Source organism: Papio anubis, chromosome 5, assembly GCF_008728515.1.
Source record: "Papio anubis isolate 15944 chromosome 5, Panubis1.0, whole genome shotgun sequence".
Lineage (NCBI taxonomy): Eukaryota > Metazoa > Chordata > Mammalia > Primates > Cercopithecidae > Papio > Papio anubis.
This window is the reverse complement of record NC_044980.1, coordinates 97,481,878-97,626,056: the sequence shown is the minus strand read 5'-3', so window position 1 is coordinate 97,626,056 and position 144,179 is coordinate 97,481,878. Positions and strand designations below refer to the sequence as shown.

Below are 144,179 nucleotides of genomic sequence, written 5' to 3'. Positions count from 1 at the left end.
ATTGTCTCTCAGATGAAACTCAGTGAATCTTTTCTCATTAAAAAATCAACATGATGATTAGATTATACTTATTTATAAAGCATCAAAGAGTTAGAATTTATGGTTACATAATGCTTATATTTCCTCTGTCTTATCTCTAGCTTCTGGCTTTAAAGACAATAGCTTGATAATATGGAGACCATAAGAACATAAAACTAAAAAACAAAACAAAACAATCATGGAAGTTATAAAACAATAAATAATTAATTTTAAGATATAATAAAAGAAAATGATAAGGCAGTTTGAAGACTGTGTTTCAAATTCGCATCTTCTCCATTGTCCTAGAGCATTACATCAAAGGGTGTTTTTTTGCTCTTTTCTCTTCCTGGAGCTGTCTTTGTCACTGTCTTCCCTGTTCCCTGCTCCTCTTGACCTATATAATATGAACTGATTATTCAAGTCAGTATAAATATCTCTTCCTCTGTGATCCCTTTGCTGAACACAACTCTCATCAACAATTTATAATAATAGGTTTATGGCATTCGCAGCCACCTGGATGGGAGTGGAGACTATTATTCTAAGTGAAGTAACTCAGGAATGGAAAAGCAAACATCTTATGTTCTCCCCCATAAGTGGGAGCTAAGCTATGAGGATGCAAAGACAAGAATGATACAATGAAGTTTTTGGGGACTCAGGGGGAAAGGGTAGGAAGTGGGTGAAGTATACAAGACTACAAATTGGTTTCAGTGTATACTGCTTGGGTGAAGGGTGCACCAAAATCTCACAAATTAGCACTAAAGGACTTACTCATCTAACCAAATACGACCTGTTCCCCCAAAACCTAGGGAAATAAAAAAATTTAAAAAATCATAATAGCTTTAGTGCCCTCTTTTTAGTTCCCACAGCACTTCACATTTACCACTACCTACACTATCACTCTATTAACCAATTTGAAATTACACTGTAATACCTGCCTTCCCAGCTAAGTGGTAAGCTTCCTTAAAATAAAGAAGAACTTGTTCATTATTTTTTTCTGCAGGAATCACCTTAACAACTGACACATAATAGACACTCAATAAATACTAATTGAATAGGTTTTTTCAAAGTCATGCAGTCTTTTCTATTCTACTTGGCATGAGGTTATTGTTTAAAAGTAAATGACAGGTTTTGTTGATGGTCTTATCTTTACAAGGCTTTGGAAGGAGAACAGATATTCTTCATATGTGAGTTACATATCTCGAAAAAGTATTCAAAGTCAAAATAAATTAAGACTTACACTGAGGGGTATTATTAAAATATGTGTTCATATCAAGGAACTTATTCCCAGTCTTTCACAAAAATGAACTGATGCACCCATTATTTATATAATTAAATAGCAGTCATACAAAATTTATCCGGTTTTACCAATATAGGAAAAAAGAAATAGGGGCCAAATTTTCTTTTAAGAAAGTAACTTCAAGGACCCACAGGGACATCTGTGTCAGAAGTAGATAAAAACACAGAAGTCAAGAGACTGAGTATTGCTGAGCTTGTCTATCTTTATAACTGTCTATGGCTTAGATCTCAATCTCCCGTCCTCATATGAGAAACAATCAACATCATTCACATACAATAATACTTAATATCATACAGACTTACCATCTTTCACATAAATATATTTTTAAAATTTCATCCCTATTCATTAGAACAAATCATAAAATGGTTGGATTATTATCAAGGCCATGGAATTCTAAAGGAATTCTTGGTGAAGCTTCAACATGTAGCTTTGTAGGGAATCTTATGGAGACTTGTGGCCACTTGATCTTTTAAAACTGAAATTATCAACATCTCACAATTTCCTCCCTTGCTATTCCTCAGAATTAGCTGAATGACATGTTATGTTCTAGCTGCCTATTGTGTCATAAAGAATAATATTGATGAAGTTAGAGTGCTATACATAATCACTGTAAGCTGAGGTCTCTGTGTATTTGGTTTTCATAGCCAAAAATTCATGGACTTGGACATTAAAATATTCTACAGGCAGGTATCATAAATTTTCATAGTTGTAAGGCATTTTTTTACATAGCTACAATAATAAAATATACCACTGAAATTTAGGTCCTAAGATATGATTTTTCTTCATACAATGAGGTATAAAGTTTACAGCTCCATTTATTGCCTTTCTGTTTCAAAGCCCTGCTGATAAAAAGCAATCAAGCAAACAGAGCAGGTGATACTGGCATTATATACATTATTAGTATATTCTTCAGAAAGGCACTTTACTTCCAGTAGCAGGAAATGCTGCAGAGCTACTTAGTTTGGTCAAGAATACAAGTTTTACATGCAGGTTACATTTTCTAAAGGTTAGATGTTTTTTAAAACAATTTTTGTTCGTTCAGATGAAAACACTTAAAATATAGTTACTACTAATAGAAAATTATCAGTTAAAACAAAACAATTCAGTCAGACAGTGGGAATCACTTATTTACCATATTGCTATTTTTAACATCCTTCTCCATAGGCTCAACAATGTCTTTCATTCTGAGAAAAAAAAAAAAAAAATCTACAAATACGTCATACAATTTCCACAGTATACAAACAACATTATGGTTTGTAGACATCCACCGTACAGAGAAAAAAGGCAGTTTAGTGTACTCTAATCAGGTTCATAAGATTTGAATAGAGAAAATAATATTTGCCTCAAAGGAATTGTAAACAATTTACTGAGGAAAATGGTAATTAATGATGTTGAATTCAAGCCAATACCTTACATTATCCAGATGAAAAATGTTCTGAACTCGTCATTGCCTCCATGGTTATCCTGACTTTGCCGCACCACATACAACAGATTTACACATTCTAAGCCATTTGTTCCAGGGCTAGACCTAAATTACACATGTAAACTTCGTAGTTGGCCATGAACTTCTCATTTATGCAGAAACAACTTTGCAGTTATTTGTTACACAAACCTATTGAGAGCACACTAGCCTCTTGGCTTCTGTGAACATTTGCTGAACAGCTGCTCTGGCTTTAAATTTTGTATTTTCCAAGTACTGTTTGAAATACCAACAGAAAAATGTAGATGGTACAAAAAAGAAGGTCTATTCAAATAACATTATTTCTTGAAATTTACTTTTTTTCAATTATACATTAAAATGATGGACAATCAATTTAGAAAACAAAATGAAAGATATCTGGAAACATTTGACTTTATAAACTTTTACTGGTACAAATAGGTGTATATATGTGTAAAAGCAAAGTTGTTACAGTTTTAAACAAAAGGATTACAGTAACATAATTTAAAGTTTATGTATTAGTAGGATCATTCTGAAGGACACAAATGTGAAAATATTATCTATACCAAAAGATGTTGGTCCTTCTCGAACCACGAAGAGTTGTACAACCTAAAACTTCCTTCAATAGGATTTTTTTTTAAAAGCAATGTCTGTTTAAAGAAAATAGTGTATTGTACTTCCACACAATGTAAAACCACACAGCCAATAGAAGTGGTATTATGGGTGCACTTTAATTGACATAAAACATTTCCACGTTTACTTGCTTATAAGTGAAAATGCAAAGCATTAAATAAGCTAAAGTATAAAGAAGTATTTTCAATATGAGACCATTTATATAATGGCACTAAAGTACTGTGTGTGTGTGTGGTTTCAAGATACATTAATCAGATCTTTGAAGTAACAAACTAGACCTCATGTTTATTACAATATTCTTGTTTATGTTTTGTGTTGGTGGCTGTAGGCTGGTTGCTGTAGCTCTGTATTACTTTTCTTTTTTATTACTTTTTACCGAGTAACAAATATCACCACTGCGGTGCCTTAAAACCACACTTATTTATCATCTCACAGTTCTATAGGTCAGAAATGTGTTCATATGTGGCTCAAGGTTGCTCAAATGTGTTCTCTGCTTAGGTCAGGTCCTGTCCAGTTTAGGTTCTAATCTGGAAGCTCAGCAAAACAATCTGCTTCCAAGTTCATGCAGGTTTTTGGTAGAATTTAGTTCCTTAGAGTTGTAGGGCTGAAGTACCCTTTTTCTTGCTGGCTTTCAGCCAGGACCACTCTCATCTCCAAGAGGCTGCTCTCTGCCTCTTGCTCTGTGGCCTCTTCCACCTCAGCAGTAGGGAACCTTCTTTACACTGAATTTCTTTCACAATTTGAATCCCTCTGTTTTCTTCTTCTACCATGTCAGAATAAGAAAAAAAAAAAATACATATATATATATATATGTCTACTTTTGAAGAACTTATATGATTAGGTCAGGTCTTTCTGGATAACTTCCCTATCTTAAAGTCAATTGATTAGAAACTATTTTGTCTTCAAAATCCCTTTGCCTTGTACCATAACATATTTATGGGAGTAACCTCCGGGGTAAAGGTTATGGGAGGCATCTTAGAATTCTGCATGACATGAGTTCTATTGATTTTTATTCAACTTTCTTCTCATTCCAGGACTCTGGGACCTAACATGAAAAAGAAGCTGCTGTATCAGATATTATTTTTCTAGTTGAATAAGGAAAAGAGCAAGAGAGCAGGCAGAAAATACGCAATGCTTCAATACTATTATGTACAGACAAGGTGTACATAATGTCCATCCACACACCATTGGCCAAAGCAAGTCTCCTGGATAAACAAAATGTCAATGAGGCAACCATGTATGCTTCCCCACAGGAGAAGCTGCAAGTGGACATGACAACTTGACTTACGTAGGAATGAAGGGGAGAGAAATACTTGGGAACAATATTTCAATATGTGGACACAGGTAGAGAGATCTAAATATGTAACTACCAAAAAGATGCAGGAATTAGTTCTGGATATAATAAACATGATTATTTATGTATTCATTGTTTGTTGCTATATTATTTATATTTTTCTAAAATTATGTGATTTTTTTTACAATTAAGAAAAATAAAAATATTATTTTGGAAGAATATAAAATATAAGCCATGGGTTAGAGATTTTTCAAATCTGCTTTACAGACAAGGAAAATAAAGAGAAGTTGTTACTTTTTTGTTGTAAGTAGTGCTTATGTGTACTGCATTTTGTTTCTAAAATATTTTAAAATATAGTTTTACATTTAATCATTTATCAATCCATGGTAAGAATTATTATATTTAATAAAAACCTTATGGCCAGAATTGGAAGCTCATTTTTTTTTTTAGTATGGAATCTATGCCCTTCTAAAATGCTATGTTACCTCTTATTTTTATAAAAATTAAAAATAACATCTAAAAATTAATAACATCTAAAAATTAATAACATCTAATATTTATGGGCACTTGGTACATGCCAGAGACTTTTCACTGCGTATTTCTAGATCTCAGTGAAAACTTTTTTTCGCTTATGCAATAATTTTACATCACTCTTAAAATATATGATAATATCCTGTCCAGCATTAAATAACTCAAGTGCTCAAATGCAAACACGTTTCCTTGTACTTCAATTGCAATTTAAATAAAAATTAGCAGTAATATCAAAATACAACCCTGCAAGTATTCATAAGAAACAAGGAAAGTGTCTGTTATAGTATTAACAGAGATGCATACATACTGATCATACATTCTGACACGGATACTGTACCCCCTACTTCACAACTATCTTTAACCTACACTGAGCCACCCATCTGACACATTGGCAAGAAACTCACTTTCGGTTATGCTTTGGGAATGCCTTTCTGCTCGTCTTGTGCTAAAGACCTATGATTCTTACCTAGTCCAAAATATAAGGGACATCTCTGTGGTCTTTTAGGTTAGAAAGCCCTCTAATTTTGTACAAAAGCTTGCATGCGAGTTGCTGTTGTTCATGAAGAGGAGGAGGAGGACTTTGCTTGGAGTATATTGTCAATTTAATTCCCAAATTTATGGTAGTTCTTAAATGCGTAAGTGTATCCTCATTAACTTCTGCCTAAAACTGGACTGACATGGAACTTATACTGAGGAGTGAGCTGAGTAGATTGACAGACAAGTGTGTGTGTATATTGTGTGTGTATGTGTGTGTGTAAGAGAGAAAGAGAGAAATTAAGCAAGGAGCCAAAAATATCAGGTATTCAGAGAGGCAAATTTTGTATGAAATGTTTCAGGAAATAGAAGTGGTCCGCTGGCCAGTGGTGACAAAACACCTCCTTACCACATCACTTTGGACCTATCAGGATGCTCCACCTGGCCTCAGCTTCCTTCCTTATCCTCATTCCTACACCCATAGCAAACTTAACTTTATATTGTGGAAAATATCAAGGTTCCAGTTTCCATTCTAAAGTCACTTTCTGTGGTGAAGATAACAGTTCTAATTGTGTTTATCATCTCAGTTAAGATTCATTCCTTCAAAATTAAACATTTATGAAGTTAACATTGAATACATGGTGCCATTATTTTTCACCTCTGTAACATTAAACCTCTTCTCAGCTCCCTTAGAAAATTTTATGAATGAAAATCCACAGATTGTATTGATATCCTAGGCCATTTTCCTTCACCTATTTACTTCAAATGGTTGAAGACTCTATGGGAGATTCATGTCTTGGAAATATATATAGGTTTAACTTTTAAAAAATACATTGTTATTATTTATTTTAATTTATATCAGAATTTACTGAAACTAAAAACATTTCAAACACATAGTAAAATAACATTATTCTTGCATTTACACTTTTTTGTTCTTTGGAGAGCAATTACTGTATGATGGAAAGCCATGAGAGCATCTGGCTTCTTGGCAAGTCTCAAATACAACTGGCAACCTAGAGATATTGAATGGCTGTCAGATGGTTCAGATGCTATGGGTGAGCTTCCCATCTTAACTCATCCACAATTGCCCCCATTCTTTATATTGACTGCATTCTATTTTCCACATAAAATAAACCCATCATTTCTACACAGGCACATTATTTTCTTCTTTATAATAATACAATTAATTATACTTGCCTACAATCTATTTTTATATTTTAAAATATTTTGGAAGTATATTGTCTTTCTGAGTAACCATATTTTATTATATACTTATAGCAGTAACACCTATAGGCAAGCTTCTAATCTTCATGATGTATATTCTCTGCAATGATTAATGGCTTTGCTTTGAGTAAGAATTTAATTATTTCAGGACAACATCTTCCAAATAATTCTATGTCTTGTATTTCTCTAAGGACTATGAATTGTGTGTGTGTGTGTTTTTTTCCCCCAATAAATAATTTAGACTCTAAATCCCTGGATCAAGATGATCTTGACCTTCCTGCATGTACACCATGTGGAAATCACCACAGGAACAGACTGCTGAACCAAAGGCAAACAAACAGAGCTGGATTGTTGCCTCCTCATAAATCTGAACTTGCAGTCAGTGGGTAACTGCCAAGTCATAGTGAGTATTCAGACGGCATGCCCGGCAAGCAGCTGAGATGAGAAGATGGTACACCCTGAATATTATTTAAAGTTTTAATCCATTTCCAACCATAAGATTCAAAAATGCTCTAAAATAAAGCACCTCATATAGAAATCATAATTGTAAAGCAACTTACTGAAAGTTATGAAAAAATTAAAACACTATTCCTGTTTCATTTTGCCATGAAGATTTAAAAATCTAGTTCATAGCCTTCTTTATACTAAATTTATTGTGTTTCTATATCACTCCTTATCAATTTGCTTCAGAAACCATTTCTGTCATATTAGGATTTTTTCTATTAAACATGGTAGTGCAGTAAGTCTTTTAACATTTGTCTTCTATTCTCTTATTCTATATCTGGAGTTAGGATTGACCATCAGAAGTGACTCAACTTGTGTTGCAATCACGGTGTGATTTACTTTTAGTTTTGAAAAAGATTTGTATAAAGGTTTCAATCTTACTAAATATAACAGTCAACCAGTTTTCTGTATCAGTTGATATTTGGGACAAAAAAAATCAGATATGTCAACATAAACCAATATTTGAACATGTACTAAACTATCCAGATAGATGGCTCAATCTACTGCCCTGAATGGAGATATCAAAAATTAGGTAGTCATCAGATTAGTTAGCTCACTGCTTCTCAATTTTAGTGGAATATCACATGCATGGTAATTGGCTTAATTTTGAAGCATCTCTTTGCATTGTGACTGTAATTCATGAGGTTATGCATTTTGTTCGGTTTTGTTCAGTTTTATCTTCAGTGAAGACAACAGCACCAGACACACAGGTGCTCAGTAAACAAAGTCTTCATAATGAAGCCCTATTGGATGAATGCTAGTTGATAATTTTATAGAAATTTTTAAAATCCAGGATAAAACTTTTTTGATATTCTATAGTGAGGAGCTACCATGTGCCATGCCTGAAATTTTGAGTTAGAATTGAAGATAGCCTGAGGGCAAAGTGTAAGCCTGAGTTAGAAAGTGGAATTAACAAAATAGCGCTGGCAACACATCAAGTACAGGACATTGGAAGGATTATATCATTGTAATCTTAGCAATTTAGGGTTATCACTTCTCTTTTGCTAAGAAATGATCAGATATCATAGGTAAAGAAGTTTCTACTAGACACATTGTCCTTCTAATCCAGTGTTGAGCAAAGGGAGGTATCACATGGGTGGTATATGAGATAATAGTGTGGGTGACAATCTCAACGCAGATTCTATGGCCTGGTATTAAATTTCTTATTGAGTCTTTTATCCTATAAAAAGAGAAATAATTCCTCATAGAACCAGTCTTGTCTCCATTCTATAAGGAGGATACAGGCTTCTAACTGATCTAGGGACCAAGGATTTCTTGCATTTACCTCCATGGTAGGTACCATGGACAGTTAATAGGCAAGACAACTGTCTATTCTACTTCTTCAAACTAAGGAGAGACATGTTTTGAAGGTTACTTCAATCAAGCTCCTTTCAGGAAAATTCTGAAAGTAGCTAACAGCCATGGAGATGAAAAACAAAGGAAAGGTTTAGAATCAGAACTTAGAAACATGGAGAAAGCATGCCTGGAAGCTAGTACCAAAATTTCCAAGAAGAGGCCAGTGATCAGTTGTTTTTTGCACCCCGGGAATTTAGCAGTGGATAACTACAAAGTCTAGAGACTTTAGGTCTCTAAGAAGAGAATGCAATTAAGCTGGTCCTGGGAACTGATAATTAGAACCAACTGCTTTTGCTGAGGATGCAATCCTGATCACGAGAGTATGCCAACTGGAAACAAGGAGACAACACGGAAGAAGTAAGTCTTATCTTTCCACTCCTGACTGTGTGTCAGCCTCCAGCACCCGCTGTTGAAAGAACCTAATAGGAAGCCAGCTGGTTCAGAGAAAATTAGATTGCAGAGCTCCAGCAACAACACAACAGCATCACAGAACAGAGTGTTAAATGAATTTAGAACTTAGAGACAACAGCTTAATAATTGGCACAAGTTTAAAAGATTACAGTTAACATTTTTTTTTTTTTTCTGTTTGCCTTGGAAACGACACCAAACAGAGGAGAAGAGACACAAAATTAATTCTATCTTTGAAGAAGTAACAAGTAACCAAATAACAAAATAATGGAAAGGTTCCCAAGAACAGTGATTTCGGTAAAAAAGGAGGATGTTTGCTTTTGGCTGTGGTTCTCAGAGAAATCTGACAAAGTAAAATTATCTAAGATGAGGAAAAACAAAAACACTTGTTTGCCACATTGACAAGTTCTCTGGAACATGAACAATACTGAAAGAATAGGCATGAAGAAGCTAAAGGGGAAAATCACTTAGGTCACATATATGTTATTCAAAACAACCATATGGATAAAAGACTCGTGAGAGCAATGAGGAGACATTTAAATCAATATCGCCTTCTGTCTGCCCATATCTATTGATGGGGAGAAGTAAACACACACAAACACACAAAAACAAAACCACATACTCAAGCTGGAAATAAAGATGTAGCCTTGTCCTTATTGATAAAAATCTAAAGGGATATCCTCCCCAAGATTCATTTCATTCAGATGAGCAATCAAAGGAGAATCAGCACAGAATATTTACCAAAAATGGGGGAAAGGAACCAGAAAACAAATATATTAAAGATAAAATTTTCCCAGTGTGATGGCATCACTATAGTCCTAACTACTCAGAAGACTGAGGTGTTCAAGGCTGCAGTGCCCTACATTTATGACTGTGAATAACTACTGCACTGCAACCTGGACAATAGAGCAAGACCCTGCCTTTAGGAAAGAAAAAAAAATAATAAGATTAATTCTCTTTCAATAAAATGAAACTATATAGCAATATACTTTATAAATTATATAATGACATAACTAAATTATACAGATAATAAGAAAACTATCAGAGATAGAAGAACTCAACATTTAAGAGAAAAGGAAAAACAAAAAATTCAATTTTAAAAAAAACAAAGATACTTATGAAGAACGAGACAAAAAACAAAACTGATGAAAATAAGTAAAAGATCTAGATAATAAATGACAGAAAGGCAAAAAGGGAGCAAAATAAACTGGAAATCCATAAAGTATTTAGAAGTATTCAAGAAAAAATGAGACTCTTTTATACAATCAGCAATCTAAGAGCCACATATTAGTTTTTCCAAAGAAGAAAATTAAAATTATTATACAGAAGTTTTTAAATGTAATTCAAGTAAATATTTCCAGAAAGAAAAGAATGATTTGGATTTATAGACTAAAAGAAGATACTGTGGCTTAGACAAATTTGATTCATGTGGTCTATGCTAGCATACGGTCTCATAAAATCCCTCAACTTCAAAGTCTGCTTGTTTGGTTAAATAGACAAGACAATCAAATTACATATGGAGAAAACAATTGGGCTGGCTTACATTACTTTACAGTAACATTTAATACTAGAAGATAATAGATGTCCAAATCATCTGCAGTTCTATCACAATGCCAGCAAATAATTTCTAATTTCTAGTACAGACTAGAAATTAGGAATAATTATTACTACAAAACTTTCTCAAAATATTTAAACAATAAGTTAAAAGCATTATCTCTAAATAATTGAAGATAAATATGTATTGCATTTTATTACAAATCAAAGGTATAAAAACGTGGATAATAAGTATAACTTTTTGTGCAATGCAAAATTTAAATATTTAAGCAAGTTGGAAGTGGAAGGTGGGAGGAAAGTTATGTTAGTACACTGATTTATCTCTTAACAGATGAGAATTAAAGACAAATTAATAAATCAAATAAATGAGTTTTACATATATTTAGCAATAAAAATGTATCTTTTAAAATACTATAATCATCTTAAATGAAGAAGCAGAAGGAGGGAAAATTTAAAATGCTAATTTTTATTTTTGCTTTAGAAAAGATGTAATAGTTGCTGTGAAAAGCAATATAGGATTCTGATATACAAAGTTATGGTTACAGAGGTAAATAGGTAGTAACACTTATAACTGCTATAGAACAAAAATGTGATATGGTTGAAAGTAAGTGCTTTACTTCATCTAGTCTTCATTTTTTAAAAAAAGAAAAAAGTAAATAAACCAAAAAATGAGCAAAAAGGAAAAAGAATATAATATATTATCATATTTCTAGTTTGTTGACAAATACTCCAAGGCATAGAAGGTTAAGTAAGTTGTACAAAGTCACATAGCCAAGGAGAGCCAAATAGGTGGCAAATAAGCAGCACATGAACAGACATTCTTCCTACGAAGGGTAGAGTTTGTATTTTTATTTTAAATATTGGAATATATAAATGCAATTCTAGTCTGTTTTCAACTTTTAGTTTTTTATTAAATATTAACATTTTAATATACATGAACTTAATATTTTGCCTTTTCTCTCTACTTAATGGATATGATCTTTCTAATGCAATTACTCTGTATTTTAGTTTCTAGTATACTTCAGATAAACAACACATTTTAACATAATAACCTTGTAATGTTTGAAATTATGGAAATGATACTGTGCAAAATTGAATTTACTCTCAATTTGAAATTGATCTTTACAACAAAAATGTTTTTGGTAAAAACTAAAAATGTAGTGACACAGTGCATATATAATCAAAATCAATATTCTTAACCAATAAACTACACTGTCTTTCATAATACAAAGCCTCAAGTTGGGCTGTGAATGGCACATCTATAAGTAATTAATCTGGAAATAAATAAATACGTGAAATGATAGGCTAAGATTTATGAGACAGATGCAAACAAGCAAAAAAGCAAAAGATCATGATCTTAATACCAGACAAGATTAAATTTAGAAAAACAAAATCATTAAATATAGTACAGGATCACAAATTAATGTTGTGTAATTAATTTAGCTGATTACTTCATTTTGGGAAATATATTTGCCAGTTTTAATTATGACTGCTATTAAAACTTAAAGTATATAGGGAGGTTCCAAGATGGCTGAATAGGAACAGCTCCAGTCTGCAGCTCCCACCGTGAGTGATGCAGAAGACAGGTAACTTCTGCATTTCCAACTGAAGTACTGGGTTCATTTCACTGGGGCTTGTCAGACAGTAGATGCAACCCATGGAGCAGGGTGGGGCATTGCCTCACCCAGGAAGCACAAGGGGTTGGGGAATTCCCTTTCCTAGCAAAGTGAAGTCATGACAGATGGTACTGGAAAATCGGGACACTCCCACTCTAATACTGTGCTTTTCCAATGACCTTAGCAAATGGCACACCAGGAGATTATATCCCGTGCCTGGCTCTGAGGGTCCCATGCCCATGGAGCCTCCCTCACTGCTAGCACAGCAGTCTGAGATCGAACTGCAAGGCAGCAGTGAGGCTGGGAGAGGGGTGTTCACCATTGCTGAGGCTTGAATAGGTAAACAAAGCAGTTGGGAAGCTCAAACTGGGTGGAGCCCACCACAGCTCAAGGAGGCCTTCCTGCCTCTATAGACTCCACCTCTGGGGGCAGGGCATAGCTGAACAAAAGGCAGCAGAAACTTCTGCAGACTTAAACGTCCCTGTCTGAGAGTTTTGAAAGAGTAGTGCTTCTCCCAGCGTGGAGTTTGAGATCTCAGAACAAACAGACTGCCTCCTAAAGTGGGTCCCTGACCCCTGAGCAGCCTAACTGGGAGACACCTCCCAGTAGGGACCGACTGACACTTCAGATGGCTGGGTCCCCCTCTGACACTAATCTTCCAGAAGAAGGATCAGACAGCAACATTTGCTATTCTGCAATATTTGCTGTTCTGCAGCCTCCGCTGGTGACACCCAGACAAGCAGGGTCTGGCATGGACCTCCAGCAAACTCCAACAGACCTGCAGCTGAGGGTCCTGACTGTTGGAAGGAAAGCTAACAAACAGAATGGACATCCATACCAAAACCCCATCTGTATGTCACCATCATCAAACACCAAAGGTAGATAAAACCACAAAGATGGGGAGAAACCAGAGCAGAAAAGCTGAAAATTCTAAAAATCAGAGCACTTCTTCTCCTCCAAAGGAACGCAACTCCTCACCAGCAATGGAACAAAGCTGAATGGAGAACAAATTTGAAGAGTTGAGAAAAGAAGGCTTCAGATGATCGGTAATAACAAACTTCTCCAAACTAAAGGAGGATGTTCGAACCCATCACGAAGAAGCTAAAAACCTTGAAAAAAGATTAGACAAATTGCTAACTGGAATAAACAGTGTAAAGAAATCCTTAAATGACCTGATGGAGCAAAAATCCATGACATGAGAACTGCATGATGCATACACAACCTTCAGTAGCCAATTTGATCAAGTGGAAGGAAGGGTATTAGTATTTGAAGATCAAATGAATGAAATGAAGTGAGAAGAGAAGTTTAGAGAAAAATGAGTAAAAAGAAATGAACAAAGCCTCCAAGAAATAAGGGACTATGTGACAAGACCAAATCTACATGTGATTGGTGTACCTGAAAGTGATGGAGAGAATGGAACCAAGTTGGAAAACACTCTTCAGGTTACAATCCAGGAGAACTTCCCAAACCTAGTGAGGTAGACCAACATTCACATTCAGGAAATATGGAGAATGCCACAAAGATACTCCTCGAGAAGAGCAACTCCAAGACACATCCTTGTCAGATTCACCAAAGTTGAAATGAAGGAAAAAATGCTAAGGGCAATCAGAGAGAAAGGTCGGGTTACCCACAAAGGGAAGCCAATCAGACTAACAGCAGATCTCTCAGCAGAAACTCTACAAGTCAGAAGAGAGCGGAGGACAATACTCAACATCTTTAAAGAAAAGAATTTTCAACCTAGAATTTCATATCCAGCCAAACTAAGCTTCATAAGTGAAGGAGAAATAAAATCCTTTACAGACAAACAAATGTTGAGAGATTTTGTCACCACCAGGCCTGCCTTACAAGAACTCCTGAAGGAAGCACTAAACATGGAAAGGAACAGCTGATGCCAACCACTGAAAAAACATGCCAAATTGTAAAGACCATCAATGCTAGGAAGAAACTGCATCAATTAATGAGCAAAATAACCAGCTGACATCATAATGACAGGATCAAATTCACACATAACAATATTAACCTTAAATGTAAATGGGCTAAAAGTGACAATAAAAAGACACAGACTGGCAAATTGGATAAAGATTCAAGACCCATCAGTGTACTATATTCAGGAGACCCATCTCACATGCGGAGACACATATAGACTCAAAATAAAGGAATGGAGGAAGATCTACCAAGCAAATGGAGAACAGAAAAAAAGCAGGGGTTACAATCCTAGTCTCTTATAAAACAGACTTTAAAACAACAAAAATCAAAAGAGACAAAGAAGGCCATTACATAATGGTAAAGGGAGCAATTCAACAAGAAGAGCTAACTATCCTAAATATATATGTACCCAATACAGGAGCACCCAGATTCATAAAGCAAGTCCTTAGTGACCTACAAAGAGACTTAGACTCCTACACAATTATAATGGGAGATGTTAATATCCCACTGTCAACATTAGACAGATTGAGACAGAACGTTAACAAGGATATCCAGGAATTGAACTCAGCTCTGCACCAAGTGGACCTAATAGACATCTATAGAACTCTCCACCCCAAATCAACAGAATATACATTCTTCTCATCATCACATCACACTTATTCCAAAATTGACCACATAGTTGGAAGTAAAGCACTCGTCAGCAAATGTAAAAGAACAGACATTATAACAAACTGTCTCTCAGACCACAGTGCAATCAAACTAGAACTCAGGATTAGGAAACTTACTCAAAACCGCTCAACTACATGGAAACTGAACAATCTGCTCCTGAGTAACTACTGGGTACATAATGAAATGAAGGCAGAAATAATGATGTTCTTTGAAACCAATAAGAACAAAAGTACAGCATACCAGAATCTCTGGGACACATTTAAAGCAGTGTGTAAAGGGAAATTTGTAGCACTAAATTCCCACAAGAGAAAGCACAAAAGATGTAAAATTGACACCCTAACAGCACAATTAAAAGAACCAGAGAAGCAAGAGCAAACACATTCAAAAGCCAGCAGAAGGCAAGAAATAACTAAGATCAGAGCAGAACTGAGGGAGATAGAGACACAAAAAACACTTCAAAAAAATCAATGAATCCAGGAGATGGTTTTTTAAAAAGATCAACAAATTGATAGACTAATAAAGAGGGAAAGAGAGAAGACTCAAATAGACACAATAAAAAAAAAAAAAAAATGATAAAGAGGATATCACCACCAATCCCACAGAGATACAAAGTACCATAAGATAGTACTACAAACACCTCTATGCAAATAAACTAGAAAATTTAGAAGAAATGGATAAATTCCTGGACACGTACACCCTCCCAAGACTAAACCAGGAAGAAGTTGAATCTCTGAATAGACCAATAACAGGTTCTGAAATTCAGGCAATAATTAATAGCCTACCAAACAAAAAATGTCCAGGACCAGACGAATTCACAGTCGAATTCTACCAGAGGTACAAAGAGGAGCTGGTACTGTTCCTTCTGAAACTATTCCAATCAATAGAAAAAGAGGGAATCCTCCCTAATTCATTTTATAAGGCCAACATCATCCTGATACCAAAGCCTGGCAAAGACACAACAAAAAAAAGAGAATTTTAGACCAATATCCCTGATGAACATTGATGCAAAAATCCTCAATAACATACTGGCAAACTTTTTTTTTTTTTTTTTTTTTTGATGTGAATCCAGCAGCACATCAAAAAGTTTATCCACAACGATCAAGTTGTCTTCATTCCTGGGATGCAAGGCTGGTTCAACATATGCAAATCAATAAACGTAATCCATCATATAAACAAAACCAAAGGCAAAAACCATATAATTATCTCAATAGATGCAGAAAAGTCCTTCTACAAAATTCAACAGTGCTTCATGCTAAAAACTCTCAATAAACTAGGTATTGATGGAATGTATCTCAAAATAATAAGAAATATTTATGACAAAACCATAGCCAATATCATACCAAATGGGCAAAAACTGGAAGCATTCCCTTTGAAAACTGGCACAACACAGGGATGCCCTCTCTCACCACTCCTAGTCAACATAGTGTTGGAAGTTCTGGCCAGGACAACCAGGCAAGAGAAAGAAATAAAGGGTATTCAATTAGGAAAAGAGGAAGTCAAATTGTCCCTGTTTGCAGACGACATGATTGTATATTTAGAAAACCCCATTATCTCAGCCCCAAATCTCCTTAAGCTGATACGCAACTTCAGCAAAGTCTCAGGATACAAAGTCAATGTGCAAAAATCACAAGCATTCCTATACACCAGTAGCAGACAGAGAGCCAAAACATGAGTGAACTCCCATTCATAGTTGCTTCAAAGAGACTAAAATACCTAGGAATCCAACTTACAAGGGATGTGAAGGATCTCTTCAAGGAGAACTACAAACCACTGCTCAAGGAAATAAGAGGACACAAACAATTGGAAGAACATTCCATGCTCATGGATAGGAAAAATCAATGTTGTGAAAATGGCCATACTGCCCAAGGTAATTTAGAGAATCAATGCCATCTTCATCAAGCAACCAATGACTTTCTTCTCAGAATCGGAAAAACTACTGTAAAGTTCATATGTAACCAAAAAAGAGCCTGCATTGCCAATACAATCCTAAGCAAAAGAACAAAGCTGGAGGCATCACGCTACCTGACTTCAAACTATACTACAAAGCTACAGTAACCAAAACAGCATGATACTGGAACCAAAACAGAGGTATAGACCACTGGAACAGAGTATAGCCCCTGGAAATAATACCCCATATCTACAACCATCTGATCTTTGATAAACTTGATAAAAACAAGAAACGGGGAAAGGATTCCCTATTTAATAAATGGTGCTGGGAAAACTGGCTAATCATATGTAGAAAGCTGAAACTGGATCCCTTCTTTACACTTGTACAAAAATTAATTCAAGATGGATTAAAGACTGAAATGTTAGACCTAAAACCTTAAAAACCCTAGAAGAAAACCTAGGCAATACCATTCCAGATATTGTCATGGTTAAGGACTTCATGACTAAAACACCAAAAGCAATGGCAACAAAAGCCAAAATTGACAAATGGGATCTAATTCAACTAAAGAGTTTCTGCACAGCAAAAGAAACTACCATCAGAGTGAATAGGCAACCTATACAGAATGGGAGAGAAGTTTTGCAATCTACCCATCTGACAAAGGGCTAATATCCAGAATCTACAAATAACTTAAACAAATTTATAAAAAAAAAAAAAAAAAAAAAAAATCAAACAACCCCATGAAAAAGTGAGTAAAAGACATAAATAGACACTTCTCAAAAGAAGACATTTATGCAGCCAACAGACACATGAAAAAAATGCTCATCATCACTGACCATCAGAGAAATGCAAATCAAAACCATAATGAAATACCATCTCACACCAGTTAGAATGGTGATCATTAAATAGTCAGGAAACAACAGGTTCTGGAGAAGATGTGGAGAAATAGGAACACCTTTACAATGTTGCTGGGACTGTAAACTAGTTAAACCATTGTGAAAGACAGTGTGGCGATTCCTCAAGGATCTAGAACTAGAAATACCATTTGATCCAGCCATCCCATTGCTGGGCATATCCCCAAAGTATTATAAATCATGCTGCTAAAAAGACTATGCACATGTATGTTTATTGTGGCACTATTCACAATAGCAAATCGTTGGAACCAACCCAAATGTCCATCAATGATAGACTGAATTAAGAAAATGTGACACATATACACAATGGAATACTATGAAGCCATAAAAAAGGGATGAGTTCATGTCCTTTGTGGGGACAGGGATGAAGTTGGAAACCATCATTCTGAGCAAACTATTGCAAAGACAGATAACCAAACACCGCATGTTCTCACTCATGGGTGAGAACTGAACAATGAGAACACTTGGACACAAGGTGGGGAACATCACACACTGGGGCCTGTCATGGAGTGGGGGGAGGGAGGAGGGATAGCATTAGGAGATATACCTAATGTAAATGACGAGTTAACAGGTGCAGCACACCAACATGTCACATGTGTACATATGTAACAAATCTGCACCTTGTGCACATGTACCCTAGAACTTAAAGTATGATTAAAAAAAAAACAAACTTGAAGTATATAAACAGATGATTAAATCCACTGTATTTTAAACAAGGGGCAACTACTTGCCTCCCAGAGTAGGCCTCTGGGCCTCTTAGAAACGTTTGCAGTTATCTTTCTGGACTAAGTTATCTTTCTGGACTAAGATGGCTCATTCTTTTAGGTTGTGAAGTACCCTAGTCCACCTGGGAGGCTGAGAGCCAGGTAGGACAGGGTGTTGCCCCTAATTTCTCCAGGAGTGAGTTTGGGAAACAGCCTGGGCTTTGGGAGTAGTTTATATTTTCAAATTCTCACCTACCCACTAAAATTTTTCTGTAACCCTAAAATCAATACCCACTGTGCATTCACAGATGTGCACAAATTGGTAAAACATTTGAGTCACCACATGTTTACTTTTTCAGTTACAGTCCAGTGTGGTCATGCTCTGCTTTCTTGTTTCACTTCTCACACCATAAACAAGTATTCATTTTGAGGTCTACTTAGTGCCATGTTTTTCACATTTTTATGTTTTTGTTGGTAATTCTACAGTTTAAAAGGGTCCCCAAACATTGTGTTGAAGTGTTATCTAGTGTTCCTAAAGCCATGTAGGGTGGCATGGGCTTTATGGAGAAAATGCATATGTTAGATAAGGTTCATTAGGGTATAATGTCTAGTATTATTGACTGTGAGTTCGGTGTTAATGAATCAACAATGTATATCAAATAATGTCTTCTAAAACAGAAACAAACATATAACAAAGTTATGTATTAATTCATTGAGAAATCATTGTGACCAGAGGCTCTCAAGAACTTAACCCTATATATCCCTTAATACCAGTAGTTCAGTTCAGTGTTCAACAATTCAGTGTTCACAGCAACTTCATAGAATGTATTATGAATATGAGAATCAACTATATATCAATGGAACAGAATATAGCAATTGACTTTTTTGTATTTTAATTTTATTTTTAAATTGACAAATAATTGTACATATTCATAGGGCATGTGGTTTGTCTTCTTTCCATCCAAATCTCATCTTGAATTGTAGTCCTCATAATCCCCATGTTTTGTAGGAGGGACCCAGTGGGAGGCAATTGAATCATGGGAACAGTTACCCATACGCTGCTGTTCTTGTGATAGTGAGTGAGTTCTCATGAGATCCAATGTTTTTATAAGGGGCTTTTCCCTCTTTCCTCACCACATCTCCTTCTTGCCATCATTTGAAGATGGACATGTTTTCTTTCTCTTCTGCTGTGAGTCAATTAAACCTCTTTAGAAGAATGAGCCAATTAAACCTCTTTCCTTCATAAATTACCCAGTTTCAGGAAGTTCTTTATAGCAGGATGAGAAGGCACTAATACACTAAATTGGTACCAGGTAGTGGGGCACTGCTGTAAAGGTACCTGAAAATTGGAAGCAACTTTGGAATTGGGTAACAGGCAGAGGTTGGAACAGTTTCAAAGGCTCCGAAGAAGACAGGAAGATATCAGAAAGTTTGGAATATCCTAGAGACTTGAATGGTTTTCACCAAAATGCTGATAGTGATATGTACAATGAAGTCCAGACTGAGGTGGACTCGAATGGAGATGAAGGACTTGGTAACTGGAATAAAGTTGACCATTGCTATGTTTCAACAGAGACTGGCAGCATTTTGCCACTGTCTCAGAGATCTGTGGAACTTTGAACTTTAGAGTGATGTGTTAGGTTATCTGGTGGGAGAAATTTCTAGATGGCAAAGTGTTCAAGATGTGACTTGGATGCTGTTAAAAGCATTCAGTGTTATGTATCCACAAAGATAAGGCTTAGAATTGGAAGCGAGCAGAGCATAAAAGTTTCAAAAAAATTGCAGCCGGATGATACAATAGAAAAGAAAAATCCATTTTCTGTGGAGACAAGCCAGCTACAGAAATTTGCATAAGTAACAAGGAGCCAAATGTTAATCACCAAAACAAAGTAAAAAATGCCTCCAGGGCATGTCAGAGGTCTTCACAGCAGCGCCGCCCACCCCCCCCTGCCCCCATCACAGGCCTGGAGACCTAGGAGGGAAAAATGGTTTTATGTGCCAAGACCTTGATTTTTGTTCAGTCTCAGGACTTTGTGCCCTGCATTCCAGTCATGGCTAAAAGAGACAAATGTAGCATTTGGGCTGTTGCTTCAGATGGTGCAAGCCCCAAACCTTGTCACTTTACATGTGGTGTCGGGCCTGCAGGTGCACAGAAGTCAAGAATTGAGGTTTGGGAACCTCCACCTAGATTTCACAGGATGTATGGAAGCACCTGAATGTCCAAGCAGAAATTTGCTACGGGGTGCAGCCCTCATGAAGAACCTCTACTAGGGCAATGCAGAAGGGAAAGATGGGTTGGAACCCCCACACACAGTGTCCCCACTGGGGTACTGCCTAGTGGAGCTGTGAGAAGAGGGCCACCATCCTCCAGACCCCAGAATGGTAGATCCACAGACAGCTTGCGCTATGCACCTGGAAAAGCTGCAGACACTCAATGGCAGCCTGTGAAAGCAGGAGGTAGACTGTGCTCTGCAAAGCCACAGGGGTGGAACTGCTCAAAGCTGTGGGAGCCCACCTCTTTCATCAGCATGCCCTGAATGTGAGGCATGGAGTAAAAGAAGATCATTTTGGAACTGTAAGGTTTAATCACTGCCCTATTTGATTTCAGACTTGCATGGGGCCTGCAGCCCCTTTGGCCAATTTCTCTCATTTGGAATGGTTGTTTACCCAATGCTTGGAATGATCCCTTATATCTATGGAGTAACTCAATTGCCTTTGATTTTACCCTTAGGTGAAAGGGACTTGCCTTGTCTTAGATGAGACTTTGGACTTGTTTAGGTTAATGCTGGAATGAGTTAAGAATTAGGGGGGGTTGTTGGGAAGGCATGATTGTGTTTTGAAATGTGAAGACATGAGATTTGGGAGGGACCAGGCTGGAGAAATATGGGTTGGCTTTGTCCCCACCCAAATCTCATCTTGAGTTGTAGTTCCCATAATCCCCATGTTTTGTGGGAGGCACCGAGTTGGAGGTAACTGAATCATGGGGACAGCTAACCCATGCTGCTATTCTTATGATAGTGAGGGAGTTTTCATAAGATCTGATGGTTTTATAAGGGGCTTTTCCCTCTTTCCTCACCACTTCTCCTTCCTGCCATCATTTGAAGAAGGACGTGTTTGCTTCCCCTTCCACCATAATTGTAAGCTTCCTGAGGCCTCCCAGCCATGCATAACTGTGAGTCAATTAAACCTCTTTCCTTTATGCATTACCCAGTCGTGGGTAGTTCTTTATAGCAGCATGAGAATGTATTAATACAACAAGTGCATAATAGTGTTTTGATACACATAGTGTGTAGTGATCAGATGAGGGTAATTAGCATATCCATAATCTCAGACACCATATCATTGAGTTGGGAATGTTCAATATCCTCCTACTAGCTATTTGAAGCTATATATTTTCAACTTTAGTCATCCCATAGTTGTATAGAACACTAGAACTTATTCTACGTATCTAGCTATAATTTTGTATCCTTTAACAAGCTCTCATTATCCTGCCCTTCCCACTACCTTTTCCAGACTCTAGTATCCTCTTTTCTACTTTTTACCTCTATGAGATCAAGTTTTTTTTAGCTATCACATAGTCAATTGATTTTTGACCAAGGCTTTTTCAATTACAAAGAGAAAGGGTTTCTTTTTTTTTTCAATAAATAGTTCTAGAGAAATTGAATATCTCACATTAAAATATATTTATTTTAAACTCACCTGTATCATACACAAAAATCAATCTGAGATGGGGCAGAAAGCTAAATGCAAAAAATGAAACTAAATTTTCTTGACGACAATTTAGTAGACTACCTTCAATAGTTTTGCCAAGTAAATAATTTTTTGGACAAGACCCAATATGCATTAATCACCAAAAGGAAAAATAAAAGTAAATTAAGCATAATCAAAATTAAATTATTTTCTGAAAAATTGATTCAGAAAATGAACACAAAATACAAAAAAATAGGAGAAAATATTTGGAATATTTGTACATGGCAACATATAATGAACTCTTGCATCTCCAATAATTAAAAGACCAGAAAACAAAACAAATAAAACTCCCATCACCAAAAGCAAGAAGTTAAAGGTGGTTCAAATACTTAAGCAACCACTCAAACAATTAGATATTGAAATGATCATAAGCACATAAACAGGCACTCTACATCCTTAGTTACTAAGGAAATGCAAATTAAAGCCAGAATGCAGTACCATTTCATATTTCCTGGAACGGATAAAATTAAGAAGACTGATAAGACAAAATTGATCTTCTCTCTTCTTACTGTCCCATCTTTATCTTTACCAGCTCCTCAAAGAAATATTCTCTGTGTATCCTATTTGAAACAGCTCCTCTCCAAACTTAATTTTCTTAACACTCTTATCAAATATTAAATTATATTACTTCTTTATTCGCTTCCTGGTATACTTCATATTCTCAATCTCAATTGTAGGCTGAAGGCCAAGACCTTGACTGTCTTGTGCTTTCCTGTATGTATTATATATACCTGGTGCCAGAGCAGAGCCTGGCATGGGAAAAGTTCAATAAGTGAAATTTTTCATCTTCTGATCCTACCTACTGGTAATTTAAGTCTCTTTAACACTCTTTTGAGTATATTACATTATTTTTCTAGTACTCCTAGAAAACCACTGTTATAAATAATACCTATTGCTAACAGTTAATAGAAAAAAATCATAAAAAGACAAATCTTATAATAAACTTATTTTAATATACTCCCACAATACATAACTTTAAATAATATTATAATAACATATTAACCGAATATAAATAATACATTACCATTTCCTAGACAAATTAAGCAAAATAAAAATTCATTAGAAAAAAAGTGCTAAAATTGTATCTAGAATAGAGGTTTAATACATGTTAAAAGCAAGAGTTTGGGGAAATTCTAGTTCCAACATTTATCAGCCATTGTTCTTTCTCAGTTAACATTTCAAGCCTCAGTATTCATGCCAAGAAAATGAAAGAAATGACATACCTATCTTAGAATTACCAACAACGTCAAAAGGATTAAAACTTATAAAGCACAAATATAGCATTAATTGTAGGACTTGATTAGATTATAATTGTAATGAAAATGAATTGTTTGAAAATATTTTAATACTCTATTATAAAATTCTATATTACTTTGGCATTTCTACCTTAACACCTTTATACAGTAATTACTTTTCAAACAACTGCCTTGGAACATAAAACACATCTATTATCAAACAACAACAAAAAAGACATAGTCAGATACCTAAACAATTGGAAAAGTTGAAGAAGCCTGAGTTTAAGTATTTACGTTTTTTGTCACCAGGCACTGCCTTTGAAGATATATGTAGCATATCTGCACGACAAAGTTATATCCAGCTGTTTGCTGAAATAATTATTATTTTGGCTTCTCTTTAATAAATTATGTAGCACAAAGAAAAAATAAATAATTATGTGAAACAGCCAAGGATTTGTGTTAGAGTTTAAATAGTAAAGACAATTTGAAGTAGATTATTAGCCCATATAGCTATCCAGGAAGCTTTAGATTAACATCTTGAAACCTTTGGTTTGTGACGAAATAGGTCAGTCCTTGAGTTGAGATTTCTTTCGTATTTTAAGAAGATTGAAAGAGCAGAGTTTAAGAGAATATGAACACGACATCCATCAACTGGAGATCTGGCCGGGCATGGTACCTCACACCTGTAATCCCAGCACTTCGGGAGGCCAAGGCGGGTGGATCACCTGAGGTCTGGAGTTCGAGACCAGCCTGGCAAACATGGTGAAATCCCATCTCTACTAACAATACAAAAGATTAGCCAGGCATCGTGGTGAGCACCTGTAACCTCAGGTACTCAGGAGGCTGAGGCAGGAGAATTGCTTGAACCTAGGGAGCGGAGGTTGCAGTGAGCCAAGATCATGCCATTGCACTCCAGCCTAGGCAAGAAGAGCAAAACTCTGTCTCAAAAAAAAAAAAAAAAAAAAAAAAAAGTTAAAACAAAACAAAACAAAAAATACTGGGAGATATGAAGAAAATAAAAGAAAACAAAAATCCACAGTAATGATTCCTACATAGCATTTATTGTGTATAGCATTATATATATGAATGCATTAATACATCTACATAGCATTATATATGTATATGTGTTACATATATATAAACTTTTTTGTATGTATATACATATATATGTACGTGTGTGTGTGTGTGCATATATATATATATATAGAGAGAGAGAGAGAGAGAGATAGCAAGCACATATATATGAAGGGGAGGGAGCAAGACAGATTTGTTACATGGATATATTGCATAATGGTGAGGTTTGGATTTCTAGTGTATCCATCACCCAAATAGGAAACATTGTACGTAATCAGTAATTTTATAACCCTTAGCCCCCTCTCATTCTTCCCAGTTTTAGAATTCCCAGTGTCTATTACTTCCCTCTGTATGCCCATGTGTAACCATTGTTTAGCTCCCACTTATAAGTGAGAACATGCAGTCTTTAATTTTCTCTTTCTGATTTAGTTCATTTAAGATAATGGCCTCCAGCTCCATCATGTAGCTGCAATAGACATGATGCCATTCCTTTTTTTTTTGGCCATGTAGTATTCTATGGTGTATATATAGCACATTTTCCTCATCCAATCATCCACTGATGGACACCTAGGTAATTCAATGATTTTGCTATTGTGAATAGTGCTGCAATAAACATAGTAGTGCAGGTGTCTTTTTGATAGCATGATTATTTTTCTTTGGGTAGATATCTAGTGGTGGAGTCGCTGGGTCTAATGGTAGTTATATTTTCAGTTATTAGAGAAATCTCCATACTGCTTTCCATAGAGGTTATACTAATTTGCATTCCCATCAACAGTGCATTAGCATTCTTTCCCTTTTCTTCTGCATCTTCACCAACATCTGTTGCCTTTTTGACTTTTTAATAATGGATATTTTGATTGGTATGAGATTGTATCTCACTGTAGTTTTAATTAGCATTTCTCTGATGATTTAGTAATAATGAATATTTTTAAATTTGTTTGTCAGCCACTTGCATGTATTCTTTTGAGAAATATCTGTTCATGTCCTTTTCTTACTTTTTAATGGAGTTATTTGTTGTTTTGTTGTTGAGTTTTTGCATTTCTTGTTGATCTTGGGTATTGGCTCTTTGTCAGATTCATAGTTTGCAAATATTTTCTCCTTTTTGGTAAGCTGTTTGTTTATTGTGTTGATTATTTTGTTTGCTATGTAGAAGATTTGTTATACTTTGATTTAGCTCTATTTGTCCATTTTTGGTTTTATTGCACTTGATTTTACAGTATTAGCCATAAATTCTTTGCCTAGGCCAATGTCCAGAAGAGTTTTTCTTAGATTTTATTCTACAATTTTTAGAGCTTCAGTATTTACATTTCAGTATTTAATATATCTTGAGTTAATTTTTGTATATGGTAAAATATAGGGATCTAGATTCATTCTTTTGTATAGGGCTAACTAATTTTTCCAGCATCATTTTAAAATAGGGTGTTCTTTCCTCATTATATATTTTTGCTGACTTTATCAAAGATTGGTTGGTTGTAGGTATGTGATATTCTTTCTGGGTTCTCTATTCTGTTTGATTGATCTATGTGTCTACTTTGTAAAAGCACCATGCTATTTTGATTACTATTGACTTGTAGTGTAATTTGAGGTCAAGTAATGTGACGCCTCCAGCTTTGTTATTTTTGCTTAGGATTGCTTTGACTATTATGGCTCTCTTTTGGTTCCTTATTAATCTTAGGATTTTTTTTTTTTCTAAATCTGTGAAAAATAATATTGGAAAATTTATAGAAATTGCATTGAACCTATATATTGCTTTGGGTAGTGTGGTTATTTTAACAATATTGATTATTTTAATCGATGAGCATGGAATAATTTTCCATTTGTTTGTGTCATATCTGATTTATTTCATCAGTGTTTTGTAGTTCTCCTTGTACAGATTTTTCACCTCCTTGGTTAAATATATTCCTAGGTAGTTTAATTTTTTTTGTAGCTATTGTCAATGTGATTGTATTTTTGAGTTAATTCTCAGCTTAAGTGTTATTGGTGTATAGAAATTCTACTGATTGTTCATGTTGATTTTGCATCCTGAAACCGTAATGAAGTCATTTGTCAAATCTAGTAGTTTTTCAGAGAAGTCTTACGATTTTCTAGCTATAAGATCATGTAATCAGGAAATAAAGATAATTTGACTTCCTCTTTTCTAATTTGGATGCCTTGCATTTGTTTTTCCTACCTGGTTACTCGGTTAGGATTTCCAACACTACGTTGAACAAGACTGATAAGACTGGGCATTCTTGTATTGTTCCAGTTCTTAGGCAAAAGGCGTTCAACTTTTCTATATCCAATCTGATGTTGGCTGTGAGTGTGCTCTATACACCTTTTATTATTTTGAGGTATGTTCCTCAACATCTAATTTGTTGAGCATTTTATCATGAAGAAATATTGGATTTTATTGAATGCTTTTTCTGCATTGAGATAACCATATAGTTTTTATTTTAAGTTACGTGTATGTGGTGAATCACACTTATTGATTCATGTATGTTAACCCATCCTTGCATTTCTGGAATAAACCCCATTTGATCATGATGCATTATCTTTTTGATGTGCTATTGATTTTAGTTTGCTAGTATTTTGTTGAGGACATTTGTATCTATGTTAATCAGAAATACAACCTTATAGTTTTATTTTGTTGTTGTGTCCTTGACTGATTTTGGCATCATGATGAATTGATTTTGTAGAATGAGTTGTATAGAAATCTCTTCTCCTCAGTTTTTTTGGAATTATTTCAGAAAGATTTGTACCAGCTCTCCTTTGTGTGTATAGTGACATTTGCCTGTGAATCCATCAGGTCCTGGGCTTTTTATGCTTGGGAGATTTTTATAAAAGAACTTATTCAATTTCATTCCTTGCTATTGGTCTGGTCAAGATTTCAGTTGCCTCCTGGTTCAATCTTGGAAAGGTGTATGTCTCCAGGAATTTTCCATTTTCTCTAGATCTTCTAGTTTCTGCACATAAAGATGCTCATGATAATCTCTGATGATCTTTGGTATTTCTGTGGTATTGGTTATAACACCACCTTTATCCTTTCTGATTTTGTTTATTTACATATCCTCTATTTTTTCTTGGTTGATCTAGCTATCACTCTATCAATTTTGTTTATGTTTTCTTAGAGTCAACTTTTTGCTTCATTGATCCTTTGTATCATTTTTGTTGTGGTTTCATTCTCATTTACTTCTACTCAGGTATTTGTTATTTCTTATCTCCTATTAGCTTTGGGTTTGGTTTGTTCTTGTTTTTCCAGTTTCCTGAGATGTAATGTTAGGTTGTTAATTTGAGATCTTTCCATCTGTTTAATTTAGACATTTAATTCTTTAAACTTTTTTCTCTTAGCACTTCTTTGGCTGTATCCCACAATTTTGAAATGCTTCATTTCCATTTTTCTTGTTTCGATTTTGTTTCTGCCTTAATTTCTATTTCTCCAAAGATCATCCAGGATCAAGTTGTTTAGTTTCCATGTATTAGTAAAGTTTTGAAAGCTCCTCTTAGTATTGATCTCTAATTTTATGCCACTTTGGTCTGAAAGATATTTGATATTATTTTAATTCTTTTTAACTTCACTGAGACTTAATTTATGGCCAAGCATATGGTCTATTTTGAAGAATGTTCCATGTGCAGATGAGAAAAGTGTATATTCTGCAAGTGTTTGATAGATATCTGTAAATGTCTATTAGGTCTGTTTGGTCTAGATTCCAGTTTAAATCCAGAGATTCTTTGTTGATTTTCTGCTTCAATGATGTCTAGTGCTACCGGTATGGTGTTGAAGTTCCTCACTATTATTTTATTACTGTTTCTCTTTTCTTAAGTCTAGAAGTGTTTGTTTTATAAGTCTGGGTGCATATATATTGAGGACAGTTATATTTTCTTATTGAATTGAACACTTTATCATTATATAATGACCTTCTTTGTCTAAATTTTACTATTATTGATTTAAAGTCTGTTTTATCTGATATAAATTTTTGTTTTCCATTGTGTAGTGTACCTTTTTCCACCCCTTTACTTTGAATCTGTAGGTGTCTTTAACGATTAGGTGAGTCTCCTATAGCCAACAAATGTTTAGAACATGTTTTGCTTGTTTGTTTGTTTTCTTAACCCAATTTGGCTGTTCGTATGTTTTAAGTGAAGCATTTAGGCCATTAACGTTCCAGGTTAACATTGATATTTGAACTTTTGTTCCTGTCATAATGCTGCTTTGTAGTCTCAATTGTGTAATTGCTTTATAGGATTTATGAGCTTTGAACTAACGTGTACTTTTATAATGGCAAATATCACCTTTCCATTTCCACATTTAAAATTCCTTTGTGCATTTCTTGTAGGATTAGCCTAGTGGTGACACATTTCTTTAGCTTTTGCTTCTCTGGGAATGACTTAGTTTCTTCTTCCTCTATAAAGCTTAGTTTGCCCAGATATGAAATCATTGGCTGGCATGTTTTTTGTTTAAGAAGGCTGAAGATAGTATGGCAATCTCTTCTGACTTGTAACATACCTACTTACAGTCTAGGCTGTAAGTCTGATGGAACTTCCTTTATAAATGATTAGACACTTTTCTCCAGATACTTTTAGGATTTTTTCCTTCCCTTTGATGTTGGATAAACTGATGGCTATATGCTTTGATGAGGTTAGTCTTGCAGACAATCTGCCAGGTGGTCTTTGAAGCTTCTAGTGTCTGAATGTCTAATTCTCTCTCTAACCAGGGAACTTTTCCTGAATTGTTGTGTAAAATACATTTTCTAATATTTTATGTCTCCTTCTTCCTCAAGAATGTGTAATTAATATGTCTGGCCACTTTACATAATCCCATATTTCTTGAGGGCTTTGTTATTTTTTTATTTTATTATTTATTTATTTATTTATTTTTGCCTGACTAGGTTAATTTTAAGGACTGGTCTTCAATATCTAAAATTCTTTCTTCTGCTTGATTTAGTCTACTGTTAAAGCTTTCACATTTTGTGATTCCTTCAATGAATTTTTTATTCCTAGAAGTTCTGTATTTTTTTAAATATCCATCTCTTAAGCAATTTTTTTCATTCATATCCTGAATTGTTTTCCTGGTTTCTTTCTGTTGGTTTTCAACTTTCTCTTTGATTTCACTGAGCTTTCTTACAATCCATATTTTGACTTATTTGTCTGTCATTTCAGAATTTTCATTTTGGTTAGGATTTATTGCTAGAGAGCTACTGTGATCTTTGGGGTGTTGAGATATTTTGGGGTTTTGTACTGTTAGAGTTCTTGCATTGATCCTAATCATCTAGAAAACCTGCCATTTGTTATTTTTAAATTTATTTTCATTTGGATGAGATAATTCTCCCCCCTTGAGGGTGTGACTGTAATGTCTGTTGTGTATGATCATTTGGCTTCAATTCTCTGTGACTTTAGAGTGCCAAGGTAATATATGAGCTCCTTGGTTATAGGTAGCTTTAGGACAGTGTCCTTCTCTAATGCGGATTATTGTAGCAATGTACTGAGCACGTGAGTTGGTTCACTCTCTTCTGTGGGGCTTCAAGTATGGAGGTCTCGGGAAGCTTATCTCATTCCCCAGCAGTTACACAATTGCCCGACCAATCTTTTGTCCAGTAGGTGGCACTGAGGAGTAAGAGCCAGTTTGCCCACAAATTCCCCAATGATCAGCAGAAGCACATATGCTGACTTGGGTGGCAGAGGGAGAGCATGGTGGGTTGCGCTGAGGTCTTGGAACTCTTCTCTCTGTATCCCACTCAGGCTATGATCATTCACCTACTATCATTCACGTAGCATCTTAACTGCTCATTAAAATATCTTTACTTCTAAGCCAGATATGCTTTTTAAAATCATTATTTACAATTAATATTCACAATTTTCCTCTTGTCCCTGGCATCTTTTGCTTTTTTAGGGGCACCAATTCATCTCGAGACATGCAGTACGCAAAATACGTTTTAGTGTCAAAAACTGCTGAAAGTAAACAGTAATTTCTTAGAAAAACAGATACAATAGAGATTTTTGAAACACACATATTAACAATTGTGTGTTCCAATGTTTCATAATCTTGAAAGTAACCGATTTTGATCAACTGTTATCACTGTTTGAAATCTAGTCTATAGAGACCCCCATGTATCAAAAAACTTCATTGAATGTACGTTTATACAAAATCTAGATTGGCATGGAAACAATGAGGCCAACCTAAATGCCCAACATGCACACACATGTTTGCTTTAATAGATGTAAGATACTGTAAGTAATAAAATGTTATGCAAATATTATTCCTCTATGACTTTTTTAAAGTAATCTAGTAAAGCATATGTTGAAGTTGTTAGTAAAGTAAAAGAAACATACAAGTAAATATAGATTATGACTATAAATACATTAAAATGTTTATAGAAAAAAGAATGGAGGAAAATACATGAAAAAGTAAATTATACTTTATTATGCAAGAGTTATTATAAATTTATTTTAAATAGTTTATTTATATATGAAGTAGATTCACTATGCACTGATTACAAACTTGTGTGAGTCTGGTGAGACACAACACCAATGCACACAAATTACACAAAGTGGATGTATTACTTATAAATAGACAGCAAAGGACAACGGAGGCTTAGGATTTATTGTGAGCTGCTCTCCCAAGGTTGAGGAAAGCAGCTTAATGTGGTTGAAGTCTTGACTGTGAGTGCCCCACTTGCACTGCAGCTCAGGGATCATGAAGGGCAGACCCAAGGGTAACATACATCAGGAACAACACGATATGCTGTTAAAGCCTGGAGGTACATTCTGCTTCTAAGGGAAAGAAGAATAGATCCCAGGTCGTTCTCACCAGTACAGCCCATCTCAGGATTTTGCATTCCGGCACATTCTACAATTTCTTGAGTACTACAAACAAGAAAAGAGAGGAGAACTGAGTTGGTGCAAGGCTACCTAGTGAATTGTCCTGCACTCTACTATGCATATTTGACCAGTAAGAATGTCTTATCGTAGCAGAACAAGCCTCAGACAAAACCCCTCAGACACCAAGATAGCGCAGGGAATGGCTTTAATCAGCTGGGAGCATGGGCAGGCTAGCGTCTTAAAATCCGAGCTCGTCAGATGCTTAACTTCTGTCCCTTTTAAGGGCTCACAACTCAAAGGGGATGCGCGTGAGGGGGTCATGATCGATTGAGCAAGCTGGGGGGTATGTGCCTGGGGCTGCGAGCACCGGTGGTCAGAATGAAACAGAACAGAACGGAAGGTTTCATACTGTCCTTCCGTACAATGTCTGGAATCTATAGATAATGTAACCGGTTATGTCAGGGGTCGATCTTTAACTACAAGGCTTAGACCAGGCAGGCCCAAGCCTGGTTCCTGATCTGGTTCACAGACGCCGGTCTACCTGCCTTTAGTTTCGCTTCTCTTTCCTTTTCTGAGTATAAAACAATATAAAACAATATAAGAAGGTCTCTCTCTTCCCTCATAATCACTTGTAATTTTACTGGTATGAAAAAATAATTTGACAGTGATGACATTCTTACAAATCTTACCTTATTATTTAATAAAAGTGTTTAAAATTTTGTTAAAAACGTAATGGTAAAGTATTTTACTAAATGGCATGTGAAGTAAATTAAATAGAAGAAACTTGCTTTTGCTCTCAAGATAATTACAGTATATTTGAAAAGATGAATATGACTTTGGAAATAATATCAAGAAAGACATAAAACTATACAGAGTTCACAAACAAAAAAGATAAACGAGGAGATTTCTTATTAAGATATTTTAATTAACTTTATAAAGGCTCCATACCATTGAAGAAAAAAGAAGAAGATTGACTAATTACAAGTCTGAACACTTGTAGTCGGGAGAAATAGCATGGAGACAGGAAAGAATACATTATGCATGGTGAATGATAACAGATCTAGTCTAAATTCTGTGCTATGAAGAGGGCAAGTCATTTTCGCAAACAGAGAGCAGTATATAAAATTCAGAGAGAAAATTACTTTTCCATTTCCTACATGTGATATATAAAGAGAGACACTTATATGTAAATAAATAGAGTAAACCTTAAACTGTTATGCTAACACTATTGACAACATATCATAAAATTTACTAAAATAAAAATGTAAAGGATGAAAGTTGAAATCACAGAAGAAATTAATCCTGGATCTAGGAGAGGAGCATTTGCTATTCAGAATCCTTATATTCTAGCAGAGTTCTTATATTTCTCTGTAAATAAATTGCCATAAAATTTGGCTTGAGCTTATAAATACCAATAGTACGAAAGGCCAAATATGAAAGGCCTGGGCTTTCCTGATTTGATTCGTGTGTTCTTCCTTTAAACTATGGGAAATATACTCTTTCGGAAAAAAGGGGCTGTGTCTACTAAGTTATTTTAAGACACTAAAATATATTATGTGTTTTGTTTTTGTATATCCTTTTTTATTTTTTAGTTGTTACTTAAACATAAGAAGCCATCGACAATTTACTTTTATTAAAAAGGAAATGCATCAGACAATTCAAAAGATTAGACAATTAGTAAGTGTTTCTCTCTTACTTCAGATTTATGGTAACATATTCCCAAAAAATAACTCTGCTAACAGTTTGTTTTAAATATTCTTCCACAAATATACTTCATATATGAAGAGTAATGTGCACTCATTTATAAATTTATACTTTTACAGAAAGGGAACATATACTATAAAAAAGATACCCTCTTCTATTCTTCCTTTTAGATCTACATAGCTAGCTGATCATTCATATCATTGATACTGATCCACCTTACACTTCAAAAGGAATCAAAATAACTATGTATTATTTTGTCTAATTTTATGAAGTTATCTTGGATTATTCAATTGGTACCTATTAATGGATTTTTAAAAATATCTGTCTTTTGCTATTACATAATGTTCATTAACATCATCTCTATTCTTTATTTATTTATTTTTTTGTCTTCCATGCAGTCCAAATTATCTTACTTTTTCTGTACAGACACAGCCTGTCTGTAGAATAAGTCAACACCAGTAGAATTTTGGGATTGAAATTAAGGTGTATTTTAAATGTGGATACATATTTTATCAACACTTTTTGAATAATCATTTCTCCATAAACTTAGGACATTGCATATTACTAACCTTATGATTATTGCTGTGATTGGTGACAACTGTTTTGTGGTGTAATGTGTGTGGAGTTGAAGAATTTTTATGGACTTTTTTTTTTTCTTTGAGACAGAGTCTCATTCTGATACCCAGGCTGCAGTGCAGTAGCATGATCACAGCTCACTGTAGCTTCAGGCTCAGGTCATCTTCCTACCTCAGCCTCCTCTGGAGGTAAGACTACAGGTACACACTACCACAGCAGGCCAATTTTTGTGGGTTTTTTTTATAGTGACAGGGTTTCATCATGTTGCCCAGGCTGGTCTCAAAGTCCTGGACTCAACCAATCCTCCTGTTTCAGCCTCTGAAAGTGTTCAGATTACAGTCATGAACCATCATGACTGGCAAAGTTTTATATTTTTAATCGGTAATTTTTTTTATTTTTCTATAAACTATATGTTCATGTCCATTTCACCATTGAATGTTAGGTATTTTATCTGTTTATTTTTAAGAAAATATGTCTTTGCAAAATTGATGATTTAGATATTTTTCTGAATCATTTTAATAATTTGTTTTTACTTGGAAAATTCATAATTATGATATCTTAAATTATTTGCTTAAAAAATATGATTTCAACTTACAGGCCCTGCTTAGAAAGTGACTCCTTAATCTAAATATACATTAAATGTAATTATCCTATATATTCCTCCAATAGCCTTCTAGTTTCATTTTTAACTTTAAATTATTATTGATCTGGAATTTAATGTTATATAATAAGTGAAAGAGGCATCTATCTATATTTTGTGATACATCTATCATGAACCAGAAGGCTGAAACTCATGTATTAAAATAACCACATTTTAATTCCCTCACAATTTGAAATAACTTGACATTAACCTACCAAGTTCACATAGGAATTTGGGGTTATTTCATGTCTCTCTATTCTATTTCATGATTTGCTTAAAAGTACAAGGTGATAGGAAATGCTTTAATTAAGTTTTAAATACCTATCTGACATGTTGAAATGTAAATTCTTAGTAAATACTCCTCTATAAGACTTTGTTTATTTTATATGCTATTTTTTCCATATATACTTTAAATACCTTTTGTCTAGTTCACACACAAAAAGCCTGTTAACATTTATTGTGATCATAATGTAGTTCTAAGTTAATTTAGGGAGAAAATATGTCTTCGTAAAACCATCACTGTTGTCAAATTTTACTTCATTATAATCAACAAAGTTAAACACTCTGCTATGCGTACACCTACAAGCTATAAGTTTATTTGTTGCAACAGGAAGCCCCTGAGATGTGGTAAAACAGTAAAGCATTTAGCCCTGTGAATGAAAAGTCTCAATTAAATAAATATACACAAACTTGGCCTTATATATGCAAACAATGAATGATGCCCAGAAGTTTCTGAAATTCTCTAAGATACGTTTTCTTACATTTATTACTGTAAACTACTAGATTTTAAAATATCCGGGAGATTGCAGTTAATACTGTGACTTAAGATTTATAACATCCAATACTAGTGAACTATTTTCCTTAATATTGCCGCAGTCAATTTTATAGAGCTATTTCATGAAATATTTTTATATTTGTTAATACATTTTATTTTTAAAACATTCTGATATTGGTATATCAGGAATCATCATTTTCATTTATAGACAAAACACTGAGTCTTTTAGAAATAAAATTTCTTAGGCAAAAAGGTTAATTAAAGTAGCTAACATGGACTATAAATTTCAGTAATTTTGATTTCTGATTCAATGTAATCATATTCATTATTGAATATTTCAGAGTCTGTACCTGAAAACAATTTTCATTTCACCAATTTTGGTCATTATTTTTGTGTGTGTGTGTGTGTGTGCGCACATGTGTATGTGTGTGTGTGTGTGTGTCTTTCTGTTTGTTTTTAGAGGTTTTCTGTTTGTTTCTGATTTTTTTGCTTGTTTATTTGTTAAAATGAAAATAAGAAAAATCAGTATTGATGAGAAAATATAAGATTGAGAACATGAAGAGCAAAGAAAAGTTTATTGTTATTATCACAGGGACTTGACTTTAAACGTCATTTATTCTTTTTGTTTCCTCTTTGGAACAATATGAATAACTGTTTTCAATTTCTAAGGAGTTTCCTTGGGGTCTAAGGATATTTGTCCACTTAAGATGCAAAATTATAAAGAACTCTAATATGAAAAGACCTCCCCATTACAGAGGAAATAGAGTAGGATAAATAAGCAGGAAATCTGAGAAAGTGTGTTTGCCCAATAATAAAAAGGAATGGGGGTTTAAATGGAGGGGGCAAAAGAAATAGAGCACATCAGCTGTGGATGTGGCCTCTAAATTTCACTACAATATCCTTGTGTCTTGTAATTATTGCCTTGTTCAAAATCTGCATTTCTAGCAAATATTGACTGAACATTTTATACAAACTTGAGAACTTTTTTCAACTTTGGGAGAGAGAATTCTGAGGACTTGATGAAGATTCAGTCTTAAGGAAAAATGAAGACAATAGAGGCAATGATCTTTGAAATCCAGTACAAGTGTAGCAGGACAGGCCGCAGACAAAAACCCTCAGACACGGAGTTAAAGAAGGAAGGGCTTTATTCAGCTGGGAGCTTCAGCAAGACTCACATCTCCAACCACAGAGCTCCCCGAATGAGCAATTCCTGTCCCTTTTAAGGGCTCACAACTGTAAGTGGGTCTGTGTGAGAGGGTCGTGATCAATTGAGCAAGCAGGGGATACATGACAGGTGGCTGCATGCACCGGTAATTAGAATGTAACAGAACAGGACAGGGATTTTCATAGTGCTTTTCTATATAATGTTTGTAATCTATAGATAATGTAACCGATTAGGTCAGAGGTAGAGCTTTAACTACCAGGCCCAGGGTGTGGTGCCGGGCTGTCTGCTTGTGGATTTCGTTTCTGCCTTTTAGTTTTTACTTCTTCTTTCTTTGGAGGCAGAAATTGGGCATAAGACAATATGATGGGTGGTCTCCTCCCTTACAAGAAGTTACAGAAAATTATCTCACTGAGCTCATGAAGAAATGGAAGCTGTTACTTAGAGCAGCTCTGGAAAACAAAACAAAACAAAACAAAACAAAACAAAAAAAACATAACTTGCCACGTCAGAATCAGGGGCTCTTTTCTCCCTCCCCTGGAAATCTGCTCTTCTGTTAATTCATCAACTTTCTTTCTGATTTGAGCTTCCTTAGATACACGATCCATCACTCTCTATTCTCTGAAAATAATTCATAGCTTCTTTGTAGCCTTGGCATCTTTCACTTTATTGCTTCTACCATAAACCATATATTTTTTTAAGTGTATAAGGGTGAAGTGAGGGAAGAATGGTAGTATCAAAAGAAAAATCATACAGAATAAAATTTAAAAGGTGACAAAGACTTTATTCAAGACCCTTGCAAAAATGGAATGAGTCTAGAACTCAGTCTGAGTTATGCTGAATTGAAAAAAAGAGCTATAAAGATTTTAAGGGCTAAGGTGGGAGGGACTATAGGCCACCTGTGTTTGTTAACTGGCCTTAAACTAAAGAAAAATAAACTTTCTCCTATCTTTACTACGGGAGATAGTTCTACAGTTTGGAGCAAGGCTCTGTAGAATGCAGGCTCCTACCATCCCACAGAAACTGGGAGATCAGGGCACTATCTGTCTTGATGCTTGCATTTCAAAGGAGTGCCTCCTAGGTCCTTGAGAAACATTCCTGGGTTGTAAACCTGGCAAGAGCTTTTAAAAAGATTTACATCTCAAAGAAGCAGAGAAAGAATTCACAATTACAAGTTTTCTAAAGTAAATGTTCTAAAAAAAGAGAGGTCAAGAGCCTAAAGTCAAAAAGAAGCCTGGTTAAAGTTTAGTCAAGCTGAGGTGAACATTAAGGCCATCTAGGTCAGGAGGCATAATCTCTCATGGGTGTTAACCTATGTACATGTGTTAGGTTTTTGATGATTTTTAATGCAGTTTTTTAACATTGCTTCAGGGTGAAAAGAATTATTTCCCTATGTAGACCCGTATAACTTATTTTAGGTACTATTATGTTTCATATTATAGCACATTTCCAAGAATCATTTTTATTTTCCTCTGGGATATCAGAGTGCACACATGGAATCTCAGGGTGAAAATAGTAAAAATGTTCTAAATTAGGAGCTAGTATAGAGTGTTGTAAGAGAGGCTCATGTATTTTGTACACTGGAAATGCAAATACTGGAATCTATCCCTACATTATTTCTGGTTCCTGCCTGCTCATATCTCTTGGCAATTGCACCACTCTCCTGCCTCTTTCCCACGTTCCTGTCTTAGATTTTAGCTATATTAGGCAAGTTATGGTTGAATTGGTAAGTCACTAGCTAGTAACATGTGCTACTGTTGGAGTAGAAATTTCACATTAAATTCCCAAATGGATCCTGAAATTTTCTGTGTCTAGGATGGCAGCCTTGGATCCAAGTAACAAAGTCTAGTGAGTTATTTTGTGCAAAGCCTAGCTGTATCTGCCCTAAGCATAATTATTATTAATTTAAGTACTTACTTGGAAGGGGTTTTAGGTTTGGCACCCTTGGTAAGTATTAGTTAATTTTCTCAATTGCAGTTCTAAAGAGAAAGATGTTCAACATCCATCGGGAAGAATTGACTTCCTTGAAATGAAGAATCAGTTCAGGAGGTTAGAAATAGAGGAGTACAGAAGGAAAGGCAATTTTGAAATTTCTTAGAAGGAGTGGAGAATGAGACATTGGGACACAAAGGGATTATAAACATTTATACATACACATGTGTACACGCACATATATATATATGCACACACACATAAATATATTTAAATTCCTAACTTTCTAATATTAACTAATATTCTTAATATTAATAATTGGCTCTTCCTTACTTGTCATAAATAAAGCCACTCTTAGACTGAGAAAATAGTACTCACCATCACCATCACCAACTTATATAGATCATTAGGCTTATTGACCCGTATTTCCAGCATATCAAAACATAAACCTGGAAACTAGTATGAGTATGGAGTTTGACCAGAAAATTAAATGTGTGTCTGTAGTGTGAACACGTGTGCCTATATTCCAGTTGCTATAATGGGTGCTAATGTTTGAATGTGTTCTATGAATTCACGTGTTGTAAAATTAATCCCCCGTGCAGCATTGTTGAGAAGTGGTACCTTTCAGAGGTAATTTGGTCATGAGGACTCTGCCTTCATGAATGGAATAATGGTCTTATCTCAGGAGTGGGTTACTTATCCAGAGAGATGATTCTTGATCAAAGGATAAGCTCAGCCTCCTTCCTTCTTTCTCCTGTGTGCTTTCTTGCCTTTCTGCCTTTTGCAAAAGGATAACGCAGTAAGAAGGCCCTCACCAGATGTGGGCTCCTCCACTTTACACTGCCAAGCCTCCAGAACCGTACAAATGAATTTCTGTTCTTTACAAATTACCCAGTCTCTGGTATTCTGTTACAGTAGCACAAAATGAACTAAGAAAATGGGGTTGTATATAATAATCACCTGGGCAAATTTTGAATGAAACACAGCAGAATGCCATTCCTGCTCTATATAAGAGTTTCTTATATAATGCAGTTCAGTGTATTTTCAAAAAGTTCCTCCCACTATTATGATGCTTTCATTGATTAAGAATTACTGGTTTAAGTTACTTATTTCTATAAATACTGAAGTAAAAATTTGTCAAATGGATACTATTCAGTATTCACTTTTACAAGAAACTATATGAAGGCTTTTTTCTCTTGATGTAGTCCCTTAATATTCATACATTGTGAATCAAAACAAGATATACTCATCCAAAATACCATAAGTTATCATAAGCCACATCAACCAAGTTTAAAAAATGTCTTCACAGTAATTTGGAATCATAATCCCATTATAATATTTTTATAGAAAAATACTACTGTCATATTTTTTACAGAAAACAATCCAGAATTGATAATCAAAATCTAAATTAGGTGATTATAAATCACAGCTCTTAACAAGAATTTTAGAATGTACACTGCAATGGATTATCTAGGAAAACATATTCTTCTAAAAACTATGAAACAAATGCATTTTGACATGGGATAATTTTTAATTGATTTAATTTTGTAAAGTCCAGAAATAACTATGTACTCATTTAAAGTGAAATTAATTGCCTAGAGGCCAATGTTCCTCTATTGAAACAAACTCAGGGATAACAAATGATTAATACACAAGATAAATAATTCATGCATTTACTTAAACATTTATTAAGCTCCTACCAAGTACAGATTACTAAGTAAAATTATGTTAGATCCCATTTCCTATAAAAGATTTTGTATCCTCTGCCTTCAAGAGTTATATTTTAGTAAATAAACTTATTTTCAAATTTTAACATCACTATAGTTTATGATATAGATAATACTATCAAGTGCAAAGTGTTGCGGGAAGTCAGGGACCCTGAATGGAGGGACCACTGAAGCCGCAGCTGAAGAACACACATTGTGAAGATTTCATGGACATTTATTGGTTCCCCAAATTAATACTTTTATTATTTCTTATGCCTGTCTTTACTGCAATCTCTGAACATAAATTGTGAAGATTTCATGGACACTTATCACTTCTCCAATCAACACCCTTGTGATTTCCTATGCCTATCTTTACTTTAATCTCTTAATACTATCATCTTCGTAAGCTGAGGAGGATGAATGTTGCCTCAGGACCCTGTGATGATTGCGTTAACTGCACAAATTGTTTGTAGAGCATGTGTGTTTGAACAATATGAAATCTGGGCACCTTGAAAAAAGAACAGGATAATGGCAATGTTCAGGGAACAAGAGAGATAACCTTAAACTCTGACTGCCAGTGAGCCAGGTGGACCAGAGCCATATTTCTCTTATTTCAAAAGCAAATAGGAGAAATATCGCTGAATTCTTTTTCTCAGCAAGGAACATCCCTGAGAAAGAGAATGCGACCCTGAGGGTAGGCCTCTAAATGGCCCCCTTCTGGGAGGCTGTCTTCTATGGCCAAAGGGATGAAATAAGCCCCAGTCTTCTGTAGCGCTCTCAGGCTTATTAGGATGAGGAAATTGCCGCCTAATAAATTTTGGTCAGACAGGTTGTCTGCTCTCAAACCCTGTCTCCTGATAAGATGTTATCAATGACAATGCATGCCCGAAACTTCATTAGCAATGTTAATTTTGCCCCATCCTGTGGTCTTGTGATCTCGCCCTGCCTCCATTTGCTTTGTGATATTCTATTACCTTGTGAAGCACCTGATATCTGTGACCCACACCCTATTTGTACACTCCCTCCCCTTTTGAAAACTGCTGATAAAAACTTGCTGGTTTTACAGCTTGAGGAGCATCACGGAACCTGCCAACATGTGATGTCTCCCCTGGACACCCAGCTTTAAAATTTCTCTCTTTTGTACTCTTTCCCTTTACTTCTCAAACCAGCCGAAATGCTTAGGGAAATAGAAAAGAACCCACATTAACCATTGGGAGTGAGTTCCCCTGATAGCAAAGAAAATGCACATTTAACACAGAAGGGTGTTTTTATATACACTTTTGGTGAAAAGCAATCATGAGAAACTTGACTAAATTAAAATAAATTTTGTATTTTATTATAGAGGTAGAAAGTTAAAAATTAAATATGCAATTTATATTAATTTACATTAAGTTATATTAATTACAATTTATATTTATAAAACTGATACAGCTGAAAATTAGTTCCAAGTTTTCTTTGAAAAAATGGTATTAGAAGCATTTATAATATTTTTAGCAAGGATAGTACATACTAGTGGAAAACAACTAACCTAGGAATTTACTATGAAAATGCAATACAGGTTGCCATGTAACTATTTGTAAGTAACTATTTACATAGACTGGGTTTGCAGCAGCAGATAGGGATTTTAAAAAGAATGAATCCCCAGTTAGCTCTGATTCAAGGAATTATCAGAACTTTACATCTTAAAACAAACCACCTCCAAAATGTTTTATTTGTAAAAAATATTCTAAACAATCTTCAATCATCTCATTTTTCTCAATACTGATCAATTATCATGATTCTGCAAATTTGAGTGACTCTCAATGAATACACTCGGGATATTCAGTGTCTTTCAGTTCAACCTTGCCTGTTCCCTGTTTTGTTTTTCTGGGCTGAATCTGCATCAATAGCTCAAAGGATTGTGCATTAGAAACTTATATTTTATGGAAAAAAGCACATATTCTATAATGTTTTATTTAAAAATAAAAGTATCTTCAAAAACAATCATTTCCTTTATTAAAGATAATAGATTTTCAGTGTTGTTGCTCAAAGAAAAGAATTGCCATATAATACTGATATTGCAATTTGAGTGACATCTCAAATTACTTCCATAAATTTCAATCTAAATAGAAGAATCAGGCCGAGGAATCCTCAAAATCAATTATGCCCTAAGTGGTACCCTTGAAATCCGTATATAAAGAGGGTGCATTTTCTAAAAGAGAACTATCGCTTGAGAAAGGCAAAATTGAAAGGAAAAGTATAAGAACATAGATTTCACCTATCTCAGAAATACATGCTAGCCAGAGTAGTCTCAAGAAAAGACACAATCATGAGGTGAAAAGAAAGCTACTTCAGTCAGCAAAATTAATACAGCTTGGAAATTAAAGGTAATATAGCTGAAAATTTCAAATTTGGCATTTTCTCAATACTGAATCTTAGTAGTGAGAATTATAAATATATGCCAAGGATGTTAAGTGCTTTTAGGAATCAAAGTTCATGCAAAGTCCTCCAAGGTTAGGCAGAATTTTTTTATTGTCAGTGAAAAGTTTCCTGAAATAGATGCCAGTGTTTGAAATGTTACCTGAGATGAAAGAGAGAAATTAAACTGCAATAGAGAAATCAGGATTTTAAAGGGAACACAGAAAATTTAGCTGATCCTCCTAGGTCAGTGGCATTTATTTAGGCCCTTAACATAGTACGTCTGGCTTCTCTAACCAGTTTTCTAAAATAACTATCAGACTCTCCTCTTGAATCTTTTCTGTGACTATTTTCTTTCTTTCTTGTACTCTAATTTATCTTGAACATGATCTCTGAATTAATGTCCTTTCATTCTGTTAGTGTTCAAAAAAATCTACAACAGCTCCTAGTTGTCTTCCTAAGCAGATTTAAATTTTATTCTCTCTTTTCTTTTTCTTTTCATTTATCTGCATTATTTTTATCTCCCACTTAGACACTACTCCCAAGTATGGACTTTTCTCTAGAGTTGATATCGTCATTCTGTGTACAGTGTACTTGCCTAGTATAACATTTCTCAACTTGCTTCCTTGCTGAAACCCATCTTCTCTCCTTCATAAGCTGAAATTCTTCCTATCCGTTCTTCATATCCAAGCTTCATCCTAAATTCTACTTATTTACATTTTTCTTGTTTTTTTTATAGTGTTTTGCAGATACACTATTTGCTCTGAATAATTTATAATGTAGGCGTTTATCATCTTGTTTTTCACTTTTATATACATTGAATCTTAAAACATATATAAGACAGTAAGCTACTGAATGACATGAACTACATCTTATGTTTTTATACTATAGGATAGACAGTGAGTACATAGATGAAGGTATTTTGTTTCATTTAATAAAAGTGGAATTCAAGGAGTATTATTAAAATACATGTTATACAATGAAGGATAACTAATTAAAAATTAGTGAAGGAATTGAGAATAAAGGTAATGTGGTAGTTTTCCATGTGACTTAAAAACAATAGAAACTGGCTGGGCATGGTGGTTCATGCCTGTAATCCTAGCACTTTGGGAGGCTGAGGTGGGTGGATTACCTGAAGTCACGAGTTTAAGTCCAGCCTGGCCAACATGGAGAAACCCCGTCTCTACTAAAAATACAAAAAATTAGCTGGGTGCAGTGGTGCGTGCCTGTAATCACAGCTACTGGGGAGGCTGAGGCAAGAGAATCACTTGAATCCAGGAGGCAGAGGTTGAGGCAAGTGGAGATCACGCTACTGCACTCCAGCCTAGGCAACAGAGAGAGACATCATCTCAAAAAAAAGAATTGAAATTTATTGACCCATGATCTCTTTGACTAAATAAAACACCAGGTAACTATTTCACCTGCCAACATTATTATTTCCTACAATACAGATAATTCATGTTTTTGTTTTCCCATATATTTTCTGAAACTTCCTTGCCCTACTCCATATGGAGATCAGGCACATGGGGGTGGCTGGTTGGGGGTAAGAGGGAATATATCCAACAAATTGTTTTTCCTAGGCTTCTGGGCTAATTGAATTTAGTTTAAATATCCTTTTATTATTTCCTGACTTCCATTTTCCGTTAAGATCTCAGTTGTCAGTTATACATCTTTTTCATTAAATGCTATACATCACTTTTCCCCTCCAGCTTCTTTTAATATCATCACTTGGTCTTTGATTTTAAGCTATTTGATTATAATACACCTAGGTATTTTTTTCTTTGTATTTTTCCTACTTGAATTCACTGGCAATATCTTTCAACTGACATGGGAAGTCATTCACCATCATTTTTTCCAGTTTTTTTTTTTTCTAACTCTGCATTCTCCTCTGAGAACCACCCTCCCTGTCACCTTTTTTTTTTTTTTTTTTTTTTTTTTTTTTTTTTTACCATGTTCTGCATATCTCTTATGCTTTGTGTGTTTTATGTGTCTACTCTTTTTTCTCTCTCTGTTTTAGTTTGTGTATTTTTCTAAAACTGTATTTCTGAGTTCAATACATGTTCTAGGCAATGTATGGTCTACTATTTATCACATTCATGAGACCCACTTAACTCTTCTTTATATAAAATATATACACATTCTATTAATTTTCTCCATCTATTTAATCCCCATTGTTTTCCCTTTTCTCTTTTTCTACCATTTATAAATATCCATGGTTTGAAGTCCTTATAGAACAGCTATAATAATTATATCATCTCTGGGTCTGCTCTGTTTATAGACTACTGTATCTCTTTGTTACATATAATTCATTCCTGTTTAGTCATATGACTGGTGATTTTATATCTTATCTCACCTATTGGTTATGAGACATTATAGAGACACTGGATTACATTGCCTTCTCCATCTCCTAGGTATATTTGTAGGGCATGGATCTTAAGCCTAGGATCTTTTTCTTCATTTTACAGCATGGTTTTCCTTTAACAGAAGTCCTGGGTTTCACTAAAATAGCTTATTTTTTTGCTGAGCTTGAATTCCAGTATCTTTGTAGAGTTTTGCATCCACTAGAAGGAAAGTAACTAGAAAAGAGGAATATTACATATTTATTGCTTATCAAACATCATCCAAACTAGTGAACCAAATATACAGTATTTTATAGAGTTTTGTGGCTCCTTCTTCATAATGATTTTCTCTTTGACTCCTGAAACTCAAGTCAGAAAGGCAGCAATGAATACAATTTCACTTTTTTCTAGCCAGTGATTGTATTCATTCATTTTCACGCTACTGATAAAGACATACCTGAGATGGGGAAGAAAAAGAGGTTTAATTGGACTTACAGTTCCACATGGCTGGGGCAGTACAGTATGAGGTGAAAGTCACTTCTTACATGGCAGTGGCAAGAGAAAAATGAGGAAGAAGCAAAAGCGGAAATGCTTGATAAACTCATCAGATCTCATGACACTTATTAACTATCATGAAAATAGCACGAGAAATACCAGCCCCCAAGATTCAATTACCACCTCCTGGGTCCCTTCAACAACATGTGGGAATTCTGGGAGATACAATTCAAGTTGAGATTTGGGTGGGGGGACGCCAAACCATAGCATTCTGCCCCTGGCCTCTCTCAATCTCATAACCTTACATTTCAAAACCAATCATGCCTTTCCAACAGTTCACCAAAGTCTTAACTCATTTCAGCATTAACCCAAAAGTCCACAGTCCAAAGTCTCATCTGACACAAGGCAAGTCCCTTCTGCCTATGAGCCTCTAAATTCAAAAGCAAGCTAGTTACATCCTAGATAAAATGAGGGTACAGGTATTTGGTAAATACAGTGATTTTAAATGGGAGAAATTGGTCAAAACAAAGGGGTTACAGGGCCAATGGAAGTCCAAAATTCAGCAGGGTAGTCAAATTTTAAAGCTCCAAAAAGATCTCCTTTGACTTCCTGTCTCACATCTGGGTCACGTTGATACAAGAGGTGGGTTCCCATGGTTTTGGGCAGCTCCCCCTCTGTGATTTGGACGGCACAGCCTACCTCCAAGCTGCTTTCATAGGCTGGTATTGAATATCTGCAGCTTTTCCAGGTGCACAGTGTAAGCTGTCAGTGGATCTACCATTCTGCGGTAGGCCTTCTTCTCACAGCTCCACTAGATAGTGCCCCAGTAGGGACTCTGTATGGGGGCTCTGACCCCACATTTCCCTTCTGCACTGCCCTAGCAGAGGTTTTAGATGAGGGCACCATCCCTGTAGCAAACTTTTGCCTGGGCATCCAGGCATTTACATAAATCTTCAGAAATCTAGGTGGAGGTTCCCAAACCTCAATTCTTGACTTCTGTGCACCTGCAGGTTCACCACCACATGGAAGGTGCCTGGGTTTAGGGCTTCCACCCTCTGAAGCTGCAGCCTAAGCTGTCTGTTGGCCCCTTTCAGCCATGGCTGGAGCAGCTGGGACAAAGAACATAAAGTCCCTAGGCTGCACACAGCATGGGGACCCTGGGCCTGGCCCATGAAACCCCTTGTCCTTCTGGGCCTCTGCGCTTGTGATGGTAGGGCCATGAAGGTCTCTGACAGGGCCTGGAGACATTTTCCCCATGGTCTTGGGGATTAACATTAGGTTCCTTGATGCTTATGCAAATTTCTGCATCCAGCTTTAATTTATCCCCAGAAAATGGATTTTTCTTTTTGATCACAGAATCAGGCTGCAAATTTTCCAAACTTTTATGAATGCCTTTAACAGAAGCCAAGTCACCTTTTGATTGTTTTGCTGCTTAGAAATTTCTCCTGACAGATACCCTAAATCACCTCTCTCAAGTTCAAAGTTCCACAAATCTCTATGACAGGGGCAAAATGCTGTTTGTCTCTGTGCTAAAACATAACACGAGCCACCTTCACTCCAGTTCTCAGGAAGTTCCTCATCTCCATCTGAGACCACCTCAGCCTGGACCTTATTGTCCATATCAGTATCAATGGTTTAGGCAAAGCTATTCCAAAAGTCCCAACAAAGTTCCAAATTTTCCCACATTTTCTGGTCTTCTTCTGAGCCTTTGAAACTGTTCCAACCTTTCCCTGTTACCCAGGTCCTAAATAGGTTCCACATTTTCAGGTATCTTTTCAGGAATCCCCCACTCCTGGTACCCATTCACTGTGTTAGTCCCTTTTCACACTGCTGATAAAGATATACCTGAGACTGGGAAGGAAAAAAGGCTTAATTGGACATATGGTTCCACATGACTGGGTAGGCCTCAGAATCAAGGCAGGAGGCAACAGGCACTTCTTACATGGTGGTGACAAGAAAAAATGAGGAAGAAGCATAAGCAGAAACCCCTGATAAATCCATCAGATCTCATGAGACTTACTATCATGAGAATAGGATGGGAAAGACCTCCATGATTCAATTACCTCCCCCTGGGTCCCTCCCACATGTAGCAATTCTGGGAGATACAATTCAAGTTGAAATTTGGGTGGGAACACAGTCAAACCATATCAGTGATATTGCCACTTTCTGTTTAAATTCTATTTACCTGCACTGTGATTTTGGAAGTGCTCCTAGAGAGAAAGCCAGAGTGCAAGCCTGATGGTTCATTTTATGTGCTTCTCTTCTCTCAAGGACTCTCAGCTGCATTGTTAATTTCCCAATGTCTGTTTGAAGTGTTTATATAAACTTTCTATTGTTGTTGTTGTTATTATTATTATTATTTAGTTAGTTAGTTAGTTACTAAGTGGATAGAATAAGTAAAACAGCATCTGCATGGACAGTGCTGGGGCCTGCTTTTCTTGTAATTCCAAAATTTCATGGCACAGATGCTTCCTTGAAGAGAAGTTGAATATTGTCTAAATGTAATGCAGTCAAATCTGTGCATGGAATAAAAGTGAAATTTGTTAACTAGGAGGAAAGAATATGGGATAGGTATTTATTGCTTATGAAACATCACCCATATTTTCTAATTTCTTGTTGATATAGTTTGGCTGTGTCCCCACTCAAATCTCACCTTGAATTGTAATAATCCTCACATGTCAAAGGCTGGACCATGTGGAGATAATTAAATCATGGGGACAGTTTTCTCCATACTGTTCTTGTGGTAGTGACTAAGCCTCACGAGATCTGCTGGTTTTATGAATGGGAGTGCCTCTGCACAAGCTCTCTTGCCTGTTACCAGGTAAGATGTGAATTTGCTCCTCATTCACCTTCTGCCATGATTTTGAGGCCTCCCCAGCCACGTGGAACTGAGAGTCAATTAAACCTCTTTCCTTTATAAGTTACCCAATCTTGGGTATGTTTTTAATAGCAGTGTGAGAACAGACTAATATACTTGCTTTAGGATTTGTACCAATCTGGCAAAGAGATATGAGCAGAAATAATATAATAAAAGATATGAGCAGAAATAATATAATAAAAGTCTCTGTAAAATTCTCATAAGAACTCTTCTCTTTGAAGCTCTTGATATGACAAGAAAATTCTTGAGTCACTAGTTAGAAGTAATCAACCAAGCAGCATTGGACTACATCTGAATAAAAACCATTCTTTTTTTTTTAATTGAGATATAATTCACCATTTAAAAGTATACAACTCAGTGATTGTGTTTTTTTAGAAACACGTTAACAACTTGTATATCTAGATGGATGGTGTACAAAAGAGTGGTTTGTCATATATTTTTACTTTTCTGTGGGTTTGTAATTTTTTTTATTATACTGTAAGTTCTGGGATACATGTGCAGAATGTGCAGGTTTGTTATATAGGTATACACATTCCGTGGTGGTTTGCTGCACTCATCAACCTGTCAACTACATTAGGTATTTCTCCTAATGCTATGCCTCCCCCAAGTCCCCACCCCCCAACAAGCCCCAGTGTGTGATGTTCCCTTCCCTGTGTCCGTGTGTTCTAATTATTCAACTCTCACTTATGAGTGAGAACACGTGCTGTTTGGTTTTCTGATCCTGTGTTAGTTTGCTAAGAACAATGGTTTCCAGCTTCATTCATGTCCCTGCAAAGGACATGAACTCATCCCTTTTTTATAACTGCCTAGTGATCCATGGTGTATATGTGCCACATCTTCTTTACCCAGTCTACCATTGATGGGCATTTGGGTTGGTTCCAAGTCTTTGCTATTGTGAATAGTGCTGCAATAAACATACGTATGTATGTGTCATTATAATAGAATGATTTGTAATCCTTTGGTTATATACCCAGTAATGGAATTGCTGGGTCAAATGGTATTACTGGTTCTAGGTCCTCAAGGAATTGCCACACTCTCTTCCACAATGGTTGAACTAGTTTACACTCCACCAACAGTGTAAAAGCGTCATTTCTCCACATTCTCTCTAGCATTTGTTGTTTCCTGAATTTTTAATTGTCGGCATTCTAACTGATGTGAGATGGTATCTCATTGTGATTTCTATTTACATTTTTCTAATGACCAGTGATGATGAGCTTTTTTTCATATGTGTGTTGGTCGCATAAATGTCTTCTTATGAGAAGTGTCTGTTCATATCCTTCACCCACTTTTTGATGGGGTTGTTTGAAAAACCATTATTTTATTGTGTTTTATCACTGAGATTTCAGGATTTATTTTAGAAACACAGCACATTCACAAAAGTACCATATTTAGCGCCGAAACTCTGGATAAATTCTAGATATAGTTATTTCAATTATTAAGCATATTTTACCACTAGATTCAGAAAGCCCTGACTAAAAGAGAAAAGAGTAATGGTTTTTGGTTTTCTTTTTTAATAAAAGAAATAGTAACCAAAAAACTACTGCTTTGTGGAGTAGCAGTGCATTTAAGTCTTCCTGAGTTTCCCAAGAAAACAGACACCGGGAATAATATGTTAAGAAAGAAATAAGTTAATAAGTAAAACATCAAAATTATTTTAAACAAAAGTAGGTAAAGAGGTAGCAATAAAATTTCAAAATTCCATTGATCTGTGCCAAACTACCAACATAAACAACACCTTTGTATATAATTAACAGTGTGCGAGAAACTAGAAAGAAGATAAATAAAATAATTTCTGGCAGCTCTGATGTTGGTATACCCAGAAACTGCTAAAAATGATTCATTCAGACAGCAAGAGAAGACACTATGGAGTGTAAGTCAGATGTAACAATCTGAGGAAAATAGCTAAACAACAGCAGAGGAGGCTTTGCTCTCTCCATTTCAAGGGGAGTTTGAGGGGACTCGAGAGTGTTAGTGCTGAGATTGTCTGGGTGTCATGGAAGTTTAAAATCAACCAGCCAAAGAAGGTTTCTTCCAGGGCAAAGCCCATGCTAAAGAGAAACTGTTAGGAAGAGAACACAAATTCAGCAAGAAAAACATTCTAACAAGAGAGAAACATAGAAAGAGAGACAAAAAATATTGATTTTAATGAAGAAGAGGGAAATCAAGAAGGTTCTCAGCACTTGAACTAACTTGTTGATACTTCACTATAGAAAGCTCTGGAGTCATAAAGCTATGAAAGTTATCCTGGCACATTCCCATGCTGGGTAATTTAATTTGAAAAATACTTTAAAAAAACCCATCTCGTGTAAATATTTAGAATACAATAGGATGTGGATGAATTCCATACAAACTCAACCCAGGTAAAAAGAAAATTATGAGCAAAATAAACTATTTTCAAACAGCAAAGACATACCAAAATAACATGACCTTCCCACTTAACATTTTTTGGCAGGAAAACTAGCTTAATATTCCAAAATAAGCAGTGAAATTAATTTATGAAAAAAAGAATAAATAAGAACTAGAAAAAAATGTTTAAATTATGTAAATAAGGAACTTCTGAACTCTGAGAGAGTTGAGAAATGATTTAGAAATACATTTCAAAAGTTAAGACAAAACTAAATAGATAATGAAAGGTAATGCATATTCTAAATAATATGGTAAAAGAAATAGTAGAAAATAGAAAAATTGAAATTAAAATCAAGCAAAAATAAAGAAACACATAAATGAGGGAGGAACTGAAAGAAAAAAAAGATAGGGAAAATAGTTCTAATGTATGGATTAAAAGACAAAATTAAAACAAAAGCGAGAGCAAAGCATAAATATGAAAAACTGCAATTTAATAAAACTTTTCTGAAATAAAATAAGAATGATCTCTTCCTATTGAAAAGGAATACCATGCCTCTGCAAAACTTTTCCCAGGCATCCAAAACCAACACATATTGCGGTAAAATGATTTGACTTAAGCTTCAAATGATTTCACAAGTGAATTACTTTAAAGAACTTTAAAGATAATCCTAGTACAACTTCAACAATTTTAAAGCATAAAGGGAGCAAAACTTCAAAAATTCTTGTAATAAGGTGAATATAACATTGATTATAAAACCTGATAAAAATCGCATAAAAGAGGAAACTATAAAACAATTTTTCATGTGAATATTAATAAAAAATTTCAATTTTTAAATGTAATATAATTATAATATAAACACCATTTTTGAGCTAGAAGAGTTTATTATAAAGTTCATGTGAATGGACAAACAAGCAAAAAATAGGATGATTGTAAAAATTGTGAAAAGGGTATGCTGGCCATGTCCTATATGAAATGTATTATGTATCTCTATAATTAAGATGGTAAGATATTACACCATGAATGGGCCAGAATAGCACATCTGGAAATGGACACATTTGCAAATACAAATTTAGTATATCATAAAGGTTGCATCAGAAATCGGTGAATTAAAAATGTACTTTATACTAAGTGGTATTGGGATACTGGCATAGTTATATGAAGAAAACAAAATTATCTTCTTACTGTATGTACAAATATTAGAAGAAAACATGTATGGATTCATCTATAAATCTAAAAGTTGGTAAAATAGTCTTACCTGTGACTCACCATGTAGAAGCAATAAAAGTTAATTTTAGTTAGGTAACTTGTCAAAAATATCTATGACAAATAAATATTATGATCAACAATGACAAATGACAAAATAGTGAAACACACTTGCAACAAAAATGTTTAAAGTCCATCAAGAATCATTAAATAGGACTTTACGATGCAGGAATTTTGTAATACAGACAATTTAGATACATCCTAAGGACAAAAAGAAATGCAAGGTGTTGCTTTAGCAGCACATATACAAAAATTGGAATGATACAGAGATTAGCATGATGCCTGACCAAGGAGGACATGCAAATTATGAAATGTTTTATATTTCTGTACACTTAAAATGGTTAAAATGGTAAATTGTATGTAGTATATATTTTGCCATAATTAAATATATATAAATATGAAAAAATTTTAAAATAATGTGGAAAGCAAAAAAGTGTTAGACAAGGACATCTTCAAATGTTTTCAGTAATCATAATTTCAGGAATAATAATGGTATTGGTTTCATTATGTTTACATTGATACTAAAAAAGTAAAATGACTAACTTATTATATCAGTCACAGTAATAACAATGAGAATAAAAACCAGACATGATCTTCCATCGATGTGACACAGCTGAAAGCTTACAACTCCTCCTATGAAGTGTTCTTACTAAAAAGTAGGACATAAATTATTAGATCAACACTCTAGTTTTTCACAGGAAATAAAGAGGTCTGCAGACCATCTTAAGTGTCACAAAAGGTTACAATTCACAATAAGCAAAATCAATAAGCAAAATCTTAAACATGCCAAATTATACAGAGTCAATGCCATGGGTTTCTTTATTGAATAAATTGTAAAAAAATGAAATAAAATAAAATAAAACTATACCAATTTACTGCAATGTGTATACTCTCCTGATTCAAACAAACTGACTCTAATTTAAAAACACTATGAGATATTGGAGGAATTGTGAATACTGTGTTTCTCATAACACTAAAGAATCATAGCCATCTACCTTAGGAATAACAAAAATATTGAAGTGACTATTTTTAAAGTTTCTTATAGATACATACTGAAGGATCTATAAATGCAATAATAGGTTATCTACATTGGACTAAAGAAATACCTAGGGTTGGGTATGAGATGAAGAGTAGATATAGACTTAGAGCAAAATATATTCACTGTGTTGAAACTGAATATTAGATTCATAAAGATTCATTGTGTTATTTTTCTCTCTGTTATATACTAATACATTTTCATAAGAATTTTTTAAGTAATACCAACAATAATTTCAAAGACCAAATAGTATTCAATGAGAGAAAATATTTGTTACAAGTTATTTACAAGACTTTGATTGAGGAGGAACAATGAAAAAGAACTTAAGCTTATGCAAGCTTCATTTATTTTCTTTTACAACCTTTTTGTTTCACATTGTTTCAACCCACTGTCACATGTACCCTGGCTTTCCTATTTTCAGATGAATATAACTAGACATACAGAAATTTGTCAACCAAAAATTTTTGTCAAATTCTTTTGTGATGAAATAGATATATTTGGCCTTTTTTTTCCCCTTATGTAACAAACTAATCTTAAGGATTAGACATCAAATGCCAGCTATTTTTTCTAAGTCTATTTGCTATTTACTCTCTACCAGGGGGAAATGTGACCTCATTGCATGTTCCATATAACACAACAGTACCCTAGTGATTAGTGCATCAGGTCAGATGGGAGAAAAACACATGGCTCTGCACTTATAACCACCTGCTCAGCCATAACCCAGTTACCAGGGAATCTAAAGGGAAAGAAAAGAAAATGTTAATTGATTAACCACAGGGGACAATAAATTGAAAATATTAAACAATATCCTATATTTATATTCTTGATACAGAGGTAACAGCCTCCTGAAAATATTTATCTTTTAAGCTCTATTGAGCTATAGTAAACATACAAATGTTTTTATTCATTTTAAGTGTGTGGCCCAGTGTTTTTGAGGAAAGTCGACCTATTACCACAGTCAAAGTTTAGAACACACCCATCACTTCAAAAAGTCCCCTATGCCCCTTCCAGCCAATCCCCGATCCAACTTCTGCAGCTAGGCACACCCAGTGATCTACCAGTATGCAAACTATAGTTCTGCCTTTTTGTAGAATTTTAGATAGGTTTCATACAAAACCCTAACATATGTGCTCTTTAGTGACTAGCTTCTTTTACATAGTTCCTGACAATGTAATACTGGGAAACTTTGCAGTATAATTCAAAAGGAACTCCTTGATGTAATAGGGATACCACTGAAAAGTAGGGCGGAAGGTCTGAATTCAGTCTCTGCAACCCCAGTCTGTATGAACGTATATTTCTTAACTTTCCTGCTTTGTCAACAGTCAGATGAGAATAGTACGATTCTGCTCTCCTCAAGGGTGCTGGGTCGGTCTAACTAGAGAGGGTGAACAAAGTGCTTTCTATGGTGAAGACATTACATGGATGAATTCTAGAAAGACAATCAGAGATAAGAGAAATAGGCATTTTTAAAGATGCTATTAATCTAAATAAATGCACATAAACATATAATTTTAAAATTCTACTTCTTTAACTGTGGAGATGAGAATAAGAAGAAGAGAGGTTATGAATGGATGGTAAAAGGTTAAATATAATAGAAAAAAATGGAGTCAGAATTATAAGAAGAAAGAACAACATTAAGCCTACCTAAATAAAAAAGCAAGCAATCAGCTTAAAAAGTAAACTACATTATTTTAATTTTTATCATTATCATCAAAACTTACCAAGAATTTATTCTACACAGAATATATTACTTGACAAAGTTACAAATATAAAATACATAAAGCATATTATCTATGCAGCCATAAAAAAGAATGAGATGATGTCCTTTGCAGGAACATGGATGGAGCTGGAGGCCATTATCCTTAGCCGACTAATGCAGAAACAGAAATCCAAATATTGCATGTTCTCACTGATAAGTAGGAGCTAAATGAGGAGAACACATGGACACAAAGAAGAGAACAACAGACACTGAGGCCTACCTGAGGGTAAAGGGTGAGAAGAGGGAGAGGATCAGAAAAAAGTAACTATTGAGTACTAGGTTTAGTACCTGGGTGAGAAAATAATCTGCATAGCAAACACTCATGACTTGAGTATATCTATAGAACAAACCAGCACACCTATCCCTGAACCTAATATAAAAGTTTTTTTTTAAAAAACAGAGTATATGAAGATTGACATTTCTAATATCAAAGTAAAACATATATACACACACACACACACACATACACACACACACACATATATATATTTTTGCTATTAATTAGTTTTACCTGATGTCAAGGCAGGAGACAATATAAGTTACCTCTCTGTGTCTACCTCCTTACAACCATGATGGATGTCCATTCCTGGACCAATTTTTTTTGGCATAAAGTTCTCCTATCCCTCTCTATAACCTAAAGAAAGGGAAGCAATTGCAGAATCAGGGGCTTAAAGATTTCTGAGACCAAAGAGGAAGCTTAGAGGGAAGCGCTCCAGTTTGGGATAAAAGAAAGCTTATGATTCTTGAGCAGGCATAAAGGATGATGACATGTGGAAATGGGAAATATGGGCTATACAAGAAGAAATGTTATATGGGCAGTCAAGTTTTGACAGTTGGAAAAAAATACACACACACACACCAAGTTAAATGCCTGGACAATCTCACCAGTTTTCACGTGGATGGAGCTGGAGGCCATTATCCTTAGCAAACTAATGCAGAAAAAGAAATCCAAATATTGCATGTTCTCACTGATAAGTAGGAGCTAAATGAGGAGAACATATGGACACAAAGAGGAGAACAACAGGCACTGAGGCCTACTTGAGGGTAAAGGGTGGGAAGAGGGAGAGGATCAGAAAAAGTATCAGAGCCCAGTAAAATATCTGAGATCTCTTCATTAATGATGATGTGAGGAGAAAGAATTTGATCTACTGAACTGATGTAGCTAGTTAAAAATATAACTAATTCCCCTCAATTCAGTCACTGTGTCCAAGAAAATGTACAAAATATACAAAAAGTAAAATTTAAATTAGTGTAATAAATGTTGAAGTATGTAACATATTGGACAATAGTTTTATTCGTAATAAAAGTGAATCATTGATAGAACATTTGAACATACCAGGCAGAAGTTAATTTACATAAAAAAATTAAAAATTTAAATTTTAGAATTAGAAAATAAAATATCAGAAAACATTACGTAATGTGCTCAATATTAGTAGTAAGAGGATCAAAGCCAGATTTTATAATTCTAAGAAAACAGTTTACAGCTCCTAAGATGGTTGCCATACCTTTACGTATTTGTTCAGTATAATGTATTGAGTGCCTATAATGTATCAAGTTCTGTTCTAGCTGCTAGAGATAAAGCAGAAAGCAAAACAAAGCAGTGAACAAAAATAAAGCCCCTCCGTTTGTGGAGTATATATACTAAAGGAAGGTTGCAAGATAGTATATAAGTGATAGTGGCAGGAGACAGACAAATTCTTAGGGAGACAGGGGCAGGTCCCCAGTGAAACCCGGCCTTCAAACCAAAGACAATTTAAAACCTGAAAACGGAGCTGCCAGTTCTGGATAGAGTCCATGATCAGAATGAGAACTTTTATTCCTGTTTGCCTACTGTTTCCCAATTGGTTCTTTCTGAATGATGCCTTTTAACTAATTGAACGTTGCGTTTTCCAAGGCTATCCACAGTCCCTGCCTCTTCATTCCAAACCTATAAAAACCTCTGGACTTAGCCACACAGACGGCTACCCACTTTCAGGCCCCTGTCACACAGAAGACTACCCACTTTGGGTCCCTTGTTGTCAAGAGCTTTTCTGTAACTCAATATTCTTCTCTGCTTTGCTCACTCTTCGGTGTCTGCATACTGCATTCTTCTTGGAGGGCTGTAACGCTCTCCAGGCCAGCTTGCCGAGTGGTGGGCAGCATGAATGAAAAGAGCTGTGACACTCTCCTGTTCGCCGGACTAGGGAGTGAAGAGCTGTGACTGTTTTGGGGGCCCAGACCCTGGGACTCCCTGAGCCAGAGCTTTAATATGCCCCTGTTCACCAAGCCGTGGGCTGCAGGAACAAACGAGTTATGTAACACATCCTCCCCATTGGCAAAGCTGCAAGTGACAGGAATGAGAGAGAAAACTGTGGCATTCAGACCTCGAGACTCCCCAAGCAGAAGCTGTGACACCCTCTTGGGGGCTCCGTGGTTGCTGGTTTCTCTAGGTTTACAGGTGCCACCATGTCCTCCTCATACTGACACTGGTGCCCAAGGCGGAAGGTGGTCGCAGCACACCCAGATCAGCCACGGGCTGAACGCAAATCTGTGGTGGGTGTCGGATCCCGGCTGGTGGCAAGAGTTGCGCACAGCCTGCTGGACTGAGTGGACAGAGCGAGACCAGGGGCTCCAGGAAAGCCCAGGCAGTGGTTCCAGCAGCTGTGGAGACTTTCAGCTGTTGAAACAGCACGGAAAGGATCCTGTGTCAGAAGCATGTATTTAAAACATGTATTGTTATATAAATTAACTTCTGCCTGATAATGTTCAAATGTTCCAACTATTAATGATTCACTTTAATTACTACTACAACTACTCTTCAATATGTTACATACATATTTTATTATAAACATAAAATAAATATGTATAGTACAATGTCATATAATGCTATAAGAGAATTAGAAAGGGTTAGAAGACAGGAAAAAATAGTGAAACATACTTTTAGACAGCGTGTCTAGGGAAGATGTCTCTTGAGAGTTAACGTTTAAGGTTTATTTTAAATGAGATTTTAGACAGGGATAAGTGGGTATGGAAACTCCAAAGTGGAAATATGTGAAGCATGAGATATTAATGGCCAAGAGGTCAGTGTAGCTAGAGAAGGAAAAGCCGGGGAAAATCATTAGATTTGTTCAAGAAGTCTAGACATTTTAGGTAAACATATATAATATATTTATTATATTATGTCTAGACTTCAATAAATCTAATGATTTATATATATATAAGCATATAAATATATAAAATGTGTCATTATTATTTAGAGAGCCTCTCAATGCTTATTCCACACCTGCACAATTTCAATTTATGTTTTTTGACCCTGGTCACATTTCTGTGATACCTTCCTAACCTTGCTAAATAGCAAGCATGCCTTTCTATTTTTTCTTTCTACTGAAAGATATATTGATAAATTGATGGATAAACAAACAGCTGTATCAGTTAGCTGTTCTCATAGAAAAGGGTATTCTGTAACTTAGTGGTTTATGCCAATAAGCTTAATGACAGAAGTTTTTTCTAAATATTGAAAGACACAAATAACCAATGCTTACTCAGGAAGGAATAGTCCAAATACTCCTACATCTATGAAGACATTGCATTAATAGTTAAAACTTTCAACTAGAAAAACTGATTCAAATGGCTTTACCAATTAATTCTACACCATATTAAAGGGAAAAATACCAATCCTACAAAAAAACTTATACAAAATAGAAGACAGAGTACATCCTAACTCTTTTTATTTGGCCAGCATTACAGTGATACCAAAACTAGACAGTGATATTATAAGGAAAGAAAATTACAGACCAATTTCACTCATAAATATAGAAATAAAAAACATTTAAAATTACTGGCAAATTAATCCAGCATATTTAAATTGGTAATATAAGTGAGATTTATTTTGGAAATGCAAGATTAATATAACCTTCAAATATCAATCAATATAATTCACTTATACAAAATGCTTTAGTTCATTTTGTATTTTAAGTTCATTAAATATTTTAAGAGGAAGGGTCCCACTCTGTCACTCAGGTGAGATTGCAGTGGTGCAAGCATAGTACAATACAGCCTCAAATTCCTGGGCTCAAGCAATCCTCTTACCTCAGCCTCAAATTCCTGGGCTCAAGCAATCCTCTCCCCTCAGCCTCCTAAGCACCTGTGACTACAGGCATACACTAGGCTAATTTTTATAGACAAGTTCTTTCTATATTGCCCAGGCTGGTATCAATCTCCTGGCCTCAAGCGATTCTCCTATCTCAGCCTTCCCAGTGGCTAGGATCACATGTGTGAGCCACTATGCCCAGCTACACCAATGTTTTAAAAAAGAAAAGAAAATAACTTTGTCTTTTCATCTAATACATGCTTGAAAAACATTTGACAAACTTCAATATACATTTATGACAAAATCTCTCCTCAAGCTATGAACGAAAGTTAAAATTTTCAATCTTAAAAAGGATATTGATTGAGAACTACAGGTAACATCATATTCCATTGTTAAACACTATTTTTTTTTTCTTATGAGTAGAGTCAAAAGAAAAATGTCCACTTGCACAACTCATCCTACAGCATACATGCCAGTGCTATAAGACAAGGAAGAAAATATAAGTGATAAAGTTTGGAAAGTAAGAAATAAAACTGTCTTTACTCAGAGGCAATGAATGTTTACACATGAAAGTTCCAAATAATTTACCAAAATTAATGAGTTTTACAGGTTACAGAAAACAAGCTTATCCTATAAAAACTGTTATCTTTAAATATACTAGCAATAAACAGTTGGATATTGAAATGTTAAAAATATTATTTGCAATTGCACTAAAACATTAATTAATTAGGAGTAAATCTAAATAACATGGACATGGTTTGTTTAATAAAAACATACATTTTGAGAACTATTAAAGAAGATATAAGTAAATGGAGAATTATATCATATTCATTGAGTAGAAGACTCAAAATTGTCAAGACATACATTCTTCTAAAATTGATCTATAGATTGTGCACAATTTAAAAGAATCCTGTATGGCCTTTGAAGAAGCCTACAGCTGATTTTAACTTTATATGAAAAAGCAAGAGGCCTAATATCTCCAAAATCATTTTTAAAATGAAAAAGTTAGGAGACTCAGTACCCGATTTTAAGATGTTCTATGAATCCACAGTCATCAAGATAGTATGGCACTGGTAATACAAGTGTCACATGTAAGTTGAACAGAATAAAACACACAGAAATAAGCCAACCTGTATATGAGCAAATCACTTCTGATGAAGTTGGCAATGTGATTCAACAGAGAAAGTATAATTACCCAACAAATAGTTCTGAAACACATATCCCATATGCATGGAAAACAGTAGTCTTAAAGTAAAACCTGAAATTGAAAACTTCTGCCTAGAAGAAAACATAACAGAAAAATCTCTGTGATCTGAGATAAGGCAGTCACTTTTTAGATAGGATTCAAAAGGTCTTTGCTTTTTAAAGAATAGTGTTTAAAAATAGAAGGCAAACCATAGCTTCAGGGCAAATATTTGCAAAACACACTTAATAAAATAATGGTAACCAAAATAATAATGAAATACAAAAAAATACTAATAAGAAAAATTAAAAATGGGTAAAATATATTTTAAAAAATTACTACATAAGAGACATGGATTTAAAACAAGCCCAAGTAACAATGCTCACTATCATTAGGCACCAGGAAAATGCAAATTAAAACCACAGTGAGACATCACAACATACCTCATCAAATGTCCAACAAACAAACAAAAACATGACAATAGTAAATGCTTATAAGCAGGCAAAGCAACTGGAACCTGAATAGATAGCTGTTGGGAATGTGACGTGGTATAGCCAATCTGGAAAACTGTTTGGTAGTTTTTTATAAAGCTATGTGTATATTAATATATAACATGGAAAGTAAATTAAGTTATGTTCACACAAGAGCCTGTATACTAATGTTTACAGCAGTTTTAGTCATAACCACCAAAACTGGGGGACATTCTAAATGTCCACTAACTACTTAAAGAACAAAGAAATCATTGTATATCCATATAATAGAATACTACTCAGAATAAAAAGGAATGAGCTATTATTTACACTATGACATGGATAAAATGCAAAAGCAATATCCTAAGAGAACTTAGACTCAAAAGACTACATTCTATATGATTCCATGTATGAAACATTTTAGGAAAGGCTAAACTATAGAAACATAAGTCAAATCAATAGCTGCCAGAATCTAAAGCAGTAATGATGTTTGGGGATTTGATTACAAACGAACATAAGGAAATCTTTCAGCATGATGGAAATAATCGTCTATACAATCGTTGTGATGGTGGTTAGGTTATTATATAGGCTTGTCAACTGCATGGTCCTCCACACCCAAAATGGGTGGGTTTTATTCTTCATACATGCTACTTCGTTAAATCTGAAATATTACAAAATTTAGCCAATTGCTTGAAGAAAATAGTCATTAATTATTAGTCATATTCCTATATGTTATTGAAATGGGAGTTCCATTGACCCCATTGTGGGACTGGAGAAGGGGTTGGCTCATTTACTCAACCCACAGCTGTCAAACTCTCATGGGAGGGGTGGCACGCAGATGAGTGGGTGCAGGGTCTGGGTCGAGTACTTCTGGGCACTGGCAGGAGTAGCATTTTATGCAGCCCTGTGGCAGTGTCTAGGGAGTACCTGTGACCCCCAGAACCCCAGAAGGTGTGTGTTACAGTGTGTTCTTTTAGCTTTGCTGTCCACAGACAGCTTAAGTGTTTAACAGCTCAGTGGAGGGTCAGGGTGACAGCGTTTTGCGCCTGCCCTCTTGGTATCTGAGTTGTTGTCTGGCATCCAGGGAGAACCAGGTTGCATGAACAAATTGAAGGGTGGTGAATCTGGAGGATTTTATTCAGTGGTGGAAGTGACTCCTAGTGGGAAGGGGAGTTGGAAAGGGGTGGAGCGGGAAGGTGGTCTTCCACCTGGAGTTCAGCTGTCCCAAGCTGACCTCTTCTCTGAAGTCCCACTGTCAAGCTGTCCCTCTGAAGTCAAGTTGCTTCTCTCCGACATTCAGCTGCTTCTCTTCTCTCCTTCTCTGCCACTCTGCCCATGGAGCCTGGGGTTTTTATGCGAACAGAAGGCAGGTGGGGCAGACAAAAAGCAACATTGGAGTGGGAAAATAGAAACGCATGTCCTCACTTTGGGCCACGGGTCCAGGCTTAAGAGTGGGGCTGCGCCAGGGAATCCTATCCTTTTCTGCCTAGTATTTCCCAGTCTCCTGTCTGTATCATTATATAGAACTTTCCTTAGGGATTGGCTGCACTAGGTTAATCTTGGGTAGCCTTATGTGTCCAAGGTCAGCATGTGTATATATATGGGGGCAGGCAGAGCTAACTGGTCTATGTGACCTTGCCTGAGATGGCTCTTTTACATGTGTTTTCTCATTCATACCAATATGTTTCACTTGATAATCTCAGGGTTTCCAGAGAGAGTAGAAAAGTCTTGGGTCTAGCTTTTGATCTTACACAGCATAAATCCTGCTTGATTGTATAGGACATAGTAAATTATAAGGATGAACACCAATTCAACAGGAAGAGATATACTGCCTTGTTATAGGAAATGAAATTATTTTGAAGTCTACATAGTGAGTGAATAAATATGTCACCATCCTGTATCCTATCACCTAAACTTCTAATGTTTCCTGCCATTTTCTTCATATAGTAAAATAATATGTATATATTCTTCATATATATAATATATATTTACACACACATACACATACATATATATACACAATCAATCTTGACAAGTTATAATTCAAAGGCTATAGACTAAACTCTAAAACTTGGGTTATGTAGTAAACTTAGTGTTGACAACTAACTTGTGTAATTAGCCCAAATTAAGAGCTTTTACTTACATTTTCTGAGGTATTGCAAAAAGAAAAAGGTGTTTTGTACAAAATGCTTTAGATTGTGAATAAATTGTTTTAGCATCACAATAAATTTTAAGAAAAAGTTGTTTTATGAAAGTTAGTTAGCCTGAAAAATATATGGAGTAGCATTTATACTAAGTGAAAAAAATCATAAAAAGCACCTTTGCCATAAGCAATTTGTGTGACCATGGATATTTCTAAAATATAAAGTTATATTTTGACTAGATAACATGTAACAGGTAAAATAAAATCACATGCTTATATGGTGCTCACTGTAGGCTAAAAAATACCCTAAGTAATTTACATATGTTATCTGTTTTAATCCTTATAACACTGTTATTGGTAGGTCTAATAATCTCTATTTTACATATAAGAAAATAGTGGCACAGAGATGTTAATATCTCTTCAAGGTAACTTATATTATGAGATAGAGCCAGGATTTGAACTCAGGCAATCTAGCTCCAGAGTAAAAGCCTGTTTTGGCGGAGACTGAGATGAAGCTTTACTTGGGAATATTGTCCAGGGAACAAAATTGTGCTAGGGTACTGAGGCTAGAAGTCTACCAGTATTTTGGTAGGTCACTGGCTTTGATAGGATAAAAAAATCAGGTATTCCTTCCTTTAGGGAAAGGCATTTTATTCATTGTCCTGTCTCCCAACTCTCATCAGTCAAGGGTAGCCTGAAGGATGTTAAAGCCCTTACACTTCTGGATGGCTCATGAATGTATCTCAGTCCTTTTATTTAGGCATCACAAATATTACAGGTACATGAAATGGTCCCTAACAAGACAAGATGAGGTTGCATTTAAGTCAGACTAAAACCTATGTTCATCTGCCTAACTTTTCTAGACAGTAGGGCCTTGAAATGAGGCATAGACGGAAACAAGGCTCTAAATTGCCTTTAAATTTAGAACATAAAAAAAGTGATCTAAAATAATGGCTATCTTGTCAATATATTTTCATGAGATTCATTTAAAATAAGAGCTACGAGATGTGTTGAATGCATAAATCATATTGATTATTAAATGTAAATAAAGGTACGTAGTTATTTTCTCCTAGTCTTTTCTGAATCTCGTATTCAATATGCAAATGACTTGGGACTAAAACTAATCATGAAATATATTACTTTCCTTATGAGAACTATAAATCAAAGAGGGCAGACTGCTCCTTATCAAAAAAAAAGGTGCATGGAGGGAGGATATACTGCCTTTAGGCTAAGTGGTTCAGACTCCAGAAATGTACTACGCCATACGTTATCTCTAGTTAGAGATAAGAGATATTTTAATATCCAAAGCCTTATTGTTTTTTATTACTTTCTAAAATGCAAATAGATAAAGGTTATTATTAAATAAAATAAAGTTGACTGCATCCTCCTCTTCTACATAGAAGGAGAACATTTTGTGGAGAAGGAGTAGAGATTAATTAGACATATAAAGGGTTACTCTCTCTTCCAGCATACAGACATACGTTATATAATAGAAATATATTCTATCAAAGGAAAGAGACTAGGTTTTCTGTCCTTCAGAATGTACTAAGTGTTTGGAGGAACAGATCTGAACAGACCTGAACAATAGCTAAGATAGACAACCTTCTTCAATAACTCAAGCTGCTTCCACAATGGATTCAAAGTGCCTTCAACTTCAGGCACATTAAACATGCCTGGATGCAACAGCCTGTTTTAAAGAAGGCAGGAATTTTTTAATTGTGGTTTGGCTTTCCCTCAAGTTAAGTTAGTGAATCTTAGAAGAATGAGAATAAAATACCAGACTTTCTTTCTAGGTCAAAGTGAAGCTATTAGAAAAATAGTAGCTATGCTTTAAAAATGTTCTCTTTCTGCTTGATTGATACTGCCTGGAAAATGATTGCTTGAAGAAGAGGAAAAACATTTAAAAGATAATCAAACTATTCATGAAAACTCCTTTTGTTTTTAAAAAGGACAAATAACAATATAAGAGAATGGCTTCATTAAATTTATCAATCAACAAGCTAAAAGCCCAGCTGTGGTCCTTGCACTGCATGCCAAAAGGCATTCAAAAGCATCAAATGACATTATGTTTTCAGTATTAGTGTAAGCTGAATTTAGTCCTAGCTACATTCATTTGAGATAGTGTTCCCATGTATCCTTACATACTTTTTTCTTTCTCTCTAATTATCTTTTCAGGTTTTTGTTTAGAGGGGAATATATTTCTGATAAAAATTAATTTTCAACAATAAAATTTCATGTGTGCATTTTTGTTTTCAAATTTAACGTAAAGAAACTCACTAAAAAAGAAAAAAAGATTTTGAAATTCGCTGTGTTTTCCTCAAATTAAGCTTCAGTTAAAACCATAGCTCCATTTGTGAGTATGTAATTAACAATAAATGAAATTGATAGAAATGCCCTGTTCTGTCATGAGCCTTCTGCTTAGGGTTGTTAGCTTTTCAATACATTTGTATTTAGAAACAATCTTTAAATATTGTGCTTCAAATAGTACAAATGTGCTATAAGACTTTAGCAATAAATGGTGAGTTTAAATGTTGGAAACAATGTGTATCTTTAACTGTCATGAAGGAATTATGGGAATATCATAATTACATGATTGCTTATAACACTTTTAAGGACATCTGAAGATCTAATATTTATTTTCCAAACATTTTGTAGTGAAAATATTTAACCCTTTAAAAAGTGGAGAGTAGTATAATTAACCCTTATAAAGCCATCACCCAAGCTCAAAATTAACCAACTTGTGGTGAATCATTTAAAATCTATACTCTACCAACTTCGACTTCTGTATTATTTTGAAATAAAATTGATAAATATTATATCACTCATAATTATTATAGTCCATAATATAATTTTAAATGTCATCTCTTTCATAGACTTTGAGAATTCCAACAGAATTCATAGAATTTTCCAGGCAAACTATTTAATGAATATAAATATCTGGAATAATTTCTGGTATATAGTAAAAGATTGAAATATTTTTAAATTGAGTATCTTTAATATGTTAATAATACAGAATTATGTTATGTACATAATCAAAACATTATAATTGATTGATTCACAAATATAATTGCTTTGACAAAGAAGAGATATATTACATTTATATTATCACTTCTGCTCAAGATGTCAGACAAAACCCATATAAGACATCATTCTTGATTCTCACACACAGAAGTGCTGTATTAAATATATTGAACATAGATATTTTAGGATTTAAGAACCTATGTTGGGAGTAATTGAATGTAGTCAGTGCTCTCCTTAGTGAAATACTCTAATTTTCTTTCTTTTTTTTTTTTTTTTTTGCATAAATCAGAAAGTATGGAGAAAAATAATCTAGAAAAAGGAGACAAACAAAAGTGAGTTAACAATCCCAAGTCCGACTGGCAAAAAAATGTTACTTAACAAAAATGAGAAAACCAAGTATTATACATGAAGATGTACTGGGACCCACATGAACTGATAGGGGCAGTAGACAGAGAAGTTCTATGCAGAAAAGGGCAGGGTCCATGATGAGGGTCCCCACCCTCAAGCCTGGAACTGTAGCCCAAAGTGAAAACTTTATATCCCTGTTTTCCAATTGAATGTTGCCTTTTCCAAAAATCACCCTGACCCACTCCATCCCCTATCCTGTACCCATAGAAACCCCAGGCTCCACTGGCAGACAGCAGAGAAGAAGAGAAGAGAAGCAGCAGCTGGACAGTGGAGAGAAGCACCTTGACTTCAGAGAGATAGCTTGATGGCGAGACTTTGGAGAAGAAAGAGCCTGTCCAGGGATGGCTGGACTTCAGGGGAAGAACACCTTCCTACTCCATCCTCTTTCCAGCTCCTCTTCCCACCAAGAGCCACTTCCATCTGCAAAAAAATCCCCTGCATTTACTATCCTTCATTTTGTTTGTGCAACTTGATTTTTCCTGTACGCTGGACAAGAGCTCGAGATACAGAAGGCTGTCACACTGACCCTCTTTCTTCACTAAAAGGCAGGGGTCCACTGAACTGTTAAACACTTAAGCTGTCTGCGGACGGCAGACAACAACACTGCCTGTAATACTCCTATTGGTGTTTTGGGGAATCATATGTACTCCCATAGATGCTGCCACGGGGCCTGCGTGAAGTTTTGCTCCTGCTGTCACCCAGAATCACTCGCCCCGGCTCCTGCACCCACTCAGCTGCGTTCACCCTCCTGAGAGGAGTAGGGTGCAGTGGGTCTGAGCTAGTGAAGCCAGCTGAAGCAACTGGCTAGCTCCAGTTCCTACATTTCAGTTTCTGTCTGCAAAGCAGTCAGGAAAATTGTCCTGTTTCAAAACTAAACATACAGATATTAAACCCAGACTGAGAGAACTCGATGTGACTGGCTAAAAAAACAAAAACAAAAACAAAAAACTATTATTTAAAGATAATTGCTTAATCTAGATCAAAGGCATATCTGAGATTTTCATGAATGAAAACTCCCACTGATTTGATATCCATAGGCAATTTTTTTTAAAACATGTGACACAATTCACCTATGTGTTGTAACATAAACTATGAGAAAACAGCTGAAAATGCAAAGATTATGAAGACTTTATTCTTAAAACATGTGAAATAAAAAAAATAAAAAAGAAAAGAAATTGGACTACATGAGCTGATACTCACGTAGTTGGTGTTGGAACATCAGTTGTGAACTATCAGTTGTGAACAATAATCTTGTGTAGCATTTGGGGAAAGCTCCACTGGAAAAATCTCAACACACTTCCTTAGGTTTACAAAGAAAGTCCATGACATCTACAGAGAAGAATTATATACCATTTGAAAACCAATTCCTGAATTTCTATTAGGCTCTGATAAAGATGGAGTTTCTAAGCATTAGACACTAGTTGCCCATGTATCCAGAACTGCTCATTATGACCTCAGCACTTTCAGAACCTCAAAGACTTAGTGCTCAGGGGATGAAAAAATAATGCATTGTATGCTGGAAGGGATAAATCTGGAACTGAGTACAAGCAAAACAAGAAGACCAAAGGAAGTTAACTGAGCAGGTATCCCAGATATTCATGTCATCCACCAAGGTTGTACCAGTGGCCTTTTCTCTGTGACACATCCATCCATTGGAAACTTTGTACAACTAGCTGAAGGAAGAGAAACATCCTATTTTATGGTATGTGGTTGTAGAGCAGAAGCAACTTAGAAAAACAGTAGAGAGGGAACATTGTCACAGAGGGCAGAGCTTCTGGCAGGGTACTTGGTTGTTCACTTTGTGTGAAAAGAAATATAGCCCCAAATTAGAATATATACGGACCAATTGACAGAAGTAAATGGCCTGGCCAGTAGTTGAGAGGACTGGAAAAGAAGCATTCGGAAAATCTGGGACAAGGAGGGTTACAGTAGGAGGATGTGCATGGTCATACTTGAGTTGGTATGAAGCGTGAAGATTTTTGTATTACAGGTAAATTTCTACCAAAACATGTCCACTATGGTAGAGTCCCACACATCACTCACACACACACACACACAAATAAGTGTACTTAGTTGATGTTAGCCAGACTTTGTCATTGGCAACCCCAGTGTGGAACGATAGTCACATAAATGAAGAGGCTACAGTAGCAGAGATGGAGGCTATGCATGGGCACTATAGCAAGGACTCCCTTTGAGCAATCCTGTCCCAGTTGGTTCCACTTCTGAGTAACAAACTTAGCAGCAACAAAAAACAAATGACATTAATTTGTTCTGCTCTTCAAGGAGACCAACTGAATACTTCTCAAGTTGACTACATTGGATTCCTTTCAGCTGGGAAGGTCTAATGGTTTGTTTCCACAGGAATAGATTTATAGTTAAGGAGTATGTTTGTATTTTATACCTGTAAGATCTCAATCAGCACTAGTGTCTGAGGGCTCACAAAATATTACATCTGCCAAAAGGGATACTTTATGACCTTATAACAGACCAGAGGACACATTTTACAGTAAAGGATGTTTGAGAGTGGGTGTTGGGAAAAACCAATGTTTAAGTCCTTATTCATTCAACAAAAAACAAAAGAGTCCATTTGTTGGGTAAATAGGGCTCTATTAGAGCATTGGAATGGCCAGTTAAATGCAGAACTGAAACACCAGCTCAGTGGCATTACCTTGCCAGGACTGGGCATCATCAAGACATAGTGTACACATTGAATTAACATTTTTTATACAAAATGGTGCCCTCTATGAGAAGATTACATAGGTTCAAGAACCAAAGAGTGGAAATATGAACACTGCTGCTTACCATCACTTCTAGTGGCCCATTTTGAGAATTTGTACGTCCTCTTTCCACAATTCTGGAATCAGCAAGGATAAAAGTTCTGTTTTTCAAAGGGGGCACACTGCCTCTTGGTAATACAGGAAGGGTCATATTAAATCCTATGGGGCAATTAGCACCTAGACATTTGGTGCTTCTATGTCCACAAACCAATAGGCAAGAACCACAGTCAACATCATGACAGAGTTATATCCTTTGATCTACATAGCACATATAGCATCTATTTTCATTGTGTCTTTAGATGAACAGAAGTTTGGGTGTGTGTGTGTGTGTGTGTGTGTGTGTGTGTGTTTCCTTATGTGTCAATAATAAAATTGCAAACAATCCAATTCAAAAATACAAGCAAACAACCTGAACAACCCAATTAAAAAACAAACTTGAATAGGTACTTTACGAATGAAGATTTGGGAATGGCGAACAAACCCAAAAAACTAGTCAGTATTATTCAATCACAAACTAATGTAGATTAAGTAAAACTGCATTCTTACTGAAATAGATAAAATTTTAAAAACTGAGGATATAAACTGCTGGATTAAATAAGAAAAATCTTGAACTTTCATACATTGCTGGTGTGGTTGTAAAAAGGTACAATTACTTTGGAAATAAGTTTTAATTTTTCTGACAAGTTAAACATATACCTAACCTAGAATCCACAACTCTAATTCTAGGAATTAATCCAAGAGGAAAAAAAATGTACATATATAAAACTTGAACAATAATATTTGTAACAGCTTTACTCATAATAGTTAGAAACTAAGAACAACCAAAATGTTCATCTACACCAAATGGCCAAAAAATTCAATGAAATAATTCTCAGCAATATAAAGGAATAAACTACCAATACATGCAAAATGAATGAATCTCAAAAACATAATGCTAATTGGAAGAAACCAGACAGAAAAGAGGATGTATTATATTTTTCAGTTAGGATGATGTTCTAAAACAAGCAAGACTATGGATGGTAAATGAAACCAGAACTGTGGCTACCTGGAGATGAGCATGAATTGACTGGGAAGTGACCTAAGGGATCTTGCTGATGAAAATGTTCTATACTTAGACAGATGTTTGGATTATATTAGTGTATGCAATTGTGAATACTCATGGAACTTTACTCTTAACATATGTACCTTTAACTTTAGGTAAATTACACATATTTTATTAAAAAATGTTGTCGCTGAGTATTATTTGCTAGACTATGTTAAGTACAGTAAAAGTATACATTTCTGAAAAGAAGGATAGAAATTGTTTAGCAGATTCATCCTCCTCCACAAAGCATATTAGAATATTGACTTTTTAAAAGTAAACTCTTAAAAGAATAATAATTATTTCAAAAATAAATGTGGAAGCAACAATTCACTGTAACAAGATTGAAATATTTTTATTGAGTACAGATAAGTAATCATCTTGCCAAAATGCAAAGTTTCATATTTCTTTTTCAACGTCCCGGGAGGCGCTCCTTATTTTAATTGTTTAATTGAGGTCATAAGGAAAATAACATCTTTCAGTGTAATTTGCAGAAGTGTTCCAATAAAAAACACAAGCTCTCTCAACATCAGTAAATTTAAAGGCTAAAATTCCTGATTTCTCATGAATAGCTTATGTACCAACAATGCTGCCTCCACCACCATTTAAAATATATTTAGGCTGACAACTGCTAGTATGAGAAAACAGTCAGTATGATTTTATTCGTCTCTCTATTTTTAACAAAACATGGAGGAACTCCAAAGACGATTTTTATTCCTTTGATATTTATTAATTCTCTGAAAATCTGTTTCTCCTACCTCCTTTAAGTTGCTATTTTTGACAAGTGATTTTTCATTTTCTCCTATCTTCAGAGATCTGTTCACACTCCTCTTTATTTATGGTGCCTAGGAAAATGAGGAAATTTTTGTATTGCAAAAGAAATACTGTCTTGAAATATTTCACTGGAGTGGAAACTGTTAAGATACTAATACATCTAGTATATGTTAAAATACAAACAATAAAGAATAGAAAATTTCAGAATAATATCTCCATCACTCTTATTCCTACCATTTATCCTATCTGTCAGTGCTGACTACTAATAGTGCATCTTTCTAAATGGCATATGATAGACACTTTAGATATATTGAGGGACTGACAAAACATTTAACAAGAATATTTGACTAAGCATTATTCTTAGAAAAGTAGGCATGGCATTGTCCATATGAAAGTTTAATGGACTTTAAAGAAACCTCATGCTGAAGTAATGAAAAAATAGCACTGTGTGTACCAAAAGATACAAGTTAAAAATCTGGATGATTTCTTTTAAAAATAGCACAGAGGACACAATTCCATTATTCTGTGCTCAGTTACTTTGCTTTTTAAATGCAGATGATAAATCAACATGGCAACAGAAAGCAAAATATAGAATGTAATAGCCAGAAAAGATACAAGCTCAACTACAGCATGAAGTAGCCTCTAAAAGTTTACACCACAATTTTGTAAAGAGTCAAACCTTCATGTCTATGTAATTAAAACAAGACGGTCTACTAATTCAGTCCTTTGTGTTATACTGCATTTTAAAAAGGTTATTTGAAATTATTATGAGAATATATTCAGCGAATAAAAAATGCTTCTAAAAATGTGTTTTAGTAAATACATAGAAAAATTATATGAATATAATTTGTTATGCAAATAAATCATTGTGTAAAAACCATAGAAAATTTTTAGAAAGATTATATTCTATGTGCATCATGATTTCATGAATGTTAGCTTGCCCACTCTAGTGAAACCTTCATGTAGGAAAGTGTATAAACTCATAAGTTGCACATCATCTACTCAACATTAATTTGATCAAATGACTATAATAGAGAACTAAGAGAAAAAATATAGCACTAATCGTAGCCATAAAAATGACTGGTTTCCAATCCTGTGGAATTTATGGGCATGTTTTCCATGTGATGTGAAAGTGAGGGCATGAACCCTAAGCGCATACATAACTAGAATACAGGAGCTCAATCAAACGTACACAGTCTTTCAGGAAGATGCCTCATTTGTCCACTCACAAGAAAAGCTTATCTGGAATTAAGCACTTACATTGTGACAGTATTAGGCAATGGAGTTGGTTAAACATTATATTTTAATTTATTTTAGTAAGCAAAAATTTTAAATTCAAGATAAATATAAATTAGGTAAGATACTTCAGTAGTATAAAAGGGAGAGTAATTAAATGAGTCTGAGAGGAATGACAAAAAATAAACTTCATATGTTAGTGATATCTACCATACTACATTATTTCTAAGAGAGTATACATAGACTATCATTAAGTCCATCAACTGGTCAAACACTAAACTTAGCAGTTATTATGCTAATATATACTTGTCAGTCAGAAAGGTGCACAAAATAACATTATAAAGCAATCAAGTAGTGATCAACAAGCATAGGAAGACAGAACCAGAAAAAGTTTTAAAAATGTATTAATAGTAGTATATAAAAAATAACTAAAACTGAAGCCTCATACTGCTTCTGCTACTAATTGTATAGCAGAATAACAATGTAGAATACATTATTATATGACAAGTGAGTTAAACTTAGCCAAAACCTTACTGTTGTAAGTCCTCACTAAAAATCATCGATGGTTCTTAGAAACAGCAACTTCAAGCAAAATAAAGTACAGGGAAACCAGTTTCACCATAGTCTAAGTGATATAAACAAGAGTTAAGTTCCTACAGCACAATTCTGGTCACAGAAACATCACCAATATTCTAAATAAAGACTCAAAACACTTTAATGTAAAACACTGAAGTAAATGTGAACTATATATATGTTTAAGAAATATTAACAAAACAAAGTAAGATAATTATTTACCCAATATTTTGGAAATCAATGAGAAACTTCACACTTTTTTAAACTGGGACCTGTTAGACATGTGCACAGCTTATACACAATCTAATGGACACGGTCTTGGGATGTTTGAGGAAACCAGGGTACCAAGAGTAAACTCATGCACACATGAGGAAAACATGCAAACTCCATACAGACAGTAGCCTCAGCCAGTAATTGACTTTTCTCATCAACGTATAACCAAAAGACAATGAAACAAAGTTATTGGAAGACCTGCTGTATCTATACCTATCAAATAAATACATTGAGTCATATCATCTCTGGATCTTCTTTTTCTCTAAAAAAACTTGATCTACAATCAACATATTTAGATACAGACAGAATGGCCCATGCTAGAGATGTTTGGTTAAGAAAATCACCTTTTGGTATAATTTTGTGAGAAATTTTGAAGAAAATTAGAAAAAGGAGCACATTGTTTAGCCTTGAAAAGAGCAATGGAGAGCCATACTTATTACAGAAAAAAATTCTAAATTGGTTGATTGGGATGGAACACCCAGAAAGTGGATGAAGGAAATGCAATTATTGTTGCTGAATTATAGAATATAAAGTATAAAAAGATGAAAATAAGAGTAATTAGAGGGGAAAAACATAGAAATAAAAGCTTTAATTGAGATGAAATTAAAACATCACAAGCTTCTGTGAAGTTATCTCCCAAAATGTTGTAGACTAACATTTGGAACATTATTCACTACAACTACCATCTCAGAAAATATATCTAGCCACTTGATATCTACACCAAATTAGTAGAAAAGCAAGCCAACTTTAAGTTTTAATATGTTTAGGTTTTGAATATTTTTTCTCTTCCAAGCAATAAAACAATCACTAGAGAGAGTGTAGCAATTTTAAAGCTTCTCAGCAAAGGTCATGTCATTTTTAATTTATTCTATTGTCATCACAAACGTGTTATGCATTTAACTACCTTATATTAAAGATGACTTTTATACATTGCAATCTTACAATATATTGCCTCTACCTTCATCCCCCAGAATGGTAAATCTGAGTCAATAAAATGGTTTCTTTAAGGAAGAACATCCTTCTTTGGAAATTAAGAGATATATGTATATTTGATTATGAAAAGGAGGCCTCTGGGAGAAAACTTGAAAGAACTGAGACTGAATGAACTGTTCTTCATGAGGAATTTGAAAATAAGGGGCAAACTGACAACGGAGGGAGTCTAGAAACATGGGAGAACAGGAATCCAAGTAAAAAACAGATCAAATTCCCTCAGGATCACAGGGTCAAAGGATACTTTTTAGAGATATATCCACTCCTCTTTTCATGTTGCCTGCTTTTTTGCACTACCCCAATTAATTCAAATAATTCCAAAAACCAGAAGTGTCATAAATGTAGTATCTAAGAGTAAGAAAGGCAGTCCAAAGGTAGGAGACAATAAACATACAGGGAAATTGACATTCGGTTCAAAAGTGACAACTGAACCAGCGATGATTAAGCAGAAGTTCCCCCAAGCTTCTGTAGAAAGAGGAGGAAGGTTTCTGTTTACCTTTGAAGACAAATTGGGTGTGTGTCACTTGTCCATTGCTGTGTTGCAACTCACTACAAATTTAGAAGCTTAAAACATCACACATGTATTAATATTTCACGATTTCTGTGTCAGTAATCTGGCATAGCATGGTTGCTCTGACTATGGTTTCAAAAGTTTGAAATCAAAGTGTCAGCCAGGCTGCTATCTCATCTGAGACTTCATTGTCTTCAAAGCTCATTCAAGTCATGGCAGAATTCAGTTCCTTGAGGTTATAGGACTAACGTCACTATTTTCTTGTATGGCTATTGATTCTAGGCCACTCTCAACTCCTAAAGCCTGCCTCTTGTTGCTTTGAATCACTGATTTTCTCTCTGTCTGACTTCTAGACCCAGATTTAAAAGGCTCATGTGATTAAGTCAGCTCACCCAGATAATCTTCTTTTCTTAAAACCGACTGTGCCATATAACATAATCTAATCATCAGAGTGAAATCTCATTATATTCACTGATCTTGTCCAGTTTAAAAGAAAAAGAATTATACAGGGCATGAACACCAGGGTGGGAAATTTTTTGTACATCTTCAAATTTTCTTACCACAGGTGTTCAATCCATTTTTTACTTTAGTTTTACATGTCTGGACGACTTCCTGGAAACTGCAACACTTGGGACTACCCAAGGATTGAGACTTCTATTATGTATAAGTAATTTATTCATTTTTTCTAATACAATCTTTCCATAATGGTTCAAATATTCTGGCTTCTGTTTCTTATTATATTAATATATAACTCAAACTTGAAATGTATTTTAAAGAAAAATATTCAATACGTATTATGGTTTTCCAAGCGCAGAATTTTGAAAAACAAGTTTGTCTGTGACTTTTAACATAATTTTAAGTTTCCCTAGAAAAGATAGATATGAAAGAATAAATACCCTCAATTTTGTAAGAAGCAAGAGAGTGACACAAACTTACGGTAAAGAATTGAAGTTGTGAAAACACCTTGATCTTAAAGATATGCTTTAGTAGGAATCAGAAAACTTTTTTTTTTTTTTTTCATAAAGGGCAGGTAGTAAATATTTCAGGCTTGGAAAGCCAAGAGGTAAAATCAAGGGTATAAGTAGATGCTTAAATGACAAAAAAGTTTCCACACAATTTTTAATTGATGAAATTCAAATTTCATTTCTGAACACTAAAATTTAAATTTTACATAAGTCATCACGTGCCACAAAATATTTTTTTGCCTCTTTTAAAACAATTTAAAGAGGTAAAAAAATTGTAGTACATTAGTTATATAAAAACAGACAGTAACCCAAACTTCGTTTGTGGGCCTATATATATATATATTCCTTATTTCTGTAGTTTTACTGAATGCTGCTCTAGAGTTCTTTTACAGAAGTCACTTTTGGCCCCATTAATAGCTAAATCCTTATTTTTTTTCTTACTCTTTTAAGGCCTCTCTCTTTCTCTGTATATACATATATATGTATGTGTACATACAAATATACATACATACATATATATACACAATTATAGTCAGATTTTTCTTGTTTCTATTAACTACCATTTGAACTTATAAATTCTCCCACTTATTTCCACAGTCATTACCTCATTTAATTTCATGTAACTAGATTTAGACAAAAGAAATCATTATAATGTAGATAGAATACATCCCCAATGATTTTTTTTTTGTTCCAAAGGGACTTGGTTCTATTATCTCTTACAATTAAATGTATTATACTATGTATCAGTAATAATAGTCTCTAAAATTTATGATGTTCCTAATTTGTATGCTTTCTGTAACTAACACATAAAGATTTGTAAAGAGAAAAATGGTATTTTGTTGATGTAATGTTTGAAATCCAGTTCTTGAAATTTTAACAGTAGTATTCTGTGTTCTGCAAAGCCAGAAGTTAGGTGACTGGAATTTACACATTGTGCATTTTGGACTGTTAGAGAGAATATGTGCTAAGAGTCCTTGATAGTCTAGGTAGCCCATAATCTAAAATCATTTTTTTGCTCTAAAAATTTTTTACAAAATGATTTATTCAAAAATTGATGGCTATTGTACTGAAAGGGTATTTTTAAGTTCATATTCAATAACGTTTTAAAAGATTAAATTATGGTCGGTATACCTGGAACCCATGTGGGTTGTTAAATACCTTTCTTGGAAAGTAAACATCAATGTTTGATGAAACCTTCTAACGTTAACACCAGATGAAAAACAGGCTTTTATTCTATACTTTTTCCAAAGCAGTATTTATGATTACTTTTTTGACAAACTAGTATTTCATAAGTACTTCAAAATAGCATTTTATAGGTTTCCAGGAAGCTTCTTGAGAAAATGTTTTAAACTTTTGACCCAACAAAGGTTTCTAGACTGAAAACACCTCACCATCTTTTCTCACTTACTGTTGAGGTAGTAATACGCAAGGTGGTTACCAGAGGAGGACTCAGTTTTTTTTTTTTAAATTAAACTAAAGAGATTCCTGACAGATAAGGAACTACATAATCAAAGCAAAAGACAGCTGTTATCTCCTCAGCCTTGGGGAAGACCTAAAGGACTTCTAAGAAACTGAATCCCAAAAAATGAGACAGTTCACAAACGTCTCTGAACTTGACAACAGAGAAGAGCGTTTCTCTTAATTTAGGTATTGAAAGGGGAAATGTGAAGGTGGTAAGTCAATGTCTAGGAAATAATAGAATGAACAATTCTGACTCTCAGAGTAATCGTTTCAGAGTATGACACACAGAATCTCTTCAAGCTAAAAAACAAACAAACCAACAAAACTATATTTATTTAAATTCCATTTATTATAAAATTGTTGTATTTTTTCTTTTCATGGTTGAAAAATACAGGTTGTCATTAACTTGTGATTCTTTTAAAACAGTGTTCCATATTTATTTAAATAATATAAAGGCTCATGTCCCCATTTCTAGTAGAAGACTAAAATATTTAGCTTTAGCATTTTATTTATTTCATTGTAGAAAGCTTTTAAGATTTGTAATTGTTGTTATTCACAACATCATTTGTTATGCTGAATAGATTTTTTAGATTACAGATTCACAAATTACAGTATGAAGGCCAAATCCAGTTGTACATTGTTTTTGTAAAGTTTTACTGAAACACAGTCGTGCCCATTCTTTTATCATTGCCTGCATATGCTTTCCCCCTACAACTACAGAGTTGAACAGTTGTTTCAGAGACTACATTGCCCACAAAGGTCTAAAATATGTATTACCTGGACATTTACAGGAAGATTGCTGACCCTTGAATCTTTTAGATAATCAAAGCTGTTTCCAAATAAATATGTCTAGTAGTTCAAGTGTTGATAATTTGAAAAACATATAGTAAATAAAAAATTAAATAACACTTTTAAGTTTATCATGTGATGCTCAAAGATTGCCTAACCAAAGAGAACATTTTGTAGCGCCTCATAATATTAACAAACTGCTGTCTTAGGTACAATAAGCAGCTGATTTATTGAAAGTGACTTGTGCAGTCAATATCTGGAATGAAACAGCCAGTTTCATCTTGTCCAATTTTTACATTACTCTTCATTTTCCCTGAGAACTACATAGTGGAAACACTTTTAGTAAAGCACTTCCTTGTAAAATGATCAGTTGTATCTGTCACCAGGAAGAAATGCATTTTCCTGCTTTATTACAGCCATCTGCATCCTTCATTTTCTTTTAATTCAGTCACTGGAGCCCTAATGATCGCAGCCATTTCAGGAGATGCCATCAATTACAGCCAGGAACTCATTCAGAAGTGAAAGATGAGTTCCATTCTCTGTTACTTAGAGGTCAGTGATCATTCCCCAACCTCTTCGTAGTGAACAAATAGTACAGTAACTTTCACAGGCTCCTTCATTTTTCTCAAGTCTGCTTCTTTATGACTTTTTGTAGACCTTGGTTATAATAACTTCATATGTTTGATGCTGGTAGCCCTAAGACAAGCCTGACCCAATCATTTTCCTTGCATCCACCATGATAAGTTCAATCATATATAAGTCTGGCTTTCAGGAAGGATGTTTTGAAGAACAAGTATTGTTAAGGTGGCATGTAAAAAATTCCGAAGCAAACACAGTTTGTAAAATTTATATTCAAAAGTTTCCAAAGTAGTAATTGTTTTTCATCAATTAACTTTATGTTGCTTTCTATAAAATAATCATCTTGAAGGATTTAGTATAATTATATAATATTCAGATACTAATTTTACATACCCTAACTGAAATACTTTTAATAATTAGGAATACAAATCAATTGTCAATATTCTGTTTGGTGGCAAAAGGATTTATATGACTAATACAAAACCAGCAAACAGATGTTTGTAGCTGTTTTACATATAGTCACTTAAAACTAGAAACAACCAAGGTGCCTTTCAATGAGTAAATGAATGAACAAACTGTGATATATTCATATAGCAGAATATTATTCAACAATTTTGAAGAAAATGAGCTAGCAAGCCATAAAAATACATGAAAAAATCTTAAAGACATATTACATAGTGAAAGAGTCATTTAAAAGGCTACATTCTGTATCATACCAATTACATGATATTCTGAAAAATGAAAACTAAGGAGACAGTTGAATGATCACTAGTTGCCAAGGAATCGAGGGAGGGAAAGATTATTAAGTAGATGAAGCAGGGGTATTTCAAGGTGGTAAAATTATCCTGTGTGACGCTGTATTAGGGAGTAAATGACACTATTTCTATTGCCAAAACCCACAGAACTATATAGCATATAGAGTTAATCTTAATGTACCCAAATCAGGAAAATTTAATCACTTAGTAAGTTGGAGAATCCCAGAATGGAATGGAAAATTTGACAAAATATAAATATACAATAAATGCATAAAATTACCTTACTAAAGAGGATTGGGAAAATGGTGCTTACCTACATAACTTTGGAAATAAATAGACTATAAAAATAAAGATAAAATAAATTGTACTTAAGAACTATACTTCAGTTGATAAAATTGTTACCCTTAGGGGACCATGATAATAATTCTCATATTTCTATATGGGTGTACTAGATGAGAACAATTAAGTAAATGGTGGATAGTAGGACCAAGTTTCACATATATATGTGTATATGTAGTTCTGTGTGTGAGTGTGCGTGTGTGTGTGTGTGTGTATGTGTATTTATATATATGCTTTTTTTTTTCTTACTCTGTCAGCTGAAAGGGCCTTAAAACAATAATAGCTAAGAAAATTAAGATGATTCACAAGAGAATGACACAAAGCAAAAACTTAAGGAAGAGTCGAGTAACTCATCCTAGATAGAAATCTTTAAACAGCGATTAAAAAATGAGATAAATTGGCCAGGCGTGGTGGGTGACACCTGTAATCCTGGCACTTTGAGAAGCCTATCACTTCAGGCCAGGAGTTTGAGACCAGCCTGGCCAAAATGATGAAATCACATCTCTACTAAAAATACAAAAATTAGCCAGGCGTGGTGGCACATGCTTGTAATACCTGCTACTCCGGGAGGCAGAGGTTGCATTGAGCCAAGATTGCACCACAGCACTCCAGTCTGAGTGACAGAATGAGACTCTGTCTCAGGAAAAAAAAAAAAAAAAAAAAAGGGATACACGAAGTGAAAAGTGAAAATTGAGACATCGATAGGGTACACTCTCTTTTTGTTTTGGATTCTAATGAGGAATTCACTGTAATTCTTACACTTCATCCTATGTAGATAAGGTATTTTTTTCATCCTGTATAGATAAGCTGTTTTTATCTCTGATTTCCTTCAAGACTTTCTCTTTGTCTTTCATTTTCTACATTATGGATATTTTGATATTTGTCCTGTTTCATGTTCTCTGGACCCCCCGGATCTCTGCTTTGATGTCATTAATTTTAATAAAAATTCTAGGCCATTATTACTTCGAATATTTATTTTGTCTCTCTTTTCCTAATATTCCTACATGTATATGTTACACTTTTTGTAATTGTTCCCACAGTCCTTGAATATTTTGTTTCATCTTTCTAAATGTTTTCTATTTGAATTTCAGTTTTGAAAGTATCTGTTGACGTATCTTCAAGCTAACTGATGTTTCCTTGGCCATGTCCAATTTACAGATGAGCTCATTAAATGCATTGTTAATTTCTCCTACAGTATTCTTTATTTTGAGCATTTCCTTTTGTCTCTTAGGGTTTCCATCTCTTTGCTTACATTACCCATCTGTTCTGGCATGTGGTTCATTTTTTTTTTTTCATTAGAGCCCTTAGGATATTAATCATAATTGTTTTAAATAGATAGGCTGACTACTCTAAAATCTCTGCCATTTTTGAATCTAGCTCTGACATTTGTCCTTTCTCTTAAAACTGTGGTTTTTGCATTTTAGTATGCTTTTTGATTTTTGTTGTTGTTGTTTTTATTGAAAGTAGGATATGATGTACCAGGTAAAAGAAACTGAAGTATAAAGGCCTTTAGTGTGAGGTTTTATGTTTTGCTGGCTAGGAGTTAGTCTGTTTGCCATTTGCCATAGCTACAGGTATCAGAGGCTAAAATTTCCTCTGATGACCTTGTTTTTGTTTCCCTTTTTTTCTTTGAGTTTCCAAAGAAATTTCTTAAGTAACTTGAGACTTCCAGTTTTTTTATTTGTAATCTTCTCTTATTATATAGAAGCCTATTGATATGGTTGTAAGGTGTGGGGTGAGGGGAAGTATACTGCAGTTCTGTGATGAGATCTCAGTCTTTCAGTAAGCCTGTGTATTCATGAGTTCCCAGCTATTTGGTTGTATTTTGTTTTGTGGGATAGGAAGACTAGAGATGGATGGAGATGGGTATCTTCCTTCACATGGATGCCTAGGATGGACTGAGGTTGAGTATTTTCCTTTCCCCAAGTTGCTTAGGCTTGGGAAAACCCCACTCAATTTGTGTTTAGTAAAATCCTTTCCCTTGAGTGCAGACTTTGTTAAGGAAAAGAGAAGCTCTGAGTTTATTTCAAAATGGCTGCTTTTTCCCTCCTAGTGACAGAGAGATGGTATTGGGGCTTTTTTTGTTTTGTTTTGTGTGTTTTGAGGCAGAGTCTGGCTCTGTCCTCCAGACTGGAGTGCAGTGGTGGGATCTCGGCTCACTGCAAGCTCCTCCTCCTGGGTTCACACCATTCTCCTGCCTCAGCCTCCCGAGTAGCTGGGACTACAGGCACCCACCACCACGTCCAGCTATTTTTTTTTTTTTTTTTTTTTGTATTTTTAGTAGAGATGGGGTTTCACCATGTTAGCCAGGATGGTCTCCATCTCCTGACCTCGTGATCTGCCTGCCTTGACCTCCCAACGTGCTGGCATTACAGGCGTGAGCCAACAAGCCTGGCTGGTGTTGAGGCTTTTTATCTGCTCTTCACTGAATCAACCTGGTAGAGTTCTTGGAGGTAAAACAGACACAAATGTGGTGACCTTCTTAAAATGAGGCCCCATCAAAATTTTAAGACTCATTTTGTGTTGTAAACACAAAAGCCTCTGAGACAGGTCTCAATCAATTTAGAAAGTTTATTTTTGTCAAGTGACACAGCCTCAGTAGGTCCTAACAACATGTGCCCAAGGTGGTTGGGGTGCAGCTTGGTTTTACACATTTTAGGGAGATATGCGACATCAGTCAAAACATGTAAGATGTACCTTGCATGTATGGTACATATTTCTGGTTTGGTCCAGAAAGGTAGGCCAACTGGAAGCAGGGGCTTTCATGTCACAGGTAGATTTAAATATTTTATGATTAGCAATTGCTTGAAAGCATTATCATCAATAGAAAGAAATGTCTGGATTACAATAAGGGATTGTAGAGCTCAAGCAAGGTTTTATCATGCAGATAAAGCCTCCAATTAGCAGGCTTCACAGAGAACAGACGGTAAATGTTTCTTATCAGACTTAAAGAGCCTGTTCTATCAGCAATTCCAAAAGGGAGGAGGTTATAATGAGGCATGTCCAGCTACCGCTTCCCATCATGGCCTGAACTCGTTTTTCAGGTTAACTTTGGAATGCCCTTGGCTGAGAGGAGCATTTGAAAATTTATTTTTGGTTTACAGCATATATGGAACCTCCAGCAATTCATTAATTACAGTCTTTTCTGTTTCTTTTTTCTTTCTTTTATCCTACCCTGGTCTGGCTCTGACTGTGGTTTCTCTTGCTGGACATTTGCTCTAATGAAATGTGATTCTCTATATCTACCTATCTGTCTCCCCACTTTTGATGGGGATGGACAAGAGTTTGCTCTGTGACCTCGATTCTCTGATGAATCTAAGCAGAGTTGCTTATTTCCAGTTTTTTCTCCTTTTTTTTTTTTTTTTTTTTTTTTTGCATTTAGGACATGTTTGATGACTTCCAAGTTTCTTACATGTTGGATCCTAAATTCACTTTAGTGAATTCATCATGAGGAAATAATTAAGTATAGTCCTATATAAGCAAAATATTGTTAATCACAGTATTAAAAATTATAAAATGTAGATTAAACACACTGTAGAATTTAAAGTGATAATGCATATTTATGTTTTGAACTGAGAAGTGAGAAACTGCAGATATAAACAAGTGAGAAATGGAAATTACAAAAGTGTACAGTCCCATTTTTCTAAATGTTATGGAAAAATGTGCACATATTAATACCAAAACTTTAACAGAAGTCATCACTTGTTAGGACAATAATAAGTTGTATTTTTATCTTAATTTCCTTATATCTGTAGCAAATATAGATTATTTGAGTAAAAATAAAATAGCTAAATTTATTTTAATAACAGATTTGTTTACAAAGAAAGCTATATATTTAAACTTAATTAGAGAGTGCTTTGCATATATGACAATTTGAGCTAGGCAATAGTGAAAGGAAACAAATAAGAGTGTACATATCCTCATGGATCCCCCATCTTCTGAAAAATGGACATACACTGAATTTTAATGAAATAATGAGCAAGAAAGAAAAATTCTGTCTCTTTTATGCATATTTCATAGGCATCTATCATACTAAGGCATTTTTTATCTGCTTCGGAAAGTTAACTCACAGAAGCGATGTAGTCTATGGGTTTTGAGCAGATTTTTGTTAGATTTTTCTGTGTAGAGAGAAAAAAAATGTGTGTGAGTATATGTGTATGATTGTCTTGTCTGTTATTATGCTGTTATTTGTTTGCTGTCATTTTCCTAAGATACTGATGAAAAAATTAAGGTAAGTCATTGTATTATCAATCATAGAAGGCTGACTACATCCTGTTGTGTGATTAAATCTGTTAAATTGCTGATTCAGTAATACTTAAAGACTTTAACATACTTATGGCAAAAAATAATCCATAGGTTAATGGAGGCATATTTTCATTTTGATATGGTAAAATTTATAAATAATATAATTATTTTTATTAGTTTATTTGTTTTGGTTTGTTTTTAACTCATTTTCTTCATATTCTTCTGCCTTCTCTAACAATTTTAAACTTTATAAAAGCCCTAAATAAATAAATCACAACCTATCTCTAAACTCCACTGCGGTTTACATACATTTACATAAATTCTCACTGATAAATTGAGGAAATAGCTCTAGAATAGCAAATATCATACCCCAGCAGTAGAACAGCTGACCTTTATTTGGATTAAATTTTCCCGATGTACAGAAAGGATTATCATACTTTTAACACAATTAAGTTGAATTTTTTTTTATGTTTAGCTACAGATGTATAAAAATGGTATTCATTTTAGAAGAGGAAAAAAATAACTCTGGCTATATCAATTTGTCCTCCATGGATTTTCCTCTGTTCACTATTAGTGGTAATTTTTCACAATCTTTAAAATTAATAATTTATTTCATATTATTAGTTAATAATTTACTGTAAAATTTTATATGAGCTATAGAAATATATAGGAATAATAAGAACTATACAAAATAGTGATTGTGTTTTAGCGTTGGGTTTAAAAAAAAAAAACAACAAATTTTATTTTTGGTTCAGACAATGAGTCCCCAGATATTCTGCTACTTCCAGACTGATTGCTAGTAAAGAAATAAATTGGGTTAGAACTCCAGCTGACTAAGTACTATATTCAGCACTTCCAGAGTACAGACTACATCCATAATAAATGACTTTAATTTAAATGTGATTTCTAACAAAAATCATTTTACCATTCTGACCGTATATATAGTAGTTCCTTAGGATAACAATTATTTCTAATAATTTAAAACTTTGAACCTGCTGGCACGAACTTTATTTCCAGCACAGTACAACATGAAACATTTAAATTAGGCAAAGTCAGAGGTATATTATAAGATTCTCTCTCTCTCTCTGTCTCTCTCTTTCTCTGTCTCTCCCCCGCCCCACACATACACTGTCTCCCTCCCCTCCATTCTCCTCCTTTCTCTTTTTTCTTCTGTCTCTCCATTTCATAAATTTTGAATGATTAGTGTGAATATTGGGAAACCAAGATAGATATTTTGGGATGTAAGTGTAAATTCTCACTAACTCTTTCAAAAATACTTGTCAACTAGAGGCTCCAAAATATAAAGGAAATTAACTGATGCATCCTGCCCTCTGGGAGAAAATGGTTCAAAGGGGAACATAATGGTGCCTATAATAAAGTTTTACATGAGATAGACAATTATTTCAGCTCCAAGAAGGGTATATATTTTTTAAAAGGGGGGATTCAGAGGAGTAGGAAAATTTGTTTAGTTGATGAGATTAGAGAAACATACATTGAGCATATGATGGTTAAATTAGTTTTCTAAGGTTATTGAAGAAAGAATTTCTTGAGAATGATTGTAGTCTGAACATGGAAACATGACTGAGACTTTAATGCACATATAGGAAATATAATTCAATTTGTGTGTGCATGTTTACACAAAATAATGGGTCAATAAAATTAGAAAATAGCTCATACTCTAATTAAGTACATCAGCTATATAACCATTACAAAGTATGTTTCAGCAAAAAAATCCAAATAAATCTTTCTCCTTTCTTGTTGATTTTGATGTTAACTGCTTTCTTGCCACCTTGAGTAATTCTATACATACTCTCATCCCAAATCCTTGTAAACACAAGATGATTACAGAAACTAAATTGTGTACCATTTCTGTATGAAAAGAAAAACATGAAAAAATTTTGATAACCAAAATGGATTGACATCATTTCTCTCTATCTAATTAATTAAATGTTTAAATAACTATAGATGCACAGGAAATATAGCCTATAATTATTTAAAATTTAAAGTTATAAAAATTCCCAATAAATATCTATTTGAGGACTGGGTCCTCAACCTACACATTTCTACCTAAGAGATCTATGAATGCCAAATCCTCATCACCTTAAAAGTGGCTCTAGAGAGCACTGTGCCTATCATGCGCGTCCGTGTGAAGAGACCACCAAACAGGCTTTGTGTGAGCAATAAAGCTTTTTAATCACCTGGGTGCAGGCGGGCTGAGTCCTGAGTCTGAAAAGAGAGTCAGCCAAGGGAGATAAGGGTGGGGCCGTTTTATAGGATTTGGGTAGGTAAAGGAAAATTACAGGCAAAGTGGGGTTGTTCTCTGGCTGGCAGGAGTGGGGATCACAAGGTGCTCAGTGGGGGAGCTTTTTGAGCCAGGATGAACCAGGAAAAGGAATTTCACAAGTTAATATCATCGCTTAAGGCAAGGACCAGCCATTTTCAATTCTTGTGTGGTGGAATGTCATCGGTTAAGGAGAGGCAGGGCATTTGCACTTCTTTTGTGATTCTTCAGTTACTTCAGGCCATCTGGGCGTATATGTGCAAGTCACAGGGGATGCAATGGCTTGGCTTGGGCTCAGAGGCCTGACAATACCATTTTATGGCATCATTGGAATCCACTTTAATTTGTCTGCTGGCTGTACAGTTTTTATTTATTTATTTATTTATTTATTTATTTATTTATTTGTTGCTACATAGCAGAAGTCTATGAGTAGCAATCTGGATGGAAAAATAGGCGATGGAAATTTCCCTGAGGTTGCGTATCCAAACCAATCTTGAATTTTTTATGTAAAATATGTTTATTTGGAGTAGCCTAGGGAATTGATGGAGTTTAATAGGGAACAAAAACCTATTCAGGTTAGCACTTGGAAATACCATTGTCCACTCATTCAACTCATATATACTGAATGCTAACTGTGATCCAGGAACTATGATAGTACACTATCATATGAAGATATAGTAACATGAAAAAGATAAAGTCTACTATGTCCCCAGGAGACATTGGATATTTGAGGAAGAGAGAACATTCAATAAGAATAAATAGCACTTTTAAATGAAGATAATATGATGGAACAAAAAATACAATATTGGAACACAAATATAAAAATATTTTATGAACCCCAGAAGTGGATATGCCTGCCTAACAGTATCATTCCCTTTTCAACTACATCAAAATTATGTATTCCTAGGGTTGGAAAGTTACTTGAGGATCAAAAGAATTACTAGTTGAAAGGAGAGAATTTTATATCATCTGAACATTAAATAATAATCTCCAAGCTCTCAGCTGGAAATTCCTTACAGTTCCAGAGTACATACTGCGGACTGACAATCACAACTGCATCCTAGAAAGTACTTCTTTGCTATCTTCACTATATACACAGGAAAATTCGCAGTTCAAAAATATTTGAGGTGGTCGTCTATATAAATAAATCTGACAAAGTGTGTGAAATTATAAAACAGCTCTACCGTGTTAATTAGGTCAGTATATTCGCATACGTGGAGACATGACAACATAGCTGTAGGTCTACTGGTTAAATTGATGCAGTGAAAGTATATACTTAAAACTAAGGATGACATTGAATCAAAATATTCACTGTAATGAGTTGGTTGAGGGGGCTATTACACATTTTGTGTTTTAACAGGACAATAGATTATGTTGGATGTAGATGAAGTTTGGGTAGAATCAGGGATCAATGACTCCATTTAAATTGTTACACCAAAACACAGGCATATGCCTGCTTTTAGATTTGAGGAGGGAATCCTCTCTGGAAAATGTAGAAACTACTTACAAAATGTTGGAGGACCAACACTTCTAAGAAGCAGGAGGTGGGTGTTGTAATTCAAATTATATGCTAATTCTCATTGATCAGACTATTTAAATGGTAATGAGGCATAGATAGTGCTTCTGGTCCCTGTGTTTGAAACTCTGTGTAGGGCGTGTCTGTAAGCAAGAAAAAATACCGTTCCTTGCTTGAAAAGTTGTGGTTGCTTTAGGGGCATGTGATTGTAAAAGATATTTAACTTCCAGCCCTCTGACCTGTGGAGAAGGAGATCCTATTGAGAATTTTTAAGACTACAGGTACATCCAACTTCTACCATCCTTCCAAATTGTCACTGTTAGCTGACCAGGACTGTATTCTTCTGTAAACCAGAAAGAAGAACAGACACAGCTATAACTGCCACTTTTGTGGTGGAGATGGATGACCACATCACACATCATTTTTAGCAGAGTGCAGAGGAAGTCTGATTGCTTTTCCTGTTCAGCAAAATCTTAGCTACACAATATGGATGCAAAGTATTGATTCAGGAAACAAAGCAAAATTAAGATGTAATCATTTAGATAATGAACTGTTGTATAAAAGGAAGTTATGGCCCAATAGGGAAGGAAGGATGTAAATATGTTTAATACATGGTAGCAAGCAATGCCTTTCAACAACAGTGTAAGAAAGGGTGCCAGGGAACAACACAGAAGCAAGAAATTGCTAGAGGCTGGATGATAGGGAGCACTTATCTGAAATGCTAGTATGTGAAATAGGTGTTGAAAACTGTACAGAACATGAGAATTGAGGAATAGTGAGCTGGAGGAGGAGTGGAAGACATTTGATATCTAACAGAGTAGGAATCAGCTTATGAAAGCCTCTTGGAAGCTACGGCACCAAGAAATAAATATGGCCTGTTGCCCAGGGTGACCTTGAAACAGTTGGAGGAGTAATTAAAATAATTTTTATCAAATAACTGTTTGATTTTAGAGTTAATGATGAATAGGTAAATTGTAACATGAGTGTGTGTGCGCCTCAATTTTTTCTCATTTGTTTATAATTTTATAATTAGTATCCAATTCATACTTAGTACTAATGTTTGTTTCATTCATAGGAAATAACTAAGTTTTTTGTTATTTTTTAAATGTTTACTGTCAGGCAATGTATTAAGCACTTAACCTACATTTAATACATACACAGTCCAGTAAGCTGTCACAATAAAACACAGATTTTGCTAACCCTGAGAAAAAGCCAATGTTATGTTACCGATCATTTTGAATAAAATAATTTGAATGATTTTCTGGAAGATAATCTGGAGCCAACCTGATTGTTAGAAGTGATGAACCGAAAGTTCTGGGAGGTTAGATTACAACCGGGACAGCTACTGGGCTTGTTCTCAGCCCCAAATCCTCAAATCAGATATTTAAAGTCACAAGATCCTTTAACCAGTCTAATCACTATGCTAATAGTATAAGCAAATTCTTCCCTTCTTGTAACTATGTTAATTTAATCTAGTATCTTTCCCCCCCACCCCACAAAATTCTCTGTCAAATATAAAAATTTGAAATGTCTTTTTTAGAAGTATATTTCCCTAGTGGCAAATTTAAATGAAACTTTGGACAACATGCTCACAAACATTCTGTCTTGAGAAGTTGCTTTATCATATTTAAAGAAAAATCACATATGTCTTTATGTGGTTAGTTTCTTCACAAAAATACACAAAAGTATATTCTCATTAAGTACAACACAGTCCTTTAATAGTCTCTTGTGGCCATTACTGTCAATCTTTATATTTCTCTTGTATCACAAGTACTCCAAAATCTTCTCAACAATTTAAATAAAGAAATAATGACCCTCCCACTGGACTACATCTTATAAGGCTCTCCATTATTTCACCTGTCAGTTCTCTGGCTCAGCTCTTTTTAATGTGCATCAATTTAGTTCTTCTTGCTTCTTCCAATCCTCCTACTTGACAATGTCCCAGACTCCTCGCAATAATGAAGAGCACAAGAGTTGATTAACAAAGTAGAACTCTTTTTCCTCCTTCTCCTTGAACACTTACGTAATAAATAGTTTTAGTTTTCTAGCATATGTCTGGCTAGATATTTTTCATCCTTTGCCAAGAGAGACATAAAGTATAATTTTCAAAATAGTAACATTGTTACTCTCATGCAAATATAAAATGAATGTGTGTCTAAGGTTTTATTCAAGTAATTAAACAAAAAGAAAACTAGTAAAATATATTTAAAACACACACGCACATAAGTTCAAAGAATATTTAAGGAACTGGGCATCTATGAGCAATCTAGCATAAAATTGTTGGGTTAGATATAAACCTGTTTAATGTCCTACCCTTGGGGTTATCTCTCCCATCAAAATTAATTACTTTCATCTTTTCCAGACAAAAATCTGCAAGTTAAACTCTACTCCTACAGAGTTGTGGAATAGTCCAGTCAATATAAAATAAATCAAAGTTTCAAACTCAGAATCACAATAAAAGAACACCCAGGAATTTCTTCTGCTCATTTCCAATATTCAGATAATTTTTTTTTTAAACTTAAGTTCTTCCCATTTACAGACATTTCCTACTTTTTCTCACCCTTCTCTTGAGTACAGGGTTTCCTCTCTGGCACTATGAAGTTGCTGTCATGGCAAGTTTAGGTATGTCTATCAAAATATTTCCTAGGACACCAGAGTTGTGATAGCTAAGAATTGACTCAGAGTCTTGAGATGACTGTGCCAGCATTGTCTCAATTGCTTTCCATTCTAGTTTCTGCCCATTGAAATATGAGAAAAATAATACATTCCTCAGCTTTTTAAAAAATTTTTTCCACATTTTGGACCAATACTTAACATTCTGGTTTATATATACTGAAATTATTATAGGGTCACATTTTACCCCCTGTGATTCTGAGAAACACAAGTACTGTATATCTGTTCACCATAATTATATTTGTAAAAAATATATATATCATACTAAAAGCAAATTACGGGACAAACTCCTGCCTGAGAAAACAGTTATATTAAATTTATTGTATTTTGATGGTAAAGTGGGGGGAGGTAATGGAGGTGAACAAATCTATGACTGTGGGTGGAAAACCTGTTAATCGTCTCTCATTAGAATCTTGCTCATTGAGCTCTTACATGTTGGATTTTTATACCTCAAATATACCCTAGCATCTCTGTCTGAGCTGAATTATTTATTGTTACTTCCTGAGTAGAGCCACGAGGCTTCATTTTTTTCTTCCCAGTTCTTATTAGCTACAGAAAAGAATTAAAATTCAAGGGCACTCGTGGTTCCTGATGAATTATAATAATGTTGGATAAGTTGTTGCAAAAGATTCCTCCAGATACATGTCCAGGCATTTCTTATTCCCTAAGCCAAGTTATTTTGCTTCATATTAGATAGTTTAAGTGTATTATCCATTAGCAATTGTATGCACTTACTGAATCTTTATAACAACAGTTTAATGTCTTTCCTAATATTATCAATTTTCTAAAGATACAGAACCTGAGGGGCAAAGAAGCTAAATAGATTGACCCTACATCACTATGAGAGAACTAAGATTAAAATTTGGATTTTCTTGTCACAGGTGAATAGAAAAAAATTTGAGTTACTTTAGTGTCCCACTGTCTTATATCATAAAGGATTTTAAATATTTCAAAATGTATCATAAACTTGATTTTAAAGTAAGGTAAAATTATTGGTTAATTGGTTAATATAGGTGAGATATATAATATGAACAAATCACAACTACAAACTTTATTTCCTAAGCTACTAAATATGATACTATATCTGCCAATTTTTAAAACTAAGGAAAAACAAAATGTATATTATAAATACACAAGTACTGAAGATACTGATTTTATCTTTCTATTTAAAAGGTAACTTTGTTTTAATTTATATGTTTCAGTATTTTGCTAACATTTTGCAACATGCTGCATGTTTGTGGTAAAAAACTACTAAATTATGCACACAAAAAAATGTCAGTTAAATAAATTTAAATGTCTTATCTTTTTTTCTAGGAAAATAAGTTTGAATATTTATTTGGTAATTTGTTAACTATTTTTCCAGATCAGAAATGTTGCTTTGTTCTTGTTTTGATTGATTTGGTTTTTATTTAGCATTTCCAACTTTGGGTCTGCTTTCAAATTTATGAAAAAATAATTATGTGATCTTATATAAATATTATTACAGCTCATGATAGTACAGGCTTGTGGAGTCAATAGCACTTCATATTTGTGAAATACTTTAAAAGATCATCTCTGCTTTGAAGAAAATGAGGGACTGAATCAAATGATCTTGAAAGTTTCTTCTAGTTCTGAGATACAATGCTAACCAATTGACCATTATATATTAGGTATGATTTATAGGAAGTGACCCTTAACATTTTTAACGTATAGCATACAGTTGCCTGTAGTTGAATAACCTATAATTATATATTACAGGTTATTATATTATTATTAATAATATATTGAATATACAGTTGAATTATCTATAATAATATAGGTAATTCAACTCTATATTCAATAGTGTTATTATATAATTAATAATAGCAAATTAATATAATATTAATAGCTATATTATATAATACTATTAATAATTAATAGTAATATTAATAATGATTAATATCTATTATATAATTAATAATATATATTAAATATATGTTGAATAACCTGTAATAATATAGATTTTATTTAACTTATTAAACAAAAAGAAAACCAGTAAAATATATTTAAAATAATAAAATATAAATGCATTATATTTAAAATATAATAATATAGATTATTCAACAGTATTATTATTAATACTTTTCCTGTTATATTCCCCACCCCAGAAGCATTGTATTATTTTATAACATTACAAAAAAACTTACATTGCTGTTTACATAAACAAAATATTAAATTAAATATATATTATACTGTTGGCTATCAACAATTTATGTTACTGTCACGGAAGAAATAGAGAGATTAAAAGAAGGTATACCAGAATATATTCACTCTGGACAATGGACATATATATGGAAACATATATATGTAGGACATATGGACATACATATAGAAACATGCATATATGTGTATATTTTAGACTACTACAACAGGCCTCCGATAGTACAGATATAGTCCATTATTCCAAAGAAATAGAGAGATTAAGTGTACCAGAATATACTAACTCTGGACAATGGACATACCTATAGAAACATACATATATAGACATATATAGACATATATGTATGTTTCTATATCATTATGTCCTACTATATATCATTTCTATCTAATATCTGTCCATATGTCTATATATATATGTTTCTATATATATCCGGCCTTCTAGGAATTCGTATATTCTGGTACACTTAATCTCTCTATTTCTTTGGTGACAGTAACATAAACTGTTGATGGACATATGGACAGATACATAGAAACATATATATACACACACATATATATATGTGGAAACATACATATATACATATGTCCATATGTCCATACTTACAGAAATTGGTTTTTGTGCAGATGGCATATCCACATGTATACTCATGTATATTTCTTTCTTGTATCTGCCTCTAATGTTGTACTTAGTTTGTATATATGTATATGTGTGCATATATGTATGTGTGTATACATATGTCTGTGTGTGTATATATATATGTATATTTCTATATATATGTCCATATATACAGAAAGTTGTTTTTGTGCAAATAGGCATGTCCACACGTATATCCATGTACATTTATTTCTTGTATATGTCTCTAATGTTGTACTTAGTTTGTATAATGTTAAACAAGAAAAAATTGCTATTTTAGAAAAAAATTTAGGGAATAAGCATTTAAGACAGTTTGGGTGTCCACCTGAATTTTTCATGACAGTGCTTAAAACTTTGAACTCAAAATTATTCAGTGTTAGTTTATAGCTTTAGTGACTACCTACATATACATATATGTGTATTATACATATGTGTGTACATATACATATGTGTGTATGTGCATGTAAGTTTTTCAGTTGTTTTCTGCTGTGTGTCAGTATGGAGTTAACCAGAAATGGTTTTACAGGAATAATGGACTATATCTGTACTGTCGGAGGCCTGTTGTAATAGTCTGTTTTCACACTGCTGATAAAGACATACCTGAGACTGGGAAGAAAAAGCGGTTTAATGCACTTATATTTCCACATGGCTGGGGAAGTCTCACAATCATGGCAGAAGGCAAGGAGGAGCAAGTCATGTCTTACATTGATAGTGGGAGGCAAAGAGAGGGAACTTGTGCAGGGGAACTCCTCTTTATAAAACCATCAGTTCTCATAAGACTTATTCACTGTCATGAGAACAGCGTAGGAAAGACCTGCCCCCATGAATCAATTACTTCCCATCTGGTCCCTCCCACAACATGTGGGAATTGTGAGAATTACAATTCAGGATGAGATTTGGGTGCAGTTATAGAGCCAAACCATATCATTCTGCCCCTGGTCCCTCCAAATATCATTTCCTCACATTTCAAAACCTATCATGCCTTTCCAACAGTCCCCCAAAGTCTTAACTCATTTCAGCATTAACCCAAAAGTCCACAGTTCAAAGTCTCAAACTAGAAAAGGCAAGTCCATTCCACCTTTGAGCCTGTAAAATCAAAAGCAAGCTAGTTACTTCCTAGATACAATGGGGGTGCAGGTATTGGGTAAATACAGCAATTTTAAATGGGAGAAATTGGCCAAAACAAAGGGGTTACAGGGCCCATGCAAATCCAAAATCTAGCTGGGCAGGCAAATTTTAAAGCTCCAAAACCATCTCCTTTGACTCCAGGTCTCACATCCAAGTCACACTGATGCAAAAAGTGAGTTCCCATGGTCTTGGGCAGCTCCACCCCTGTGGCTTTGCAAGGTGCAGCCTTCCTCCCAGCTGTTTTCACAGTCTGGCCCTTGAGTGTCTGTGGCTTTTCCAGGTGCGCTGTGCAAGCTGCCAGTGGATCTGACATTCTGGGGGCTGGAGGATAGTGATGACCCTCTTCTCACAGCTCCCCTAGGCAGTACCCCAGTAGGGACTCTGTATGGGGGCTCCAACCCTACATTTCCTTTCCACATTGCCCCAACAGAAGTTCTCCATGAGGGCTCTGCCCCTGCGCAAACTTTTTCCTGAGCATCCAGTCATTCCCTTACATTTTTTGAAAAACAAGTGGAGGTTCCCAAACCTCAATTCCTGATTTCTGTGTACCTGTAGGCTCAACATCACGTGGAAGCTGCCAAGGCTCTGAAGCCACGGCCTAAGCTGCACTTTGGCTCCTTTCAACCATGACTGGAGGGCCGGGACACAGGGCAACAAGTTTCTAGGCTGCACACAGCACAGGGACCCTGGGCCTGGCCCAGGAAACCACTTTTTCCTCCTGGACATCTGGGCCTGTGATGGGAAGGACTGCTGTGAAGGTCTCTGACATGGCCTGGAAACATTTTGCCCATGGTCTTGGGGATTAAGATTGGGCTCTTAGCTACTTATGCAAATTTCTGCAGCTGGCTTGAATTTCTCCCCAGAATAAAATGGAATTTTCTTTTCTATCGCATAGGTTGCAAATTTTCCAAACCTTTATACTCTGCTTCACCTATAAAACCGAATGCTCTCAACAGTACCCAAGTCACCTCTTGAATACTTTGCTACTTAGAAATTTCTCCTGACAGACACCCTAAATCATCTTTCTCAAATTCGAAGTTCCACAAATCTCTATGGCAGGGGCAAAATGCCACCAGTCTCTTTGCTAAAGCATAATAAGAGCCACCTTTACTCCAGTTCCCAACAAATTCCTCATCTCCATCTGAGACTACCTCAGCCTGGATTTTGTTGTCCATGTCACTACTAGCATTTTGGGAAAAGGCATTCAACAAGTCTCCAGGAATTTCTAAATTTTTCCATATTTTCCTGTCTTCTGAGCTCTTCAAACTGTTCCAATCTCTGCCTGTTACCCAGTTCCAAAACTGCTTCCACATTTTCGCGTGTCTTTTTAGCAACATCCCACTCTACTGGTACCAATTTATTGTATTAGTCCATTTTCATGCTGCTGATAGAGACATACCTGAGACTGGGAAGAAAAAGATCTTTAATTGTACTTATAGTTCCACATGGCTAGGGGGGCCTCAGAATCATGGCGGGAGGAGAAAGGCACTTCTTACATGGCAGCAACAAGAGAAAATGAGGAAGAAGCAAAAGCAGAAAACCCTGTTATATCCATCACATCTTGTGAGACTTATCCACTGTCGTGAGAATAACACAGGAAACACTGGCCTCCATGATGTACCTCCCCTCAGGTCCCTCCCACAGTATGTGGGAATTCTGGGAGATAGAATTTAAGTTGAAATTTGGGTGGAGATACAGCCAAACCATATCAGGCTTCATCTTCAACACTGCCTTTTCTTAAAACAAGTTTTCCATATATAAATTACCAGTTTATTTAGGGCATTATTCTTTTATACTTTTCGCAATGCATCAGTGAGTTTACCATTCTTTCATCCCAACTTCATCATAAATTTTTATGTTATCCTTGCTTCAATTCCAGCAGAATCAATGTTGCTTTGATAGGAATACTTTTTAAATTGATGCCTAAGCATCATCTTAGTGCCTTGACTAACTCTTGTTCAAACTTGTTATAACAATTTAGTATGAGCTTAATCCGGTGTAAGAAAATTTTGAAATCTATGCATAGTTTTTTTTCATAATATGCATTTTTCATGAGCTTTCTGAAGACCCCATGATATTTAAATAGCATATTAAAAAAATTAATATAAAAGTTATAGGATGGCATGTGAATACCTGACATTGTCTTGCAATTGTGCTTTTAGACAAATCCAAATTAAATATTTGAAGTGGTTGAAGAAAATTTCACTTTTTTTTTTCACTATATATCATAGATATTACATAGTGTCTGTTTTAATTGAAATGTTGTTTTTACTGTCAGTAGATAATTTACCAGATACAGGAGGGTTGCCCAGAATGCAATTACATGAGCTTTAAACAACAGTTACAAATTTTTTGATGCTTTTCCCATGGAATATCCCCATACCTTTAATCTGGGTGAGCTTGTAGCTGTGTCAATCAATAGATTACAATGGAAGCATGCCATGAAAATTTTCAAGTTTTCTTTCAAAAGGCCATACAATCTCTGCTATGTTTCCTTGAATACTTGCTCTTACCTTCCTGAGCCACGATCTAAGAAGGCTAATTTCTTCTGATAGCCAGGCTGAAGAAGGCTACTATGGGCACTTAAGTTAATAACATCAGCTAAGACCAGTCTGCCAGCCATCCCTGCCAAAGCACCGAACATGTGAGTGAAGCCATCTTGCACTTCCCAGACTAACCTACCTATCGGCTGAATACCACTGCATAACTTTTGTGTACACCACGTGGAGCAGAAGAATTACCCACCCAAACCCTGCCAGAATTCCTATCCCACAAATAAGGGGACTATATGAAGTAGGTTGTATTTTAAGTCATTATCTTTTGAAGCAATTTGTTATACAGCTATAAACTGATAGAACACATTTCAAACATAGTAGCAGAAGTCCCACTTTTCAGAGTCAAATATCCAGAGTACATAGTATCTATAAAATGGTCATGAGCAAATCCAAAAGCAGGATTAATTAATTATTTATGATAAATTATAGAAACCACAATATTTACTAGTATTTATTGAATGTTTAATTTCACCAACCATGGGCTATAAATTATTTATGAATAACTGACATAAGGGTCACGTTACCTAGTCTACGTGTATTGCATGTGACAGCAAGCTCAAGGCATAATATCAAATACAAGAAATCTAGGTCAAGGAGCTTATGGAAGATATGGTATGGGAGTGTAATAGAAGTTCTGTTTGTTTGGGGATTTTAGCAATGATTAATGATGACATGCACTCTATATGACATTATCATGTTATTAGCTATGAAAATCATTGTGAAATATTCTTTTCAGATTAGATAGCCACACAACTGATATTTCTGAAAGTTGTGTTTGAATACAAAATGTAATTATTTTATAGACAAACATATTTCCACCATTACACAGAGAAATAAACATAAAAACCTTTTAAGAATTAATGTCCAAGGCATTTTTTTCTAAGAAATAAGAAAAAGATTTCTACAAAAGGCTTTCTGAGTGTTTTTGAGTTTATATGGGAAAACCAATATCATTTAGATTAAAAATATTTTACTAACTCACTTAGTTGAGACAGAATATTTTGTAATAAGTAAGTAAGCAAAGTTACTTAGGCTTTGATTACTTTCAGTGTGTTTAAAACCTCTTATATATGGGTGAATTATTAATCCACTCAGGCAGTACTAAATACTCTGCTCTTCATTTCAAAAGATCAACTACTATACTATTCAAAGATAAATGAGACCCTTGAGGATCTTGCAGACTAGTTAGGAAGAAAGACAGGGATTTTAAAAAGTTACAAAATCTAGTAAAATAATAAGTGCATGAAGATAATACACAGGTTGCAGAATAATAGATGATTAAATTTGACTCAGGTTGGCAAAAAAGGTGATTATGGATAGTTTAGATTAAATTTCTATTGCTACCATAACAAATTATCACAAATTTAGTGTTTTAAAACAATACAGATTTATATAGGTGAGAATTTAGGTTGGCCTGGTAGATTTCTCAGCTCTTGATTTAACGAGGAAATTAAGATGGTGGCAGATGGGGCTCTTATTAGGAGCCTCTTGGAAGAATTTGCTTCCACACTCATTCAGATTGTTGGCAGAATTCAGTTCTTTGAGGTTATAGGACTGAGGTCCCCATTTCTCCTGGAGGTATCTCTCTGGTCCTTACACTGAACCCTCTGCTGTATAAGGTTCATGTGATTAGTTTGGGCCCACACAGATAACCAAGAATAATATCTCTATTTCAAAGTTCATAATCATAATCACATTTTGCCAGGTAAGGTAACATATTTATAAGACTATACACACATACACACACACACACATATGTGCAAGATTAATGTATAGACATGTTTGGGAGGACATTCTATCTGGCACAGTTTGTGAACCTAATAAATGCATTTTAGAATGAAAGATCAGTGTAGATTTAGAATCAGAAAATGAGGATATCTAGTTTGAGAGTAAATTATCTAAACTAATATGTAATCTAAAAATAATTTATAATATTGGAAACAAATCTTCTGAGAAAATAATTTTCAGGCAGATGAAGACATGTCATACACTTTCTTGTGTGAAAAAATATGACAGTAACATTAATATACACAGATGATGTTAGCTTGAGCCTAACCCAACTTTACCCAATGGAATAGCTTCATACACAGGTTCTTTTTGTAGCCTACTAATAAAGATAAACAAATGATAACAAAGAGAAAACAACTTTAACAAGAATATTTTCCCCACTTCTCCAATTACTGCCCAGTGTTTGCACCACGCAGAATATAGTGTCACATTTGCAATACTGGAAGAGCAGCAACTCTTGAGAGGACAGACTCTGAAGTCAATAACTCATAGATGTTTAAGATATTATACTGTTAAAGTGGCTTTATTCACAGAAGTTAGTGGTTGGTAGGGTCCTTTGAATTATCTATGCATGCTCAGATTTTCATTCTCAACAAATTTTCTTCTCTCCAACTGATGATACTAAGCGATATTTAAGCCATAAAAAAGGTATAGATTGTGTATGTGTATGTGTATGTGTATATTGAGAGGGACAGATGGACAATCACAGTGATGCTTATAGGTATGGGTATGGGAAAAGACTTATTTGCCATCTGAGAGGAACTCTGAAACTGGATTCTTGGGAAATGGACAATTCTGTCCATCTACTTTTACCATGTGAATACCTAATGAATAAAATTACTTTATAGAATTTTTGGATGTGTTTATTAAAACGCTAGTCCAGGAAGACGATAACTAGCTAAAGAGTGGGTTTTGAGAGTATAAAAATGTCATACTTGTGGTAAGAACTTAGTTCAGGTCCTCGAAGAAGCATATGCCAAAACAGGTTTAGAAGTGCAAGAGACTTAGTTGCAATTTAAGAGGAAATGCCCGTGAAAGAAAAGGGGAAAGAAACTTGAGTGGGAGGGAGATCTGTCAGAGCATGATAAAATCCTGACACCTGTGAAAGAGAAAGAAAAAGTAGGAAGAGTCTCAGTTTGTAGCATAGCTTTAAGAAAGTTTTGATAAGGTTGATGGGAGTCCTTGAGCCAAAACTGGTGTTCAAGCAGTCCTTGAGCAGCTACTCCTGTTAGAGGAGTTCTGCAGAAATTGGCCTTCCTTGCTACCACCCTATGCTCAGCCATTGGCTGGGAGCAGCCAGTGAAAGCCATAGTCTCAGCATGAATGTGGTGAAAAATGAAGAGTACAGAAGTCCTTCACTTATATTTCCCACAGCAGGAGAGCTGAGTAGAATCTTAAGTGTCTGCCACAGTCCACTCCTTGTGCCATCATATGGTTTGGTTGTGTCCTCACTCAAATTTCATCTTGAATTGTAATTCCCATAAATCCCTTGTTTTGTGGGAGGAACCGGGTGGAAGGTAATTGAATCATGGGCAGGTTTTCCCATGCTGTTCTCATGACAATGAATAAGTCTCATGAGATCTGATGGTTTTATAAAGGACAGATCCTCTACAAATGTTTGCTTGCCTGCCACCACATGAGATGTGCCTTTGCTCCTCTTTTGCCTTCTGCCATGACTGTGAGGCCTCCCCAGCCATGTGGAACTGTGAGTCCATTAAACCTCTTTTTATTTATAAATTACCCAGTCTTGTGTAGTATGAAAATGTACTAATATGTACCATAAAATCACTTCCAAATTCAGCTTTGGGGAGCACATCCTCCTTGGTTCTTCCAGGCCTCACTTGCTGAGGGGAAAATACAGATGGTAAGTGGAGTCAGCTACAGCCCCCTGCTATGTGATAGCTAATGGCAAGCATCATAACCTGAGATCAACTTCAGTAACAGGACCAGTTTCCTCCTCTGGGCCTCACCCAAAGATGGCCACAATCAATGCCATCTGTTATATGGGTGAGACAGCATTCGGAAGTACAGAATATGTTGCCTTCAAACCCCTAAGAGCGTTACCACACAAAGTGCTTTCTTCTTTGTAATAAAGGATGAAAGATGAGTCAATTTTCCTTTTCTCTTGTGGGATTTTTGACACATCCTGAACACATCCTGAACACTGGACTCTGAAAACATCACTAAAGTAGAATGTTCCTGAATCTTTGATAGTTTATTTCCTATATTAAGTAACAGTTATATCTTACTAAGGCTGCCAGCGAACTAATTATCCAATATGAGGAATTTATTGACTATTTGATGGAATCCCCAGGCTGTTCTGTTCAGACTATAACAGAAGTTATGAAAGAGGGTAAAAAGAATTAATGTACCTCTGAAACAAAACTTCAGATAAACATTCTCTACCTTCTCATATGAACATAAGCTTTTAAAAATCCTGTCTTATTATCAGAAGGTAAAAGAATCCAATCTCCATGTCAATAACTATATACCATTGTATATGCCATGTACCTGAAACCTAATTAAATTATTGTAGTAATGGTGCCTCTGTCAGCAAAACATCCACAACTATAGCAGCCACATGGTTAAGTCTGCAGTAGTCTATAATCATTCTCTAGATCTATGCAGTTGTTTGTGGGGGAAGACTAGTAAATTAATGGAGATATAATAAAGATGACCTCCCCTGTAACCTTTAGATCTTTAGTGGTAGTAATATCCTGCAGCATCCTTCTGGGGATGTGATATTGGTTTTGACTCAATCTTAGCTGGAGGGAGGATGGCATTTCAAGAGGTGGCAAGTTGTCCTTCTTCATGGTCATATCTCTCATTCTGCAAGCCAAAGACTCAATGTGAGTATTACTCCAACTGCATAGTAAATTCCAATTTGTATTTTGGTACCTGGAAAACAACTACTGGGTGGATCCATGGACAGAGTGGGCCATTGTGGGTTAGATTTTAGTCAGTGCTCCATTTATTTCCCACTATACTTAAGCCTCCAATCTTACATAGGGTCAATGATGACACATTAGGACTTCAGTTGTCAATGTCAAGTTACACTCAGGCTCTGTCCAACTGTCTTCAAATATATGAGTGTTTCCTATTCTATAGTGTACAGTGTTATGACTAGGGAAATAATCACAACTTTTAATGTTCAGTAGTGTTGCATGGTGCTTCTTCCTGTGAATCTGACCACCTCTTCAGTCAATGGCTTCCAAATCTAAAACTTGGCACAGGTCTGAGAACTCAGCAAGTAATCATGACTTCTTTTGAAAAATTATGGATTCAGAATGTGTATATTCATATATGTTACCTGGATATATTGCATAATGGTTTGGACTTCTTGTGTCACCCAAATAGTGACCATTGTACCAAATAACTAATTTTTCAACTCTCATCTCCCTCCTACCCTCCCCAGTTTTGGAGTCCCCAAAGTCTATCATTTCCATGTTTGTGTCCATGTGTACCCATTGTTTAGCTCTCACTTGTAAGTGAGAACATATGATTTTTGATTTTCTGGTTTTAAGTTATTTCACTTATGATAATGGCATCCAGTTCTACTGCATATTACTGAAAAGACATGATTTCATTTTTTTTATAGTTGCATAATATTCCATGGTGTATATATACTACATTGTTTTTCCAGTCATCAATCACTGAATGCTTAAGTTGAGTACTGGCTTTTTATTGAGGGTGACTGTGCCAAATCTCTGTGTCTTGATTCTTGTTTTCTTCTGTTTTGTTTTTGTTTTTGGAAGGGGAGTTGTAGATGTCAAGCAGCTTCCTTGTTGTCTGCCCATCTATTTTGCCTTTAGGGGCTTCCCACTCTTTCAATCATCCCAGCTCCCTGTATGTCAAACTCCCTTGGCTGCCTATGCGTCCTTGCTAGACATTAGAGTAATTGCTCTCCCTGCTTTCTGGTGTTCAAGTCTTACAACTGGCCTCTAATATTTTGGGGTGTCATCATCTCATGGGTATTACAAAGCTCAAATCTGAGAAGACCTTGTCTACCATTAACCCTGACCTACAGATGAGAGCCACCCCCAAACTTTTTAGTGATCCTGCCCCTATATATTGGCACATCCTGATGACCTTGATCTCTAGTTCTTCCTGTGGAACATAACCATATGGTAGGTCTTCTGGCCTCACATAATAAATCCATTCCACATTCACATGTGCTTCAGCCTCTTCATTCCTTTCACTATTTTCTTCCAGAGCAATTCAGGAATTTCCATTTTGCTTAGTATTAGGCATCACTTTCTCCAGGTTTCTAAGAATAACACTTACAGAGAGTTTTCCTCATTTCCTAGGTTCTTTGCCAAGATGTGAAGACCAAAGTCGGTGAGTGAACCCCATGTCAATGAATTCTTGCTTTTCTGATCTTACATTCCATCACTTTGATCCAGTACCCTCAAAATGCAATCACAGCTGTACATGCCTTGTCCTGTCAATAAATGCTACCTTATTACTGCAGTTCCTTAGGTGTGTTGTTTCTTTCTTTTCTTATCAGGCCCAGAACACACTTAACGTAGATCATGGTAAGATTTAACTCCAGTTTTCAACCTAGCCGCAAGGAGAAATGGGACTGTTTAGTATTTTAAAATTTTATAGTCTTTTTCTTTCTTTCTTTCTTTCTTTCTTTTTTTTTTTTTTTTTAAAGACAGAGTCTTGCTATGTAACCCAGGATGGAGTGCAGTGGTCAATGATGCAATCACAGATTACTGCAACCTCTGCCTCTCAGGTTCAAGTGATCCTTCCACCTCAGTCTCCTGAGTAGCTGGTACTACAGCGTACATCACCACGCCCAGCAAAGTTTTGTAGTTTTTAGTAGTGATGGGGTTTCATCATGTTGCCCAGGTTAGTCTCCAACTCCTGGGCTTAAGTGATTCACCCACATAAACCTCCCCAAATGCTGGGATGACAGGTGCGAGCCACTCTACCCAGGCTGAGTCTTATAGTATCATAGAAGAGTGAAAGAACTAAAGTTGACTGCACAAAGGTGCACCATTTCTCCAAGCTCTGCCAGTTCAAAGGTGTCTGTGAGTCACCATCTACATGAACACTTGTCTAGATATTCCCATCCCAAGCTTCAGAGTCCCAGATTTTTTTTAACCAGGGCCTTGACTTTAGCACACAAAAAATCTGTCTTGAAGGACTTTCAGATATCTCTGAAGCTATGCAAATATAATTATCAAATTTTCAACTTGCTGCTGTGTCTGCTCTTCTCCAGGAGATCTGGATATATATTTAAACTACCAAAAGGACCCTCTGGTGCTCACATTTTGCTGTTAAATGTTTGTTTACATCCATCAGTTTGTCATTATTTCGCTGCAAGCCACCAACATAATATAGAAGTCCTTGTCTTTTTGATGCTTCCTCCTAAACTCTTATCATTCAAATGCCTGAATTATTGCATTTGAAAGGGTATTTCATTGCATTGTAATGTATTTTCATGTCTCAAGTGGTGAAATCAATAGCAATTAGGCTACCATCTTGTGCCAGAGACTCTCTATGCTCACCTACCACTTAGGATGGCATTCGTTTTACCTGTGGGCTGGTGATTGAACCTGTCTCCAATTCCCATCTTGCTACCTATTTTTGGACCTATTTCAGTATCAATCATGTTAGTTCAGATCCACTAAAAGATGCTCAGAAGAGTTTATGCAAGAGATTTATCGAGGAAACACATGTAAAAGAAAATGGGAAGTGCAGAGCCAGAGAAGGAATAAGACAGGTCTACTTCTGGAAAAACAGCAGCAAAGAGGTAAGATTAGGAACAGTCTTAGACTATAGCACATCTCTAAGAAAGACTAGCTCACATCAATAGAATGTCCTTGAACCAAATTCAGCATTCAGAGAAGACATATTTTGCAGGAATATATCTGCCATTGTATCAATGCTTGGGTCATCTCAAGAGAAGCATGACTTTGGCATAAACACTGGTAGATTCAGAGAACAGAAACAGGGCTACGAATCAACTGTTTTTTCCGCAGCAGAAAGTCTCTGTATTGTATTTTCATGACTTCCATAGAAAAATAAACATTTGTGCTGGGTTTTCAGAAGCTATAGCAGGTGGAATGTGAAATAGGAAGCTGTCAAAGTGCAAATGCATGGACATGTGAAGCAGAGTTATGATTAGGAAGGATAAGTAGAACAAGTATTACCGATGTGTAACTTTTGAGTGGGATTAGAAGTGAAGGAGATTCAGTCAGAGGCTCAGCTAGAGGCAACATAATCGTGGAGAGTGGAAATACAACGTGAAATGAACACTTGAGCAATACTCATACCCAACACTTACTTCTGGAGAAAAATCTTTGTGAAACTTGGTTTTGCTAAATACTCAATAACCAGGGCTCTCACATTTGCTTGAATAGTTTTTGCATTGTTTGAGGTTGTCTAGCTGAGGAAGTGAAGGCAACTGAGATCGGTTCAAGCTGTATGACATGGTGCAAGGCTACACCTACCTGGAAGGAAGGATGCACAAAGATGCCATCCACTTAACAAAGCCCTATGCTTGCTCAGAGAGTGTCATTTTTATTTTTTTTGTCACTGGAAGCACAGCATTAGGCTAGTAATGAATTACTACCATCACTTATTAAGGTTCTTTCCATAGAATATACTTCAGTTTGGAATTCTTTGATATATATTCTTCCTTCTCCTCCTCCTCCTTCTCCTCCTCCTCCTCCTCCTCCTCCTCCTCCTGCTCTTCAACACTAGGGCTTTAAAGTGTAGCACAAATTTCAGAGAATCATGATCATGTAATATACAGATGAGTGACCATCAGAATGACTTCAGACAGATCTACATAGGATATGTGAGTTTCTGAGTTTAAAAATGTGAAAATGTATTATCTTGTGTCACAAGTTTAGCCATCACATCAATGTTTCTGGAATTTAACTCACTGAAGATAAGGTACCTGGTCTATAATTTAGTCATTTCAATGACAACATAAGATTTTCAGACCTTTCTGTTGCTATTACATTTATACAGACTATGTTTTCCACCTTTATAAAGATAATCATTACTATAATATTCTATGACATAGTTGTTAACTGCATTTAATGTGTTTTCCAAGACGATGGATAAATAATCAAGCTTTTTAAAAATTGTATACCTGTATTACCATTTTAAAATATATATAAGCTACTCTTTATCACCACTGATGTTGTATCAAGCCTAGCAGATAAAAGATTGGCTATAATGTATTACATGACATCATAATATTATTTCCTGAAATGTTCCACCAAAGTGGATACAAATATTACACATCATATTATTTTGGTGTCTTTTTTGTGGTACTCCTGTCTGTGAAAAGCTCACATGTTCCCACTCTGCTGTAATCTATCATGGCCATGAGACTTGGTTTGGTGTGTGTCAGTGCCAAGTAAAATATTATTTTTAAATGCCAAATCTTGGTTTAAAATATCCCCATCCTGTGATATAGTGATTGACAATACTCCAAATGGAAACTACTTTATTAAAATGGATCCCAGAGTAAATATGCTGTGAAATAAGGTCTCAGTTGGTATATAATGTGATGAAAAAAATAAAAAGAATTTAGCTTATACTCAAATTTAAATACTTAAAAAATATCTATTTTCAACACAGGCAAACCAAATATCCTGATTTGTCATGAAAATTGACCAAAAACTATTGGTCAAGATTCCATCTTGATAGAGTTGCACCAATTCAGAGAAAGTATATATTGATTATAATAGATTTTGCCTCAAAATAATGGAAAATGTATCTAACTTTAGCTCACACTACAATGCTTAACAGTTCTGTTGCAGTTATGTGCAACACATGGCTAGCTAGCAATTAATGGTTTGGACAAAGAGTCTACATTTACTCTAGTAGTGTTTAAAATATTTGAGTGCACAAACCTTATCAGAACTATCACAGTTACATCTTATCACCCTCAAGCAAATGGCTAGTCTGAGGCAATGGTATTGACTATGAAAGTTACCCTAACGTGATGGTTACAGAAGACTACTGACAGGATTTTCATATTTCTTTTTGTTGAACATGTTATCCTATGTTAAAAAGCATGAGTGGAATATGCTGAGTAATACATAGCTCAATGTCTCAAAAAATGCTAATTTAAACTTTAACCAGATTTAAGGGAAAAAAAAATAGTGCCTATTTGTTTATTGCTTTTTCTGTTTCAGCATTGTTAGTTGGTCGTTATAAGATATCCTAGAATGAAAACAAGTAAGTTCACAACCATTAACTTAATAGTCATGATCCAGAGTGCAAATTAGCTAGGGTAAAGTTCCAGTGTTGCTCACTAGAAAAGTTCTAGAAGAAAAATAAAAATACCCATATATCTAATAGAAGGTAAGCTGTATAAATAACATTTTACCATAAGGAAAGGCATTTGTAAAACCGTGCTTACTGCAAGAGCCTAGTGTATTTGTTGACAAAATAAATAGCTGACAAATAACTTTTGAATACAGAAAATTAATGTCTTTGAAGAAAGAATATTAGTTCTTTTTCAGGGTGGATATCCTCCTCCACTGAATGCAAACTATTAAGTAATGAAAAGGACAGCACTCCAAGCAGTATAGATTTATTGGCCAACCTGGCAATCAATGTTGACTGACAGGAAAATTGATTGCTTCACATTTTAATTACAAAGGTATTAGCCCCATATAATTTTTCTTACAACAGAAGATCTATTAGCAGTTTTTCCATCTTACTGATTAGCCATATTATCTTCTAGATACTCTTCAGTACCATAAATTAAGGAAAGCACTAACATTTTGTGGCTACTGTAATTATCAAAGTATAATTACCTGTGTTTTCTCACCTACGTATTTGAGATAGAGACGAAGCCACCTAAGTTAATCCACTTATAATAAAAATGTCTTCTGAGAGTATATTTGTGCTACCTTTTCTGAGGATAACTGTGGTTCAATATTGGTGATTTGGGTTTTTTAATTTTCCTTAATTTCATATGATATTTTAATAAAAAGAAGCCAGCTTAGTTTTGAAAGTAAAACATTATTGTCCATGAGACTTCCTTTTTCCTTCTCTGTATTTTAAAAATTCATCTATATATTCGGTTTACTACTGTTACTACTTTAGACATGGACTGTCCTCACCCCTATTATAGAAGAGATCTTAGAAACAGTGACCTTTAGTTGCATTTCTAAATGACCTATGTCTTTTCTAAAACTGAACTCTCATATGAGTTCTTTCTGCAAATGGATGACAAGTTAAGTTTAGCAATTTAGTCATGAATTCAGACTTCAAATAATTGTTCATAAATTTCATTATGCTGTGGCACCAAACCAATAAATACAGCCCATACAAGATGTTTTAAGTCACTTACTAAAGACTAGACTTTTCAACTCTATGGCCTTAAAATTGATGGCCTCAATTCTCCACTTGCCTTGTAACCCTGATGGAGCTGATACAAGCATGATGCTCCTTGATAGTAGAAGTGCTATGCTTAAATTAAGTCCTGTGATGGTGCAGAACAAGTCATATATTTAAGTGAAACTGTTTCTCGGGTGAATAAGATATCTTGACATGTCAATGGAATATGAAACTCAATTTCACAAGATTTTTCTAGTGCCTAAAGAGATTTAAGTAGAGCTATCATTTTTAGTCTTAACAGAAAGAATAAGTCTTCCTCTATAGACCTCTGCATCCCTGGCTTCTAAAATTTAATTTTATCATTCCTTTTAAAGCCCATTATTCTTTAGGCCTTCATGAAAGCAAAATTATATTTCATCATTGATTTGTTTCCTGTTTCCACTTTTAGAAACTCTTTATTACTTCCAATCATTCCACTGTTCATCCCTCCACCAAATTTAAGGTTCTCTTAAACTAACCAGACAGTTTTCATAGACCTGAGTTCATTAGAGGGAAAAAATGGAGAATTACAGCATTTTTTAACTTATATTATCTTAAGAAGGCTAATAAATAATTCTGCAATCAGTGAAACACATGTTAGAAGCACACCCAGCTGAGTAAAATTGAGACCATTTTCCCTCAAAAATAGCATCAAAATCCCAAGAGGACTCGAAAAATTGAGAAAAAAAGCCAGAAATCAGTTTCTAAAAGTTCTTAGTAGGTAATAAGAGTTATTCAGCAGCAAGAATTTTAAAATGAATGAAATTTTTCTTTAATTATTCTAAAATCATTGTTTTATTTTGTCATCGTTGTTTATTTCCTAAAGAGTGATGATTTCTGTGATAACTCTTAAGTGTCTTTAGCTAAGAACCATTCTTCCACTTACTACACCAGACATTGGTTCATTTGCCCCAATCAAACTTCAGATGTTATCTGCTTATTTTTAATCAAAATTGGAATCAACATACCTTCCCCAAAAGTGCTCACTAATGAACCTGCAAGCAATCAAATTAATATGTATACAAACTATCAAATATTCTTTAAGTAGAAACGAACAAGTGCAATTTCAATGCACTAATGAGAGCAGAAAAATATTTCACAGTAGAGAAGAGTGGAGAGTGCATGTATATGATTTTTTAAACTGAATTCCCTTCTTTAATTAGCATATATTAAAGAACCTCACATTATTTTAGAGCATTACCATTTGGGGCAACGAGTTCATGGGCTGATGTTATGCCACGGCACATCACTGCATGTTATTTCTTCTTCATTTCTTTGATAACTAAAGTTTTTGTAATTCAGGATGTTTTAATTATAAGATATATATGCCAATAATGTGATAATAAAGGTTCAAGGTAAATAAACGTGGTGGAGCTGATCCTGGTGGTGGTAGTGCAATTATCAAGTAGAAGAGGTGGTGCTTTTTTATAGTTCAATTAAAGTTTGATCTCTCATTACCTTTAATTACATCTGCCTTTTCTAGTGTGTCTTTTCATCCCAGAAGCACTCTGAGAGAAAAAAAGAAATCATTGAATAATATTCCTCTGTAATTCCATGACTTCTCATTGTTGTTTTCACAGTGTATCACCCAAGCCAGCACTTGCTTTAGATCAGCCATTGCGGAGAGGTCCATGCACAGATTAAATATCTTGTTCAGCCAAATATTCAAACTTCACTGCTATTTCTGACGTATGTTGAAAAAATAGAAGAAAATAGTCATATTTCGTTTTACTGTGCTTTGCTTTAGTTCACCTCACAGATACGGTGTTCTGGTTTTTATTTTAAAGAAATTGAAGCTTTGTGGTAACCCTGTGAACAGCAAGTCTATCAGTGCCATTTTTCCAATAGCATGTGCTTACTATGTGTCTGTGTATGTCATTTTGTTAATTTCTGCAACATTTCAAATTTTTGTATTATTATTATATTTGTTATGATTTGTGATCAGTGGTTTTTGATATTATTACAGTATTTGTTTTGAGGCACCACAAACCACATCCATACAAGACAGCAAATTTAGTCAATAATTATTTATATTCTGACTACTCCAGCTACAGGATGTTCACTGATCTCTCTTTCTCTTCTTAGGCCTCCCTATTTCCTGAGAGAACAATATTGAAATTAGCCCAATTAATAACCTATAATGTCCTTTAAGTTTTCAAGTGAAAGAGTCACAGGTATCTCATCTTAAATAAAAATCCAGTAATGATTAAGCTTAGTGAGAAGGACGTGTTGAAAGCCGAGATAGTTCAAAAGTACGGCCTCTTGCACCATTTAGCCTAGTTGTGAATGCAAAGGGAAAGTTCTTGAAGAAAATTTAAAATGCTACTCCAGTGAACACATAAGTGATAAGAAAAATAAACAGCCTTATTGCTGATAGGGAGAAAGGTTGAGTGGTCTGGATAGAAGATCAAATCAGCCACAAAATTCCCTTAAACTATAGCCTAATCCAAAGCAAATCCTGGTGAGAAAACTACAGAAGAAAAGTTTGAAGCTAACAGATTGGTTCATGAGGTTTAAGGAATAAAGCCATCTCCAGAGCTTATAACTGCAAGGTGAAGCAGCAAGTGCTGATGTAGAAGCTCAGCAAGTTATCCAGAAAATCTGAGACAATTGATGAAAGTGGCCACACTAAACAGGTTTTCAATGAAGATGAAACAGCCTTATATTTGAAGTATTGGAAAAAGATGCCATCTCAGACTTTCATATCTATAGAGAAGTCAATGGCTTGCTTCAAAGCTTCAAAGGACATATCGAACTTGTTGGGGCTAACGCAGTTGGTGCCTTCAAGTTCAAACCAAAGCATTGACTATTCCACATATCTTGGGGCCCTTAAGAATTATGCTAAATCAATTCTGTTTGTGCTCCATAAATAGAATAAGAAAGTCTGGATGACAGTACATCCATTTATAGCATGGTTTCCTGAATATTTTAAGCCCACTGTTGACATCTACCGCTCAGAAAAAAAGAAAACAAAACAAAACAAAAAACAAGTTCCTTTTTCAAAATATTAGTGCTCATTGACAATGCACCTGGTCATCCAATTGCTCCGATGGGGATGTACAAGGAGATTAATCTTGTCTTCATGCCTGTTACATCCATTCTGTAGCCCACAGTTAGAGGAGCAATTTTGCCTTTCTAGTAGTATTGAAGAAATATGTTTTGTAAGGCTATGGCCGCCATGAATAGGGATTACCCTGGTGGATCTGGGCAAAATACATTGAAACCCTCTGGAAAAGATTCACCATTCTAAATGCCATTAAGAACATTCATGATTCATGAAAAGAGGTCAAAATACCAACAATAACAGGAGTTTGAAAGATGTTGAGTCTAACCTTCAGGGATGACTTTGAAGGCTCTAAGACTATAGTGGAGGAAGTAAGTGTGATGTGATAGAAATATTAAGAGTACAGCCGGGTGCGGTAGCTCACACCTGTAAACCCAGCACTTTCGGAGGCTGAGGAGGGCGGATCATGAGGTCAAGAGATGGAGACCATCCTGGCCAACATGGTGAAACCCCGTCTCTACTAAAAATACAAAAATCAGCTGGACATGGTGGCGCTTGCCTGTAGTCCCAACTATTCTGGAGGCTGAGGTAGGACAATCTCTTGAACCCAGAAGGCGGTTGCAGTGAGCCGAGATCGCGCCCCTGCACTCCAGCCTGGGAGACAGAGTCAGACTCTTTCTCAAAAAAAAAAAAAAAAAAAAAAAAAAAAAAAAGAGAGAGAGAGAAAGAAAGAAAAAGAAAAAAAAGAAAGAGTACAAACACTAGAAATGGAGCCTGAAGATGTGACTCTGTTGCTACAATCTTGGGACTAAACTTGAACAAATGACGAGTTGCATCTTACGGATGAGCAAAGAGGGTGGTTTCTTGAGAAGAAATCTACTCTCGGTAAAGACATTATGAACAATGTTGACACGACCACACAGGATTTAGAACGTTATATACACTTAGTTGAGAAAGAAGTGGCAGTGTTTGAGATGATAGACTGCAGTTTTAAAAGAAGTTCTACGGTGGGTAAAATGCTATCAAATACAGCACTTTGGGAGGCCAAGGCGGGCGGATAACGGGGTCAGGAGATCGAGACCATCCTGGCTAACATGGTGAAACCCCGTCTCTACTAAAAATACGAAAAATTAGCCGGGCACAGTGGTGGGCGCCTGTAGTCCCAGCTACTTGGGAGGCTGACGCAGGAGAATGGCGTGAACCCGGGAGGCAGAGCTTGAAGTGAGCCGAGATCGCGCCGCTGCACTCCAGTCTGGGTGACAGAGCAAGACTCTGTCTCAAAAACAAAAACAAAACAAACGAACAAACAAAAACCTATGAAATTGTATTACATGCTTCAAAGAAATCTCATGTGAAAGAAGAGCCAATTCATGCAGCAAACGTCATCGTTGTTTCATTTTAAAAAACGCCACAATCACCCCAACGTTCAACAACAGCCTCCCTACTCATTCAGCAGTCATCAACATCAAGGCAAGACCTTCAAATAGCAGAAAGATCACAGCTCATTGAAGGTTCTGATGATTGTTAGCGCTTTTTAGCAATAAAATACTTTAACTTAAGGTATATACATTGATATTTTAGACATAATGCTACTGCATGTTTAATAGTCTATAATATAGTATAATCATAACTTTTGTATGCACTGAGAAATGAAAAATTTTGTATGACTGAATTTACTATAATATTAACCAAACCACTGAAATAAATATCTCCAAGTTATGTATAATACCTCCATGTTATGCCTGCTTCGCTGATAATTAGGTTGTCTGCATTGTTTATTGATTCCTAGCCGCCCGATAACTTGCCTGCTGCCCCCTACAGGAGATCCAAAATCTATTTCACACATTTCTCCCCATGGAATCCTTGAAGGGCTATACTTGATTGAGTGTCATTGCTAATAGTGTAAGCCAAGGAACTTGCTCTGGGAATATGTGTTCTGTGAACACAGTATCATGTACTTGTGTTGTGCAGAGTTCCTGATTATTGTACAGTTTAGACAGAAAAATTGTAAAGGCTCGTTTGTTTCTTTAATATTTTAAATCCCCTTCACAGTGAAATTCCATCGAATTGGAAGGCTCAGCCCAGGAAGAAAAACAACAGATTTCACCATGACAATGAGTATTGGCTTTGTGATGAGAAATGATATAATCCAATTACTACTATCAGTTCACAGCTCATGGGGACTACAAACTCTTATGTCTCCTTCCAATTGTCTATTTGGTTTATATGCTTTTCCGTTTATGTCATTCCCCAACAGATTATTATGTCATAATCCTTAGCTACATTTTGTGGATTATATTTATAACATCTACAAGGCCCAGCTTCCAAGAATAATGTCATATATCTTATAATGTATATTTGTAAAGGTACAATGCTAAAAGCATATGCTAACATATCAAAGAAAACTATGCATACTCACATAAACTGCAAGGACTAGCTTGCACTTCTCTTTGTATTTTTTCATGCCTCAATTATTTATGGCCTGTTCAGCACATCTTTATTTCTACCATCTGCTTAGTATCCCAGTTACAGAGTCGAAATTATTTTAATTAGACTTGTCATAGGTGATTCACTAGCTGCTTGAAAAGTTGAAAAGTAATACCTAGGCTAGATTCTGCGAACTTTAACCCTCCATGACTGTTTATTTTTTTCTTGGCTCTTTAAAATAGAACATATTTCTCCGTTAAAGATAAATGTGAGCCCGATTCCATTCTTGGCAATACACTATTCTGTTGTTGGGGTTGGATTATAATCATTATGTTATAAATTCTACAAGATGACTAATGCTAAATAGCTATTTCCTGCCAACAATTTAAAATAGTGGATATTGTGTAGCTGAACGCAAACTAAAGCATGAAGGTTTTTCCTCAAAGGATGTGCAAATTCACCATGAACCGCATCCAAATGAAAACCACAGGAGAGTTATAATCTGTTCTAAATGTATGTATACTACTTCTTCTTTTAACTAATTAACATGGCAATACTTTAAAGTAAAAGTAGATATTCATGTTAGATAGATATCTATGAATTAACAATCATGTTAGTCAAATTTATATGGACCATAAAGAGTAAACGACGTTAGAGCATTTAAATTGGATAATGCTGTCAGTTGCAACATGACGTGTAACAGACAGAAATATTTCAACCTCTAGTATTCTTTCCTTTTTTTAATTGAGATGAAATTCACGTAATGTAAAGCTGACCCCTTTAAAGTATACATTCAATGACATTTAATCCATATAAAATGTTGTGCACCCATCGCTTCTTTCTAGCTTCCAAACAATTTTATCACCCACAAAGGAGACTCCATATACTTTAAAGCACAATATCCTACTTCTCTGTCATCAGTGCCTTGCAACTACTAATCTACTTTCTGTCTCTATAGATTTACCTATTTGGGATATATCATAAACATAATATTATGCTGTATTTAATGTTTTGTGTCTGTCTTCTTTCACTTAGCACAATGCTTTGACGGTTCATTGACATCCACAATGTAATATATATATTAGTAACTCATTCTTTTTTGTAGCTGAATTATATTCTATTTTGTGAATATACCACATTTTATTTATCCATTCATCTATAGTGGGCATTTGGATTACTTCCAGCTTTTGGCTCTTGTGCATAGTGCTGCCATGAACATTTGTGGGCAAATAATTACTTGAATACCTATTTTCAATTATTTTGAATCCTACATACCTAGAATTGAAATTGGCAGGTCATATTGAAATTCTATGTTTAACTTTATTTTGTTACCCATGTTTTATAGATGTAGAAACTAAGTCTTAATTTCAGTAATACACACAATGTTGTTCAAAAGTTTCAGCAAGATTATATCTACAGTCCACTCTAAATCTGAAATTCGGTTATTCTAAAATCCAAGATGTTCCACAAGGTAGATTCCTCATATACCTTTATTTTCACAGGTGTTAAAGAAGACAACATCTCCAAGTCATCTAGCTATGCTACACCTGCCCATTTCTGGTTGCTTTTATCTTATAACGTGGAGTAACTTAATATAAAACTATGCCTATTTTTTTTTCTTAATCTTAATCCCAAAACTTGTGATTAAATTTGTTGGTGGGACAAAGGAAAAAGTTGAACAGGCTCAGACTATTCAAACGATAAGAGCTAAGAATAGAGAATTCAATGGAAGACTAAAATGTAAACACCTCTTTCAAGACAGGAATTGTGATAAACTACACTTAAAGTTGTGAGTATTGAAAAAGAGTGAGGATATAACATGTGTGGCCCAGAATTATGAATGAATGGAAAATGTGAAGGGACACAGTGCAGGCTGAACTCCTATAGCTGGCATAGTTTCTGTGTTTTTCTATTTTTTCACTCAGGTTATTTTCTGCACTAACTTGATTTTTGGACAGACTCCCTGCTAAACACTTCACGTTTCAGTTCTCCTCTGAGCCTTTAGTGGAGATTAAAGTAGCAGTTAAAGCTGGCTATGCCCAACAGTCAAGGCAAATTTTGTTTACAGGATGCTTCCTGTTACAGTGTTTGCATTATCTAAAAAAAACAGGCAATAAAATCTATCAACTGGAAAACTCTCGTTGTAAATGACTGTTTTAATCAGTATCTTCTGCTGAATAATCTTTCAAGGGCAGTCCAGTTTTGATATTAAGAAAGCTATCTGAAACCAGTCTCTAAGCATTTCTTGAATTAATGATCAAACACCCAGAACACTGTTGGGCCCCCCAGTGGATACAAAAGTAGTATAAAAAGTCCCTGCCTGTGGGAACTTAACATTGATTCGTGGGGACAAATTAAGCCAATCTTTTTCAAATGGGGAATTAATATGTATGTTTCTGGATATAAATGTATCATGAGATCAGAGTTGGAGAAAAGCTGGACCTAATGTACTTTAATTTGGTGTCATGAAAGAACTAGAACTCGAATTGAGCCATAAAGAATTTTGAAAATGTGAAATTATAGGAGAGATAAAAAAGAAAATGATAAAGACAATATGGATAACAGAGAAAAAGTTGAATGAGATTCATACGAAGTAACAATTAGAAGTAACAATGGATGAAAATGTACAAAACACACTTAAGGCCTTGCAAGCTGAACAGAGTGGCTTAACTCATTGAGGAAGTCATTGTAGCTTAATGAACTGAGAATGAAATGAGATTGATTTTGCATATACTCCTGATGGATATAATTACAAAATTGTTTCCAGAGATAACTGGGAAGCCTGGAGATTACAACTTGCTGTAGTCTAAGGATAAAGAGATGAGATTCTAAATGAGGCAGTGGTAATGAAGTAGAATATAAAAGAAAGGAAATATATAGTTTATACTTAATATGAGTGATATTCATAGTAGCTTTTCCCTATTTTTCACTCCATCAACTGGTTGGTATTGGATATGAGTAAATTGAGAGGTTTTATGACCACCTTTGAAATTGGACAGTATTGTAGGTAATTCTGTTTTCCCTCATACCATGGTATCATGTCCCCAACTCCTTACTGTTGCCATTTTACTTTTGTTATCTGGAGATAGGGAGCCCACTTTTCACCAGGTAGACTGCTTATTAATGCTCATGCTGCCCTCAGTTTCTCTCTTGGTCCCACAGAGTTCTACAGGCCTACATTGCTGCCAACTTTTAAATGCTTTTAGTTACTTTTCAAAATCCAATAGTAATATGCAAAATTTTTCTCAGGTTTTGATGTAGAAAGAAGTCTTGAGTTATTTGGTATCATCATCTTCTTTCTTCCTTAATCATATCTTTTTTTTTCTACCCAGAATCATCTCTCCTCCAGTTCAGTATCTCCTTAAAATTGTCTCACTCAATCTGCCAAAGATCTTTCCCTGAAGTCAGCTCCACTCCTAACTACCTCTGCATGTTTCTATACTATAGTTTTATAACAGTGTCAGTGATTTTTTTAAAGGCCTCTGTTCTTAGCATACTTATATACACTTGCCTTTTTCTTTAAGAACTTAAAATATCTCTTTGAGGAAGGCTGGTGTGCAAATGTCAAGTGCTTTCTTATGTAGTAATTTGAGATTAAATGAGAAGAAAAAAAACCTCTAGCAATATTGAACATCATTTAGAAAAAAATCATGTTTAACTAGATCAAGCAATTTCAGCTTTCTTTCTTTTTTTTTTTTTTTTTTTTGAGAGCTTTTCTCCTCGTATTAAACTATTCTGATAAACTGTGGCAATGAGAAGAAAAGGAAGATGTTAAAAGCTACAGCCAATAGGAGCTCCTCATTTTGGAAATAATTTTTGCTTTCAAGAATCAATACTAAAAATGTTCTTGTGAAAACTCTATGATTTAGCTGTCACAAAAAACTGTTTTTTCTCCATTTTGTGTTCTGTAGATTTTTTTCAATGCTGTTCTGGTTGAAAGCTTGATAGTCTAATAAAGTTGTCATATACAATCTGAGTGTAGAACTACAGAAACACTGATTTTGTAGAAAAGCATTCTGAGAACATAGACATTACTTAAATTAATATAGAGTATTGTAAGAAATTATGTCTTTTTATTAGACATTTAAATTATATATATTTTGAAGTTCAAAGTTCATATCTCTAAGAGTATCAGTATTTTCTTCAAGTTGTAATGACACTGAAATAAGTTATAGAATCTCAGCTTTCAGACTCATTAAATTGAGATATTAAAAAAAACTTTTCACAAATGAATTTCAGTGTAATCTTGTGAGGCATCAATAGTCAGAGTAATGCTACATGAGAATCTTCATTACTTTAAGAAAAATTTGCAGAACAAGTAAATAAGCCTTCAAAGTCTTTAGATAATTGGATATCAATACTACCATGTGAAACAGAAATGAATAAAGGCTTAATCTAAATGATTTGTGGCAATATTACTGCTATTAGGACTTAGGGATATCCCTAGCCCCTTTTCCTATTGTGCAGCCTCACCTATTTTCTTCCAGCTAGACAATTCACATACATTCTTTTCTCTGCAGGACATATTTTTTAGCTGGACTCCTCATCTTGTATTCTGTTTAATGCCACTTCTTCCTCAGAGATGCCCTCGCTCAATCTCCCGATTAATTATTATTTGTCAATAGCTCTGTGCTCTCTGTAGACTGCTAAATCTATGAGGACTGAAAGGAAGTCAGCTTTAGAGCTCCACAGCTGGCACACAGTACATTTTCCATAGGTACATCCTGAGTGAATATTTAACAAATAACCAGCATATTATTATCATCATTTTTCAGCTTCATTTTGTCCTTAGAATTATTTATGAATGGAAGTTTATAGATATAAATGCCAGAGTTTTTCAACTTTCTTTAAGCATAGGGCTCTTTTAGCATTTGGCAGCAGAAGTAGTCAGAAGTAGGTATACCTTTTCCCTGATTAACTTACTATACGTAACTTTTATTAGCACAGTAAAATCTGTTGTATTTTGAAAAACAACTCAAATATAGAATAATGAATAACAATATAATTGGATTAATGCTTGTGGACTAATTTTTTTTTATTATCACTTAAAGGACACTTTCTAGATTTTCTGATCATTGTCATTTGGTTTATTATATTTTACCATATGACAAGCCTGCATATTTCCTTTCCCAACACATGCCTAATTTTCTCATTAGAATATGAGACCAGTCAAGTTTTGAGTCCATGACTATTTTGCTTACCAGAACCCACCATGAGCCTTAAACAAAGTAGAGGTTCAATCATTGTAGAAATGATAGTATACATTTCATGCAAAGCAGAGGAAATAGACTAAAAAAAAACTTTCTGGGAAAACTCTTCAACTTTGCAGAGGAAACCATTTAGAACAGTCATCAGGAAGACACACTTGCAAGTGGCAAGGCCAAGGATCTAGTAAAGTGATTGTATCATTGAAGAAATGGCATTAGGTTACTCTGCAACCTAAGGCAAAACTTAAAAGAGTTTGGCTCATAAGGTTTCAGAAATCTTAGCATGGGCTCAATGTAGAGCAGACTACTCATTCATTCTATCATTCAGCAACTCTTTATCAACCATCTATCATTAGTCAGATGCAGTTCTAGTTGTGGGGTTACAACTGATTATTATTGCTGTTACAAATATAAATTGATTATATGTTTAATGCACAAATTACTCAATACTACAAATGTAGTCAGAGCAACCCACATACATTCCAAAAATTGTACTGTATCCATGTTGTTGTGGATTTCATTGCTCCTTTGGCCTGACCCTGCTCTGTTCTGTCAAAGAAGATAGGAGAACAATACCTTGTGGATTGAAGGCTTTATCTTATTTTGTTTCCTTTTCCCAGAGCCAAATACAAGCCTTGGCACACAAAAGCAGTTCAGTAAATGTGACTTTATAAGCAATGAATTTTTCTAGTCTTGCTCAGTTAATCAATTATCTGTGTAACCTAGAGGAAATCATGTTTCTCTCGGGTCTAAGTTTCTTTATTCAATAGATAGAATAGATGTCTACTTTATAGTTTTTTTCTCTTTCTGAGGAATAAATAATTGTGGAAATGGTTTGGTACAATTCCTGGAGCATAGTAATTATACAGAAACTATCCACTAATATTTTATTAGAAATAATATTAACACTTTCATGATTACTAAGTTTCCATATCAAAGATTTATTTGAAAGATAAAATTAAATTGTGAATGTGATTTCTCAAACAAATTCTAAAAAGCAATTGATTATTCTGACGCAGGTGACTCATGAATCACACTTTGAAAACCCTGACTTTAAGACATGTTATCGAAACTCTGAGGGGTACCACTCAATTGAATTCTTTCCATGGAGTTTAAAGCACCACTGGGTAGTAAGTGAAGCAATTGAATGGATTCATTAATTCTGTCAGATGACTAGGGAATCATGTGGTGCCTGCCACCTATGATTGACACAGCAGCAAATACAATCCACCACAACGACAGCCCTGCAGTAGTTTTCCAGCTAGAGTAGACTGTCTTATTTCAACTTTTGTAGAATAAAAAATTTAATCTCACAGTTTATCAATACATTTTTATAAAGCAAAGAAAAAAATATAGGTGGGCCAGAAGTAGCAGTTGGTACCTTTTATCATTCTTAAACAGAGAAGAAATAACATTGGCTACATGTTATGTATAAGTACTTTAGACCCTTTATGTATAATTTTTTCAGGATGGAGGCTGATTCAGTTACAACTTAATAAAATATAAAAAATAGTAATAACTACCTTTTATGCAGTATATAATGTGCCAAGAACACTATATATTATTTAAATTGTATTATATTATTTAATAATTTGTATAATATTATTTAGTATATAGTACTATTATCTATTTTGTATCACAAATTAAAATTAAGAACCAGAAAAAAATTTTAAAATCCCCAATATAAAATATTTGGTAACTAAATGGTAGATTGAAATAAAAAATAAAAACAAGTATCAGCAACATTCAAATCTCAGATTTTTACTATAGCCCTGCATTGGCCCAAAGGAATAGCAGTGCTTAAATATATGTTACTAAAAGCCTGTTTATAAGTAACCATTGGGGATTTTTTTTCTGTTTAAAAAACATGATTTCTAAAATCTTGAGATATATTAAAACTGCAAAAGTGGCTATAAAATCAACATGTACGTTCTTGAATTTGTGAATTGACTGATTTGTCAGATTTATCATTTTTTTTCCATGTATTTCATTCAAACTTTCTAACAAGAGCAAACTCATGAAAACAACATGACAGTTCTGACAGGCATCTGTTTACTTCTCAGTTTGTTTCCTTGTTCTGATTCACTGGTCTGAAGAATTCTGGATTTAAGTAGCAAAGGGGGGCAAGTGTGAACAGCACACTAAACTTCTCATCTTATTCGAACTCTTATCATTGCATACTCTTGGTTGCATTTACAGGATGTAAATGAAATTATTCCAGAATCACTCCCTTTTAAAACTCATTATAGGGTAGAATGAATGTTACTGCATGTTGAACACACCCGAGGGTAGATGAGCAATCAATGAGTTATCATCAGCCCACAATATTACCTATTTCATTAGGCCAAAGAAACAAAATAGAGACAAAAACAAAAGTAGCTGATAGAATAAAGAGGCCAACATAAATTATTAAAAATAACACATAAATAAAAAATACTGAATTTTATCATATTTCTCTCATCACTACTTTACATATTCTCAGCAGAGTGATACACTTTGATTAAAAGAGTAAAAATAAAAAGATTTTAATATTAAATGTTTTTGACAGTTTTTAAATGGAAAAATTACATCAATATCGATTGGTATCATGGAATTTTATACAAGAAATTTGGTGGGATGTCCTGGAATTAGAGGTCACTCTCTATCTCTTGCATTTTTGTTACTAAGGAGATTCCATGTTGTGAAAGCTGATGCTTAGAAAGAGTAAAGATTCAATTATTCGTACTCTGCTGTACTTATAGGATTTAAAACCTGGATAAATTCTTGGAAATTCCTCTTCTATTACCCTTTTAGGTATAGAGAAGAAAACTGGCGTCCTGAAGGTAAAATGACTTTTTTGAATTAATTGGCACAATACTTCTAAAACTAGAGCTTTCTTGTTCCTGTGCTAGCATTTTCCAAAGAGTGAGCCATCGAATTTTTGTTATACCAGATTCTTTAAGGAAATATAAAGATATGCCAATTCATGACTCTCATTTGAAGTAACCATTCACTATATATATAAACGATATAGATTATTTTAATAGGCAAGATGTTCCCATGGAGTAAATACAAAAACACTTAATAATAGGCCTCGTGTGGTGGTTCATGCCTGTAATCCCAGCACTTTGGGAGGCCAAAGCAGGTGGATCACAAGGTCAGAAGTTTGAGATCAGCCTGGTAAACGTGGTGAAACCCTGTCTCTACTAAAAATATAAAAATTAGCTGGGTGTGGTGGTGGGCACCTGTTATCGCAGCTATTTGGGAGGCTGAGGCAGGAGAATTGTTTGAACCTGGGAGGCGGAAGTTGTGGTGAGCTGAGATGGTGCCACTGGACTCCAGCCTGGGCAACAGAGTGAGACTCCATCTCAAAAAAACAAAAAACAAAACAAAACAACAAAAAAATAAAAATGTCTTCTACCCTAAACTTAATTTGCTTAGTTACCTAGATTCCCTTCCATGCTCAACCACAGATACTATTGTTGCTAATGTCTTAGGTATTTTCCTAGAGTGCCTTTATATAAAAGCAAATGTAAATATATATTTTGTTTTACCACTCATACACGAATAGTGGCTAGTGACTAAAATGTTCTACACTTTTACTTTTTTCATTAAACTATAACTTTTGAATTACATAATAACTGTAACTTTTGCTTTTTTTTGCAATGTCTGATAGATTGTTCCCTACTAATACATAGAGAGTTTCCTTGTTGTTTTATAGAGATATGTATATAACTTTTGCTAGCATGCATGTACTGAGCATTTACATTACCTCCAATTTTTTGCTAATGCATATGATTGACCATAAAAACCATTGTACAGTTCATCATTAGGTACTTGCATGGCTATACCTAGAAAAAGTTCTAGAAGTAGGATATCTGGGTTAAACATAATATATAGAGGTTGTAGTGATAATGTATGAGAGTATCCTGTTTCTCCACAGGTACATAATTGACACATATTAGGATTTTCAAATCATATTGTTTCTAAAAAAGGCTATTTAGGCACTGTTTTAATAAGCCTATTTCTATTAGAATTGAAGTTAACTAGCTTGTCATATGTTTAAGAGCCATTTTTCTCTCTTTTACTGTGAACTTCCTAGTCAAAATTAAAACTTATTTTTCATTGTTACTAACCATCTTGTTATACGTTTGCAGTTCTTATATATTAGAGAGAAGAGCACTTTGTATTTGACAGAAATTGGGAGTATTGTCTTTTCCTCAGTTTATCATTATGCTTTGAATCTGTCTATAAATTTTTCTTAATGCAAACTTTAAAAAAATGTGCTGTTTCTCTCTCTGTATATATATATACACACACAAGCACAAATATATATATATATGCTGCTGGACTTACAAAAATCATTAGAAAGGATTACCTGATTAGATTAAATCTTTGACTCATTTTTTATTTACCTCATTGTACAGTGTCAGATTTATATTAATCCTATTTTTTTTTGCTCCGATGTCTCTTCATTCATCAGAGTATGATACGATAAATAACTTATATTTTCCTACTGAGCTGAGATGCCATGTTAATAACTTACTACATTCTCATATGTGATTGGGTCTATTTATGATTTTTATTTTCTTCTATTGTCCTCCCTGAAAGCTTATGTCTCAACACTATACTTATCTAATTATTAGAAATTTATAATGTTTTATTGCATGAAACGATTAGGATGTATACATTATTTTTCAAAAATGTCTCTAATTTTCTTAGTTGTTTCTTCACATAAAATTTAGAATTAGTTTGTTTAGTAAAATAAATAAACTGCCAGCTAGTGTTTGGTATTTTCATGAGTATCATATTAAATTTATGAATTACCCAAAAAAAAAGATCTATTTTAATATGTCTTTCTATTCAAGAATGTGTTATGTCTTGCTTTTTTTCAAGACTTCTTTTGTTTAGTGAGAATTCTTCATGTTGTGCACACTCCTAAATATGTTATTAATATTTTAATAAAAGTTGGAAATTCCTTGCAGCATATTGTATGTGGAAATTATTAATTTACATACAGTAATTTTACATAAAAAAGACTTATAACATCATTTTATTTTTGGATTAGTGTTTTAACTGATTCTCTTGGGACTTCCAGGCATGCAGTTGTGTCATATTCACATGTATATCAACTTCCTTTTTTTTCTACAAAGTTTTTTTTCTTTTAATTGAGTTGACTAGTATTAAATACAATATTTAATAACAGCAATGAGAGTAGGCATTTGTCATTCATTGTTTACATTAATAGAAATGTCTTTAATATTTTCCCATAAAACATGATGATGGGTTTGGGCCTGAGAATAATCTATTTTATAAAGTAAAAGATTATATATATACTCATTTTTTATTTTTTATCCAAAATTTTGCTGGATTTTTAGTTTCTATAGCAATCATGTATTTCTATAAATACTAATATTTTAGGTTATATTAATACTGATACTGATATTAAAACATTTTTAAGTTCCTAAAAAAACTTATCTAATTATGAGGGCTATCATTTTAATAAGCTATGTATTAATTTTACATTATGAATTTTCCTATACCAAAGATAAAAGTGCCCTATGATTTTTTGGTAAAGTTATAGTCAGGTTTTTTATCAAGATTATACTCATTTGTATAGGATTTGGGAAAATTTCTTCTTCAGGATAATTTTAAGCCTTCAGTTGACACAAAAACCTCAATTTACTATTATAGCACATCTATTTTGTTTTCTACTTAATAAAGATAAACTATAATTTAATTGGCAATCAAAATTGTTCCTCTTCTTTATTAACATCTGAGACTGTTTTGGACACCAGGAAATTATCTTTCCAAGTAGCATTATGAGAATATTAAAAGAACTTATCCCTTTTTAGCACACATTTTAAGTTAATTCCTAAAGATGGGAATGGGAGAAATACATGCATCCACTTAATATTTACCATGGTAGATAAGAAAGGAAGAGGGTGTTTAATAATTCAATGATGACTTAAAAGAAAATGGCTCTAAACTCTGTAATTGAAAATGGAGTACATATTTCTGTTAAGTTGTTTAATTAATCAGTGAGCTCTAAAGTTAATTCTTCATTCAAATAATCAGTTTTTTTTTTCTTCAAGTTTTATGGCCCCTGCATTTTGAGAATGCAACTGCATATGAGAACCAAACTTCTTGGAAATTCTAACGGGCATGTCATAGGCAGCCTAGCTACTTTAACAGAGCATTTCAATCAGCCTTTCCCCACGGTTTGGCCAAATAATTAATATGTTTCCTGGCAACATACTGAGAAAGAAAGCTGGTATAGAATCTTTCTAACAACAGACCAAGATGAGAGAAGAAGCCAATTATACTCCATTTCTCAACCTTCAGTCTTCTTGCGTATGGGAAAAAGGTATGTCCTCAATTTCAAGTATGTTTGAAGATTTAACTGTCACTCATGTTTAGAAATTTTAATTTTTGGATTGACACTTTGTTTTACTCTGGAATGATCAGAAAAGTTTGAAACTGCACAATTACAATTCACAAAAAGGGGAAAAACAGTTTTAATTAGTAAATTTAACCAGAAGTTGAGTTTCATGATATTTAAAAGGATAGTGGGTTTTATGATTACTCTTCATAGATTCTGTCTGTTCAATTTTTAAATTACTAGATCTGATATTTTGCATGAGTTTGTTCATTAGATAGGATCTGGACATTTAAAAATAAAACTAAAAAACACATTGTTCAATATACAAAGATACAAAACCAACTTCTAAGTTTGCCTTTTGGGTTTTCCAGATAGTCCTTTAAAGCAATTTATTTTCAACGTTTCTCCAGACATCAATTTTCAAGTTATTCAAGGAGTGGACAATGCTCCTTAACAATGTGTTTTGGCGCTGATACTAGCTTGATTTCTTGGGTGTGGTGTGGCAAATACTGATTTGGGTGCTATAAGAGATTATTTTAAAAGTGTACTGTATATGCTTTTAACTTCCTCAGATACAAATCTTTATCAAGAAGGATACAGCAATAACTGTAAACTTTATAGGATGCTCATAAATCAGTACACATTTTTAGTTATTTCTCTATAAAGGCATACTTTGGTAATGATGAATAACATTTTCTCTTTTCTGTTATTTTGTGGGGCCATGTCTGGCCATGAATGAGAAAACACATCTAACCTCTCATGTATTTTGGCAAGAAAAGTATTGACCATTGGAGTCTGGAGCAGGCCACTGAGAAAAAAATCAATCCATTTATTTTTTGGATAGTATAACTCAGCTGGTATGGCCATAATGTCCAAGCACTTATATTTGAGCAAGAAACTGACACCAATGAAAATGCTACTGTTACAATGCATATCAAAAACACATATTGAAAATATTGTTAATGGAGATTTATATGAAGCTGTTTCCTGACTCATTTCATTTTTTAAAATCAATAGCTTTGTTGTATCCAACAGAGGATTTAGCAGGAAGGATAAAATTATAGATGAGAGTTTTGAATATTTCAAAACAATGAGACAAGTGAAACTCTCATACATGTTAGCAGGAGTGTAACTAGCTCTACTTCCTTGTAAAACACTCTCACATTCACCTATTATTGGAGGAACCCACCCCCGATAGTTAACGTGGGTTCTTTTCGATTTCCCTAAGCGTCGGCTGATCTGAGAAATAAAGGGAAAGAGTACAAAAGAGAGAAATTTTAAAGCTGGGTGTCCAGGAGAGACATCACATGTCAGCAGGTTCTGTGATGCTCCCTGAGCCATAAAACCAGCAAGTTTTTATTAGCAATTTTCAAAAGAGGAGAGTGCACAAATAAGGTGTGGGTCACAGAGATCACATGCTTCACAAAATAATAGAATATCACAAAGCAAATGGAGGCAGGGCAAGATCACAGGACCACAGGATGGGGTGAAATTAAAATTGCTAATGAAGTTTCAGGGACGCATTGTCATTGATAACATCTTATCAGGAGACAGGGTTTGAGAGCAGACAACCTGTCTGACCAAAATTTATTAGGTGGCAATTTCCTCATCCTAGTAAGACTAGGAATGCTACAGGAGACCAGGGCTTATTTCATCCCTTGGGTCATAGAAGACAGCCTCCCAGAAGGGGGCCATTTAGAGGCCTACCCTCAGGGTCGCATTCTCTTTCTCAGGGATGTTCCTTGCTGAGAAAAAGAATTCAGCGATATTTCTCCCATTTGCTTTTGAAAGAAGAGAAATATGGCTCTGTTCTACCTGGCTCACTGGCAGTCAGAGTTTAAGGTTATCTCTCTTGTTCCCTGAACTTTGCCGTTATCTTGTTCTTTTTTCAAGGTGCCCAGATTTCATATTGTTCAAACACACGTGCTCTACAAACAATTTGTGCAGTTAATGCAATCATCACAAGGTCCTGAGGTGACATATATCCTCCTCAGTTTATGAAGATGACGAGATTAAGAGATTAAAGTAAAGACAGGCATCGGAAATCACAAGGGTATTGACTGGGGAAGTGATAAGTGTCCATGAAATCTTCACAATTTATGTTCCAAGATTGCAGTAAAGACAGGAGCAAGAAATTATAAAAGTATTAATTTGGGGAACTAATAAATGTCCATGAAATCTTCACAATTTATGCTATTCTGCCATAGCTTCAGCTGGTCCCTCCATTCAGGGTCCCTGACTTCCCTCAATAACCTATCATCATTTCAATGGACAGATTCCTTGACTCAGAAAATGTACTTCTTAGAACATACACTGTAGGTGCAATCACACAAATTCATGAAGAAATAAGCTTAAAAACATGCATTGCAGCTGGGCATGGTGGCTCACAACTGTAATCCCGGCACTTTGGGAGGCTGAGGCAGGCGGATCATGAGAGATCAAGATCATCCTGGCCAACATGGTGAAAACCCATCTCTACTGAAAATACAAAAATGAGTTGGGCATGGTGGCACATGCCATAGTCCCAGTTACTCAGGAGGCTGAAGCAGGAGAATCACTTGAACCCAGGAGGTGGAGGTTGCAGTGAAACACGATCACACCACTGCGCTCCAGTCAGTCTGGCAACAGAGAGAAACTCTGTCACAAAACAAACAAACAAGCAAACAAACAAACAAAAACATTCATCACAGGATTTTTATTAGAGCACAATTTGAGAAAATCCCAAATGTCATTAGGAGAATGTAAGTTGAATAAATTATAGTAATTCATAAAAGAGAATACTATCTTCTTCCCACTGGGGAAAAAAGGGACCACTCACTACAAACTGATAATGGACAAACTTTAAGCTATTTTGTTAAGTGAAAATAAGAGAAGAACATAAAATTTGTTATAAGACCATTTGTATGAAAATAACAAAATGTGATACATATGAACATATGCCTATATAGTATAATAGAATAGTACAGTCTATCTCTACAAGGAATCCCTAAAAGCTGCTAGTAGGCCTCTGATCAGAGTAATTCAGAGACTGGAAAACTGGGAAGAAAGGGAGGGACTAGAAGGAAGAAACACAGCTGAAAGGGACTTCTATGCTTTAAACCCTGTTTGATTGGTGAGAACTGACACATCAGTTCTCTGAATAAATACTCAGAGAAAAGAGCCTTTAGTCACTCACCTAATTTTTGTTGAACATCTGTCTTATATAGACATATATTTAATCTGATTCCCTTGTCTTTTCAGCAGAATTATAAAAATCTCCTTGAAGTACAGATTCTTTCAGCTACCTTTCTTATTAAGGAGGACAAGGAAAAACAGTCAAAAAACTGTTGTTCTCCAACACTATTCTTCATTTATGTTCACTGAAATCATGCCAGACGATCACCTCAATTTGACAGAAAACACTTTGGTATATGATGTGGCGCTTACAGGCTGACAGAACTTGAGAAGGGGAGAACTGCTTCGCTGTCACCTCTGATGCTGAACACATTCTGAGGATTCAATGTGACAATTGAGGTTGATGCTCTCTGATTATTCTTTTGTCTTCTCAGGTTTATATGGAGCCCATAGGGATATTCAAAGACAATCAGGTTCTCCAGGGTGATGTAAACACACATTACAATTACTATAAGACAATTATTCCAACTTTATTGAATTTACCACTAGAACCACTATTGGATCCTTTGATATGACCTGATGTGGGAAAGCCCATCTTTTATCAAAAGCTCTTTCTGTTATTTTTGTTGTTGTCATTGTTGTTTTAATCCAAGATGTCTAACTAGAGATATTGGATGCCAGTTGTCTACAGAAAGCAGAACCAAAGTTACAGGCGAATAATCATGGTCTGAGTGAAATACTGAAGGAACAGTGCCAGAAACTATCCAAGAATACATGGGAAGAATCTGGGGTGCAGAAAAAGAAGGAAGCAAGAGTTTAGCAGAGATTGACCCCTGTGAACTCAGAGCCCTTAGAAAGGGCAGGTGGGGGTATATTTTGCTCTCCTAACTCCTGCAGCCGGCTGCTGACTGCCAAACTATCTGAGAGCACCTCTTTCTTTGCTAGCCCAAGTATTGTTGTGGGTGGCAATTTGGGAACTTCTTGAGGGCAGAATGCTGGGTGGCCAGGTGGCATAGGTTCACCCACTGAGCTGCCCCCAACACCTGAGCTGAGGTAGAGGGCACCATACTGGTTGTGCATCCATTGTGTGCCTCTATCCTGCCCAGGAATTCTCAGCCCTTATGTATCTGCATCCCTATATCATCCACAAATATTTCCCAGAATTACTTCAGACTGTGACAACTGCAAAGGTCTGGTGGGACCCTGGGGTGCTGCAGGTTCCTAGAGTTCAACCCTCATGGTAGGTTGCCTCTAGGGGAAGGATACAGCAAACCAAAGCACCTTCTGGGACAAAGGAAACCAGATTGTGCATCTCTTCTGCCAGATATCTCCCCAGTTGTGAGAAGAAGGTAAATGCATCCCTCCCAGCAGAGACAAGGGTACAGTTCTGGGCTCTACAGGAAAAGAGTATGATTCTACACCAACAGAAAGGTGGCACCAGTGGCCAGGAGTAGATATGGATAGAGGAACTTCTACCTACCCCCACCCACTACTGCAAATATGGCCATAGTTGTTCTCACTGGGGGTTGGGATGTATGCACCTAGGAAAACATGTCCAAGGTTATGTGGGGGGCGGGGGAGGTGGCTGCACCTCCACTGGCAGTGTGCCCATCAGCCGGGACTTGCATGAAGGGTGAGGCAGGAAGTGGGGCACAGTGGCAGACACACCAAAAAGGTCACACTAGCTCTCTAGCAATAGATTATAAGCAAAATGGAAGTTGTGAAATGACAGATAAAGAATGTAAAATATGGATTGTAAGGAAGCTCAATGAGATCCAAGAAAAAGTTGAAAACCAACACAAAGAAAAAAAAATTCAGGATATGAATGAAAAATTTACTAAAGAGATAGATAGAATTAAAAAAAAATAACTAGAAATGAAAAATTTATTGAAGGAATTACAAAATATAGTCTAAAGTTTTAACAATAGGCAGACCAGACTAAACAGAAGAGTGTCAGAGCTTAGACAGGCCTTTTAAACTAATCTAGTCAGAAATAACTAAAAAAGAATTCTAAGAAATGAACAAAGCTTCTAAAAAATATGGAATTATGTAAAGCAACCAAACCTACTAGTTATAGGTATTCCTGAGGGCAAAGGAAAAATAAAAAGTAACAAGCTTAGAAAACCTATTTGAGGGACTGATTCTGAAGTACTTCCCTGGTCTTGCTACAGAGTTACATATTCAGATACAAGAAGCTCAAGGAACACCTGGGAGATACTTTGCAAGATGAACCTCATCAAGCAATATAGTCATCAGACTATCTAAAGTCAATATGAAGGAAAAAGCTCTAAAAGCAGTGAAAGAGAAGCATCTAATAACTTATAAATGAAATCTTATCAAATTAACAGTGCACTTCATAGCAGAAATCTTACAAGCCAGGATCCTATTTTGTCCTCTACGAAGAAAAAAAAAAGAAAAAAAAAATCTGCCCGTCAATAATTTTGTAGCTTGCCAAACCAAGCTTTATAAATGTAGAGATAAAGTATTTCTCAGACAGGCACATGCTGAGGGAATTCATCTCCACTGGCCTGGTTCTACAAGAAATGCTTGAAGGAGTTCTAAACGTGGAAATAAAAGGATGATACTTCCTGTCCTAAAAGCACATAAAAGTATAAAACTCTCAGATCCTATAAAGAAGTTATACAATTGAGACTAAAAACCTGTTTATTTGCCACACACAACTGCCTATATCACTGACCCAAACTTTGAAGTGCTATTTGCTTCAATTTCCAGGCAAATAGACTCTCTGTACACTCAGTACCTTAACCACTTGGCATTCTCTTCATTTTCTCCATAGATTCAAAATCAGCCTTTTCATTGACCTACTTTCTGTTGATTTCCAACACATTTCTTTGATGTATAATATCTGTAAGCTTTTCTAAATCTAGGAATTGGCTAAATATAATGCATGATGGACTGAGTTGAACACCAGAATTAAGGATAAGATGCTCAGATTTACTAAACAAGTTATGGCCTACTTATGTGGGCTATGATTCCAATAACAGTTTAATTTTCAAAGACTTCACTATATTGTTTTGATTTGCCTGGTACTTGTGGTACCACTGGTGCTCCCACTGGTCTTTGCTGATGCTGTCTAGAGAGGCAGAAAGGTGACCCCAGTGTGGCCACCTGGTGTATTCTGAAGGAGAGGAGTCGAGTCCTCGGACTGTGGTATAAAAAGTCTTCCCTGTTAGATGCTTGTTGTGACAATTCAATGTCTGTCTGTTGGGGATGGATAGTGGCTCCCCAATTGCTTGTTGTGCTGTGATCTTCTGCTGTATTTTCTTTTTCTTTTTTTGAGGCAGAATCTCACTCTGTCACCCAAGCTGGAATGCAGTGGCGCAGTTTCGGCTCCCTGCAACCTCCACTTCCCAGGTTCAAGTGATTCTTCTGCCTCAGCCTCCCGAGTAGCTGGGACTACAGGCACGTGCCATCATGCCTGGCTAATTTGTTGTATTTTTAGTAGAGAGGGTTTTTCACCATGTTAGCCAGGATAATCTCGATCTCTTGACCTCATGATCCGCCTGCCTCGGCCTCCCAAAGTGCCGGGATTACAGGCGTGAGCAACCGCAACCGGCCTCTGCTGTATTTTTTATTTCTAATTTGATTTTGAGGTTTCTCTCCTGAGAGTGGGTATAAAGTATAACCCCGACAGGGCTTCAGGGGAGGCTGTTGTGTATGTTTAGAGTGTGCCCTTCAAGGGATACCTCTTTATCCTGGAGAACAGTTTAATACGTAAGTGTCAACCTGTGACTAGGTGTCCCTCTCAAATAAAACTTCTTTATTCTGGAAGACCCTTTCATGGCTTTTGCCTGACCTGTGTCCAGTTTATATCTACCCATATAATCACTCTCTTACAGAGCCCTAACTTGGAAAGAATTTAGGTTCAGGTGTGTTGGTCAGATAAAACACAAAGGAAGCAACACAACACAACACATTAAATAACAGAAGCAGGTTTATTACTGACAGTTCCCAGAGAGAAGTTGGGTGGCATACCTTGCAGGTCCAGCAGGAAGAGGGGCTGATTTCTGGGATATGCACTCTCAGCAAGCAGGTGGGGAGCAAGTTAAAGAGAGAGGGGTCTGTGGGATGAAGCCTTTATCGGGGCTCCAAGTGTTACCCAAGCATACTTTCCTGAGGGAATTTTAATTGGGTTTTGGGCAAGTAGGTATGAGATCCTTGGAGACACACCGTGACTGAGAAGTGATCCCTGAGGCACATCTGCACATTCCACACGTGATATGGAGGTGAGTGAGACAAGTGGTTTGATCTAGCTGTCTCATTGGAAACTGATCACCAGGATGTGGTTGTATAAGGTAGATATCTGGATTGTCAATATTGAGGAACTGGGAGAAAGCAGAGACCTAGAAACCGTCAAGGGTGACTAAACCCTACTTTTGGTATAAGAAAACTAAACCTATACTCAAAATGGATCCTGAGGCAACATAAAACTATAATAATTCATTACATCTTCCTGCAGGTTTCTCTCTCCTCCCCTGTGATCTCATCAGCTTCTCTAGCATCTCTATTCCCAGTAGGGAATTCACAAGACTAGCAAGGAAAGAGAGTATTCACTCTGACTACTTATTGTTAGTGGAGCTCCCAATCAATTTCCCTTGCTAAATCTGCCAGGGCTAACATGGTGTTTTATGTACAGTTGCCATTTTGTCTGAGAGAGAGAAATGGGCCTACCTGGAATGCCTTCTGCTCCTAGTTTGAGTGTTGGAAAACCTCAGACCCAGGTGATCATTTTCTGCAATGCTTGGATCCCAAATCAGTTTGCATTCTGCCTATCACCCTTTGGAGTTCCTTTGTTTCCCTCTCCCCTATTTCCAGCGTTTTTGGTTGTACATAGCAGTTACAATTAGGGGAAAATATGTGTATGCCTTCTCGTTCTGTAACTGAAGTTTCAATAAATGTTAGGCAGCACAGTAAGTTTTATGATATCCCTCTACAAATGCTCCTTAGAGTCCTCTCCTGTAATATAAATGTACAGCATGCTAAAAATAAACTTCCAAAGATATTTGATATTATAATGTTATTGACATTCTTTGTTTATAGAGAACCATATTCTAGGAACTTCTAGAAAATTCAAGGTTTTAGCCATGTAAGGTAAGTACAGGTAAATGTGGAACAGCCTTTCTGGTTATCCTCAAGAGAACAGCTACTGGGTTTCCTAATTCCCATAAGTTAAGATATACCTATTTTCCTAAACCTGAGATCGTTTTATCTTTTAATCCTTCAGAATCATAAATTATTTCTTTCTACTTTTTTAGACAGTCTTGCTCTGTCGCCCAGGCTGGAGTGCAATGGTGCAATCTCGGCTCACTGCAACGTGGGAGGCTCACTGCCTCCCAGGTTTAAGCTATTCTCCTGCCTCAACCTCCCGAGTAGCTGGTATTACAGGCACCCTCCACCATACCTGGCTATTTTTTGTATTTTTAGGAGAGATTGGGTTGGCCATTCTGGTCTTGAACTCCTGACCTCAAGTGATCTGTCCACCTCAGCCTCCAAAACTGCTGGGATTACAGGTGTAAGCCACCATGACCAGCCAGAATCATAAATTATTTCTTAATATTTAACCCAAGTTCCTAGTCTCTTAATGAAAAGAAAGTTTTCCTGTCTAGATATTCTTTTCCAATCAAGTAGAAGTCAATGAAGTACGTAGTGGATTAACTACCAAAAATGTCACTTTTATCATGGGTTCTGTTCAGACCTCTAAATACTAAAGAAAAATATATATATATAATGGACCCAAGCTATGCTTTGTTTCAAAATGTTTATCTATGAGGCAGCTGAAAGTGTTTTATTATTTTGCAAATGAGCCAGGAGTTTGTCTCATAGTCAGCTTTTCATCCTGTCATTTTTATCTACATCAAACAGAAGGTGCTAGTATTGTTTTACATAACATACCAGAAAGCTCAAGATGAATGTGATAGTCAGAGAGATTCAGAGAGGCTGACATAGTTTCCAAAAGAAGAAACTATAAAGAGGCTGGCTTCTACATGGAATCACTGAAATAGAGAATTATACTGGGTGTGATAATAAAAGAAACATTGCAAACATGCCAAGAGAATTTTAATATTCTATTTTGCACCTGAAACTAGAATATTATAAAATTGGATTTAGGAAAAGGCAACATTAGAATACAAAAGTAAGCATTTAAAATGGTTTAAATATGTTTTGGCATATTTTATCTTATTATCCTCATAATCAAATAACTTAATTTCTACATATTCTGTATTTTCCTTTTACTTCCCTATTTCTAGACAACTTTAACCTGGTATGTTCCATCATCATGGGTCATTCTGTTTATGCATTTAGCTCACAAGAACTCAGGAAAGGGAAAGTGAATTCATATTTAATGATCACCTACTATGTACCAGCAACTGAGTTCACCACTATTTCTCCTCCCCCTCCTTAAGACAACAAAAATGAACCTCAAAGATGTTAAATAATTACTCATTGACTTCACAAACAAAACTGGAGAAGTTCATATGAAAATCTAATTGTCTAGTTCAGAGACCATGCTTTTTTCTTTAAACTATACTATTTCCATATTTCACCCCAATCACATAATTAACTAATTTGTTGATCCTCAAAATAATTTTTAGTCCCTATTAACGGTGAAATAATAAGTATTGTAGAATTTCCTTGCTTATAAGTGGTATTTATTGGTGATAGTCTGAGATTAGTATATAATTGTTTGCCATTTAGTTACTATTTTAACAAACATTCATTAAACAACTTCCAAATCACATACATCATGTTGGAGGTATAATGAGAACTACATTTTAATCCCATCACAACAGATTTCATTATGTAATATCAAAGATTTATCAATAAACAATGCTATTATTCAAGCAGAACTCTAAGAAGTTTTATTTGAGCACTGAAAAAAATTATTTTGAAGCATGCAAATATCATGAAGAAAGTAACATTCGGGTTAAGTTTTGAAAGATGAGTATGCATAGAATATAGTGAAAGGGTAATTCAAGCAGATAGGAAAATACAAGCAAAGGCCCTAAAAATTAAATTACATGATGTAATTCCAGACATGATTGTGTAAATTAAGTCTTCTTCTTCTTCTGCTTCTTCTTCTTCTTCTTCTTCTTCTTCTTCTTCTTTTCTTCTTCTTCTGTCAGGGAAGCATAGGAGAAAGTGAAAGAAGAAGGACTGGAAAGATAAGTTGTGGCCACATTATAAAGGGCATTGTATGTCTAATGAACTGCGGTGACTTTACAGGGAGTATCTGAAGGATTTTAAGCAGAGAGGTATCATAATATTATGGGTAGCTCCCTACTTCTATACACAGGGGCTCTTATTCTAGGTATTATGATGTTTGTGTCATCACATTGCAATGTTTTTATGCTAACAATGAGTTAGCAAATATTTTCCTTTAAAAAATAAATTAGTAATTGTATAAGACTATTACTTTAAGTGTTTCTCACTCAGGCACTCAGACATGCTTTCTAATGTAGGAGAAAAAGAGATTATAGTTATCTAGGTGTTGTGCATGACCAGCAGTGTATTTTATCAAAACAACATTTATTATTTGGGATCCTATACAATGTGTCTCATATGTATATGATTGAAATATTACTGTAGGAAAGAGAAAAATATAAAAACCACTCCAGTAGAATAGTGAAGGTGTAAAATAGCAAATCAGATGAGAACAATGATTTCATTACTAAATATGGTTTCTTGTCCTCTAAGCTTCGTTGTACCCTGTTGTGAGGTCTTCTTTCTCATCCAAGGCAGCAAGAGTAGACAGTTTTCTAGGGCAGTGAACAGAGCTGTCAAGTCCTTGGCTCTTGCCACTGGCATAGAAAGTACCATCTAACACAAGTATCTCAGAGATAATTGGCAGTCACTTAGACCCACAGACTGTCCAGTCTGCATCTGCGGATTTCTCTTGAACATCTTATATAGCCTGTGACCAGAATATTTATAATTTTTTCTTGTTTTGTCTTTAGCATGGGACAATTGTCTCCACTATCAGCAGCTAACATTTCTGGACCTCAGACCTTGGTCAGTTCCCCAATTGACCACTCCAAGTGAAGAGTCTGCATCACCCTCTATCCTGCCTCCATTACGGATAAAAAGTGGATCTTGGACCCATATCAATGAATTAATGATGTGAAAGATGTCACTTGGAGCTGTCTAAAGTGATCCTAGACAAGATAAATAAAAATCTTTTACTGTACCCTGACAATGTGGAACACATTTTATCACCCTTACCCAGCACTCTACTGAATAAAACTACTTTTTACATAGCAGGGAGTTCCTTTTTCCTTTTAATTTTCAATTCCACAGACTACTCTGCCTGTCATGGACTGCATCCTTTCTACAGTGAAGATAATGAACCATTGTGGTAATTGAAGAGGAATTTCCCTGTGTTTTTAAATCCACATATATTCGATTAGCATTTTTATAAGTAAATAGGTAGTAATTAGCAGGTAAACTTTGGAGAGATGCTACAAGGCTCACTGAATACATTACAGAAATCAATTCTTCTGGTACAGTGATTGTCTAGTTATGGCACATTGACCTCTGGAAAGTTTCTCAAGAGAAATGTAGATCTTATTTATATTAGTGATATTTTACTGATGCTGCCAAAATAATGGCATTCATTTTGGAGCAATGAGGTAGAATAAGCTTTTAAAGAATAAGCCACTTTTTACCTTAATAAATAGAATTAGGTCATGGAGGGTTGGATTTGAGAGGAACCACGGTGATAATATCAGGCAGTCTTTGAACTCATAGGAGTAGATATTGAGAGAGAAAGTGGTGAAATGGTTGAGAGTATGAACCAGGAAACCAGACTATAAAACTAGTTGGATTTTAATGCATTCTAAATATCCATGTAACATTGAGCAAGTGACAATCTCTGTGTACCTCAATTTCTTTTCTTTAAAATGGGGATCATCAGTAACAGTAGCTGACCATTGAAGTAGTTTTAGGGTTGCATGGCATGGTACATACCTGTAATTTAAAAAAAAAAAAAAATGTTGCTGTACATGGTGGCTCACTCCAGTAATCCCAGAACTTTGGGAGGCCAAGGTAGGTGGATCGTTTGAACCCAGAAGTACAAGACGAACCTGGGGCAACATGGGGAAATCCTGTCTCTATGAAAAACACAAAACTTAGCCACCCCTGTAATCCCAGCTATGCATGACGCTGAGGATGAGGAACCACTTGAGTTTAGGAGGTCGAGGCTGCAGTGAGCCATGATTGTGCCACTGTATTCCAGCCTAGATGACAGAGTGAGACCCAGTGTCAAAAATAAATAAGTAAATTAATTAAAAAGCTGTTCATCTGAAAATCAAATGTTACTAGGCATCCACTACTTTTATTTGCTAAATCTGGCAATGTGTAAGGATTAAGTGACACAACGCATACAAACTGCTTAAGGAAAATTCCGAGAGATGCACCCATGGTGAGTTCAGGAAAAGCTATATATTTTTAAATGATACAACAAAAATATTTATCTACTAAGATCAAAAAGTGGTAATAATCTGAATTCATGACTTTCATAAGGCCACATTGCTATTTTATTACTTCTCTGATAAACTATCTTCAACATTGATTAAAATAGAGAAGAAATTTCTATACATCCAGTCAGTACCTTTTCTTAATTAGTAATCTGTATGAACCCAGAAAAGAACAGGTTTTAATGTCAGGTAGAAGATAATTTATCAGAGAAGTAATAAAATAGCAATGTGGTCTTACAGAATATTGGATGAAAGTGAGGTACATTAACATACCCACAAAAATTGAGTGCTTTAAATCCAAAGAATGACTCTTCGTTATTAGCTTTTTGTGGGTTATAGCCTAAGATTATTCATTCCATACTTATTACTTCTTATTTATTAGCACTGGTAAACAAAACTTGATCTCAATTACATGTAATAGCCACCAGAAACAGTTACATCCTATTTTCTCATTTTAGAAGATTATCCTCAACTCAAACTCTTCAGTTCTTCCAGCCTTGTAAGATCTGGTAGATTAATTGTACAGAACTGGCCTTGTGGCTAATAATAATATTTTCTTTTCTTTCTTAAAAGTGCAATTTAGGAGGCAGTCTGAGGTATCAAAAATTATTAAAGGTGATAACACACATAAAAATACCTAGGGTTGGGGGGAGATATATATATATCTTTATGATATATGTATACATATATGTAATTATATATAGTACATATATATTATAAATTATAATACATAATTTATAATTGTAATTATATAATTATATAAAATATATGTATTAATTTATGATTATTATAATATACTATATATTATATGTAATATAATATGTAATTTATATACAATCATATATTAATATGTTATGTATTATATAATAATATGTAGTATAAACTTGATATGTGTTATATATATGTTATATATAAAACATATAAAATATATAATATATAACATATAATTATATAACATATTAATTGTTATTTAACACATAATTATATAATATATAATATGTATAATAGATACTTTATAATTCTATATATTGGAGATACACATATACATATCTAATTGTTATATATCGATTATGAAATAATCTGTATTATAGTATATATAGAGAGATTATTATTAAAAAGAGAAATATTTGAACACAGAGAATCTTAGAGAATAAATTTTGTGGAGGCTGGGGAGATAAAGAGAGTTGTGTCCTACCCTCCACTCTCCCCAGTCTTCGAATGGCCATGAAGTGATAGCCTTGGTCCAGTTAACAGGAAGGGACTGACACATCCAGAAAAATACAGTTGTGTTCATTTTTGTTGTGGTAGCAACTGAAGTTCTGGAAATTTTATGTCTAGAGAAAGACATTGGATATATGGCCTATTTGTTAACACCATGAAATTAGTTATACTGGCGAGGAGGTTCAGCAGAAACACTGTAGTGTTTTATTTAACCTGAGTGTCCAAATTATCCCAAGTGCCCCTGAATTAGAAATCAAAGTTCTAACTTTAGCACAGTGGCTGGAGTGCAGTAAATGGTCAATATATATTAGGTTTCTTTCCTTTCCTCTCCTTTACAATATGGAGAGGAAATTCATGGAAAACTTTATCTAATTAAATTAAAAGTATATGATATTTGGACTAACAGTTATTGAACATGTATCATACTCTGGATTATTGGTTATGTTTTTATAGATGTTGTTTCTCATTACCACAAAATCTTTCTAAATAGATGTTGTTTCTTCTAGTTTGATGAGCAAATCAAAAATTGGTAACATAACTAATGAGTCCAAAATATCTCAGTAAGGAATAGGAAAAGCCAGATTCAAACAGCAGGACTGCCCCACTCAAGTCCACTCTTTTCCATTTCATCATCCCATACTATCCTTAGTTTGGCAACGTGTGTAACAATTTTGAAAATTAACAAATTGATAAGTGGTTTAGAGGAAACAAATATTTTTATAATCTAATGAAGAGTAAAACCATTACTTGAACACTGAATTTTTTATTTCACAACACATGAACTTTTTTTATGCCTTATAGAAAGCCAACCATAAAGACAAATAATGGGCTAAATGGCCATAATGATAAGTTATTTGTTGAATAAGCAATGACATGCACACCACAAATATCATATCAACAATCATATTGATTCATGATTAATTTCTAAATAAAATCTAGATAAAAATATTGGAATAGGAAGGCAAAACCTAATGCTTTTATTGGACTACCTTTTTGAAGAAGTCCTGGAATTCACATGTAAAAATTCAGGTATCATTCTTCTTGCTCGTTTTTCGGATTTTAAGATTATAAATAAATTTGTAATTTTGGTGTAATACAAAACATGTGGATGATTATGTTAGCAACATTGATTGTATGAATTAACCAATTTAAAATTTCCTCATTAATGATATACATACTATGAATGCACACTTTTAATTATTCTTTAAAATATCTAAAGGGTTTTAAAACTATCACAAAAGTTTAAATGCAGGCATAGACATATATGAAACTATTTCTGGAGAAACTACTAACATACTTTTTGTCTGAATTGAAGACATATCAAATGGCTAGTTTTACCGATAATTTATTTTCTGTAAAAATTGACTGGCTTTGTCTTCAAATAATGAAGCAAATATTGCACAGGTACAATCTTATCTCATTCAACTCTAAAACTGCAAAAAATAAGAATAAGAAAGAATTTGCATTGAGCAAGAAGATATTAATATGATTTGATTAATTTTCTTGTATTAGTGTCCCATATAAGGAAGAAAAAGGCTGGTATATTTGTTCTTGCTTTCTTAACTGGACTTATTTTCAATATTATGTTTTTCATCAATGACTGATAAAAATGATCATATCCTGACTCTAAAAATGTTTTATTGAGTTAAACTTTCTGCAGACACCGATTAGACATTTTCGCGTTTCAAGAGGGCTTTGTCATTCCCCATAACATCAACTTTAAAAAGCACTTTATTTACCTTCTACACCTGGTCCTATTATCATGGCCACAGCTACCTCATTTCCTCAGATCTGAGAGTGTGAAATCTCACTATCTCCTCCCAGGAAAACTGTTCCACTGAAATATGCATAAGTGGAAAAGAAGGCAAGATGACAAATCTTCCACAAGAATTGTTTTTATTCCTTCAAAACTAGGAGTTAATTCATGGAGGAAATGTTAAGGCAAAGGTGTTATAAATAGTCATAAATCAATAATCCTTCACAAAGAAGGTTCACATGAAAAAATCACACACACACACACACACACACACACGCACACAAACATACACGCATACAGAATAAAGCACTTCTGTTTAAAGAAGAATAATCCAACCGTATTATTTTCATGAGATTTCTATCAACTACACAGAATAGAGCACATAGACCTTAGGTGACTGCTCACTTCCAATTGCGCTGGTACTTTCAGTAGCAGAGTACGTCAGTAAGTGTACTCTATACTATTTAATTCATCATGTGACTTCCTGATTCATTTTCCCCTGCAATGTTAAGTAATTTTTAACTTTAAAGAAATTGTAGGAAACAATTCAGGAGATGGCACAAAATGTCTTTGTCCTTCATTTCTTTGTCAGTATTATGTTTGGCGTATATCAATGGGGAAGAAACGCTAAGAACCTATATGACTGTGAATAATTTCGTTCTCTCACTACTAAAGTATTGAAATTGCCTGACTCCTTTTCTTCTCTTCTCTTTTTACCATCTAAACTTTTGGTGTTTTGGAGAGAAAAAAAGTCAAGAACAAATTTACCTGGAGAAGCTAGAAACAAAGAACAACTGAACATCTAAAGTAGTCTCTATGTGTGTATTTGATTCCATCTTATTTGCTCCAAGTACCAAACATTATGTTATTTTCTTCTATGTACCAATGTAATGAAAAAAATGAGACACCAGTGTATAAATATAAAAAAGAACACATTAGTTATTTTTTATTAAACTTTTAAAACTTTTTATTCTGCTTCAATTGTCAAAACCTAATAAGGTATGCATGTAAAATGACTCATGTGGAGTCTGAGTAAATTGATTTTATGAATTCGGTTTAGCTTAATGGTGTCCTCACCTGCGAACAAAGCATCTTTGTCTTCTGAGCTCAAGCCCTGGCTTAAACATTTTTTCCATAACTCTAAGAAATTGTCAAGAAGTAGTGAGCATCCATTTTTCTTATCATCATCAGACTCCACTCACCACCATGGACACTTAAGAGGTGTATCTCTTTATCCTTTCGCTTTCTAAGCGTCTTCTGTGTTCTGTAACCACAGAAATAGAAAAGGGGTGGGTATCAATCATGCAGTTTCTATAGAGACAGGAAGCATTAAATAGACTCCCTGGCTTTGTCCTTTGTCTCATGTTGTGAATTTTTAGAGCCAAATGCATGTGTCTTCTAGTGAATGTCCTTCTCCACAAAATTTTATGAAATACTTTTGCATTTTATCTTTTATATATGCTAAAAGTGGTGTTATTGTTTGTTTTTGTTTGTTTGTTTGTTTTTGTTGTTATTACAGATCACCTGCAAACTCAATGTTCTTCCATGTGTTTTACAGTAACTTCAAAAAGATATTTTTTTATCTGAAAGTATAAGGAAACTATAAAAACATGCTGAACTTATAATAAAATGTGAGTGAATCATTGTAGTTTCCATGTCAATAAATCCTTTTACTCAGGTGGCACTTAGCAACGTACTGCTCTATAACTTGCCCAGAAAAGATAATACGCGAGTTTTTCCTTTTCCTAGCAGCTGTATTTCAACTCAAGCAGCACACTGAAGATCCTGGATGGTGTAATTAGTTTCAGACACCTCAGGTTTAAAGCACACATTGGTCTATACTCAGAAACACAAGTTAAGGCTAAAGCCACATTCTTCAATAAGCGGAAAGGAAGGAGAAGGTAACCACATTCATATAAATGCTGTTTATGCTCAAGGTTCTGTAGTATAGTCTCTCTCTCTCTCTCTCTCCTCTCTGTTTTTTTTTTTTTCTCTCTCTCTCTTTTCTTCTCTGTCTCCCCCAACTCTACCTCAAGTTCTCTGCACGGGGACAGTGAGTGGGAGTGGGTGCAGCCTAAACTTCTAATGTCTGGAGGTCTGCTTGGGCATGGAGTAGAAAGGGCCCCACTTCACCACGGTCTCTGTATAGGAAAATTTGGGTGATTCAGGCTGCTGATCTGAGTGAGTGGGTGCTCTGCCTGGCTGGAGATCTGGCTAAGTGTGAAGTGGATAAAGCTTCAGTGCACCACAGTCTCCACATGGGGAGGGTGAGGTGGTTCAGGCTGCAGAGCCAGTTGAGCAGGTGCTCCAAGTGCCTGGAGATTTGCCTGGCTTTAAAGTTGAGAGGGACCCTCTGTACCAGGATCTCTGCACAGGAAGGGTAGGGTGACTCAGGCTGCTAGTTCATGTGAGTGAATACTCCAAATGCCTGGAGATGTGCCTGGATGTGGAACAGAGAGGGCCCCTCTGCACCATGATCTGTGCACAGAAATGGTGGGCATCTCAGGCTGCTGATTCAGGCAAGGGAGCACTCTGAATGTCTGTAGTTCTGTGTGGATGTGGAACAGGGAGGGCCCTGCTTCAGCATGGCCTATGCCCAGGAAGGATAGGAGCTCAGGCTGCAGGTCCAGGCAAGCAGGTGCTCTGAAGGCCTAGAAATCTGCCTGAGTGTGGAGCAGAGAGGGTTGCAATGCACCATAATCTATGCACAGAAATAGTGGGTGTCTCAGGCTGCTGATCTAGGCAAGGTGGCACTCCAAATGCCTGAAATTCTGCTTGGGAGATGAGTGGAGAGGGTTCTGCTTCACAAGGATATCTGGGGAGCAAATGGGGCACCCAGCAAGGGCACACCCAGACTGGTTACTGGTTATCAAGCTGGCCCTGGCTGCATGTCTTATAATCTAGGAGAAACCGGAGCTGTAGCAGCTCTCCTTCCATCCCAGGCCTGTGATCGGACACAGCACAGTTCTAGTTCCTAGTGCTCAGGCACTTTCCACAATTCTGGTTGCAGAGGCTCCTACCCGACTCCAGAGCAAGTGCTCCACCTGTGGCCTGAGATTACAATGCTGGTTTGGGCACACAGCTGGCTCACCAAAGAATGGCTTTGTGCCTGGATTTGCGCCTGGCTACATATGTGCCTGGATTAAAAATGCCATCCTGCTCTTCGTCCTGGGTTAGAGAAAATGCCTGCAGCTCTTCCTGGTGTCTTTCCGTCTCATGGTCTCCAAGCCTCCTCCCAAGTTAGCTTCATGGCTTAGGAGGAACGCAGTGTTCTTCGTCCTGGGTTGCTCAGATCCCCAGTGGAAAGGTGAATCATGAGGAAGGCTCTCTGACTCTCTCACATAATAAGACTTCACTCACTTTATCAGCCAGATGCCTTCACAGGGGCTGTTTGCCCACATTCTCCTCCCCAGAATTTGGGATGTCCTTCATGAATCTGGTGGAGTCTCATTTCCCTTCTTGAATTAAAGCTCACAGAGTTGATCTTTATGCACTATCTTGCTATTTCCAAATGTCTTAGGCATCCTAAAAACTTCTAATCTGTCATCTTTGGGGAAAAAAAACACAAATATTTTCGAACTAGGGAGTTTTGAATGTGTAGCTGTATAATTTATGACATAAAATGTTTCAATATTAAAACTCTGGTGTTCTGTAGCCAAGAAGTGTGTTTACTGGTACAACACACTAAGTAAGAAGACAGCTATAGTTTTTGCCCAATGGATGATTCATTTTTGGCTCAGACTTCTTTTAAAATGTACTTTCCCCCTGATTTTCATCATCATTACAAGGAAAGGAAGGTGAACAGGGGGACAAAATAATACCTTCCTGGTGCTATAAAACACAGCACAATTCTGTAGCAGATATTGTTAACTATATTTGAGAGAGAGGATCTGTATAACTTCTGGGAAATTAAAAATAGAACTAGATAATATAAATAATATTTTCTTACTTGGAGTATGAACATGTTCCCATGTGAAACTATTCTCTTCAAAACAAAATGTCTACTCCTAATAAACAACAGCAAAACTCAAACATCATGCTACACAGAAAATGATAGGCTAATCCTAGACCAGAAGAGAAATTTTGACGGAACACGAAAAGAAACAATTTTCTTAAAAATAATCAACTAGCTACAATTTTCCCTATTCCTGGGGAATAGAAAGGTTACTAGGGGAACAATGAAAGTTTAACAGTTGGACCCTATAACACCATATTTATAGTCCCTAAAATACGTATTTTTGTTTAAACATATTGGCTTATACATTTCATATAATTATAACTATTTTAAATATACCAGGTTATTTTCAATGAATTCACTTGTAACTTTACAAAGCCCTAAGAGAAAGAAACTTCCAGTGATGACAAATGAAGTTCCCATCAGGACTGCAACATCCTGTGTGGTCCCTAAATGGAATTGCTGGTGGGAGCAAGAGAAATTGAAAAATTCGCATCCCACAAAGCTTTTCAAAATGGAAACAGGAAACACATTTTCTCTAATGATTTTTGCGTATTTACTATCTCATAATCAGATATTTTAT

The 144,179-nt window shown here is 35.1% G+C and overlaps 2 long non-coding RNA genes and 1 other non-coding gene across 14 annotated transcripts; 2 read left to right on the top strand and 1 right to left on the bottom strand.

Annotated features, from left to right (window-relative positions):
- Positions 1-30,875: 30,875 nt before the first annotated feature.
- Positions 30,876-67,045, bottom strand: LOC103885294. Of its 5 annotated transcripts, none has more exons than XR_648316.4 (3): positions 66,800-66,887; positions 53,190-53,282; positions 30,876-31,341 (listed from the first exon to the last, which is right to left on the bottom strand). It is a non-coding gene; the product is annotated as an uncharacterized LOC103885294 (long non-coding RNA). The 5 variants fall into 5 exon arrangements; XR_002522675.2 differs by lacking the exon at positions 53,190-53,282 and adding an exon at positions 61,236-61,369 and having other exon boundaries at positions 66,800-66,876; XR_002522676.2 differs by lacking the exon at positions 53,190-53,282 and adding an exon at positions 61,262-61,369 and having other exon boundaries at positions 66,800-66,876.
- On the top strand, positions 51,735-51,836 carry LOC116275093. The gene has a single exon (XR_004184058.1). It is a non-coding gene; the product is annotated as a U6 spliceosomal RNA (small nuclear RNA).
- A 28-nt stretch (positions 67,046-67,073) lies between the features above and the next one.
- LOC103885291 lies at positions 67,074-136,157 on the top strand. 8 transcript variants are annotated; one of them, XR_001903598.3, is made up of 7 exons: positions 67,213-67,301; positions 77,478-77,581; positions 123,770-124,041; positions 127,300-127,569; positions 131,339-131,417; positions 132,232-132,282; positions 135,147-136,157. It is a non-coding gene; the product is annotated as an uncharacterized LOC103885291 (long non-coding RNA). The 8 variants fall into 8 exon arrangements; XR_001903597.3 differs by having other exon boundaries at positions 127,297-127,569; XR_001903596.3 differs by lacking the exon at positions 127,300-127,569.
- The last annotated feature ends 8,022 nt before the right edge of the window (positions 136,158-144,179 follow it).